Here is a 120848-nt window from a genome sequence, read left to right as displayed (position 1 = left end):
ACTAGCGGGATGCGCGCTTCGCGCGGCACCCGCTAGATGGGTGGAGTTGACTGTTTCGTAATAATTACTGTATACAATGAAATCTCGATAATTTAAACTCTAATAACTCCAAACAACTGTTAAGTCAAGTAAAGAATCAGACCCTCTGCTGCACGCGAGCCTATTTGGACTCGCCATCAGTCTCGCCTAAGTTGTATTTGCGTTTAGCAACGTGCACACAAATAACGTTTCCTGCGAGATCATGTGCGACGGGTCCAGGACATATTGTCAATATAGGGGAAGGGCTAGCTAGGTGAAGGGTGCTAGTCGGAACGCCCGATTTCCGTAAAACCCGTCAACCATGTCACCAATATTTCTGGGATGGGGAGAAATATTTCCAGGGACGGGGAGAAATGGTTTTTGTTATAGAGGGGATGGTGATATTGAAATCGCTGATATTGTGGAGGTATATGTTTGTGCTGGGATTCATACCGTTTAAATGTTGTTTTAAATTGCGCACCAATTAGGAAGGTCTTGCTGTCAACAGTTGAATGAAATTAAGTATTTATTGCCGACCGATTTGTCGCATGCGATGTCTCTTTACATGTATATAAAGCTCATTACTAATGTTGTGCTAGAATATTGTCCAGTCATTTGAACATTGATTTTCAAGGTGCCAAACCATTAAGGACGTATACACGAACTGTTTAATTAGGTAATTTAGATGAAACGCGGTTTGATCTTGGCCTATACAACGTCGTATCCATAGTTCTCACTACAGAGGAGAGGAGGAGGAAGCCAGTGGGGGTGGGGGTTGGATATTGTGTGGCCTATTTACATGGGCGTCGCCAGGGTTTGTTTTCTAGAGGGGGCAAAAACATATTTTTGCCAAAAAAATGCCTGGTTTCTCAACGCATTCTCCATTTATCAGTTTTAGAGGGGGGCAGGGACATTTTGCCCCCCAACTCATTAAATTTAAAATTAAACATCATTTTTTCCTTTTTTTTTTTTTTTTTACTTCCCCCCCTTGCGACGCCCATGACTACTTATGTTACACCTGTGAATGGTCACTTATATTTCCGGGGAAGTGGGCAAAATTTATATTCATTATGGTGAAGGGGGTGTTTCTTATGTATTAAGTAGTAGTTAATGTCTTATAGCAGTTGGTGTTTTTATCAGGTGACGGGTTGTAGAGCAAGGTATTGTAAGACGTTTATTTGCAGAAGAGAGTAAAACTAGAAGAAAGGACATATTGAGCACTTCATAATTATGTCAAGCACCACATGTAAATGTATTTATTACAAAACTGTGAAAATGAAATCAGGAACAATGCACACACACATTTTTTAGTAATAATGTATTTGCATTCATTACAGGGTAGTACTTCGACAGAACTCAGGGGATATAATTGTAGTAAATTTTCGGAGCGATTTTCGCAAGGGACGTCGGTCCAGGCTTGTTTAGCATAGGCAAAAACATTCCATGAACGACTTTCAAGCAAGACGGGTAGGCCCTAATCATTCCATAATTATTCTTGGGTACAACTAAGCCAAGGATATTACTTTAAAAAAGGATGGACATAAAACAGCAGAAAAGAGTGATTATTTTTGCACTATTTCATTTTCATGACTTCTAAATAATAAAATTATGGTTAGAAAAAAAATGTGTTTTGAATGGTAAAGAGAAAAAGCAGGAATCTTGCAGTTGAACTGGAAAGATAAGTGTGTCACGTCTTCGTCTTGAGTTGAGATTCTTGCTTTGGGAACTGGTTGAAGCTAGCATACACTGGAGCATGGTTGGAGCATGGTTGGAGCGTGGTTGGAGCTGGTCATGTGATGTGGGTGTCATCGGGAGTCCTGTGTAAAGGAGTAACAAAGAAACTTCTAAAAAAATACACGGCTAACAATAGCTTACAAATAAATTGTTCCTGCGCGGTTTGTGCCATACGATTCTGCGCGCCGTGCATGCTCACAGCACATCGCGCAGTAATCGCCATCTTTATTTTCGGGTTGCGTGTTTTCGCTGTGCTGTCAACGTAATTTCCCCCCCCCCTCCCAATTTCCCTAAAAAAAATCAAAACCAAGCCCTTTATCTATGACATAGGCCTACCTGTTTATTGAGAACGTCTCCAACTATTTTGGTCGGGCTTTTTAAAGTGGATTTTGTTCCCTTATAGGAACCGGGCCCTACTACTACATATTAAAGGGAACATGAAATAAAATTTTGATTGCATTTTTTTTGCTTAAATCAATAAAGGATGATGTTCTTAAAATATTTTGTGTATGGCGGTGTTTATTTTCTAAGATAAATGGGGGAAAATAATTTGTGAACATGTTTGGTCAAACTACTCCGCCCCACAAAGGGAAGCTTCATTAACATAAAACTTCGCGAGGGGTATGACGCAAGCGAAGGCAGAGACTTGCCGCGCTAGAGCTGTACAGGGGCACCGGCATTGCGGCGTGCATCATAATACATGTAGCCTACACATTATACATTGCGGCACTGAAAGTTTTTTCTGGTGTTTCGTTCGGAATCGAGGAGAAATAACACCCGATTTTTCGGCCATGCCGACAAGGTGTGTGGCTGCTGGGTGTAGCAAAACTACCAAGGATGGAGTAAGCCTTCATTTGTTTCCCATTAAATCCGAAATATCGGAGCATTTGGAGAGCCAAAGTGAAGGTAAATACCAGAGCAAAGTGGTCCGGGCCCAGTGGAGTTCGCGGCCCTCTGCGCTGCACTTTGAGCCGTCGTGCTTTGATGCTGGTCTGTACAGCAACTTGGGCATGCCCCTAAAAAAACATCGAGTCAGTGTCTGAATCATTAGAACTCTGATTCGAATCGGACGAATCTGCACCATTTCATTGGATTCGCTAAGGAAAGAAGAGGACGGTCTTCGGAACTTTTACGGTCATGACGGTCGTCGTTGTGTTCATTCGACAACGGTGGCACCGTGGCACGTCCACGTGTACTGTACATGTACATATCCCATGTAGAACATTCGTACTGTGCATATAATGCCACGTACGGGTACGCGGCGGCTGCACATACACACAGCACAGTAGCTTCGCTAATCCGTCTCGTACCCGACGTCATTTCTCTGCCTTTGTTTATGTCATGAACAGCGCCCTCATTTGGAGTTGCCGCGAAAATCAAAAAGGGGGGGGTTCAATTTTGGACGGCAATTACCACAACTAAACGTACACCAGAACCAGTTCTGCTTTTAATTCACATTTAATACACATAAATGAATGTATATATAAAATAAAATACGTTATGAAATTTTGGACTGCATGTTTCCTTTAATACTAAACGATCGCCATGTCGGAGGCCAACGCGATTGGGTCACACTTTTCACAAACAACATTTGTCATTGCCAGCAGGATTCACCGCCAGCAGTGGTGTTCGAAAGAATACTTATATATCCTTTGCCAGAGGTGTTCGAAAGAATTACTACTAACTATAATCTATAATGTGTCATAGCACAAATCGGACCTTACCATTGAAGAGAAAAATTGTAGCATAATCAATGCATCAAACGACCATCAAACGAAGCTAGTAGTGCTGAGGAAATATGGGGCAAGCATGCCTTTAGCTTCGCATGTTGCATCATGGAGGAATAAGAACACATGGAATACCGTTGCATATGCGCTGCATGCAGCGCATGCTCCTCTATACTAACGTATACGTATACGTGGCACGACAGGTGTAGCGTGAATATGCGACCTCCATGAAATGTGGACTCATTGGTAGTACTGCGCACGCGTGAGTACGATACTGCGCTATTTTTAGGATCATTTCGGGAGAGTGACCTGTCACTTGCGAGGGATCAACCAATAATAGGGAAATAGGGGTCCGATTTTCATAGGAGTCGAATTTTCATGTGACACCGGCCCATACGCAAGATGGCCGGCGCGGTCCAATGGGAAGGGAATTATGGGAAATAGGAGATAGAAATAGGGTGGAAATAGCCGGGCCCCGTTCCGCATCCCCCGCAGCCAACGGGCGCGATGGGGACGGGAGACCGGTCGGGAAAATGGCAGCGCCCCCGAATCATTTTCGTGATTGTAGTATAGAAGTGTTCGAGGAAACTCGGGGGCAAGGACAAAAAAAAATTTTGGGTGGGGGTGGGAAATCCCCCCATGCCCCCCCCCCCCCCCACACACACACTTCAACTACATGTATCACTGTACTTCGTTTGCTTCTTACTTATAAATGTATATATTTTCAATCTATCTAATTGTTCATTGCTTCATTTTTGTGTGTGGTTATTTGGGTGCATTTCTCGTTATACATTAGTTTCTGTATCTTTCTGTTGCAGGGGATTGTGCTCTCAGATGCTCAGTATCAGGGTAAGTAATATTTTATTTTTTTCAGAATAATTGTCAGATTTGGAATAGATATTTAAAGGGAATATACAACATTTGCAAACATCGAAAAATAAAACTACCAAGTTTTTACTAAATACCTTACTAGGATGTTGGTAAATGACAGTCTAAAGCATCCTGTAACATTATGGCACCTGGTGTGAAGTCATTTTCAAAAAATTGTATTTTTTTTATACATTTCCAACGGGTGTCGGCCGACCACCGTTGGAAAAAACCCAACTATTTTTCAACTACTGCTCCAACTTTACACTTTTTTCAGTCCAAATTTGTTTGCTATTGGTACATGTTTATGAATGGGTGCAGGCCAGCTAGACTGGTTCCCTTACGTTACAATTTTCCGGCATTTATAAATTGATCCATTTTATCTTTAGTGGAGTCGAGGAACCAGACTACTTGAACATTTTTGTTTTTCTTAGTTTTTCCAGCATTTTCAAACACAAAACTTCAAACATGTCAGTGTAACAATATTTGATCTATTATACTAACCCCTCAAATAGTTCATTTCTGAAAATTACAGCAAAAGCCAATGATGTACATTCCCTTTAATGAAGTTCTTGGAAATAATCATGAGTCAGTCATGAGTCATCTCAAGACAATCACAAGTCATCACAACTCAATCACAATTCAGTCACATGTCAGTCACAAGACAATCACAAGTCAATCACAAGTCAATCGCAAGTATAGCACAAGTCATCATGTGTCAATCACAAGAAAATGACAAGTCGATCTCAACTCAATTACATGTCATTCACATGTCATTCACAAGTCATTACAAGTCACAAGGTCTCAATTAAGGAGATCATCTTTTCAAATGAACTGTTCGGCGATATCCTGTTTTTGTTGTTCACCATCTTTTATTTGTGACAGGAAGTATTGACTTTGACTCAGTGGTTTATGATATTACTCAAAATACACGTAGCTTTTAGTATTACTTTGCATTACTTTTGTTCTGATTGAGAAACTGTAAGATATGATGACTCTTTTCATAAGTTATCAAAAAATGAAATGAAATGAATTTTTTCCTTTCGAAATGTCTTTAAGAGAATTTAAAAAGAATCTTAATGTTTTAGGTACGGTACTTTTGCAAGGGTTAGTTTTTGTGCTGAAATAGGTGAGCCTATGTCAGTTGAAAACCAATTTTCAAATCTGAAGCTGCACAAAGAATTTTTTTACCATAAACTGTACTAACAACTGTTGTACTCTGATTATTACCTCCGCTAAGAAGGTTATGTTTTCATCGGATTTGGTTAGTTTGTTGGTTGGTTTGGCTGGTAACAAGATATCTCAAAGAGTTATGGACGGATTTGCATCATTTTTTTAGGGGTGGTCCTTGGTACAAGTACAAATCAATTAGATTTTGGAAGTGATCCGGATCTGGGTCTGGATCCAGGATTTTTTAAAGGATTCTTCACCATTTATGCAAGTATTTCTTTTGGGTGTACTGACAATGTGGCTGGGAATTGTTTAGCCTTGTCGGAGGTTTGCGCTCTCTGAGTGCTTTCTAGTTGGTGGTATGCCTAATCCCACGCAAAGCACAGTCAGTTTACTAGTGCAGTACTCACTCCAACAGATTCCAACTAACCCTGGTGTTAGAGTTTGGCTGGTTGCGGATTGTTACGGATATGAAATGTGCAACAACCGTGAGAAAATGCACACATGCACAAGACACATTTCCCACAGAACTGTGGTTGTTTTGGGTTGGTTTCACCTTTGCAAACCCAACTTATCAACATGTTTAGTCATACCAAAGAGAATAGAATGGTTTGGGAAAACTGGCCACAATGTCGCTTTGTTGTGGGTAGGGAAGCATTCTGATTGTAACCAGATACATGTATCATTGTTAAGCTTCTGGAATAGATTAGGAAAAAAAATTGCGAAACTCGCAAGAGTAGAGAACAGTATACCTACTATTGCATCTGTTTAAAAAAATGCAAGTGGAAGAAAATAAATTAATAATATTTTAGTATTGCTTTTAGAATGTTTGGTATATATTTTGAAAAACTGATTAATTTTCGGAAAAGACTTTATATTTTGTGTATTTCATTTATCAAAAAGTACAGAACAAACATAGCCTAAACATGCATATGATAACGTGAACTCAAGTTTGTTGTATCCCTTACAATTGTTTCCCCTCAATTTTTGTTATTCTTTGCCGAAAGAATTTGTGGTATCTCTTGAAATTTTATGTAATTTTTGTTGTTTCTGGATAATTCTTTGTACATGTACAAGTCTCTCAATATTTGGTTCAATTCTCCATGATTTTGTCAATTACAAGTCCAAGTCATGAGTGACTAGGGATGAACAATGACAAAAGAAAAGGCATGCTTTATCAATTAGCATGGCACTTGACTGGGGTCAAGATGAGTTACTACTGACTTGATTTTTTTAACTCCATGTAGAAGTATCCCTTGTGACATCTGTAGCCTTCCATTTTTTTGTTGCATCCCTTACCTTTTTTTTATGTTTTGCTATAGTACCGGTACTCATTGAGGCAATTTTAAGAATACGAAATGTTACATCAAACATCTTTCAATTCTCATGATTTAGGGCCTACTCTTCCTTCAAAGCTCACTTTAACATAAATGGTCTCAACTGGCTGTACATGGCAAATAATTATCAAGTTGCACCATAAATATTGTCGACCATTTCCCATATTGCATGCTGGAAGTTTGTGAACTGCAATACTTACAGTTTATCATTCTTGACTGTCTTAAAACAAGACCAGGCAAGCCTAGTTAGTTAGCTGGTCTCAGAGTGCACCAAATTCTATTGACTGAGTATGACTGTTCACTGGAAGTCTATTCATGCATGTGGTCTACACGATGGGCCAGATTTAGCCCATTCATTGACTTTAATACAGAGTAATCCTATATGATAGCACTGCCCAGCTCACGAGTGACAGTCAGTGAGCCAGTCAGCCCGTGCTTTAATGAGATAGGTACAAAGAGAACATTGGCATGCTTCCCAGCCCTCTGGAAATCAGGGAAAACCTTGAAAATGAGTTTCCATTTTTTTAGTCAGGGAAAACTCAGGGAATTCGGCAGAAACTCAGAAGGGAAATTTTTCTCCAGTTTGGTGTATGTGCGTCTTGTGCCTTGTGTCCAAGTTGTGTCCATTGACTGACTATAGCCATTGTGGCGTTTTTAATAGTGTTTATGCCATGTGAATATCACACACGTCTCCGGACAAAAACAATTGGCTGTGCTACACCAACTCTCGACTTCCCAACAACCATGTTAAAGTGAAAATATTTCTCCTGGAAATTTTGGCCATTTCTCAGGGAAATATCAGGGAAAACTAGGGGAATTTTGTTGTCATAATAAATGCTGGGAATTCCAACTGGTCTGGCTCTCTGGGAACATAACCCCCCCCAAAAAAAGAAGTATAACAAAGACCAGCAGCATACATAGGCCTAATTTTCAAGGTGTTTAGTTTTGTTTCCATGTTCATGGGACAGACATATCTTGTTATCTAGGTCGTTGCCCTACAGTGGTGAACCTGAGCTAAAGTTACAGGCAACTGAGTCAACAGGAAGCAAGTGCGGGAATCTTTGCGTTTTACTTACAGGAAGATCAAACGAAAAAAGAGTTAATGTCCGCATTCTTTTTAGACTTTGTTTACTTTTTGAGGTGGGGGAGTCCTGGAAATGTGCAAGGCTCTGGTTTGATGCCATGGTTGAACTCTGTAGCCATATCCTGTTGAATGGTAATAGAAAGACTTTGATGTTTCCTTTTGGAAACTAAGTTTTAGTCTTGAATTAACTGAGTGCACCAGAAGCTAGTATCAGTGTTTTGTTGGATGGTTGGCTTGTGCAAGTTGCTATTTAGCCTTGGGCAAGGCCAATAGTTAGGGTTCCCAAAGTGGTGGAAAAATCTTGGAATATCCTACTATTTAAAGTAGCTATCATGGAGAGTGGAAAAGTCATGGAAGTTTTGTTATTTTACAAGGAGTCGTGGAAAGTTGATATTCCAAGAAAAAAGTCATGGGATGGAATCATGCATAACTCATACATGATGATGTGCAATATCTATGAGGCTACGGCAGTCTTCCAGTTTGCATTCCAGTTTATGAAACTTCCCTTTATACATGTCTACTCTATACTTGTTGCATGTTCAATGCACCATTGTGATGCTTTTGTGGTGCTCAGTGGTCTTGTGCCAAACTGGAAGTATGAGGGGAGTGGTGTCCCTTCAACTCCCTTGCCTCCAGAGCAATAGGCTCATAAGATGCCTAAACAGTGTAGGAATTGGTCATGGAAGGCCCTAATTTTGTTGTGGAAAAGTCATGGAATTTCATTTCGAGATTTTTGTTGGAACCTGAACATTTTTGAAGATTGGTGCTAATTGTGTCCTAGAGTCATGATTCTGTTAAGATTTTTTTTTCTTCAGATTCTGAAATTTCCCTTTTCCACTGAATCATCCCCAAACGCATATCTTCAGGTTCAGGAGCCTGCCTGACTCTTTCTAATGTCGCTGTTAACAAAAGTCCATATTGCTTGTTTTTTTTCAACTTGGTTCATTTGCAACTGGGAAGAAACAAAAAAAGAGGAAATTTCAAGCTTTAGGCCTGCAAGACTTGAGGCATACAGTTAATGGAATTTATATGAAGTGAAAAACAAAGGAATCAGATTTGAGGAAAAGTTGCATGCCTGGTTATACCTTCAGTTGTGTAACAGTTTAGTTTAACCTCAGTCCAATAAAACATTGAATTTTGGGGGAGATGGAGGGATAATCAAATTTGACATTTTTGTTCCAACCTTGTGAAATACAAGTGTGTGCTGTCAAACAGTTATTAACACCCCCCTCCCCCAACCCACCCCCCCCCTAATTATTCTTGGTCTTCCATCCCGTTTCATTACTGTCAGACATTTAAATTTCAAATGCAGAATTCAGTGTCTTGAGGATTTTTTAATTATTATTATTTCACGTGTCACAGGGATGGGGATGGGAGTTGATTTGGAGCGCACTGTTTAAAACATTTTATGTTACAGGTTCAAGGAGCAAAACTGCTATGAAAATTGGTCGGTCCCATCAAATTTGAGATTTTTTGTTTTTTAAAGAAATGTAAAATTAAGTGAAAAGAAAAAAAATATCAATACTGTTTTAATTGAAATGCCAGAAACATATTCTGAAAAAACTACAGAAAAAAATTCCATTCATTTAAAATGGTAGGTTTTTAGAACATGGTGAGTAAGTGTTCAAATGAGTTTGTTGAAGATTGAACATCATCCCATGATGCTACCCTGTCTTACTAGTAGCCAGAATCTATTATGCAGAAATCTCTGGCCTTTTGTCTGAGGATATTTACTGGAATTTCCAGCTTGGACGCATTAATGCAAGTGGCAAACATTGGACAACGCTTTTAAATCAGTTGGCCATTTCACAGTAAGCCTATAGCCGACTGTCTGTAAACATTGGACAAATGTTAGAAGAGAGAAAACTGCCTTGCCAAACAGTCCGCTGTTGATACAAGCAATCATGAATTGAATCTTTTTTGGGAAGCTGTTGAAAGTAAAGTGGAACGACTAAAAAGAGGGAGATCTAGGTGACAAGTCTGTGTTGGAATACAAGTAGATGCTGCAGGCATATTCTGTTTGCAGCTGTTTGTGCTCTGGATGTACACTTATAGAATATAAGGGCTTCTGATGAATATTATCAGTAGAGAATGTCAAATGTATGTTCAGAGGAAAGTTGTAAGGGGAATTTCAGAAATGTAATCTTGCTTGTGTTTTAGAAATCTTTTTGGTTTATGATCTAAAAAAAATGCCTCGAGGTTAGATTGCCCCCCCCCTAAAAATATGGGGACTGGTAGCTATAGCTCCCTTGCAAGCCATTGAATGGATCACCTCTGCATGCGCAGCATTGAATCACCATATTCAGCCTTTGTGCATGGACGATATTTGAACACATGGGTAAAATAAAAAAACTGAATCTTGTCCTACCACAAAAAGTACGCAAAATCACCAGTGTCTCCATGAAAGCAACTTTCAACCATATCAACTGCCTAGGTTTTAAGTACTGAACAGTAATGCTCCCCTCGTTATTGATATTTGCCATAGACACTTTCGAATTCAGCACAAATCGAAGCCCATCACCTCCGAAAATGCACATTTATGGCCTATTGCCATTTTGCATAGGCTGGCGGGATTCAGACCTATGCACATCCTGCATATAATGTGCATACATTAGCAGGAAAGCCTCCTAATGTATTCAGGATTCACTGCTATCTACTTATCCCCATATTGGAAGTCCAGGGAACCAGACTACCTTGAGGTTGGTTGATTTTTCTGTTGAGTTCAATTTTAACTTGAGACTTGCACGAAACAATCCACAAGCTTGCTTGGGTGGGACTCGAACCCACGACCTCCTGCTTACTAGCGCGGACGTCTGAACCACTCGACCACCGAGCTTGCTTGGGTTTGGCTGGTTTCGAACCTGATGTAGCTGTCGGTATCGTGAAATGTGTTTTGTTTTGCCATGTAGCCTGGTTTTAATTTTGAAAATTCCCCACAAATGACATTCAAAACCTTTCTTTTTCATTGTCTCAGAATTACTAAGTAATTTGTAAAGTTGGTTATGGGTACCCGATCCCATAACCTGGAACCGGATCCTGACATCAACGGTCAGGCACTCGGGTACCCGGTTCCAACAGCCGTACCGCCCACTGACTGGGCTTACCACTGGTCCAAACAAGAACAGTGGTAAGGTGATAAAATTTAAAAGTCTACTGAATACATGTGTACTTTTCTTTCCGAATATCATGAATACAAAGTATCGGCAGAACTACGTACATATAACCACATACATATACACCTATGTGTATAGACTGTGGTTGAAAATGTGAACAGAAAAAAATGTTGAAAAGAAGAAAAAAAAGCTTTCAGAGTTTGAGTTAATCTGAATGTCCACTCTCTCTGACTCACCCTTTACTGTTCGTGTTTGCATTGGTAAGCCTGCCCTTCTGCACCACTCATGGTGTTGTGAGGACAGGACATTGTCCCAACATGAATGGCTGTTTGTACAGCCTTGCTCAGGGCCCATTGATGGAGGCAAGAAAAGAAAGTGGAGTGAAGGACTAAAGACTGGGATAAAAAAAGAAAGAAATGCAGTGATTTAAGAAGTAGGGGAGTTTGATGCTAAGGACCACTTGCTTGTCTGTTTCTGGTTAGAAAGAAGGTCTGATAAAGGATGGGGCATTTTATGTTAAGGGCCAGGGATTTTCGTTTTTTTGGCAGAAGATGGGGAAAATATCTTTTGATTTAAAGTTGCCCTGTTCTACTTTTGAGTTAATGCATCCAACATAATATATTTTATTTTTAAATTGTCATGTGTCTAGCAATGCAAAAGAAATTAAATGTTAAAAATGTTAATGCCATTGGTTGTTAGACTGGAAATTCTACGTTATTCATGTATAAACTAGAAAGCACTCAGAGAGTGCACACCTCCGCCAAGGCTGAAAAATTCCTTATCATATTGTTAGTACACCCATACAGCCTTGCATATCTCATTTGAATTCCATATTTTATTGCACATTTAAAATGTGTACATGTATACTGCCTGTGCTGGTCTATTTTTCCACTCCCCCATTGTATGAAATGGTATGGTTCATTGACCTGTGTGGTTAGATTAGATGGGTTACACGGCATACAGGGTCACCGGATGAGTGTCACGCACACGAACCTGCGCACAGAGCGATTTGGTGAAATTTTACATGCATATGGGTGAAAAATTCCTTTAAAAAAAACCTGCATCCACACGCACATCCCGATCACTTCAAAATCTAATCGATTTGTACTTGTACCAAGGACCACCCCTAAAAAAATGTTTGTGAAAACCCGTCCACAACTTTTTGAGTTATCCTGTTCACAGACAAGCACACAAACCAACCAACCAACACACAAACCAACACCGGTTGGTAAAGGTAACGATTGGCGAAGGTAATAATTTTATACTTTAGTGGAGAACTGACAGAATTAATTATCCTTTATCAAAAAAAACCCACCACTTCAATTATATTGTCTGGAAACCCATGGACGTTGTGCAAGCTTAGACTCCATGCATGAGCAGTAGATGACACTTTGTGATCCATTTCGAATGCCCCAGTAGACAGGACCATAGAGCGAGAGGGACATACCCCTTGCACGTACTGGTTCGCGCACGTATGGTGCTGCTAAGTACGCACAACAAACTTTTATTCCAGATCTGCACAATCTTGTGGTGAGTTTGCAAGAACGTCGAGTGCCATTATCAATGTGTACGAATGTCCCTCCAAGTGGTCTCCCCGGCCCAACTATCCCTTTGTAACCATTGAGGGGGTTGTTGTGCATGGAGCCCATATCATTCTTATTTTATTGAGAATTTGTAAAATTGTATACAGCTTGTTGAAAAGTCTCGTTTTTACCATGCGTACATTTCGTACCATGAGATCAAGTTTATAACAGGCAAGCAACTTTTCCTTGGATCAGCTGATTACCTCGTTTTTCACTTCACACTTATGCCACTACAAATTGAAAAACACTGTACAAAGTCTTGTAAAGATGGGAGTTTTCTCTTTTTTGTTACTTCCAAGTAGCATGCCTGTCATGAGAAGCAGTTGGGACTTCAAAGAAACACTCTGCATACATAATGTAGAGACGTTATCACCGATTGATCCTTGTACTTAGAATACTATCTCAGAAAAAAGGCAAAACGTTGATTGTTGAAAGCAGACACTTCTAATAATATCTGTTCAGATTGTGAGTTCTTACACTCAAGTACTCTTCAAGTAGCCTTTAAAACCTGTATAGGAATGCAGTTATAAATGCATTTTGCCCTGGTGCAGCACATTTCAGTTGATGTGTGCCAAGAAAACTGCAAACCGATCCGTGATTGTCAATTTATGACAGGGGCAAAACCTTGAGGTCTGTTTTCCTTAGTTATCCGTGGGTCTTCTAGGCTTTCCACACTTGTTGAGTGTTTAGATTGCCCTTTGTTGCTCACAGTTAGACCAAATTCCTGCGCACAATAGCCGGTCAGTATAGTCTGGACAGTCGAACAATTCATGATTTGTCATTTAATGGAATTCTCCGGACAAAACTGTTCTCTGTGAGTTGCTTGGTTTGTTGGACAAGAGTCTTTGGCAGATCGTCTGTGGTTGGCAGTGTTCGTCAGAAGGTCTTCTGCAAATTAAAAAGTGGCCGCAAGGGGCAATTTTCTGTTTCTATACGAAATTGCAATATGGAATTTGCTAAAGTTTTGAAGCGATTGTGCGTACCCTAGCTTACAAAAGTGCAAATTTGTTTTCAAGGTGTTTGTATTTGATTGAGTGGTCTCATCATGCTTATGGAAAAGTAAACTCAATAGAAAGCTGGTAATGATGTTTTGGAAAGTGGGTCCGACACTTTCAAGAAGGTTTGTACTAGAGGATTTCAGCCAAGCTCCAAGCAAAGTTTGCTGTTTAGATAATTGTCAAGCTTGCAGCCAAGTCTGCAGATTATTAATAAGCTTCCAGTCAAGTTTTTAGCTTTAGATGACTTAGCTTACAGCCGGATATCCAGCCAAACAAATACAGCTACCTTTTTACCCCTGCTTTCAGTAACACTTGCCACAATTTCAGACCCATTCTCAGACAACATTGACAGAATAAAGTTAGCCAATTGACAAGACCAGTTCATCCCAATAAAGGGGTTAGGTCATTGTTAGCGCAGACTATGTGAACTGAGGAGGAAAGATTTAACTTACAACGATCAGGTTTTGAAAGTTTTTACATGATTAAGGCGAGGTATACATGTAAGTCAGATCAATTCTGCAATGTGATCTCCATAATGATCTCCATTAATGTGGTAATGCCCCCTGCTCAAGGACATTTAGGAAACCTCAACATCTTCTGACAACAAGCACTTAACAATCAACCATACCGGTAAGATCATACCAATATGCTCACTTCCCTTGTAGAGGAAAAATATACAATACATGTGAACTCTCATCAATTGAGTCTTCATCTATAAAACAATATGAAATTCGGACTCAAGTAAGGTTGTATAAATGAAGAGTTTGTTTCTGAAATGCCATATATTCATATGAAAAATAGGGACAAATTTGCACAGTTATGAAACTTTAAAGATTAAAATTAATATAACAGGTGTTTCTTAACATCACTTTTCGCTCTATTGTATGCTTATATTGTGTTTAACTAAATATATACTGTCAAAACTGACTTTGGGAAGCCAGGAAAGGGTGTGATTCTAATAGGTGTAACAAAATGGCGTTTATTGCGTTTTTGAAAGAAATTTCTTCAGTAGGTTTCGGCAACCCCAGGTTGGCATGGGTGGCTTGTGTGTAAAAGCGCTCGCCTCTCACCAAGGTGACCCCGGTTCGAATCCCGGCCACGCATCACATGTGGGTAGAGTTGTGCGTTGGTTCTCTCCTGTGCCACGAGGGTTTTTCTCCGGGCCCTCCGGTTTTCCTCCCTCCGGAAAAATCAAACACTTTCGATCTCAGGCTGTGCTCCGTGGATATGGGTCGATGTGGCAGGCAGCCATAGGCGCCTTTACTTGCCAGCGGCCCGACCACGTTGTAGCCGCATCCTTCACAATTCAGCCTCCCCCCTGCCAGTAAGGATGATTAGCCTCCCAAATTATAATTGAATAGACTCTACTGTTTTCTTCTTTCAAGAGTTGACTTCCTGAAATGACCAACTCCAGTTCCCTCAAGAATAGATTCTGAATACTTCAAAAGAAATTTTATGTGGATAATGATCATTTTTAAGAGAGGGATAACAGTGCATTATCCTTGTATTTTGTGATCAGTACTACTTACTAGTGATTTTACAGTTGCTTTTCAATGTGTGAATAGGCTTTTTGGTATTCCAACTGCATATGTATATGTGCACAATGAAAACTATTTTCTTTTCTTTTTTGTGCATATATTCTTGTTCTTAAGACATATTCTTGTTCTTAAGTAAGCATTTTAGACAACAAAGTGTTTGTAGTTTTGTGCCCCAACGTTTGTGCGAACGAAAGTTTCCGTCTTTTTTTTTATTGTATGAAAAAAATGCATGATTTGGTTGCACAGCGCAGAGCTCACCTTGCTGGCCACTGCTACAGAGCCAAAGAGCAAGTTGTCTCTGACCTCATCTGCTGGAGATTGCCTTGCCCCAACAGAGGGAGGAGACCCCTCAACTACGTCGACACTGTATGCAATGATGTGAGCCAGCACGTTGATGACATCACCACAGCCATGGCGGACAAGAGAGTCTGGAGGAGTTTGGTTGCATCCATCTCGGCTGTGGCCGCCCAGTGATGATGATGATGATGACATAGACTTGTGCCTGTATCAACCACATATATATTTTAGGTAAAAATTATTGATACTTGATATGCACATAAACAGTTGGAGTGCGGAACTGGCTTATTGTGCACTGATTCCAAACGGAATTGTTCACACCTGGATAGAAAGTGGAATCAGTACGTGCGTGTGGATAAATTGCCTGGTTCAGCTTTACTCAAGTTCTGTTGTGCATAAAATGTGTTTTGTACTGATTCTCAACCATATTCATTGGGTCCGAATAGGCTGCTGGGGGAGGGGGTATTTGTGTGTCTCGGAGGCTGTTGTGTTACTGGAGGGACATGGCCCACAGACTGCTTAAGTGGATAAACCTTTTTTCGCCGCTGTGCAAACAACACTTTAAGAGTGTGCTTTTTTGATGACAGCTTGTCTCCATACATTTGTGGCTGTCCAAAGTCTTAATAAAAGCTTTGCACAAAAGTGCACTCTCATTTCATTACAAGTTTTGCAATTTTGAGTATGTTTAGAAGATTTCTTAAAGGCAAATAGAATAATTTGCTTTTCTTGCATTTTGTTCGTTTCCAAAAATAACGCCACTTAATATCCAAAGAAGAATGTTCAAAACCTATAACCTGTTGAATTAAGGTTCAGCTCAGTGGATATTACACTTTGGAGAAAACAGTGAAAAAGCATGCACAACCTTTTGATTACGAAACACGATTTTGTCCATAGTAAGCCTGGTCAAGTAGTGGATTTTTCTACTCGTGAAGAAATTACTTGCGAGTAGTCGAGTACTCGCAAGTAAAGCAAAAAATGACATAGGTAAGTGTGATGGGAAGTAGCTACAAGCAAATAGTGTGCAAGTCACACCACATTCTTCAGCACTATTAAGATATCCGTACGGTGCAACGTTTTGAGTCCTTTAGGCCTACTTGAATTTTTTTTTTTTTTGGACAAATGGAATCCTAGGGAGAGAGAGATGGAGGGAATGATTCCCTCCTAAACCCTAAATTGCTACTCATGAGTCATGAGTACCTGCTTCTGCTCGTGCCAGGACAAGTACTCGAGTAGATGAAAAACCACGAGTAGAACAACGAGTGACAAACTACTCGGGAGTACTCAAGTAATCAAGTTACTTGCCCAGCGGTAGTCCATAGCACTCTTTATTTCCAAAAATCAGTCAATTGACTGATCATTGGAAATCACCTACATTTCTTGAATTCTTCAAAATGACAGCAAGCAAGATGTAATAATTTCATGGTGTGTTTAGCACCAGTATGATCTTTAATCCAAGGAATATTTGATACACATTTGGTAGGTTACTTTTTGGGATAAATGTAAATGATCCTGTAGGCCTATGCCTTTTAGGATGTAAAACTTTACTATTTTTAGTCACCATTTACATGTACAGTATGAGGTTTATTGTGAACAAGGTCGCCATAGTTACTTTATTTGTAAACTTTATTTTACCATGAAATTTGAGCCCCTCTACCCACCCACATGTTCAAAGAAGGAGTGGTGCAATTAATGATTCTTGGGGTTAAGATGACATTATTTATTTGCCTGTACCATGTTTCTTAGAATAAAAGAGTAATCTGGTCATTGTGTCAATGAGTAATAATCTGAAGTCCTTCACTGTTCTTGTCCCTCCTGAATTACTTGCTTTAATGCTCAGTGTGGTAACTGAGAGATGGTGGGGGGGGGGGCATGTGCCCTCGCTCCGTTGGTCCCGCCCATTCAGAAATTGGAAAAGGCAAAAACAATAGGTTTGTTTAACCCTTTCTTGTTATTATTCATTTTTGTAATGAAACCAAGGATTCCTCAAAAGCGCCCCAGGCACTGCAGCTTGCAAGCCTGAAGAAACCTGTAGAGAGAAGACAGTGAGAAGAAATGACAGTTTTAGAGGTGGGAGGAAAATCCCAGACGAATATTCTTGGGAAAACTCACGGAATCAGGTAGGGACTGAAAACCCAATCCACGTGTTGGCCCAGGCGGGATTCGAAGCCAGGCCACAGGTGAGGAAAGTACCGCTACGCCAAACTGACTTTGTGTGCCCCCTCCAGAAAATAAGGCAGCCCTTAATGCCCCCTGTGAATAAGACCCAAGTAACACTACTGTTACTGCTTTCTCTTTTTTATATATAAAAGTGGCTGCATATGAGGTTGCACATTCAAAAATCTGATTTGTTTGAGAAACTTGATTGTGACCATTAGTGAATCACCCAAGATGCAACAATTATGACAAATTTTGTGAGTTCTTTTTATAAAATTTATAGACAGTTTCAAAAAGTTCTTGAATCTTAGTTAAGCTTAGGCTCCACGACAATGTCATTTCGTTTGGTTCAGGCATTAGGAATTCTCACTCCTCAACAGGGATTCCAACCTTTTTGTGTACATAGTTTGTTTCCAAAATGCTATAAACGCCATTTTTTTATCTTGTAGAATCCCGCCCTCTCCTGGTTGCCCAAAGTCAGTTTCGACGCATGCTATAAAGTTAAACACAATTTAAGAATACATTAAAGCAATGAAGTTTGGATACAGCTGTTATAGTTATACTGTGTTGTTTCTATAAAGTTTCATAAACCTGCAACTTTTTCACTTTTTTTTAAATGGATGTCGCATCATGGAAATAAACTTTCACACTGTTGCATTAAATATGTTAGTCTGAGTATTGCCCAGTACTGTCCCAGAGAGCCCTCTTTGTAACCAACTTCTGATATCTGTGAGCAGCGCAAATTTTATGCGACCTCACGCGCCAGCCAATCAGAGTCGACTTTAGAAATTGTGACATCGTTTCGATCAGAAATGTGGACTAAGCTGTTGATTGGTCAATTTGGCTACCGTGTTTTTGTAATACAACAACAGGTTACGGTGAGACCTGATAGAAGGCGCCCGCTAAATGGTCAGAATCTGGAGGTCAAGACGCAGTCTCATTTTGCATAATTAATCGCCAAATCTGCTCACCTATCATAGACCCATAATTGCTGTGCAAGGGGATATTCCATAGACTGCAGTATATAGGATACAAGGAAGACTTTCTGTTTGGAAAGGGCCAAGTCACAGACTTGAGGCAATTGTCACAGCCACTTGGAGGCAGCCAAATAGACTGCAAACTAAAGAAACTGCCTAGAAGTAGAAATTCCTCAGAAAATTACACGGGGAAAATTTTTCCTGAAATAGTTCTTCTTTGAGATTTCCTGACAAAAGTTGCTGGTACATTGCTTCATGTTACATTGCCCTGAGCATGCCTTGAAAAAAGTGCCAGTTGTGACAGAATTCTTGAATGAACTTAGTTGTAAAAGTACAATTTTGTTTGTTACTCCTTTGGTAGTTACAATTGTACAAGTGGGCCATTTGGCAAGTCTGAAAATACAAAACAAACACGAAGTTGTCATACAGGTAGCAGCTGAACCCAGTTCTGATTTTGTGGCTTTTGGTTGTGTGTAGGTGACTTACCGCATCATCAACCATGCGTGAAATCTCAACCCCATTTCAATCACTGCAGAATGGGTGGCTATTGTGGCACTTCCCAAAAGTTATGCCCATTTGCTTAACCAAAGGATTTAAGGAACAAATAACTTTTGAGTTTGGCACCGGTGTAGAATGGATTTCTATTCCTCCACTTTTAAAGGACATGTTCCATGCAATTTGAGATTAAAAAATATCTTATATGAATTGGTTCGGTAATTACACACAGCTTTTCCTGTTGTCCTCTGCCCTGTCGAAAATGGACATTGTCAATGCACAAAGAATAAAAATACCACTGGATTATTTGTGGGTTTATTGTAGGTTTAGGTCGATAAACTGCAATTTTTTTTCTGGAATGCAGTGATCAACTTGAACCTTTAGGCCAAATCCTTTGTCCTTTTGGCCCTGACCTCAAAAGGCAAAGAGAATTAATTTTCCCCCAAAAGAACGTAGGAAATGTCAATACTAATCAGGGGTTGGAAACTGGAGATATTAAACCTGTATGGTACGGTACACACAATCCTTCATTGACCACGGAAGCGTGGGGGAACTTCTGGAGCATACAGTATTTCGGGCATTGATTTTGAAGAATTGTTCATTTTTTATCTTGCCGGGGAAATAGTGAAGTCATCTCACTTCATTTATCAATGTAGGTAAGTTTTTTTCTAACTGGATTTTATATTGCTCTACAAGACAAACATACTGAGGATTAGGGCCTATTGCTTGTGGGCTTTGGGGGGGGGGACATTGGGGAAGTAGGAGGAAAGAGCTGGTTTGTACAGAACTTTGTAAAAAAAAATTTTAAGCCTTCTTTTTTTAAGGAGAGGGTGGACGTAAGTACTCTTTTTTTCTTTGTTCATTGAAAATATTGGGGATGGGAAATATTCCTGTGTCATTATGTGTATTGTAACTGATCCACTTTTTATTCAGTCTGTTTGAATGGATAAATGCTCAGATAGGACTGTGCATCGGAACCGTGTACTCGAGTACCCGACCGCTAATGTCAGGAACCGGTTCCAGATTATGGGATCGGGTACCAGTAACCAACTTTACAAGTTACTTATTAACTTCTCAGACAATAAAAAACAAAGGTTATGAATGCCATTTTGTGAGGAATTTTTAAAATGAAAACCAGGCTACATGGAAAACCAAAACAGATTTCATGTTTGCATTTTAACACGCGACAGGTCACGCTCACAAATTTTGCAGTTTACACCGTAAAGCTATGAAGCCCTTCAGACAACTTCTAGGATTTGAATTTTGGGGTTGGGCTTATTTTATGGGTACCCAGGTGCCGGTGTTGTACTTCAATAGGGCACCCAGTTTCCATACTACCATAAATGCACACCACAACTCGCAGACACCCTGCATATCATGCTCCATCATAATTGGACCAAAAATTGGGACAAAATATTGTAGCATTAGCAGCAGGGGTAAAAGTGCCCCAGCCGTGACTGTAAACACTGAACAGTTACACCCAGACCCCTACTGGGCATGTGTGACCACAGGACAGGACCCATACTTAAAAACTGCTCTTAAATCTATAATCCCTTCATTGAGTGACAGGTCTATTGCCGACCAATTAGCAGTTATAGCCACTGGCCTCCCTCAGGGCAAACTGGAACTTGAGTCCTCCTTGACAGCAGTGAACTTGAAGTCTACACTGTGTTATACTTAAACAAGCTGGTTTACCCGATCATAGATCGGGTAGGGCGTAGTGTTGGGGATGAAAATGTGGGGAGTTAAATGTAAATGGGGGATATAGTTGGGGAGACATGCAGTTAAAGAATAGCAATTTCTGTGGTGTGATCTGAGGCAATTCCTGATCACTAAAACCAATTTGAGGATCTGTGAAAGTTTTGAGTTTTGAGTAATTGAATCAGCTACATGTATTCTGAGCAATAGAATCATTATTGTAGGCTACAATATTTTTATTCGGAGAAGAAAAAGTGTGGGGGGGGGGGGAGACCAAACAATGTCCCCCCTCAAAATGTGTGTGTGTGTGTGTGTGTGGGGGGGGGGGGGGTTCCCCCTGTCCCCCGTCGATTTACGCACATGATAATTAAAATGTACCATGGCAACTGTCTGTAAATGTTGCCGTTGGTCTGTTAAATTGGCTTTTTGTGAGGCAGTCGCATTTGTAAAACGTAGTGAAAAGGTTACTGTAGTACACAGGCGAAGGCTGGTTGTACAGTTTGACAATAAATCATAATGCAATAAAACGTGAAGGTGTCATTTAAAATTAAAATGTTGAGTGTTACCAAAAATTACAAACGGTCCGAATCATGGAGGAAGGTCATAAATAAGTTTCAGTATTGGACTCTTCAACAAACGTATAAACTTAAACTTCTTACAATTTGCGAGACCGTCTGCGATTCAACTTTTATTCAAGTTGGTCCAACCATCTATATATAAGAGCAAGTTTTACTCGGCCTCCGAGAAATGTTTGCTTCTGAAAGGATCCGAGACCGCGGCTTCACGTCCGTGGAAAAATGTGGGTGTCTTCCGCCGGGTCGGACACTTTTTCGTCGATTTTTTTGTGACTTCGTTTAAGATCGCAATATTTGAAGCAATGCATCGACCCTTCGTTGACCCCAAACTAACAGGCCCCCGAAATTATAACGCGACACTGAATTATACGTGGCGGGCAGCGAACTCACAACGCTCAGCCTTGGAGGTGGAAGCATGGAGCTGTAAACACATTATGGAAGCAACAGCACTCTATCACGCGACGTCACATGCTTGCGCTTCAAATAGCGAGCACCGTAGACCCAACCTCGTTTGCAGGGTGTGGAGCAGGCTGCAGTACGCGTTGCCATCGACAGTTTTGCATAGCCCGGAAATACTTTGCAGTGTAGACTTTCGATTGGTCAGACCGCGCAAGGCATACTAATGTGTAGTCCTTCTGAGTATTCGTTGCACTCGGCGCAGGGGCAGCAAGCAAAGCACAGGAAACAATAGGGACACTTGGTGGCCACGCACCATGGGGAAAAAATATTTTGCCAAGGTCACCCCATACTACCATTTGGTGAACACTTTTGCAGAACGGCTGAGTAGAACACGTAAACGAAACCCCTACGTTGACCTTGCTGACCTCGCACAGTCTAGACTCGCAGAAAAGCCAACACAGGGGGCGGCCAGGCAGTCAACGTGAAAGCGCACACGACGGCAAATTCCTGCGCAAAACGCAGTCACGAAAAATCGATGAAACGGATCGCCGGTCCGTACGGGAAAATTAGGACGACCCGAAGTGTCCGACCCGGCGGAAGACACCCTCCGCATTTTTCCACGGATGTGGAGCGATTTTGGCGCCGCGTGAGCCCGCGGTCTCGGATCCTTTCATGAGCAAACATCGTCTCGGGGGCGAGTAAACTTCTCTCTTATATATATAGATGTGGCAGCGCATTTTCTTTTAGGTTTCTTACAAACTTTGCAATTGTTTCAAAAAGTTTTCATCCCCCAAATTTTGTGTTTTTCTTGTATACATGTACATATAAGAGCAACAAAACTGCACAGTTTAGATAGTAGATAGTCCAGTCTGAAGCAGATGTAACATAATAAACACAGGTAGTTTTGCAAACGTTAACTCATCTTAATTTCTGAAAATTTCATATTTAAATAAATATGTAGCACCAAACATAATAATGACTGGAAAAGCCAATTTAATAAGCTAATTTTAGATGAAAAAAATTACTGAAATTGCTCAATCCGTTCAAAGAATATCACCATTTAAGTGCAATGACCCTAAAACATGTTTCGTCCTAAAAAGCAGTTTATTGGTAAGCGGACAGTCTTCAAGAGCTTGCAAGTGCTGCCTATAAATTGAAGTGTCTACTTTTTGCAGCGTAATATAATGGGGGTTGGGGGTTGGGGGTTGGAGAGCCGTGTCATAATATGAAGCATCATTTCCTGCCTCAGTCTGTAAATTTCCCCAAACTCCCTTGTATAGTATAGTTTTAATGGAACATTCAATGATCGACTTAATACAAAGTAATACTAATGGGTTGGCGAAGTATAAGCATCAAATTCAATACATGGATTGTAAATTTCAAACCAGACAACTACTTTTTTGATCAGGACAGACGTTTGAATTTTTCCTTCACTGCCCTCTATAGCACAAGCTTTAGCTGTCATTTTAGCTTCCTCCAGCCCCCCCCCCCCCCCTCCAATTTCTTTTCCCCTCAGAGAGCTCCCCAGGAAGTGAATGGTTCATGCCATTCCCAGCACTTCCTGCCTGCAACTCGGCACAGGGGAAATTTGGCCCACACTACACATTGTAACGGATAGGGTTGCAGCTAGCTGTCTGTACAGCAGACACACACATAGCACAGTGTTCGGACTAGACTAGAAAAAAAAACATTTGCACGCCCTGCAGAGATTTTGTTAGTGCAGTTATCGCTCTGATTTTCACGTGGAGTACGATTCTTCGTAACACACCCTTGGCAGCTATCCAGCTTCTTCAGTCATTGGGGAGTTTCGTTGAGAGTACTGACCCCAAGGTTGCGAGATACATGTACTTAGCTCAGCCTTTAACTCTGTAAGTCAGGTAAGACTGGTAATTCTTTGGGGGGACAGGTGCCCATTGTTTCAGGCTTCAACGCTGTCTTTACCCTTAGTTTTAATTTTGTCAGTTACGCCCAGTTTAGCTCTGCTAAAGACTGGAAGGGAAGTGTCCTTGCTAATGCTAAGCATAGCAGAACATTCTGCTCTTATGGTTACTGTAGTGTATAGGAATTTTGTTCATGTACCTGCATACATCCTGTCACTAAGGATTCTGTGTTTTTAGGGTTAATATCACAGAATTTCTCCACTACTATTGAATTTTAGCACAAAATGATGATCATAAACTTGTGTAGAATTCCATGTTAACCACCCCGGTATTATTTTTAAATTCATTTTGATTTTGGCAAAAGGCAACATTTTCCAGCCAACTTCTGATGTACAGCTGAACGGCACAAATACTGATTCACTAGAGTCTTCTCAACAGTATTTGTGTGATATTTCTTGCCGAAACCTCATACCGGTATGTTTCAATACACCGAGGCGTGCACTGGAGCGTAAACTGTCGAACAATAGGTTGTGCACAACGGCCAATGCAAGATCAACACACTTTCCGCCTCCACTGACTTCACGGACTGTGTGTGTGTGGATTAGCGTGTTGAGACGTCACCCGGAGGCGAGTCGAGGCAATCTTGACATTACCGCGTCAGTGTATAAAAATAGCCAGTGCGTGTTATCGCATCCTCCGATGCAAACTGGTTAAGAAGGACCATGAAATTGGGCCATGATCAAGCTGCTTTGTTGATGGCCCGTCATTTGATCACTGCCTTTTGCTCTCATTCCAGAAATGTTGCCACTCCCAATAAAATTCTTTCCTTACCACAACATGTACATGCTTTATGGTTCTTCTACAGAATCAGGCTGTGTATCAGGCTGACAGAAGGCGAGGATCTGTCGGTTTCTTTCAATTATCTATGTTTTAGTGTGGATACAAACATTACTCATCCTATGTATGTGTCATCGTTGTCATCTGAATTTCTTAAAACTGATATATTACAGTCATATCTTACAGTAATGTGTACATTCCTTGTATTACCTACAGTACATGGTATTTCAGGTTTCTCAAAGCCATGTTTCACAAATTAACTATTTCCAGTTGTTAAGCAGTTTAAAGTAGTGTGTTTTAGGCCAAGTTTAAAAAAAAATGGTTTCTCTTCCTGAATGTTTGAAAAAAGGAAGGAGGAGGCCTCCACCCCCAAGAAGGTGGATTTTCCAAGATGGCGGATTAATTCTACTATTTTCTCGACTCTGTTGATACTTTTTTTGTGTCCAAAGGAGCCTTCATCTTACTAGATTTGAACTTGCATACATTTTGCTGGAAACAATTTTGCTGGAAACAAATGAAGACAAAATAATATTGCAAACGTGTGATTTATAACAAAACACAAAAAAAAAACCAAGAAAAATGGAGGTGGGCTTAAATGTGAAACTCGTTTATTTTGTACTTGTCTAAGTTTCTTTTTTTTTTCTTTCTGCTAATAAATAGACCTATTTACAGAGCACCCAGCAAAGCTCTTTTGGTCTTTCTTTAATATCAGGATGACTCACAATCTGGCAATTTTTTTTTTAGCTACATAAGTGTATGTGACATCAATAAGTTGTAGATTTGGGTCAAGACAAGTAGGTTCACAGATGTCTGGGAAAAGGGGAGCTGGATTTCTGTGTGGGCAGATGTGAAATGCATGAAATTCACTAAAAAAAATGCGCACTTACATATATGTACTGTAGACTCAGGGTAGTCATGTAGTTAAGTATATCATTTTGCAGGGTTTTAAAACAAGGGTAGAGCAACTTATGAAGCGATGAGAATAGTTTGAACATTTTTAGGGGTCAAAAGTGACATCCTTACCTTTTGTGAAGGTTTTGGAAGCAGAAATCATTTTTAGAAAGCTTTGAAGTTCACTCACCTGTAAGCAAGTGTTGTATGTTTTAAAATATATTTAAGTTTTACTATTTGTAAGCTTTTTTGTTGGAGTTGTTTGAACAAGTACTACATGTATGTTTACATCACTCAGTCCCATGGTTCTTTCTAGAACAATTGCTGACTTTCCTATCATTATTAATTAAAAATTGTGGAAATTCAAGGGCGTCAATCGCTTCTCAAAAGTGGGGGGGGGGGGGGGCATACCTTGACTAGAAGTATGAGCATTGAAGCTTTTGGATTCTAGATGCTCTGTGGTGCGATCTGAGGCAATTTCTTACTACTTCAACCAAGTTTGTTTTAGCAAAAGATCATCATTTAAACATCATTTTCTAGAGTAAAGTCATTGAATCAGCTATTCTGAGCAATAGAATATAATATAGGCTACAGTTTTTATTTGGGGTCAAAAAAAGTGGGTGGACAAATGATGTGATAACTTAAAAAAGTAATGGGGACATGTTCCCCCTCCCCCCACCCCCACCCCATCCCCCTCCCTCCCCCTGATTGATGCCCATGCTGTGGAATAAAGTAAGCATTTGTTCATAAAAACCAACATTTTGAAAGTATAAATAAAAACATAATGGAACAAAAACAGAAAGAATTGTAGCATTTCAGCATTTGTTTCTCAGACAAAACGATACAGAAACACGTACAATGTACATGTACACGTGTACATGTGTAACATAGTAAAAAAAAAAACCTTAAATGCAAATTGGTGAAATAAAAAGGGAAAGAATTAAAATAATGAAAGAATAATATTTGATCTTGTTCTCTGCTAAAAAGTGGCTTCCCTGTTTCCTTTTGCTCTTGAATTTTGTACATGTACATGATGACGCAAGTTCATGTTGTGGTCTCACGCAGTTCATGCCACTAATATTATGTAAAATAATACCCATGACACTAATGGCACACTAGTGTTTATAATATGGTTTTGCTTCCTTCGTAATGTTTGTTATATGTGCAATGTACATTTTGGGCTGTGGGTTTAGGTTTATCTGTGAAGTTTTATGTTGCTTATTTTTGGTGAGCCTTCCAAACATTTGCACTTTTATACGGCAGACTAGCGGCACCCGCTAGCTCGGTAGAATCATATACTAATGTTTACTTTGACCTCGATTTGCATGTTGACCCCAAGTGGCCTTGGTACTGCCTTGGTGAAGCAATTTTGCCACATTTTTTATCATCAACGTTATGTTTTGCGTAATAGCGATACGTTTTGGAGTGTTTTTGTAGCGATACAATTTTACTATTCAAAGTCTGAAAGAAACACATTTGCCCAAAAATAAAAAAAAATCCAACGAAATCAACCGTGACTTCAGAGGAAAGTGAAATCAGGGCATAAATATTATCCATTTAAGGACCTGCATACAATAACCAAGCCTCTCCATTAGTCATTGCATTTTGTGCTTGCGCAGGCCTTTTACAAAAAACGTGACACACAGACTGACAGACAGACAGGCATCAGACAGCATCTTTCAGTATAGGATGTATGTGGTATTTATGCCTGTAGTTCCCGTTGAGTTTGTTGATTGTACAAGGAACATGGTATTCCTTGCTGCATCATGACCACACCGGAATTTTAGAACAGATCGTCACAAAATGTTGAGAAACATTTAACAAAATAAACCTACAAAAAAATTTTTAAAAATGGTCAACGAAAATGTTACTGGCAATCAGTGGAAAGCTGTCTTTTTTTTATTCCAGTGAAGTTCACAATTATTATGAACACCTGTAAAATTCTTGTCCAGAATCTTAAAACCACCCTCGCTTGAAATTGTGTGTGTGTGTTGCAGTGGACTTTTGACATGATTTGCAGGCCTGTGTTGTTAAATAGAAGGTCATTGAACCTCAACCACATCACTGCTTTTAATGATGCTCTCCCGTGCCATTTTCGAGTTGCCACCTGAAAACATAGATTTGTTTTGAAATTGCTATTTCTCTAGCAATACTAAAGTTAATCACATTTGAATGAAACATTGGGCAAAAAAATCCACCCATGTTTAGTTATTAAATAATTATTTTACAAACTATTAATTATTTGCAGTCGAAACTCAGGCGTATCTATTTGTGCATTACGGGCACAAAAGCAGCACACTACATGTATAAATGCATATTTTCAGAGGGTCAATAACGTCCAAAGTAGGAGAGAGACGAGAATAGAAGAGCACAGGTAGAGTAAGCTTAAAGCAAAAACCACAAACAATGTCTATTTGTTGCTATTCTTGATACCAAAATGCGAGGCATTCTGGCAAAATGAAATGGCACTGGGCACAGGCTGTAGTGGAGAAAAATGCACTAAAACCGAATGGGGGTGATTTTTATGCCCCGCGGCGAAGCCGAAGGGGCATACTGTTTCCGCCTTGTCCTTCCGTGGGTGGGTGGGTGCGTGGGTGGGTGTGTGTGTCCGGATAAATCTTGTCAGCGCGATAACTTGAGAAATACTTAACATATGAACTTCAAATTTGGTTTGTGTATTGTTCTTGGTAATCCTAAGAAGCCTATTGCATTTGGGGTCGAAAGGTCAAGGGTCAAGGTCACAGTGGCTAAAACAATAGAAATCTTGTATTTTTCTGAGATCATAGGGATTAATTCATATAAAACCTACAGAAGACACTAATGCTGTCAATGAACGTTCCATGTGACCAAGGTACATGTACATGTAAGTTGATGTTAAACGAGTGGTGTTATGTCATGGGAACAGTCACGGTTGCGGGGCATTTGTGTTTGTAAACACACCTGACTTGGTTTTTTTCAGATTTATTGATATCTGTTACCCTATACTACACATATGTTTAAAAGAAATTGTATAAGAATCAGGGAATAAAAGTGTTTTTAGGGACAAACATTTGGCATCTTTCATTTTCATGACTACAAAACAGTCAATGAATGCAAACTTAAAACAGGCAAATTGTCATCAGAGTGTCCGATCGAAGTGCATCAAACAGTATTGTATTTGTAAGGAGAATTGTATTCTCTCACCTAAGGCCAAAAAAAATAATAGTTCTGCTTCCGGTTTCCCTACCTACCCAATGCTGACAGCCCCTACCCTAATTTTTTTATTGGAAAATTGAGGAAAAAACACCCAAAACCATAAATTTCTACCTTTTATGCTCGACTACCCGCAGACGCCTCCATATGATCGTACACAAAAAAATTGGCAAAATAAAATTATTTCCCTACCTACCTACCCTATTTTCAATTGCCATGTAATCGGAAGCAGAACTTATTATTTTTTTTGGCCTAATACCCGCAAACACTCATCTCGACCTCTGCCCTACTTCTGTCTCATTTTGCCAGAACAAACCACAATTCTGTAAGGTCAGTTTATTGTTGTACCACAGAGAAACTATTCATGGCTAGAGTAGGTAAACTAAAGTGCAACTTACTATCTGCATCAACTGTTCACCATAATCAAAAGTACATGGACAGCATTGCTGTGATCTGTTTATAATTAAATCATAATCATTTCCTGTGGAAAATGCGACTAGCAATCCACTGCAAACAGGAACTGTCTGTCATAAAAGTGTGTTTGTGACTCAGGTTGAATGGTCAGTGGGAGTAGTTTTTCAGAGACTGTTGAATTGTCTTTTTGCGGAATGATTTGTGCTGCCATGTGTCTAGCACCCATGAAGAAGCTATAACTGTACATTCAGATGGAATGAAGTTGTGCATACCTACCGTAGCCTATGCACCATTTATGGGAGAACTGGCGCATGTGATTATGCAATGGGGGGGGGGGGGGGGTGTTGTGTTAGTTGGGTAGGCTAACCACCCTCCTTCAGACTAATTTTGTAGTAACAGAATAGGGAAAAATCACAAATTACCTTTAAAAGTTCCCTTATTAACGTGATCAGTCAGTATTGCCAATATTAATTTATTGCATAATGTGTTTTTTTAATTCCCTCCCCCACCTTGAAATATCTTGTGTTTCAACACCCTAGCCACCCCCTCCCATCCTCCACTGTGTACGCTGAAGCTCTCATTACTACACCGAGTCAATAAAAGTCCTGCATCAAATATTTGTAAAATCTAGGCCCTATCACCAGCTTTGGCTCTAGGCTCCGGCTTCGTGATTTTAGTCCCCTGATCTGACCTGACAAACTATACAGGACAATACTGGTCCATTTTCTGCTTTGAGACACTAATTCCTGTCACAGAATGACAGTGGTTGGTGCCTGTTCATTGGGCTTCAATTTGGTAGACAATTCTTCTGAAAGACAATCCAAATGTAGAAGTGAAGCCGAGATTTCATAAATCCAAGAACATTGCATGTTTCAAATGTAAACAATGCCATTGACAGATAAGTATTATAATATGTGTTGGCACTTTTAATAAGCATTTTATGTATAGGCATGTTTTTCTTTCTAAAATCATGCCTCCTCCTTGAAATGTATCTACTTATTGTTCTTATGATGCTTTTACTTTCCTTTTGATGGAAATAAATGTTACTGAAATTGAAAGTGAAGTTGAAGTATTTGTTAGTTCTGGCTTGACGGAGAGCCAGCATTCTGTTCCCGACTGACAATAGTCACATTGATCTGCTCTTGCCTGTTTGCCCATCCAAAGTTCAAAGTTCAGTTTGATTAGTAGTATCAAATTGGAATAGGAAGTATTAATATTGATTATTTCTTTGTATGCCAGCCATTGAATTAGCGGAAATCGGCAGGAGAGTATACCAATTCTGCACAGGTAATCTGTCAAAATTTTCATCCTTATCTCAACTCAGATTGAAGTAATGATCTTGCCTTCCAGTAACGGACCTTCAAGTTCTAAGTGCGATCCTAAGGTCTCTGATACTTGAGTGTGGAAATGTGAATTGTGATCAAATGCCCAAACTTGAACATTATTAAGTGATATGGAAGTTTAGCTCTAAATTTATATTGGGTCAACTTTTCTTGTGAAACCATATTCGCTCTGTTGAAGTTCTGCTTTCTAAATAGAATTGAATCCTCTTCACAGTTTTTAACACGCCATTCTCTAATTACAATCCTTTATTTTCTGCACATTCAATTTCAGTTCAAAATTATTGTGCTCATTAGTTTCAGTTCTGTTCTTTTTTTTACAGGAAGATTGCACTGCACTTGTTTTCACTCTAATGCACATTAAATTTCTCAAGCAAAAATAATACGTGCATTAGATGTGTGTGTGTACATTCATTTGAATGTGGGCCATGCATACACTATGCAACATTCGCATTCAGGACTTGAGTTCAAGGCACTCGAGTTGGTGGACTGGCCGTCACCGCGTTATGGGGAAGTTTGTTAGGCAAATTAGGCCTGAGTTATGGGGACTTTCGGCTGTCCCCACAGCGTCTTCGGTCCCAATAATACCATGGGACATGTATACATGTACTTTGCTGTGTGAGCCACATACATTGCTTTATAAATGTACCAGTCTTGGTGCAAGACGTTCTTAGCGGGTTCACGACAGCCTTTGTACCACGCAGCAGCATGCATGTCGCATATTGTCCCTATAGAGGGCATTCTGTTCCCATCCGGGAACCTGACTCGGTCGACGAACTGCACGCAAAGAATGACTGGAAAATCTCGCATTAGAATAGGGCGTGACCTAATGTGTATAATTTACCAGGAATAGTAGCACATGTGCACTGGTGAAAGAAAAAGCTGGTTGGAAAACTGTTAGCCAGGTAACGTAACGTACATGTTCATTTGATGGTACTTGGTGCCGACTGGTTGACTGTACAGATAGGTCGAATCATGGCAACATTCAAATTGACGAAGTGCACTTATTTGATAATTTTTTAGCTTTCAAATTCCTAGTTTTCTTTGCTGCAAAAGGCCGCCCCCCCCCTCCCCGCGAGCCATTGCCCCCCCCCCACCCCCCACCCCATCAGCATACACCATACATGTGTATAATGTATTTTTTAATGTAGTGTGCTCCCTAGTTGGTACTATATGGCCCCCCTTAATGTCCAGAGCTGGCAACGGGGCTGGCTTGCAAGGTGTGCACCCATTGCTTGGACACTTGCAGTATGTACAGAAACCAGACCAGAAATGCATTATGGTTAAATGCTACGTCATGCATGCAAATACAGACACAATTGTTCCCAGAATTTTCGTTGAATTGCTGCGCAGTCCAATAATCCTTGAGTGCTGAATTAACACCGCTCTGCTTAGGACATCTTGGAACCAAGATTATACATATCCATCTAAGTAGGTCAGACAGCAGGCTTTACACTTCCTGCATGAATCTTGTAGCTTTCACCATGTACACCCACCTCCCCACCCTCCTCGTCAAAAATGAATAATATCCCTGCACTTGTACTGCACTGGAACCGTAGTTCAGAGGTCTCTAGCTCAACTCCCTGCACAGTCAATTTTCCTCTCTGTTGGTTCCAATTCAACACACAATTGTTGTAGCACTACAGGATTTGTAGGATCAGTTACAACACTCAGAAATTGGAGTTGTACCCTTGACCTTGCCAGTCAGCTGAGCTAGGCCATCAATCACACTGTCTTACTACCACCCCTGCAGGCTCTCCCTGGTACTTATCTTTTACTTCAAGCATTCCTGTGCACATTCTGTGCATTCGTGAACAATCATCATTCCTAGTCCAGGAAATGAAAAGAATGCTATGGATGATAAGTAGACATGTGTAGAACAGATAGAAACAGCTAAATCGCTTTAAAAATATATCTCCCTTGCCTTACCTGAAAATTTATTATTTAGGGAATAAATATGTGCTTGGCCGGCTAGGGGCCTGATAATGGCCCAAGCCGAAGGCCATTATTGGGGACCAGGCCCCTAGCCAGTTGCACGTATTTATTCCCATTCATAAATACCTTTTGGTCAAAAAGTCAAAAAAAGTCAAGATTTTGTTCAACAAGTTTACTTAATGTTTTGTGAAACACCCCTTTAGCTATGTTTATGGTATGTTCCTCACGCGAGTAGTACTTAAAAATCTCCTTATTTGGAGATTGGTGTGCGCAGTGCGTACTGCGCGATGTGGCACAGAACGCAGCAGTGCTAGTGTAGTGTTAAGACTCTGTGAAGTAGGGTCTGATTGGTAGTATTGTGCATGCCTAAATTGAAGATAATTTGGAGAGTGACTGGTCAGGTGTGAAGGTTCAACCAATGAAAGGGTAAAAGGGACCAGATTTCGTAGGAGTCCAAATTCATGTGACATCCTGGAAAAAGTTTTGTCAACTGTATAAAACCATCCACGTGAAAGGCTCTCGACTAATAGGAATGGATAAACTGTCTCAGGTATTTATCATATTTATGAATACAAAACTTCTAATCTGATAGTAAAACTGGGCATGCAGTACCCCAAATTAAAACACATAACTGCATGAATGAAACTAATACAGGACATTTATAAAAGGTACTCAATGTGTAAAACGAATGTGAAATCAAACTACATAAATTACATTGTCAGTGATTTGAAGTGATAAATTACATATTTATTCAACTTTTTAAAAGGGATTTAGAAAAAAATGTAATCAATTAAAAGCTTGCAAACGAAAGCAAGATATCATTGCTGTGTCAACTCTCATACTAGTTTTGCATTTCATTCATGTTAATTTTGAGCGAGGTTATAATATTTTTCAAACATAAACACACAACTTCCACATACTGATCATTTTCTCGGCCGGTGCCCAACAGACAATTTATGATCTGCCATTCCAACGTTGACAGCTTTGGCCCAACATTTTACTGTTTGGGTGGCTCGCTGACATGTCAGTAAGCTAACTATGTCCTCACATGACCCCAAGAGGTGTGATTAATCGGCACAGAATGTGGCCGAAACCCAGAACTTGGTGTTTTTATATGAAGCGCTGTTCTTTGTGAAATACCATAAAAAAGGGCCATTCACCCATTGTTCAGCTCATGTTTTTGTTTTGTTTTGTTTTGTAAGGCAATGAGATTATTCAGACTTTAGTCTAAAATCAGACCTTTTTTAATCTGCGGAGAAAGACATTAATCAGTATAGAAAAAAAATGCATCTTTCAGACCTTTCATTGAATTGTTCAGACAATCTCTTCCCTGTTTTGTATAACATTGGCTGGAAGGAATACACTATGGGGGAGATTTTATATTGTTACGAAAATTTGAATGAAGTTGTTCGGATTTCCCTAGTGTCTCCACAATGGGTTTGTTACCCACAAAATCATCGTTGGCCCAACTATATAAGGCCTTTTCACACTAGACAAATCTCGGGGTTGATGCAGGGTTGATGCAGGGTTGAAAACATGCGGCGTTCATTTTTAACCTTGTGCCGACCCTGCGTCAACCTTGAGATTGATTTGCTCCAGACCATGCACAGGGTTGAGGATTTTCAACCCTGGTTGAAAGTCTCGTCCAGGGAGTATAAACCAAATGAAAGAAGCTCGGTTTGTATGAAACCATTATGAAATGATGCAGGGTTGAACGTGGGGTTGAAAAATTAAAAAAACTCAACCCGGGTGGCACTGGGTTTGCCCAGGGTTGAGTTCAACCCGCGTTGAGAGGCTTTAGTGTGAAAATTAGGCCTTCTATGGAGACAGTATGAGAAAGTACTTGTTTTTTTGTCCATTTTGTGACAGCTTTAGAGCAGGCATCCTGTATGCAATATCTGGGACCCTATGTATCGAAAGAATCAGTTTGTTTAAAGTGGAATGAGATGTACGCTTGTTTCTTTTCCCTGTCCTTGTATTCACGACCCTGAAACTTTACAAAGTGCTGTCAAAATCCACTTAAAAGATATTGGGTTTTGTCAAGTATGCTTAACATGGACACCCACAATTTATGTACACCATTAGCTAAATAGTGAAAGGCCCATTTAAGTGTACTGTTAAGTGTTTGAAAGAAAACAAAAACACAAGCAACTGTGAAGGTGATTCTGTCAAAACCTATTTTGATGAAGTTTACCGTACTTGATTCTTTCATAATATTGCCACCGCGGGGCCAGTTGCCTGTGCCTCCCCCCCCCCCCCCCCCCCCCACAAAAGGAAAACCCTAAACGAAATAGATGAGCTTGACCTTTGTTCGCAACTTGGCAAAGAATTTTTCTCACTCTGTTCATTTAAACTTGATTTGTTACAAAACCGATAAGATGTGATGCTATTAAAACTACTAAAAAAAGATACGTTACTAAAAACTCAAAAACTCTATAGGTTTGAAATTCGGAAATTAGTCTTGTGAATGAACTGTACAGATTTTTTTACATCTTCCTTTTTTTTCATCATGTCCCATCACACGTCCTTCCAATTTAGTCATATTACTACCATTAATTAAGGACCTGCCAGTACCATCATTTTTTTTTAAATTAAATTCTGTATTGGTCTTTTTGAAGCACATACGGACAAATGCACAAGTGGAAAAGGATGTAAGAAAGAATATCCAGGAAGAAACTTCCTTTTTCATTTCCGCTCACTGTTTTTGTAAACAGCATTCTCATGTGACACATATCATGTTGTACATACATGGCATGTGCAGGCAATAAACACATCATTAGATTTTCAACCGTAATGATCTGCAGATCCTCAAATGTTTCTCATTTGAGTCCAACATCCTGAGTGTCTACATGTGGCATTTGTGTTATGACTTGTTGTCACCCAGTGGTGTAAAAATATTTGATTATTTGGAGACATCAGGAAAATGCGGGCACGGGTTTTCGTATTTTTTCTCCTTCATAACATTTAAATGTGTAAACATCTTATCCATGTCTTTCTCTGTACAGAGTCAAGACATTTTGCACATATTAGGGTTTATAGTATGGGGTTTTCATTTTATAGCTTGTTCCTTTTCTGTCAAATTGTTGTAGATAAACAAACCACTAGAATAACAAGGAAATTCCACGATGATTGAAACAGTTCCATCTAGTGTATTGAATATATTACTCTAAATGGAATGATAATCACACTTTACATGTAGGACTCCTAACCTTCAATATCATCAAAACAAAAGCTGCACTTTCTTTTTTCAAGGCCAGACTATTAAATATTTGGAACAATCATATAATTTTCGCCTGCCCGAGGGTTTTGGCATTATGTCCAATATGATTCATTTCTGTATGCGAGGACTTGTCATCTGATATGGTAGAATATGAAAGAATTTGTCGGTTCCACAAAGTTTCAGTCTAAAAAGCCAGCAGGAAAATTAATTTTCAGAAGTGGGTTTCAGTACGTCAGAAGGCGGTCCTATTATAACAGTGATGTCCCATGTTGATCAGGAAATAATGCCCTTTCTACTTGGCCTTCACACTGTTTGTCAGTGGTTAGGGGCCCTCCAATGGTTGATGTGTAGGTGTGTAAACGGAAACGTGACCACTTTTGCAGAACACTGATGAGCTTTGTCATTTGGCTGAATAGGATTAGTTTTTGTTTGCCAATAAGTCTAATGCTGCCATCAATGAGCAAAAACCAATTGATGCATTTTGGACAAGTTCAGGGGCAAGGACTTCCTGCTGTTGGGGTTTCATTGTTACCGCCATATTTAGAGTCTAGAGATGTATGAAAATACTGCACATGCAAATTTTAGTACTGTCTCTGAAAAGAGAAGGGGTTCTGAGATGATGAGTTGGCATTACATGTAACCTTATGCGTTGATTGGTATAGATGTAAGTACTGACAGTGTATTTGCAAACTCCTCCTAAGTTGCATACTCTTCACCCTGCAAAACTTTAAATCATATCCATTGGTGTATTTCTAATTTTGTTTTAAACTAATTTTAAACAAACCTAGAGATTTGGCATACATTTCTTTTTGTGGCAAACACAGGGTGATGACATCACAGTAGTATGCATACCTTAGGATCAGGGTTGATGTTGCTTCAAAGTTTCCAGTTCATGCTGTATACCATTGAGAAGGAAATTCGTGGATAATTATTACACGGAATAAAAAACAAATTGGTGCAAAACAAAGGGTAATGGGTATAAAGATGTGAGTTTGCGTTAAAGTTTGTAAACTTTTAGCAAATATTTTCAGAATCGTTTAAACGTTAAGCCATTAACAAAGGCTGATGTATGCCCATTATGTCTACAGACCGGTGTGATTGACATGATAAATCAACAGTGGCAGTCATTGAAAATGTAAAAATTTAACTAAGTGTGCCCCGAATGTAATCAAGTGTTGAAGTGCTTCAAAGGTTTTGTAACCTGAAAAGCTTTGAAAACATTATTAATTATTTGTGCTACATGTATGTAGGTTTATTTCATAGGAAGACTGCGTGAACAGTGAACGTAGGTCCCTTTTTTATAATTCGGGTTTTGTTTAAACGTTTCTGGAAAATTTATAAACGGATTTAGAATTTTTTCGTTTAAACTTGTAAACGTCACATCCTTAAATAGGGATCATTCCCATCACCCAAAAAGCCATGCATCAAACCCATAATTCCTACAGATGAAAACCTTAGCATTTCAACATTTTCATGTCTTTGTGCTGGCAATGTAAAAAGTTCCCCAGTAAAATACGCACACTTGTAGCCTGCAAACAGAAATGAAAAGAAGTACCATTTTTTTTCTAAGTTAAATCCTGGGGTCTATTTCAGTATTGTATTTCACTTCTATTCATGGAGCTGCAAGGCATAAAATTATGCTAACCACAGAAAAAAAATTGCTTTAATAGTAGGAAGAGCTTTTCATCAAAAATGTTTTTGTGTAATGTATATTTCTACTAACATTTTTCCCGCCTTCAATAGCAAATAAATATGACAAGCAATATTTTCTGGTGAGCAGTTTAATTACAGTAGGCCTCAGAATCTGAAAGTGGGAAATAGTTTAAGAAGCATGTAGACTGTACGTGCAGCATTTGCTGTGGCACACAATTTCCTTGTCAGATTTTGGTCGTGAAATTTCATCGACCTTTTGCAGGATACCGACCACATCCCCCTTCACTTAGCAAACATCCTGAACCGCTATGATTAACACACATAGGTCAGCCATAGTCTGACACAGTCTTTCAAGTCGAGCAAACTCTGTGCAACGAAACACCATTGAAGAATAAACTGTTCTCTTCTGTTGCATTTTCAGCATTGAGGACTGCTTTCCGTGAGGTGGATGAGGAGAAACAAGGCGCTATTGACTCTTCCCTGGTACCCAGTTTAGTTGGTAAACTCTTGGGAAGGCAGGTCACCAGGAATAACAATCTGTTCTTCTACAACACCACCAAGAACGGTAAGGGTTGATGATGATATCAGGATGTGGTGGTCTGTATTACACTACATTACTCAATTCAGTACCATGTTGAAGTCGCAATTCACAACCGTGACATTAATGAAGTCACAACACGCATTGTGAACTTAACAAATGGTAGTTATGGCAGCTTTTTGATATATGTCAGTTTATTAATTTTTAAAGGTACATGTAATGAACACCATATACACACTTCCAAAATACCCATGAAACATCCTATGTGATTGTAAGTAAATAGTAGGATCATGCATCTTGTGAAATCATGGCATGTAGAATGCTGCCATTTTGAGAAAATAGGAATGACTATCATTTTCTTGTGATGGTTTGGACCAAACCATCATGCTTTCAACGGAAACCTGTGCTTTAATGTGACGATAAAGATAAATGCATTTTCACAGTGTTTTTTCCCCAAAAAATATGACATTTCACCTGAGCTGAAATTTTGACAGGATAGTTTTAATAACCTGCTATAGATTTATTGTATTGTTCTACTTTGAACTGGCAAAAACACATATTTTGCAAATGGTGTCCATTAAATTGAAGTTGTCCATAAATTTGGCATGTACAGTTTTTTTTGTATTTTTAAATCATTGCAATGTGGTGACATTGCTAAAGCTAAATTTTTTCATTTTGGAGGCACGTGTTGAAATTCTTAAAGTTTCAGTCACCTTCACAATACGTGTTATCCACAGCATTTGATTTCTTATGGCTGAAAAGTCTGTCTCTTGTCCAAGTTTATTCATAGCCAAATATTGAGATTTCACATTTTTTGATTTGCGATATTGTATTGAGTAGTATCAAAAACGAAGACCCCTGAAACCAAGACCCAAGACCCACTAGAAAACGAAGACCCATTTTCGAGTGGGTTTTCGTTTTCGAGTGGGTCTTTGTTTTCGAGTGGGTCTTCGGTCTTCGGTCTTTGTTTTAGAGGTCTTCGTTTTCGATACTACCTATTGTATTGTGGCATTTTCATATCGTGATTATCATGTCATAAGGGCTATCTATGGTCTTGCCATGTGCCCTTCCCCTATATAGACCTACAAGTTTTTGAAGAGAGGAAAAACTAACGTAAAATACTAGAACTTTACTTATGATCATTTGTTTCGTGTTTGAAATAATAAAATGGCCCAAAATCTGAAGTAGGGTGCATAACAACCAATCCGTTGAAGTTTCATCTTAGTAGATACTGTACATTTTAGAAAACAAAGAAAACATATATGCACAATTTCTTGGGTCTCATAACTGGACTCCGTTGCTAACGCACATAAAGAAAGTGTGCCCGCAGATAAAACAACCTTCAATTAATTTTTCGTCTGACTGATGCCATTTCAGGTGGAATCATTTCGCAGGGTACTGGATCAATTTTTTTCTAATTAAATTGGTAGGTCCTTTTCTGGGTAATTATCAATGCTCCGATGTGCCATTAATAAATACCAAGCACTGAAAATGTGAGGAAATTATGTGGAAATTGTTTTATTCTCTCAATCACAATGTGCAAAACAGATCTACAATGAACCCCCCCCCCCAAAAAAAAATTGTCAAAAAGTATGTTTTATCATTACATTGTATAGACGCTTGGGGAGGGCGTAGCTATAGACCTACAAAACAGCCCCACAGAGGCGATTGCAGGCCTTCAAGTGACCATGAATGTAGACATTTGTTTGATTATTTCAAGAGATTGTCGGGTCAAACCAGTCAACTCTCATTGAGGCAACCCAAAATGCTTGCAAGAGGATCCATCTGTGATATACTGTTGGATTTGTCAGTATACACAAGATGTAAATTCTGCATATAGCATAACAGAATCCATCCCAGTCAACTTGTTTCCTAATATTTACAAACACCAGTTCCATCAGGGATCTGTGAGGGCCTTGACTTAGTATAGATGCTGATGTTGGTAAGCATGCAGTTGTTGACTGTGGAGTTAAAGCCATGGCCATCCATGTTAGTTATTCCATGACTGCGACCCTAGCAGCAGGGACAGTGACTGGGGGTCTCCCACACTCCTGCTAATGTCAGTTGCTGCATGCTGCTTGCTGCTTGCTGCATCACAGGTGGTGTGTTAAAGGGACTACTGCAGAAAAGGACTTTCTCTTTGCCTGTACATACAAATGTATCTACCAGTAGGTTAGTGTAGGCATGGGTATGGATTCTGTGATAGATGTGTTGAACAGTACAGTAAGGTGTAAAGGACTATGGAACATGTCTTACACGTAGGCTGTGTTCAAAGTGGGCCGCCAGAGCTACAGTCATATCTTTTGTCAGGATATTCCAATGTAGTTGTAATTATTAAACTCCAAGACCAAGACAGGAGCCCTAGACAAGAGATTCAGATGCAGCCTTGAGGCGGGTTCATACTCTGCACGAATGTGAATGTTAAGCCAATTTGATGCCACAAAACATTCGCTGCGAAATTTGCCACAGATTCTCATTTGGGTTCACTTCCACGCCGAGTATGTGTACATGAAGGACACAATTGGTTCATGCTCATGGCTTTGACTAGTCCTGTCTGCTTTGAACAGTTGCAGTGCCTCCCCCCCCAAAAAAAAAAAAAGTTGTGTGAGTTGTCTCTCAACATTCTGTCGACACACTACTTGTTAATCCCCCATTCAAAATTGATCTGGTGGTGCAAACACATTCAGCATGAAAGCATTTTGTCGATCACAAATATTGTAAGTAGGTTATGTCACAAGTACTGGTAGATACATGTATTGCCACATTGTTTTGCATGTACATGTAACACCTCTTCTGTAGTTTTGAGTTGTTAATGAATTTATTGCATTCATCTGTTAGGTTTGTTTTCATCCTTCACGTTCCTTTGTCAAGTAGTATTACTTGGTCTTCCTTGAAAACATTATTTGATATGTCCCTTGAAAAGTTTCGGTTTCTCTGACATCAGGCAGCATAAGTATTTAATTGGCGCCCAGCAGTGATGACCGGTATTGGATAACATACAGAGGGGGGTGTACTATTTCTTTGCAGTTAAAGCAATAGACATGTACTCAGAGATGAAGCTTTTCTGATTTATAATCAGAAATCCGACTTTTTCAAATTTATTTCCAAAATGTTGATTTTTCTGATGATCTCTTCCCTGCAAAGTCTTATTTTTAAGATTAAATTTCAACGAATTTGATGAAAACAACACCGCGACATTTGTATTGCGAGCACAATTTTAAACTGTTCTACCAGTTGTCAGTGCACAGATTGTATCCATGGTAGACGCAAATAAGTAAGTCCGGATTGGAGTAGTTTTTAACTGGAAATAAGTTAGCATTATCATGACATGATTGAATACGTACTACAGAGCTTCAAGGCTGTTGCAGGTGGAGTTTGACTGCAATAAAATCCACATGTTGCGCGATATTTGGAGGTTTCAGAATTAGTTGTACAAAATGCAATGCTTTAAAAATTTTGATGATGATGATCTTGAGGATGGCAAAAGAGCATAAGTGATACATTTCACTAGCAGTTGTTGGAAGAAAAAGACATTATTGCCTGATTTTTCCAACGTACGTTCTACTAGTCGGTTGAATCATGGACATAATTGAATGGTGTCAATCATGAATGGTGCTACTGTCTTTCGGAATTTTCCTAGACCTCAAGTAAGAAGTGAACTTTTTTGTTGACGAGTCCGTTACTCTAACCGTAATTTAGGCTTTTCAATTTTTTGAAAGCACTGAACTATTTTCTCATCGTAAAATTTTGTTCGGATCTAATATAAAACAGGAGGCGGTGTCCGGAAATTGGGCATGAAGTGTTTTGTACATATGTACATGTACATTGTACATGTGTAACTGCAGCGCGACGCAGATTAGGCCAGATTCATCTCTCTGTTCTGTAGGAAAATGATGAACATAATTGTGCTGGTGCCAAAGGGCCACTCTAGTGTCCTCATCGTAGATCTCACTGACTGACTGACTGACTGACTGTCACTTGTGTCTTAGACTGGTTGTTGGCTGATGAAGAGAGCCGGGCAGTGCTGTTGTATAGGATTACCCTGTAATGCCCATCAATGTGCTAAATCTGGCCATTGTGTTAACCAGATGCATGAATGAACTGCCAGTGAAAATCCACTCTAAATCAATTGAAAAGAATATTGTGTGCTCTGGGACCAGCTTTACTTAGAGCCGTCCTGAATATTGATCATCAACCAAAGATTGAATAGCTTTTTTGTTGGTTTGAATATTCAACCAAATACGCACATGCACACTTGACTGTGATATTATTTTAATTGTGAAGTTGCTGTGCTTTATTGTCGGATGCCACGGTAAGTTGAAGGTAACTGTTTTCGTCAACGGGGGTTTATTCCCATCCTTTTAGCAGGTAGGCCTACTTATAAAATACTCAAATGTTGAACACTGCAGCGGACCATAATATCGATCACCGCACGCAAACTTTAACCAACGCACTTTGCGTGCAACTTTTATAATCTAAACACCTCTGGACATCCCACAAAAGAATCCACTGAAAATTTACTGTGGGAAGGTAATGCTCTGTTATTTATATGCTCTCCATTTAAGACAAAAGACGATTCAAGAAATGAACCTATAAATCATACATGGATGCTGCTCATGAAACATGCTTCAAGGCTTTTCTTCCCTTTTTTTCTTCTTCATGTACCTGTACCTGCCAGACAAAACAATTCAGAAAACTATACGTTGTTGTACTAACCTCTGTATTTGCCTTGTTGGCTATTGAAACGGATCTACTTTCCAAGTGAAAAGTATTTCTTAGGACTATTTTAGGACAAGGAAGGGGGAAAATAATCCGGGGGGGGGGGGGGTAGGATGTAAAGTGAATCCACATAGTGGGGCTGGCAAGGGACATATTGTTGCACAGCGTTTGAATTAGATAAACAAATTATGAGCAAAACAATACTGCCAAGAAACCAAAAATAACATAAAAAGAAACCTAAATCAATGTTTCTGGAGCATTTGTAACATTTATGATTAAAAGTCCACTTTTTTATGCTTCCAATTACCATTAGTTGCCTCCAAAAATTTTGGAGATCAATTTTATTCTTATATCTCCTACTGTAAACTTGGTGTGGGAACGAAACAAAAGTTTGACAATGGATCTACAGTATGTTAGCTTTGAGACTTTCTTAGAGTTCGTCTTTGTACCACAGCATGAAAAGCTCCCTTGTTGTGGAATAGTAATTGCGTTTTCACAGCCCACTGAAAACAAAAGGAGTGGGGTGAATAACCCCATGGTTGTATAGGCCAATGTGGTTATCATAATACTTGGCTGCACTTCATTATACTGAGTATGACAGGGTTAACTGTTAACTGTTACCTGTTATCACCACAACCCAGATTAGCCTCAATTTACAGCTTAATTGTCTGGATATCATTGTAAACCCAATAATAACAGGATTAAAGGCTTAGTACAGCTGACCCTGCCAATTCTAAAGAACCCCACTTGCTTGTCTGGTAAGGCCCCCCCCCCCAAGAAAAAGTTGAAAGCATAAAATGGACTGCAGAGTCCATTTAAGCAAAATAAACAGGAATGAATCAAAATACCAATATAAGGGCAGCCTAAGGTCAACCTGCGATTTGCTTGCACTATGAGCAGAAAAGTAATGCTCCGGTCACAAAACAGAGAAATCATGTGATTCTCGTGAAACAAGCGGCATTTCAATACAAAATAACACAACCATGCTCACATCACCCATGATGGGACGATGATTCCTCGGTATAGACGTGATCATGTGATGTCTTTGAAATAGCAGTGCATGTGTTGATAACGATCAAACAATCTTACACGGCCATGTCTTACAAGATCTTACATGACCATTTTTGCAGCACACTGATTGGTTACACACTGAAATAAGGTAATCCGGATGGGGGCACAACAGCGGTTTCACACAGGTCAACTGCAATAGATTACCGCCTGTCAGAAATACGTTCCGTCGGTGCAGAAGTTGCAATTTTTCTACTTTTGCGACAGTTGATTTTTTAAAAATGCCAACTGATGCCGATTGTCTTAACATAGTCGCAGTTACACTCAGGTCTGAAAAATCAGTGACTGGTATGTTCCCCACAGTCGTAGCTCAGGCACAGCTTGATCCTGAAAAGTCAGTGGCTGACTGTTCTGTGTCATCGCAAGGTTGACCTGAGGGGGACCTAAGGTTAAGCCATCATTTGGAGAGTGATAAGCTCCAGGAAGTACTTGTATCAAACTTTTGAAAATTGTTGTCAAGTTCATGCTGCATGGACTTCGTCAAGGAACAGTAGATTTTGCTGTGTGGCTTAAGGCATTTCCACACTATCTGATCGCCAAGCTACCCATGTTGACATCAACATGGGTCCACCATAAGCAGAACCATGCCAATCACACCGTGTTTTATATAGGTTGGCTGTAGTTTTTGGATTTTCTAGCCCGGATAAACCTCTCGATCCCAGTCCCGACAAAGGTTGGATTTTACACTGTGAAGAGCGCTGTACCCTTGTAGAATTTAACTGTGTTGAATTCTTGCTCTCGTGAAAGGGGTTCCCAAAATCTCTGTTTTGGATTCTTGCTCTCGTGAAAGGGGTTCTCAAAATCTCTGTGTTGAATTCTTGCTATCTTAAAGGGGTTCCCAAAATCTCTGTGATGAATTCTTGCTCTCGTGAAAGAGGTTCTCAAAATCTCTGTGTTGAATTCTTGCTCTCGTGAAAGGGGTTCCCAAAATCTCTGTGTTGAATTCTTGCTCTCTTGAAAGGAGTTCCCAAAATCTCTGTGTTGGATTCTTGCTCTCGTGAAAGGGGTTCCCAAAATCTCTGTGTTGAATTCTTGCTCTCTTGAAAGGAGTTCCCAAAATCTCTGTGTTGGATTCTTGCTCTCGTGAAAGAGGTTCTCAAAATCTGTGTTGAATTCTTGCTCTCGTGATAGGGGTTCCCAAAATCTCTGTGTTGAATTCTTGCTCTCTTGAAAGGAGTTCCCAAAATCTCTGTGTTGGATTCTTGCTATCGTGAAAGAGGTTCTCAAAATCTCTGTGTTGGATTCTTGCTCTCGTGAAAGGGGCTCCCAAAATCTCTGTGTTGGATTCTTGCTATCGTGAAAGGGATTCCCAAAATCTCTGTGTTGGATTCTTGCTATCGTGAAAGGGGTTTCTGAATTCACTGCGTTGGACCCACATCCATTAATTATGGAGATTTTATGATGTGAGAAGTAGATAGCACTTCATGACCATCCACAAGAACTGCAGTGATGAAGTCACACTGTGTGCATGTGCATGAGTTCACACTACACAAACAGGTACAACTCAATCTCATCTCCATGTAAACTCCAGAATCGGAGTGATTTTTCAACATTTCAGCCAAAATTCTTTTAGATTCCCAGGCCGTCCAAAACTTCCCCTCCCCTTCATTCTCCAGACAAAGTCAGGAACCTGTACAACTCTTCTAAGTAAAACTTGTAATGATTTGCCAGTCAGTCAGACATGCCAATACCCTTCACATGGCATGCATTCCATAAAATGCAAATTGCAGGTAGCAAAGAGCTCCAAATGGGATGAGTCGAAGGGAAGCTACTGTGAGCTCCTACATATAGTAAAGCTTTTGTCTAAAGCCAAATCACATGAGACAATTTTTACAGGCAACTTGTGAGGAGGAACCCAAACGATTGCAAACTGAAGAAATCCCCTGAAGAACAAAGAACACTTTCCAACAGTTTATACCTCAGAACAATACTGGGAATTAATATGTGGCTGCTGTTTTCTTCATGGAGATTACCTGGAATAAGTTGCCTGCATGTAAACTGTCTCTCGTGACACAATCCTTAAATGCAATGCTTGAGAACAAACACCAAACTGACTGTGTGAAAAAGTGACTTGTCCTGAAAATGTATGAATCCAAATCTGAAATAGACTAAATCCCACTTTGGAACAAGTGAAATTAACAGTAAACTCTCTTGCAGGTTGTAAGAAAAACGCAATGCCTGTCATGTTAGCATGCGGGCCTAATGAAGTCCCTTGTATTGCGGGAACCCCCTGGTACCGTATGCCATCAATTTATGAAAGGAATTAAACTCAGATTTGTGATTGGCAGTTGACCATTCATGGTGATATTTGGGTGGTCCAGTATGCCAGTGAGGTGGTATTTATAGCCTTCAGAATCTTGGTTTGAGTTCAGGGCATGCTGTCATGCTGCTCGTGTCCTTGAGCAAGATATTTTGTCACAACTTTTCCTTGTTCACTCCCAGGAACCAACAGGTACTGGTCTTGGTAAAGTTCGCTAACTTGTGCATTTGATTATGTCTCACAGTATGAAAACCAAAGGGAGTTTTAGCGCACTTCTGTCAATTTTGAGAAGAAATCAATGGAAGAAATTTTGCTAGGGCTTGAATGATCTGTGATAAGTGGGCATGTGGAGCCCAGTACCTCAGCTCCTCAAGATCTTTGCACTTACTCAGTTGAGCAGGATGCCCAACTAGCGCCTGTAGCCTCAGATTTTTACTTCAAATTGTGTAAAGTGGTGAATTGTTTCGAGGGGATCCTGGACTGAGGGCATTGTAGATTCACACATCACTAGCACCAGGTCTCCAACACTGACAATTGGATCTCACACAAGACTGGCGGAGGACAAGCAACTGTGCCTACAGTTGCATGAGTTTGTTTCATCTCTTGTGTGTTTCAATAGATCCGTCCAGGTTTCAATAACAGTTTCTTCCTTGGCTTCGGGATTTGTCTTTGGTGTCCCATTGTTAGATGTATAACCTTGTTTGGGTTAGCACAAAGGACTTCTTAACAGTAATCTCACTGTTACAGACTTTTTTGTCGCATCCTGCAAGATTGACTTGACAGGGTCTTGGAATCTAAGTAGACTTGCCGCCAGTCATTATGAAGAGTTTTTGACGGTGTAAATTAATTTGGTCGATAATCTTTGTGTAGCTGTAACGGAAAATGCGAATCCATATAAACCTGTATGACTCCTACATTTAAAACTGTTCCACAAAGATTATTTTTGTAAGTTTAACTCTTTGAACAAGTATGACCAAGAACATTTCATGTATTTGTTTGTTCTTTGATATGGAAGGTTGAATTATCTATGGCAGTTGGGAGATCTGAAGCTATATTTTGCATTAAAGGGGTTATGTACATGTACTCCTTTAAGTGGACTATCGGCTGTTTGTGCATAGAATGTAATTGTGCTTTGCCAAATTTCCGCTTAATTGTAATATTTTTTAATACTAATCAGAACAAATCATCCGAATATAATGTTATACGAGTTGATGTGAACCAAATTGTCCATACGTAGGCCTACATAGTGAGAAAATTGTGGGGGAAAAAAAATCCAAATTACATAGAATTCAGAAAAGGTGAATTAAGAGACATCGCCAGGGGCATGGTTTTGCAAAATAATAAACTTTTTGTTGTAATGAGTGGTTTTATCATAAACTTTTGTTACGAAGCTGTCTGACCTATGAAGTTAACATTTAGGTCATTGCCCCACCATTTTCCTGTTGAGTATTTTCACCGCAGAAAGAGCAGTTACATAGTCATTGTCTTCACACGTCAGATGCATTTGGGCTTTCTGCTCGGGATCACACATTCAGCCCCTCTTCTGCTGTCGGAAGTAATCGATCGGGGCCAGTCTACTGACCAAACTACGCGTGATTGCCCCCTCAGAATTGATTAACCAAACACAATACCTGTCTGTAAACGCTTGTTTTGAGTTTTGAATAAACTTTTTGGTCTTGTCTCCTGTTGGTGCATTGGCCGAATGTGACTGAGGACCTTGGGCTCCTGCTAAACACCCTCCAATCAAGTTTTAGACATGCAATAACAGATGTCAACATATCATCCAGTGTTTTTCTGCTGGCAAGTGCCAGCCATGAAAAGATTGTTTATTTATATTTAGTAGACTTTTCTAAAAGGATTAAACTGGTGGCTTGACTGTCAATCCATTGAAGCCATAAACCTGTGCAGGCTTATGCCAAGGATGGACCATTCCATGCTCCATGGATGGACCAACACTGTCGCATTCAATCAGTCACGTACACTGCAAGCAGGATTTAAAATTCTGTACTTGGATTCACTGTGCCTAGCAGAAAAAACGTGCTGTCGAAGGCCACCTGGTTTTTCACCCCCTCTCCCTCCCTCCCCTCCCCCCCCCCCCCCCCACAAAAAAGTGAATTGACAATTTAACCCGAACCAGTCCAATGAATCCAAATTTTGAATCGTAGTAGTACTGTGTACTTTACTCATACTCCTGCTTGGGTACTTTTGACTACCTCTATAGGCTCTGTGCACAAGTACCCACGCAGCGGTAAGAAATGGAGAGTTGGGGGAGACCACTGGGAGAGACATTTGAACGAATTGCCAAAGACCCCTGATGCTCATGCGAAGACGCTATGTGGCTATGTGACCATTTAGATTATAAAGTAGTCACTCCTACATTGTGCTATAACCCATACACACATGCAGTGTGTCCTGTCCGCTAGGCTCCTGAAAGTGGTGAAAAAGTGCTCTCTTTTTCGCGCACGGATCCCATAGACTAATTTGGCGAGCAAACTTACCAGCCACTTACAATGTATACTGAGGTAGAAGCATCTTGACATTTTTATGTCAGAAGCATCTTGACATTTTTATGTCAGATGCACATTTCACATCAAAATGTCAAGATGTCAGTTAAGTGAAATAACCACACAAAAGGTGATTTAACGAACAACTTTTTCCAAGCCGCATCCCGTATACGTACTATTTCTAATGGTCCCCAATCTCATGTAAATTTGAGGTGCGTGCACATTTTAGTATCCATATTGGTGGAGCATTAAGAATGTGCCTACAGCTGGTGAGTAGGTTCCACCACAGTAATGGCATCTTATTTAGAAGACATGTATTTTTGCTCCTAGATCCTACTCTTAAAGCTTTTTGATTTCAGATGTAATATTAATTAAAGAGCGCACACACCCTTTCTTAGAATATTTGCTGTATCCTAAAACATACCCACATTGAGCAAATATAATATTAGTAATCCCACGAGCGCGAGTGGATCACAGAATAATGTAGTGTATTCATGTTGCATGTAGTGCGTCTGTGTCCCATATGCCATGAGGCATAACTTTGTTATCCTCCGTGCGCTCGTGCTTCATGAGCATGAGTGGTGTAACAAATTTATCTTCAAGCAAACTTTGACGTACAGTAAAGTTGGAACGAGCATGCTGCACACGAATTTTTCAGCAGTTATCCTATTACACGTGTGTGCAGCAGGAATGGCGCTCATCTTGGGAAAGTGCAATACGCGCAGTACGGTATGGGATAATGTAGCATAGTTGTTGCCATGAATTGATAATCAGGATCAAGGATTGAAGTTTGCTTGAAAATAATTAAGAATGTCCTGTCAAGAAAGAACTACATGAAGACTAAATTATCTTTTGCTGTTTAAGGAGAGCAGCAATGCTGAACAAAAGCTTGTACCATGTGCATAATTACATCCCCCATATTGTACATAGTATGTATGCGAGTATGGAACAAAGAGTTACTACTATGCAAAGCTTAAATGATTTGCACATATGAAGCAAAATAATACCCATGTTTTAATACTGATGACCAGCATCATGTCTACAAGATGTGGAATGCAGCTCCCCAAGCACATCAAAATGTCAGTCTGGAGACTATGTAAATCCCAAGATGCAGTCAAATTTAACTCTCACGCCTCAGTCTTCAAAAGTCAGCTTCTTTTACCTAAAAATAGCATCTATGACTCACTATCATTGTGAAAATCCGAGATGATTTTTCTTCTGTAATACCTATAGTAGACAATTTGTCGAACAAAATCTTTCCTCGACAACTGCCCCTTTAAACTGAGGCGACCGGCAAATCTGTCTGTTAAAGTGTCTGGGACAATTTCCTCATGATGGCTCCTTACTTCCAATAACCCTCACTTTCAGTTTCAGTTATATGTGAGGTGTGGGATTCCCTTACATGTAGTTCACCTTATCCTTAACATAAACCAAATGAAAAATATGACAGGTTTTAGGATGCAAGTTGTGGGACGACGACTTTTAAGTTCTGGACGTTTGTTTGCCTGTATATTGTCAGTGCAAACATTTCATTGAGGTAAAAATACATGCATTACATTGCATTTTAAATAGGTTACCATAGGCAACTAGTATTGGGTCACCTGGTTGGATTTAATGTCTCTCTTGGCAACTGGGCTTGTGGTAAATTTGCACACTGAAACACCCCTGGAAAACTAGCTGTGATAGTGAGGTTAAGGCTGTTATCGTCAAACAAGCTTGATTCCTCGATCCTGATTGATCAATCCATGGCAACAACAATGTGATATTATCCTATACCATGGTCCGTATCACACTCTGTGTATCGCCCTATTCTAAGACGCGTGCACCATGTAATAAGATCTGTAATAAAACCACTGAAACTTATGTGTACAGCGTGCCTGTTCTTTACTGTGTGTCAAGTTTGCTTGAAGATAAATTCATTACTCCACTCACGCTTTATAACTACCGGTAATAATATAAGGACTTTGTTTAGATTCAGCAATTTCTACAGTGAAAGATATTGTCTTGTCTATGTTTGCTTTCTTTTGTGAGTCTGAATATAATGGCATGAATCATTGTAATAATGGTGGTTACAGACCCATTTTCCCTTCCAAATTAGTAAGCTTTTGCTGTTTCTAAACAGGGTCTTTATGTTCATTTGGTCCATCTGATCAAAAAGCATTGGATGGTGGAATCACTCAAACATCTTTGTAAGTAAAAGAGACTGTAAATTGAAATCTGACCCTTTACACTGTCTACTAATTGTCACTATAATTGATTCTGTGAAATTTTTGTTTAATAAATGCTTTCATATTAAAAAAATGCATTCACTTATGTTTGAATATACATTTTGTACTGACCATTTAATTTGCCCGGAATTTCCCGGAAGTTTTTTCTCATTTATATTCATACATACATCCACTAATGAAGTAAATTGTCCTTTTTGTTTCGCATTCCCAAGGAGAGCATCTAAGAATGATATGTTGCATGTGAAAGTTTCGTGAATGTTAATTTATCTGTATTCATAATATATATACCAAACTTTTCAGTATTGAGTTTTGCCCTTCACCAATCACATTTCTTGCACTGTATACTCAGTGTTGTCCGAGGGCTTGCAAAAAAAAATCCCAAGCTTACTTGGTTGGGACTCGAACCCATGGCCTCCTGCTTGCTTGTGCTCATGTCTTATCACTCAACCACCGAGCTTGCGAGAGTTGGTTGGCTGGTTCCAATCTGATGTAGCAGCGTGTACCGCAACCAATCACTGCCCTTAAAACTTATAACTAGTCTTCACCTCGGCCACTCTGCAAGTGAGGTGGCTTCGCTCCCTGTCGCCCACGTCGCAGGGGAGTCTCCCGCTTCGTGGGTGAACACCGATCAATTCGCACGCTGATCAGCTCGTGAAGACCCACACACCCTTTACGCTTTGTAAGATTCGAAGCATCCTATCAACTAGAATGTGTAAAAAAAATTGCGAAGTTAAATGGAATATACAACATTTGCTTTTGCATGTAATTTTCAGAAATGGATGGATTTGGGGGTTAGTATTTTATAGCAAATATTGTGACACTGACTTGTTTGAAGTTTTGGGTTCGTATAGATGCTGGAAAAACCAAGAAAAACAATCATGTTCTTGTACCCGGTAGTCTGGTTCCCCAACCCCACTTAAGATAAAACGGAGCAATTTGTAGACGTCGGGGAATTGTTAAGGTCAGGGAATCAGTCTAGCTGGCTTGTACCCGTTCACAGGTGTGTAACCGCTGGCGAAGAAAATGCGGACTAACTAAATATGATAAATTGGAAGCAGTATTTGAAAAAAAACCCAGTTTTTTCGCAACGCTGGCGGGCCGACCAGCATTGGAAATTGATACAAAAATAACACTTTTCTTGAAAATGTCAGCACACCAGGTGCCATGATTTTACAGGATGCTTTAGATTGTCATCCCTAATAGTCGAGTAAGGTATTTCGTGATAATTTGGTAGTTTTGTTTTTTGATGTTTGCAAATGTTGTATATTCCTTTAAGGTTAGAAATCACGTCTGTATAATAAAGTTGAATAATCTTATACCAGTGATTTTGCATTTTGAAGAGGAAAACAGATAGAATTAACATCAACAGTTTGCTCCAGAAGCAACTTCTATTCTTTGCTTGCTGAAGAGATAAGTGAAACACATAACAACTGAAACAAGTGAAAAACAAATGGGAATTGACATTTTTAAAACGGAGTATCACTGGCCCTACAAATCCGAAGTTCTTTTTAAAATACGTTGACTGTAATTTAATGATATTTTTTAAAGCAAAAGTTAATTAAGTATTCACAGTCCACTTCCATTAATATTCATATAACTAAATAATTATACATGAACATTGTGCAGCTTCATTCTGTAAAAAAATTGTTATAAAAACATTCAAATAGGACATGCATGTTCCATTTATATTTTACGTTAATAAATTGATCTATACTCTTTTATGTTGTTACTTTCAGATCAGAATTTTGTTCAGTAATTTTACAGTTTTTGATTCTCGTATTTACACAACTTGTAGCGGGGTATAAATAACAAAAGCTTACCGGTTCATAAAACAACTTTGCTTGTAAAATTAGCTTTCAATTTTGCAAATTTCATCGGCTCAACTGATGATCACAGAAGCAAAACGCTCTAAAAATAATTTTATCAACTTGTTTTCATTCTCTTACTACTATGTCGCAATCCCCATGCTGTTCAATAAATAAATTTGTTTTCTTTTAATATATTTTCAACTTGTATGTATTATTCCAACAAAAAAACCTAAAAACTTAATTTTTTCCCTCTATTTGTTTGACGTCTGCAGCCCTCTGAAAAAAAGGGTTTTTTTGGCACAAAGAGATATAATTTTCAAGCAGACTGGCTCCTGGATCATACTTTATCAATGCTGATTGTGGGGCGGGAACCAGCCTACTCCAAAAGAACGGAATTATTGTGGGAGTTAAAAATTTGAAATTGTAAATTAATAATTCAATAGTTAAATATGGGCCAATTTTAGGGGGAGTATCAAAAGTGAATCATTTGTGTGTTGCTAGAAAAACAGCAATTTAGAAAAGGAATCTATTTGTCAGGAAAATAGCACGGGGAATGCAACTTTGAATATTGGCTGGATCAAGATTATGGGTTTTTTCCATATCTTTCATGAATATTCATGACCATTGTTTCTTTCCATTTTCTATTTTATTCCTTGTATCCAGGTGTGGTGAAGTTTTCAGACTTTGTAGCGATTATGTCAGAGGCTATGGCGGAGACCACCAACTGGGGCCGCCTACAGACGGAGGTCAAAGGTTACGTGGGCATTGACACCATACAGGAGCAGATTAGGAAGAAGGCCCTCAAGAGGGGGTTTGAGTTTAACGTCATGGTCGTAGGTAAGCACCACTGATCGTACAAAATCTGAACAGGTCATTGGCTGTTCAAAGTGACATCCCCGTCTGCTATATAACCACGTTCATAACATTGTAATTGTAAATACATGTGGGTCATTCTATAAATTTAGGGTCCAAAGTGTGACATTTTTCCTGTCCCTGTTACCTTGGTACTTTGTAAATTGCCTGAGTATCAAGTATGACTTCAGACAACTATTTATTTGTTGGGTAGGAAGTTTGCTATCCGTTATGACTCTAGGAGGACAACTGCATTAAGAGTGCATCGGAAGTAAGAAATCAATAGATGTCAGATGTAACAGGGACAGGAGAAATGTGTACCCTAAATTTATTAAAGCGACTATATGTTTCATTTTTATTTGTACGTATACCCTTATTGTACGGACGGTATCCAAAAACAAAAATTACAGAAATTTTTCTCTGGAAATAAGCGTATGGCATCAGTTGATTGTACACTGTGCAATGGCCAATGAGCTATCCAAAATGTTTACTTGGGGATCAGACATACATGTCAGCAAATGACACCCTCTCCTCAAAAGAGCCCTCTTAATTTTGAACTCCAAATTATTTGTTTGATTAGCTGATGGTTGATCTGGAGTGTACCTTTTGTACCGTACTAAAAATTCATTTAATTTATAAAGGCAGGACCATTCAGCTGTTATGTTTTGGATTGACTGTGAGCATAGGCATCACACATAGGTACAATTACTTCGATACGTGGGAATTTTGAACAATGAAAGAATTAGCGCAGTGCTAAAGGTTGGTTTTGAGTGGTTTTGGGCAGTACAGGGCAGTAACAGACAGTGCAGCTTTGGGTGGTAGACCTACAGGAATGACTGGCTTAAGTGTGTTTAACACGCCAACAGAAACTACATATAGATGTTAATGTTTAATGTCAAATCTATCAACCGGACTTGTGAAAATATAACAAATAGTTAAGTCTGACTCTTTCTTGATCTGTCGTTATTAATTGTGGTTAACTGCAGGTTCCAGCGGTCTAGGCAAGTCCACATTAGTCAACACACTCTTCAAGGCAAAGGTCAGCCGGAGGTCATGCATGCAGTCGGAGAAGGATCCTGCGCTCATCATTCCAAAGACTGTGGAAGTGCAGTCAATTAGTCATGGTAACGAACTAGTGCTGGTATTAATTACTGATTTCAGTATACTGACTGGACAATGTACACATGTACGCACCCACCTACATGCGCAGAGAACGAGGCCCACGCGGAGTCACTTTTGAATGGCCTTCAATTAGTCTGAACACAGGCTCAAAGTGGCGGATTATTGCGGATAGCCATCTAAAGTCTGATACTGGCCAGTGCCTCAATTTCAGGTTGACACATGACATAGGGGTCAACCTTATTTAAATATCTACCTGTACGCACGTACCCATTGGGCGCTGCGTTAAGCGTGATGCATGAGTGTGCAGGAGAAGTAGGCCAATAAAACTATAGGGGAGGTCAGCACAGCAAAAGCACGTAGCGGCAAATAAGATAGCAGAAGCCAAGGCCGTTGCCTGTCCATGTCCTCTGTGGTTTTGAATGCCATTTGTAGGGAATTTTCAAAATGAAAACCAAGCTACATGGGAAAACAAAACAGATTTCACATTGATGTGCATTTTAACGCGCAACAAATGATGCTCGCGTAATTTGCAGTTTATGCTGTAAAGGTATAAAACCCTTCAGACAACTTCCGAGATTTTAAGTTTGGGGTTGGGTTTGTTTTACGGGTACCGGGTACTCGTGTTTTACTTTAATAGGTTACCCCTTTCCCATACTAACTGTATATGCACACCACTAGCTTGTCAGCTATGAATATAATCAAGTGTGTAATTCTTAGTCAGCATGTTGTAACTGACCATTTCCTGGTAATAAGACAAGCTTCCTTTGCTTATCTTAAATGAGCCCTAGTTTCTAAGTGACCAACCTGCACAACAGGTGCTAAACTACAATTCCGAAAGGTCATGATCTTTGTAACTTTTAGGAATGCAAGTGTGGACTCCGTGCGTAAACGTTAGATGGTGCTTTTTAACCAACTTGAGAGCTCCAGTAGGGGACACGCACACAATGTGCCTACACGTATGGCGCAAAGTATGCATGACGAACGTACACACATATGCGCGAGCATCAGGCACCGTTTGAAACAAAACGACCAAGAATTGAGAGATTAATTGTTTTGAAAAATATGTGTAAAAAGTCACAGGCCTATTGTTTTTTCCCCAATCATAGAAAGGATTAAATGAGGTAGCACAATCTGTGCTGAGCTGTCTTATGCATATTTATATTTTCAAATTTATTCACTAAACTAAGAATGTATTTTACAGTTAAAGAACCCCCCCCCCCATAAAAAAAAACCCCGGACGATTGACAGAGAGTGAGTCTGTACCCGATTTCAAGAAGCTCTATGACTCTTGCAACTAACACGTTGCAACTTGCAACACATCGTATGATCCATTTCACAAAACTTACGATGTATTAAACGTGTCGTAAGTTCCTTGATAACGGCTTAAACCCTGTCGCAAGTTACGACGCGTCTAGTGGTCATCGCAAAATAAGAAGCGTTCTTTTCTGAGCCAGTTTTATGCGATAAAAATGAAAGAAACGAGACTATAATACCGAAGCAATGTGTGTGAAATTGTAAATGGAATATGCAGCAAAGAAAATATAAATTAGCCTGGAATTTGCAGTTGAAATTTCAACATAGCTAACAGTCCACGTCGAGCTTGTTTTCCTTTAAGACTGCATCATACATCCACCATTTTGTTTTACATTTTAAACCTTTTTGAGAGGAGATCAGACGACTCTTTACTGAATATCAGATGACTATTTACTGTACATTGAATAAATACATATAACAGTCACGGTGTTGTGCTGTAAATACACCTACGCACGTCACACTAACAACATGTTTTGTGAAATGTAGCGCAGGATGCATTGCAGCTGCGACACATCGTAGGGATACAACATGTCGCTGCACTATGATGTTTCGTAATTTACGATGAGTTTCATGAAATCAGGTGCTGTTCTCTTTGACATTGGGTTGACTCTCATCATCTGATGTTTCATTAGATAACATTTTGTGTGGATGTTTCATTAGATAACATTTTGTGTGAGGTCTGGGAAAAGGTCTCAACTACAACACAGCTTATAGGTCAAAGTGTTTCCTGCTTTCAACAAGTCTGCCTTTGATTCAGCTGTGCAATGGGTATGAACATATGCACTAAAAGTCAAGTTTGCTCACTGCTTTATCCTTCCAGTGTTTTGATTTCTTTTGGGCTTTCTTGTTTGATTTTGCAGTAATTGAAGAAAATGGTGTGAGGCTGAAGTTGACAGTCACAGACACGCCCGGCTTTGGTGATCATATTAACAATGAAAACTGGTAGGTTTGTTGGTCACTGATGTTCTGTTTAGAGATAATGTCGCAAGCCAATATGGCTGTTCGGTTTCCTTGGCATGAAACAACCGAGAATATTTCTGTTCGTCAGGAGTTGATGCCAGTCTATCGCAGCTTACTCCCAAGCTAATACCGGTACCATTTATATGCCTGGGTGGGGGTAAAGTGGCTTGCCCAAGGACACATATATGGCCATTGGCAGGATTTGAGCCCCTGATGCTCTTATCGCGAGTCATAATCGCTACCCACTATATACCAATGTGCTCCATATCACAGATTTTTATCAAATGATGATTTGAAAAAATCACTCGACTACACTGAAGAATAGAAAGAGTTGTCCGTACCAAATTCAATTATGGAATGACGTTTCGAATTTCAATAACATTTTTTTCTAATGTTTTTTTTCCAGTTGGCTGCCAATCTTAGAATACATTAATGAGCAATATGAGAAGTACCTGTCAGAAGAAATCAACGTCAGCCGGAAAAAGCAGATTCCAGACTCCAGAGTTCATGTGTGTCTGTACTTCATTGCTCCAACGGGCCATGGGTAAGGTTTAGTGGCTAATGAAAACTTTTTGCCTGAAATGCACAAGATCGAAGTGTGGTTTTGAGAACTGGCCGGCTGCACAACTAATCTTAGATTAACTTACCCTGTACAGCACACTAGAAGAAAAATTACCACCAAAGGAATCTTTCACCAGTGAAAGTAAATTCAATACTATATGCTAATTTTTTGTTGGATTCAACATGGTCCTGGTCAGTGATTGAAATGTGATGATCTTTCACTGAATTCCCTGAAAGCTTGTATTCTCTTTGCTTGCAGCCTGAAACCACTGGACATTGAGTTCATGAAGAGGTTGGACAAAGTGGTCAACGTAGTGCCCATCATTGCCAAGGCTGACACGCTGACCATTGAGGAGAGAGAACACTTCAAAGCCAGGGTGAGATTTACAAATACGTAACTAATTTAAATTGGTCTTCCGTCTTTGATACTAACCAGAAGAGCAAATTCTTGGGGGGACCAACAACTTGAGAAAGTGTTGTATTCAAGTCCATCCCAAGTCCTAACAAATCCTCACAAGTCCATCGGAAGTCCTCTCGAGTCCTGTCAAGTCCTCACAAGTCATCACAAGTCCTCATAAGTCATCACAAGTCCATCCCAAGTCTTCCAAAGCCTCTCAAGTCCTCACAAGTCCTCTTAAGTCCTCACAAGTCGTATTTAAGTCTTCACAAGTCCTCACGCGTCCTCACACGTCCTCACAAGTCCTCACAAGTCCATCTCTAGTCCTCACAAGTCCTCACAATTCCTCTCACATACTCACAAGTCCTCACAAATCCTCCCAAGTCCTCACAATTCCTCTCACATACTCACAAGTCCTCACAAATCCTCCCAAGTCCTCCCACGTCCTCCCAAGACCTCAAGTCCTCCCAAATCCTCCCAAGTCCCCACAAGTCTTCACAAGTCCTCACAAGTTATCCAGTCCTAAGTCAAGTTACAAACTATTCAAATGCACAGTGACAAAGGTTTTCCTTTGTAATTGTCCATCCCTTGTTACTTGTATCGAGACTTGTAAATTGACTTGTGATCAGACATGTCATTAACTTGTAATGGACTCAACTACAAAACTGGTTCAGAAATTCAAAGGGGGAGGGATGGACATCATCTGTCAAAGAGTAGCATTTGTAAAACACACATGTATGTATACATTCATGTACATATCCATTCATCCATTGTGGATGAACAGTAGGAACAATATTTAGGTTAAAGAAACTTATTACTTATGAAAATGTAAGTAAGAGGTTTTTAGTTGTTTTTTTTTTAAATCTTTATGCACTTCAGTGTAATTAGAACATACTGCAATGTATCATATATTTTTTTGGAGGGGGGGGGGGGGTGTGTGGAGATGTCATTGGTTCCCCCTCCATTGGCAGCATATGTCCCCCACCTCATATCCCCCGGAATTCTTCGCCCAAGTTAGGTTGAATCTGCAGGGATGCTTAAATGGTCAACTTGCTATTTTAAAGCTAAAGAAAAAAAAGGGCCAATTTCAGGGAAGTATAATCGGAATTTCATTGAAAGTACCAGTAGGCATTTATTTCCCAGCAAAATACATGTCACAAGGTCTGATAAAGCATTTTTGTTTGAATGGCAATTAAAATTTGATTCCGTCATCAGATAAAGCAAGCTTTGAACGAGGCTGACATATCGACGTACCCAATGAAAGAACTTGAAACAGACGAAGAAGACGATAACATCAACACACGCATCAGGGTGAGTCACAGTCAGTAGCAATTTTCCTGATCGCCAATCTGTCCTGTGCCAGGGTTAATTAAAATCCACTCAAAATCACTGGCTATTATTAATTTTTTTTACCCAAGAGGGTCAGGGTACTGCTGGGATTAAAGTTTTCACATTTGTGGTATGGTTTGGTTATCAGGACCAGATGCCATTTGCCGTGGTTGGCAGTGACAAGTCCCACCAGGTGGACGGCAAGGAAGTGCTCGGACGGCTGACAAATTGGGGACTCATAGAAGGTAAGAACCACTCAGGCCAGGCCAGGCTCTGATCACATCTGGGCCCCTGAAAACTTGATGTAGTATGTTCATTAAAGCTATAGTCCATCATTTGTAATCAGTGCATTTTGTTCGTTTGAAGCAACAAAAGTGTTCAAAATCTAATGAAAGATACTGAACAACTTACTTGATGAAGTTTCAGCTCAGCTTCAGCTTCATATTCCGAGAAAAACAGCATTCTAGGATCTCAATTTAAAATCAAAAGTTGCTAAATCATGTTTCGAATTGTTTTGAATTGCAGCTTTACGCGATGTTGCGCACTGATCCAACGAATTATAGCAACCGCGCGCGTCGTTCCAATGCTTGTGTGCGCTGCGCCGAAAAACAAAACGAACAACTAATTTAAATTTTCCTACGGTGCTTCTTAAGAAGCACCGTTGGAAATGCCTTCTTTCGTTGATTTCTTCAAAATGAGAGCTTGCCAGAAAGGATAATTTCACAGGGAGTTTAGTCCCCTTACTATCTTTCAACCAGTATGTTTTTCAACAATAATTACGCCGGTTACTTTTTTGGATAGCTGCAAATGATGGACTCGGGCTTTAAGCATTAAAGGCTCTTCAGCCAGAGACAAATCTGAAGAGGGAAACGAAGCCAACGATTCGAAAAATTAAACAGAAAGATTGACATTGGACATTGACATAACATTTGCAAACATCAAAAAACAAAACTACCAAATTATTGTTATAATAACTCACTTGACCTTAAGTGAATAATAGCCTCAAGCATCCTGTGAAATCGTGGCACCTGTGTGCTGTCATTTTCAAGAAAACTGGAATTTTTGAATCATTACCAACAATGGTTATGGTTGGCCGAGCATTGTTGGATAAAAACTGACTTTTTTCAAACACTGCCCCCAATTTACCGAATTTAGCTTGTCCGCATTTGGTTTGCAATCAGTTACACATCTGTGAATGGGTGCAAGCCAGCTAGTCTGGTTCCCTGACCTGACAATGCCCTGATGTCTATAAATTTCTCTGTTTCGTCTGAAGTAAGGTCAGGGAACCAGACCAAGAACAGCCTTTTTTGCTTGGTTTTTCCAGCATCTGTGAACACAAAATTTATAACGGTTCAAAGTAACAATATTTGTGATGCAATCAAGCTACATGAGTCGTTTGTCGACCCTGGTCAAAAAAGTGTTATTACAGATTTGAAAAGAGCACAATCTCAGCATTACTACTGTGAAAACCGCATGCTGATATCATCTTTAGTTAAAAAATTATGAAGTTGGAACACCAAGAGATGTGATGAAGTGCTAGGATGAAGTGGCCCTATTTCGGCCGATATCTCCAAATAAAAATTCCCGACAAATGACTCATTTAGCTTGATCGCATCACATTTGCTATAAAATACTAACCCTCAAATCCATCCATTTCTGAAAATAACAGCAAAAGCAAATGTTGTATATTCCCTTCAAAGAAGGGGGGGGGGGGAGTTTTTTGTTAAACAAGAATGACACTGCAAACTGAAATATGTAACAGTAACGTGTTTAAATAAATATTTATTTTAGTTGAATAAAGAAGTTGATTGGAGCAGGGTTTGAACCTGCAACCTCTGGATTATTAATCCAGTGCTGTGTGCTGTGCTGTGTTTTTGGACAGCTCAGGCGGTCGAGCTCCTGGAACGGTAATCCAGAGGTCACAGGTTCAAATCCCACTTCAGTCAATTTCTTTGTTCAATTTTAACATCATTATAAAGCACCTAGTACGTTTCCTTTTGTGGTTTATTGGAGAAATTTTAAATAAATCGTAGAGTTTATGTAAATTGCTGCATATGTCATAGCTGTCTCAACTATTATAGTTTTGAAAATGCTGAGAAATTTTATATATGAAATAATCTTTATGTGTTCATTGATAATCTAACCTCCAAAAAGTGTGACTTTTAAAATCACAAAAATATATATACCGTTCCCCCGTTCCCCCCCCCTCCCTACTTTCAGTTGAGAACCACAACCACTGTGAATTTGCCAACCTGCGCGACATGCTGATCCGAACACACTTGCAAGACCTGAAGGACGTCACGCACTGCATCCACTACGAAAACTTCCGTTTTGAGAGGCTGAACGCCCGCAAGAAGATAGACAAAGGCGAAGATCAGGAGAGTAGATGCTGATGATAAGTCACACATCATCTGTTGATTAACATTGATACATGTAACAAGTTTAAGCAGAAATATACCACAAGGCCTGATTTTTGAGACACCGAGTCGCTGTAATGACACACTTTCATTGTATGAACAGGTTATTGACATTATAAGGCCAAATGAAAAAAGGGTAATCTCTCGTCCGAACTTTTTGACAAAAGGAGGATGCGGGCCCTTCTTTTTTTGCGGATGACGGATCCAAGATAGCGGAAAGTCTTTTTTTTTTCTCCAAATGTTGACCAATTTTTGCGAGATTGTTTCCAAGACAGCAGATGCTGCTATTCTCAAAAAGGCCATCACTTTTCTAAGACTAGCTTTTTAACCTGGAAAATGGCTACTCATCTATGTTGGAAACAACATATTTGTGATGGTGAAAGTATCAGAAAATACGGCAGATTTTGCCGTAAAAAAAAAGTAAAAATATAAAAATAACAAAAATTAAATGCGGTTTGAAAAAAAATAGAAAAAAAGGATGCGGGTGGGGACGAGAAACAGGTATATTTTTTATTTGGCCTTTTACATTTAACAAATATTACATTTTTACAATCGTAAACTTTTTAGATAAAAGTAAAGTTGATAAATTTCTTTAATAAATGTGATACATGTATTTCTACAGTTCGTATCCAGAAAATGGCATAAGTACAGCGACCACGTTCACTATTACAAAAACAACAACAAATGGTCTTTTCCATTTTCTACCTGTCCCTACATTTGAAGGCCAAAGGACAATGGAGGGACAGGGAACCAGTCTAGAAGTGCCATTCCACGGTCCCACTATTGGTTGTGTTATAACCCAGCTGCGATGGCTCTGATGCTGTACATTCATAGTACCAGCAAACTGCAGTTTACGAGTTACCAATCAGCTGACGAGGATTTATTCGGGCGTTGTATTAAACAAATAATGAATGCTTCACATTCGTGCAATGGAAAGAAGAATATAATTCAGTGACAGTTGAAATGTTCCATTTTCGCCTCATGGAATGTTCCATTCTCGCTTCGTGGAATGGAACATTCCATCTGATACCTCATGAAGTTTCTCTTACCATTGCACTCATACACATTCATTATTTGCTTACCGTTCAGATGAAAAGGAAAAAATCCGAAACAGAATCACTTGTAACTGAGAGTCGTCAGAAGTCATCACTAGTCAATAAGATTGTTGGATTTAAATAAAAAATTTGGATTGTGTACTGAAACTCTTGTTTTACTCAAGCTAGTCCCACTTAAGATGCAGGAAGAAAGTTGTCCTGTTGCACCAATGACATAAATATATATATTAATTGACCAACAAAGTGAATTTTTGCTTTTTTATTGATGGACAAATTTCTTAATAAAAATCTACACCTTGTGTGTACAAATTTAATATTCCAGCACAAATTGTGTATTTTATTTAACCCCATACACATGTGTAGAAACCTTACAACAAACAACGAATTTCAATAGAAATATTTTAACCTCTTTGTGCAAATATGCACATTTTTTTTTCATATGTCTTCCTTTGTGAGGAAAATACACTGGAAAAGGCTGTGCTTGTCTTTTTGGTGCTATAAGTTTTGAAAAACAAGCCCCAACAAAAGTAACTCCAAAAAAGAGTTAAAGTTGGTGTGTACGTGCTTTCTTGGGTGTGGCACCTTGAAAAATAGTTTTTCAAATTGAATTGATAGTTTTCTAGCAAAACATTAGTTATGATCTTTCCAATGAGACATCACCAAAAAAAATTCAGCCTTCGACAAGTAATCAACTAATTAATTTCAACCTTTGAATTATTCGTTCAGAATAGTGTGCACAATTTCTGAACTGGAGCGCGCAATTTAAAAGCACTTTTAAAACTGTATAAAGGCCTACAAAAATAAACAAGCAAATTTATTTGTTGCAGGACATTATATTGCTTTCAATTTTGTTCGGGTAAAGAAAATCGAAATTTTGAAAAAGCACGTATATACCAACTTTAAAGATTTCAACTTCCATAACCGAGAAGAACTAATGCCTGTTACTTGTATTTGAATTTTTATATATTTGTATGTTGAATTGCTTTTATATTACACTCATGTTATCACCCATTTAATTAACTCATTAATTATCACTGTGTGTAACTATCGCATTAATTTGTTAATCAATAACAGTATTATATCCACATGTCTTGTTATTTTGTGTTTATTTATTCCAGTTAGAAAATACTGTTCTTTTTGTGGGTTTTTTTACAGGAAAGAGAAAATTCTATTGAATGTTGCCAACATATTTTGGCTATGCAAATATGTACATTAAACTTTTCTTAAGCTTTATGTAGGAATCTGACTATTAACAGTAGAATTAACCATTCTTTTAACATGTAAATTGGAAGTTTTCTTGGAATTGTGAATTTTTGTTTGTTTTGTTTTTGTTTTTGTGCTTAAAACCTTGTATCGATATCTGTATGCTTTCAGTCATTTCAGTAATACAGAAATCTATTGAAACTCGCCCACATGCGTACTTGGGCAAAACACAGCCATGCACAGTGGCATAGCACGGTCATTTTTATTGAGGGGGGGGTAAAATTTTTGAAAAGGGCACTTGCACATCCGTGGTGAAACCAACGGCCAATATATGGTGCTTTTCAGGGCGATACATGTGAGAAATTCAGAAAAAGGCACCCAAAACAGTAGATGCCACAAAAAAGGGCACCACTTCTTTTGAAAAAAGGGCACTTGTTCAGGAAAAAAGGCCACTTCTTAACAAAAAGGGCATGCTTTACAAATTATTGGGGTGGGGGGTAAGCCCGTTCAAAAAAGGGCATTTGAATGGACAAAGCAGTCTTTACAAAATATTGGGGGGGGGGGGGTAATACCCCACTTCTCTCCACCCCCCCCCCCTCGGCTACGCCTATGATGCATGTCATACGTGCGCACATGTATTTTGCATACCAGAAACTAATCTAAGCTGTGTCTGGTGGGGGGGGGGAGGCCTTATTTGATCAGTCTATTAACAAAAGGATATGGTGTTAATGTTGTGATTTTTTTTCAGTTGAACTTTGCAAACTATTGTATGATCCGTGAACAGGTATTTCCTTTTCGGATCATTGTGGCTTAATTTCTAGACAATTTAAATTACGGGAAATGGGTAATTTGGGAAACAGTCCCATAGACCTGTGCACAAAATGTTTCCATCTCTAATGTCACCTATCCCCAATTTTACCTTATTCTACCCCCTGAATTTCGGTATATTTATGTTTTGGACTTCGAGCAGTCGAAGTAGCCTATTTGCGATGGCAACATTTTTCCTCTAAATTTGAGCTGTGACATTAGGGAGAACTCCCTAATGTCCGATGTCTCCCCACCAGGTATTTGCTTACTTTTTTGTAATTTTTGTTTTTTAAATAATGTTCTGAAAATGTAAAATAGTGAGGCTAATCAATATATATGCAATGTAATGGCTCTATTGAAGTGCAAATTTGTGTCGAGATGGCAAATTAAAATGAAAAAAAAAGTGAAGTAAGGGAATTATGAATATTTTAATCATAAATTAGTTGTGAATGTGGCAGCTAGACATGGTATTTGACGTCATAATAAATTTAAACCATTTTTTATATTAGTAGTTTTTACTTTCATATCAATAGCACTAAGCAGGTGTATTTAGAAACTAATGCAAAATTTGTGAACACTTTTTTATGGTCTTCCATTTTGCTAGCTCCCTTTGAAATATCTTTGCTTTCACTTTTTTCATATGAAATGTATTTCAATTTTTGTCTTGTCAGAAAAACCATTATGTGCCTTATACTTTTGCTGCTGTAATACATTTATTTTCAATTAACCTTTTAAACTTTTGGCATTTATTTTTTATGACAATATTTGTATTTGAGAAATACATCGTCCACAAAGAAAATTAATTTCCATCAAGAAATATTTTGTGTACGTGTCAGTGTCTTCATATGTTTCAAATTAATTAAGATACCTTTTCTTTAAGTTGGATTTTTACGGATTTTTCCAAACTTTTCGTCACCTTTCAGTGCTTGAAAAGAGGGAAGTATTTTAAATTATCAACGGCTGCCAGGATGCCCCTTTAAATTAAAGTAAATGATGTCGCACGGTGGCGCTGTTTTTGGACCTTAGTATATTTATTTCCCGCGAAATCTGCCGAGCCAACAAAACAGCACGTTGTACTGTAGTAAGGTGACAATGCAACGCGCGAGTGACCAATTTTGACCATAAAGGGCATTTTCAAGCTTTGTACAGCCCTCTGATCTGCCTTGACACTGAGTGATAGACCTTTTGAAATTTCAAGCCTTGATGCCGCCGAGCTGTTAGTGGCCAGACGCAACAATAAATTCACTGAACAATGGAAGAAATGGATTTACTCCACCTTATTTGTCCTTCGCTTATCAAGGTTGCTCATTTATTTCTTGATAAATGGCTAAACGTGAGTGATCATGCGTGTCTTGGCACGGATTTGGTTGTATGGTTGATTGCACGTGAATAAACTTGGCTTGTAAAGTTGAAGTAGGCCATTAGGTGAATCAGTCACATGGAAAAGAAAGTTTGGGGGCAATATTTCTGCTTATATTCCTTGATTGGGTATAGGTTACTTGCTCATGATAACGTGTGGGGTAATGCCATATCATAACCTTTTTGGGAAAGGATTTAGTTTGACAAGGACTGCTGAAATTTGGTAAGTTTCACAACTTCATATTTATTTAAGGTCTATGGGCTTTACAGTGGAGGATCCCCCTCCACTTATTCATCAAAATTGTCATAAACATTCACAGTTACTTAAAGTTTAAAAGGCTGTCCTACGTCATGTGGGCCTATGATTTTCTCTCAATTTCTAGGCAAAAGCAAGTGTGCATTGTAGTCAGAGAATGACTGATTGGTTATGGGATATGTACAAAAAAAATAGACAGAAAGAGGAAACTTTGTCCACTTTAAGTTGTATGTAATTATCATACACGTACACACACACACACACATGACGCGTACCGTCGGTATCATCTGACCAAACTGGAGGCAATGTATGTCCAAGGAAACTTATAGTTATGGCTGGAAATACGTATGCATATATACCACAAAATGTCGGCTGCATCAGAAGTAAACCTTTGGTTTCCTTTCAAACAGACCTGTGAAATAGGATAAGTATAAACAATCTTAAACATAAAAATGGGGGCGATTTCAGGACAATGTGCCCCTTTAACAATTTATCGGGAGAGTACGATTGTAGATCTGTGAAAGGTCTTGAAAATGTCTTTGTATGATTTCACTCTGAAAACCACATTCCCCCGAAGAATGTTGAATACAATATTTATATTTCAGTATTCTCCCATCATGTATCAGTTATTGGACATATTTTCTTCCCCAAAATTTATATTATTAATGAAAAACTTCTCAGAAAGGTCTTTGAATTATGGAAAGTTTGCGAACACTGCTATCCAATGGTGGAGCCTAATTATTTTGCAACAACCAACACTCTGGGGCTTTGCTTGCAGATGGAATACAAAGATGGACCCAGAAATTATCGAGCGACTTCGCCTGAGCAGCGGGCTGGGTGGCAAGCGAGGTTCTTCTGGGGGCTTGTTCCAGCAGAAGAGGGACCGTATCAGTCTGTTGACTGACCCCCAGGTATGGATTTACACCAGACTGGGACCTGGAGTGCTTTAAATCAAAACTAAATCAGGCCAACTTTACTCACTCTTTAGCCAGCAAATTTCTCAAAAATTTTCACTGGGCAAAGAAATGGTCCTCAGTAATTCACCAATCACATTTGCAGACTCGATTCAATTTCTAAAGGAGACATTTCTTCAATATTTTGCACATGAGAGGGAAGTCAAGTGATTTCAAAATGAGGCTAAAGACTAGACCGGTACATGTCAAACCATGGTCCAACTGTTTGCAAAGACTGACCTCTTCATTCAGTGTCATTAGTCTGGTGGCTGACTATGGAGAAATGTGTAGTAAATAGAGACTAGTTCCTAATTTGTTTCTATTTGGCACAGTTGATTGATGCAGTACTGAAGCTGTGTTGGACTGGTTGTTTCTGGTGCCAGTCTTTTTTCTTGCTTTGCATGTTTTCAATACCTAAAGTTTTGGGACTCTCATACTCAGTATTGAGAGTCTTAAATTTTCGGACAAGATTTACACCCGAGTGCAGGTAGAACATGAAAAACAAAACTGGATAAAGGTCATTCTCCAATGGTGGAGCGGGACGGGGGCGGTTGCACCCCCCCCCCCCCCTCCCCCCCCCCTCCATTCAGTCACTGACTAATATGATATTAGTAAAATGGGGCCAAAAATAATAAACGGAATGCTGAAGTTCCAAAATGTATTCATAAATTGCCTTGGATTGCAGGAAAAAGCATCGCAGATTTGAACATTTTCCAGAGGGGGAGGCCAGTATGCCCTGGACCCCTTAGCAAAAGACCTCCAGCACACTTTCATTCAACCCCCCTTAATGTCATCCCCCCCCCCCCCATTTCATGAATGCTAGATCCACCCCTGCTCTCTCTTTAGCCACCAGAAATCACCCAACATTCCTATTTTAAACGTACATGTAGGCCTACATGAGATAATTCGAGAGTTATAATAAATAAACCTGCAAATGTACTACAAAAGGAAACTGTTAAGGGGGAACAGCCAACAAAGGGTTGGATAGCTCAGTTGGAAGAGCACTGCACTGGAGTGGCAATCCAGAGGTTGCAGGTTCAAACCTCACTCAATTTCTTTGCTCAACTTATTCAGATAAATTCAAATAGACTATCAATGAAATTATGCAGTTTTGGTCATGAAAGCTTTTTGTTTGATGAACAAATTTTGCCTTTTTTTTCTGCTGTGTTGGATTTCTACCCCAGGTGGTTGCCCATCTGAACCGACTAAACGAGGCATTCCTAAATGAAGCAAGGGAACCATGTCTACGGGATGCTGGAGAGGATTTGATTCTAGCAGAGAAGTGTAGAGAAAGGGAGAGACTGGAGCAGAGGATCACTGCCTACAACCAGGGCAAATGTGGGCAAGCCTTCATGGTCACAATGACACAGGTGAGAAAATTGAGAAAGTCAAACGAAAATTGCAAGTTCTGTCACACTAGACACTTTCAGGCAGAGCTTGAAATGGAGTTGCAACCAAAAAAGAATATTGGGGCAATTTTTGTTTAAATATTTTCAGATTATTGCGAATTTGTGAAAGGAAAGAATGTAGTATTTAGACGCCACTTCTTTGATTGTGTACAAAATCTATGGAGAGTCGAGTTCATTTTTAAAGTATTTTCTAACAAAATTAGAAACTGGCCAACCGATCCCGTTAGCTCGGTGGTTGAGTGGTAAGACAGCTGCACTAGAAAGCAGGAGGTCGTGAGTTCGAGCCCCACCCGAGTGATTTTTCCAACTTTCACTCGGGAGGTAACACACTGAGTATACAGTGTTTAAACGTCGGTGAAGGGCAAAACCTAACTTGATTTTTATCACCCAAGCGCAAAAATTCCATCTTATAAATTGGAAATGTTTCTCAGTCCCAAATTCATGTCGTTTCAACTTTTTGCAATGACTGCCCTTCATTTAGATAAGTTATGATGAGAAAAGTGGCGTCAGGATGCAACATTCTTTCCCTTAAATATTCTGTAAAACGTTTCAGACCTTAATTTTGCCAAGTCTGTGGACTATCCCCTTGCACAACAAGGGCCTATGATATGCAAGCAGATTCGGCAATTAATGATCCAAACAAGACTGCGTCTTGACCTCGAGATTCTGACCATTCAGCATGCACCTTCGATATCGGGTCTTCGGTAACCCATTGTTGTATTACAAAAACATGGCATCTGAATTGACCAATCAACAGCTTAGTCCACCTTTCTGATCTAAATGGCATCACACCTCTTAAGTTGACTAGGATGTCAGGATATGTAAGACGTTCGACCGTGGCTCTACACACCTGAATGTCGGATACTCAGACTTTTGCCTTCATGAATGTCAAATGGGCATGATTTTACAAAGGATAATCTGTCTTCATAAATGAAACCGTCATTGTGTTAGACTCTGTCCCTCCGTATACCCTATCCTGTCCTTTTGTCTAATTGACAGCATTCCAGTGGTTGTTGTATTTGAAATTCGGGGGAGGGGGGGAATTTGCATTCTTGTTTTGGGATGACTTCCATTGACCCAAAAAAATTGATGCCGATTGAAAATGTTGGTGTACACAGATATTTAAATATTTCCTCTCTTCCTGAACAAAGTGAAGAGTTTATTCCAAAACCCGATAAATGCATTTGCACTCTCTCCTGGCTTCCCAAAGTCAGTTTCGACAGCTTTAACATTCTGAGTTAAAAACAATGTCGCAGCCTGTGATTCAGCCTGTGATTCAGTCCGGTGCATTTTACAGGGGTATGAAATCTCAGCTTTTTTTGTCTTGGATTTCAGCTTTTTTTCCTCACTTGCTTTGTACAAAAGTATAGGAGATTTCCAAAGTTCAGCTTTTTTACACCTTTTTCAGCTGTTTTCAGCTATTTTTATCAGTGGTCACTCGCTCCCCTGGTTTTAGCACCGCGATTCGGCCCTAAATATTGTGGATGGTACCCTGAGGCACACATTTAACATTTGGAAAGGAGCCCTGCTGAATTCCTTCGACCTTGCACACTCCAGACGAAAGCAAATTTTGCAGTTTTAAGTTTGTGCCTGAAAAAAACCCACTTAGGCCAGAAAGTAATGCCTATGACGATTTCAGTGGGGTTTTGTTAAGAAAAAAAAAAAATCCTGGATAAATTGAGAGAAAATGACCCAAATGTTTCTAGCCCTGTACATTTTTAGTGGACTGCTTTCGCCTCTTGTCGCCCTTAATTCTGAATTTAGTTAGTAAAAAAGAGCCATACAAATAAGATAAAAAATAAAGTTTAGAAACGGCTGTTATATCGGTAGTAGTCTTTAAAGTTTCATAACTGTGCAATGTTTCACTTTTTTCAAATGGGCGACGTTTTGAAAATAAACTCTGCATGTGTTCCAAGGTAGAAAAACAATATTGTTGATGAGAGTGGATATATATTTACATCCTTCACAAAGATAGATAAATAAAAAAATACAATTAATCATTGACTCTTGACAACTGAATAGTAGCCTGTAACCTTGCATATCATATAGCTGACATAATGACTGAATCCGAACAAAACATGTCTTTGAAAAAAAAATCACAGCTTTTAGGGCAGGCAGTGGTAGCCACAAGGCAAGGCCTATCAACCATGGTCACTGACATTTTGATCTGCTTTCAACAGGTTCATAAAGATGCATTCCCCATGCTATTTTCGAATTTCACCTGGAATTTTTTTTTTTTTTTAATTGCTATTTTTTCCTGGAAACATATTAATTATTCACTTGTGAATGAGACATCAAACGAAAAAAATCCACTGACATGTTGTAATTTAATTATTTCTTCACAAAAATCGAATTATCGGCTGCCAGACAATAATTCTGCTCTTGGAGGGAGGGTTAGCTTGTGTGCAAAATGAAATTCCTTATTCCAAGTAGTTTTTTTCGTTAAAACGAAACGTACCAAGTGAAAATTTGTTAGGACAAAAACTTCCATTCTTTTAAAGAGCATGGGGTACATGATTTCTTTCAAAACATTTTGTTCAAACAATTCCTGAAAGTATAATGCTCTCTGTCATTAATTGTTAGAAGGTTATTTACAAAAACATTTTAAGAAAAAAGCACGCACTCTGTCAAATTGGCTAAACGGCAAGTCGGCAAACACTACATGAACTTGAATCCTTTTTCCCAATGTTTATCCTTTTTTGGGGAATTAAAGGCCTATAGGATCATTTGCTCTTTATGCATTTTTTGTTTGCAGTTATAAATCCATTCCAAATCCAAAAAATAATGTTCAAAACCTAACATGTTCATATTTCAGCTCAGTGAATATTATTTTATTTGAATTGTAAGTTGAACAAAGAAATTGACTGGATCGGGGTTTGAACCTGCGTCCTCCAGATTGCAGTTCCGGTGCTCTACCAACTGAGCTATCCAGCCTTGTGTTGGGGGTTCCCCATTTTGTCGATGTCATTGTTCAAGGAACTGCCAACATAGGGCTGCATAGCTCGTTCGTTGAGCATTGGAGCGGCAATCCAGAGGTTGCAGGTTCAAACCTCGCTCCAGTCAATTTCTTTGTTTGTCTTTCAAATTACTGTAATTAAAAGACTAGAATTGTTTAGCTTCTGGTCATGATATACTCAACCTTGTATCAGGGGATGAACTTTGAAGGTGCATTGAGATTCTACTACAATGATGGTAGTAAGATGACGGCTAAAGCAATCTGGCTGGGCAGCTGTATGACGGTGCAAGAACTGATACCAAGCATTCGGGAGAAATTCAACATCTTAGACAATGGTCGCTGGAGGACTGTCATCTACCAAGTTCAGAATCAAGGTAAGATTACTGAAGGGTCTGATCAAGGGCGGATCCAGAACACAATTTTTGGGGGGGGGGCCAAAAAAAATTTTGGTACCCCAAAAAAGTGGGTCAAAAAAATTACGGCGTGGGGTTCGGGGCCCGCTTAAGGGCCCCGAAAATTTTTTGGATTCTAGATGCTCTGTGGTGCGATCTGAGGCAATTTCTGACCACTTTACCAATGTTTTTTGAGAAAAAGATGGTGGTGTGCTCATTGCCTGCCTTTATTGCGATGTCACATAAAAAAAAAAAAATTTGGTTTCGTTTTTGGGGGGGGGGGGCCATGGCCCCCTTTGGCCCCCCCCTGGATCCGCCCTTGGGTCTGATGTACTAGAGTAGGCTAATGTAGTCAAGTCTGTCGTAAGTCAATCATTAGTTAATCACAAGTCAAATCACATCTCAAATCACACGTAACAGCTAGGGGATGAAAGATGACTGCGGAAATGTCTTTGTCAAAGTTCATTTCAATACAATATTTGGTTTCGCCATTTGCCGACTTATTTTTATAAATACTGTATACTCGGTGTTGTCCCGAGTGATTGTGAAAAAAACTCACAAACTACTCAGGTGGGACTCGAACCCACTACCTCCTGATGTTTTACCGCTCGATCACCAAGCTTGACGGGGTCAGCTCGCTGCTTTGAATCTGATACAGCAGCGGGTACCACAACCAAACAATTCAAATGAATAATTCATTTGAATAGTTTTTCACGATGACTTTGATTGACTTGCATTGTACATGTAATGACCTGCACTTGGTAACTTTTGGAGATAACTACAATTCTGTGATTGACAGAGCAGCACTCCCACTCCCAGACTACAACATTTTAGTGCTTCATTCTTTAGGTTACAGGTCATAGTGAGGATTTGAGCTGTGTTCCAATTTTATAGTGCATGATAGCTCATTCTTAGGCATGATGTGACTTTGCATGCAGACATGGATAGAGACATAAGCAGGATGAAACAAGAGACTTTCATATTGCGCCCTTATTCTTCAAGGCTTGAGAAAAACCCAGAGTTTTAGTGAAGTCTTTACCAACTGTCACAGATCAATCACAAGTGATCACAAGCCATCTAGTTTCTTTGTAGTTGCTCATCCTATGTGATTGTGACATGAGTTGTGATTAAAGCTGACATTTCTGCAACTTATAATTTGTTGGAATTGGACTGAAATATTATACTACCAAATGTAATTGGGTAGTAGCATAGCGAGAAAGTTTTCATTGGGGTGGTGTTTACCCCCCAAAAATTTAAATCATTAAAAAAAAATTGTGTCTTTTGCCCATAATAGGCTTAAGTTTGTATTTGTAAAAGTGCGAAATCAAAAGAATGTTTGCTCAAACTTAAATAAGAAGTGCATGGCCACACGTACAATATTGCATTGTGATTATATTGCTGTGGCCCCACCTAAACTTGTGGGTACCATTGTAAGAAGTCAATGATCTTTGGAAACTTTTGATAATGCTTTCAAAAGAATAGGTTTTTGCCATGCAGTTATGAGTGGCTTTCCAGGGAAAACACTTGTGGAGGTTAACCGCATGAATGGTTTTCTGATCCTGTGACACAGACCGCCCCCCCCCCCCCAAAAAAAAAGAGTGTCAGTATTATTTTCTAGCCTCGTTTCCTTCAGAAATCACTCAATCAAGTTATGAATGAACAGTGGCCATCAAACCACAGAAATCTGGTTTACCACAGGAGAGTTTTTCATAAAAAGCAGGCGTAAATCTGGGTCAGCGAGTAATGGGGGATCACCTAAAATCCTAAAAGTGCTCGGGGGTGGAAATTCTAAGTGGGGGGGGGGGGGTGCCTCATTACACTAGAGGGCGCTGTTCATGATACAAATGCACTCCTGATACAAACTTGTGCACTTGGGTGAATTAATCCTACATCAAAATGGTGCATTTAAAATGTGTGTATTGTTTGTTCTCCATTATTCAGAACTACTTAATACATTTTAGACTGTCGGAAGTTTGAATATAATCTGAAAGTCAACATTTTTTGTTTCTCACGAGAAAAATGGGGGGAGCATTGCATTTGATACAATGGCCCATCCCCCCCCCCCCGAATTTTTGCCCATTTTTGTATTAGTTTTTGTATACTTAAAACTTGACGTAATAGTTCTTGTGTTTTTAAGTTTTTAGTCTGTTGAATGTGCCTACTGGGTCATTCCGTGTCAAATCACCCAAATTTTTTTAAAATTTAAACCCCACCCCCTTCAAATTGGTTCATATTTAGTTTATTGGGTAAGTTAGGCTGAAAAAGCTAAAATTTTAAGTTTTAGAACCATCGACAAATGGTTTTTGCGCTACCGCCCGCCCTTATTTGGCAATTTTGGTCAAAATGGGCGTGGCTGCCAATTTTCAAATGACCATATCTCCATTTAGTCTGAGTATCACCCGTTCTACGGAGCGAGCCGTGTGTTCCGTACGAACGTCTGATACATGCGTGCATGCAAATATTATGCAACGCAGCACATCAGCCAATCACAGCCGTTTACAGTCATTTTCCGTCCAGATTGCGACGGAGGATGTTGATTAGTCAACAGCTGTCAGCTGACTCAGCAGACATGGCGGCCTCCATGAAACCAACTTTTGTCAACAGAGACATGGAAAGATGTTTCTGGGAAGTGCTTAGCTCTCTGACAACATCATTTTCAACTCTAACAGATAAGCAGAAAAGTGCAATTAGCATTGTTGTCAAGGACAAATTTGACACATTTGTTCAGCTGCCAACTGGTTATGGAAAAAGTGTTTGCTACCAGCTGCTTGGCCCTGTGTTTTCCAGCCAGCCGAACTGCTTGTACGATATAGTAGACGCCTGTTGATTGGTCAAAACTTGGCCCGATCTACGCGGCCGTCTTGCATAAGTAATCGTGGAATCTGCACGCATGTGATAGACGCTCGTCTTCAACGAGCGTCTATTACATAGACTAATCTCCATTTACCTGTGAGCCAAATTTGTTAATCTTGGTTTCTTTTGAAAGATAACATCATAAGGAATCCAAATTTACCATTATTTTTCATGTCGGGGTTATTTGAAGTATAATGACCTTTTGACCTTTACTTTGACCTTGAATTTGACCTTGTGGATCACCCGACGTTGAGACGAACTTGGATGAAAGTTAAACCCCACCATGTTTCTACAAAATATCAAAAAATTGGGGGTATAATATTTTTTGTTTGGTTTCTAGCTCATATGTCACAGTTGGCATACATGTACGTGATTTTTTTTTGTCCCTGAAGTATGTTCATGTATAGGGATATCACATTTTGCAACACGTATGCCAACTTTGACATGAGCTGGAAATCAAACAAAAAATATTATACACCCAATTTTTGGATATTTTGTAGAAAACATGTTGGGGTTTAATTTTCATCTAAGTTCGTCTCAAGGTCAAGTGATCCACAAGGTCAAATTCAAGTTCAAAGTAAAGGTCAAAAGGTCATCATACTTCAAATTACTTTAACATGAAAAATAATGGTAAATTTGGATTCCTTATGACGTTACCTTTCCAAAGAAACCAAGATTAACAAATTTGGCCCACAGGTTGTGGAAATATGGTCATTTGAAAATTGGCGGCCACGCCCATTTTGACCAAAATTGCTAAACAATGGGGGGGCGGTAGCACAAAAACCGTTTGTCCGATGGTGCTAAAACTTAAAATTTCAGCTTTTTCAGCCTAAATTACCCCACATACTAAATATGAGCAAATTTGAAAGGGGTGGGGTGTAACCCATTGGGTGATTTGACATGAAATGACCCCACTAGAGGATATTAAACTTGATACATGTACATCCTTTTGTCTCAGCCATAGTTCATTTTGCCATCTAATATTTTTCTCTTGATAATTTGAAGAAACAAGAAAGGTCCTGTTGACAAGAAAGATGATTAATCTGATTATACTTTATAGGCCTAATGATCTTCAAAAAGCAGTTTGCAGTGGCTGCTCACTATGTAACAATTGCTTTTTCAGAGGGACATAATTTTGTTTTTGGTTTGGTTGCTTGTTTGTCTGTTTGGTTTTTGATAAGAAATATTCCAATATGTGTGCTCATTCTCCATGTTCATGAATGTTGTTGAGACACAACAGTACTGTACATGTAAAAAGATTGAAATTATATTGGTTTGGGAGATTGAATTGGAAGACAATTGGTTGAACTGCCACAGAGTCGTTGCCTACGCCGGTCAAATCACGATTTGCGCGCCCTCAATTTTTTTTTTAGCTATTTAGCATTTTGTGGGCCATGAGCTTGAGGGTTTGTAAAAAAAAAAAGGTTGGGAGCCCTGAACAGGACTGCAAACTTGTATTTCTATGAAATTTGGATAGGCCCTAAAATTGCTCCATTTTGCAATGGAGCGCAGGTATCATCAGGGCTGCCAACTTTGAGTAAGAGCTGAGAGTGAGAATTTGGCAATGGAGCTTAATTGATCAGAAGTAAGGGGAGCGCGAAGCATGAAGCCCTAACGGCTTGGGTTTCAGGGACAGCCCAAGGGCCTCCAAAATTATTTGGATTCTAGACTCTCTGTGGTGCTGTTTGAGGCAATTTCTGAACACTTTAACCAATTTTTTGAGCAAAAGGTCAGCATTTAAACATCATTTTCAAGGTTTATTTATTTATTTTTGTTAGTGTGAGAAAATCCTGTGTAGGCGTGAGGGCGTGACAATAACCTGAAATTGCGTGTGTCTCACTCTCAATGCGTGAGAGTTGGCAGGCCTGCATCATTTTTGAAAATGGCAATTGGCTTCAGGACTACATTTAGGCGTGATCATCTTTTGATGGAATTTTTTTCCCCAAATGTCATTGGTTAACCCCAAAAAGTTGAACAGAAAATGACAGATAATAAAATATGCTTTAATTTGACATGTGACTCAAACACCTTGGAGAGTTGTTAGTAGTTTTCCTGAATTTCGGAAGTGGGTGTATTTATCGGTGTGTTCTATGGCAGTATTTTTACCAGTCTGCAACCTTCAGTGCAACCACAAATTTCCCCATTCTAACACCAAGAAGACTGCCCTCTATTGTCCAAACAGGAAGAGGCCAAAGTTTGGGCCAGTGGTTTGTGGGCTGTGTGTGTTTGTTATGGCTGGCGGATTATTGATTGTAAGTTAACAGACGACCACGACACTCGCCGCCAAAGACTGATTGGCTACAAAAGCTGTCATCGTACTGCCTTGAAGACATCCAGGTGCAGCGTCTGAGTGAAATCAATTGTCAGATATCCAACATGTTTTCTTGGATGTAATTACAGAAGAACATTTTCTTTGTGCCAGTGTTGTCCACATGTGGATGTTTTATGATTAACTTTGTGCTTGGTGAACATTTTTGGAAATTGGCAAAAGCAAATGAAGTGTTGATGTCTGCTTCAAGAAACAAGTAAGTTTTCATGTTAGCAATGGTCTGTTTATTTTGTTTTCTTTTTCTTGGGGGGGGGGTTGCGTTTGGGGTTTATTTGATGTTTCATTTGTATTTATGAATTGAACGATGTGTACAAATGTATACTTCACTGAGAAACAGGATCTATCAAAAAAGGTATGTGCTTGTAGTACTTGAAAATAACACAAACAGTCTTTCATGGCATATAGGATCATTTGCGTTTATCTCAAGCGTAATCTACTGAACTATCTTCAGAAAGTTTACTTGGGTTAAAGACCGGCACTAAACATCCCGTGAAATGATTGTGTCTGGCTTGCTTTCATTTAGAAGACGGCAAGAAATGTAAGTGATTTCCAGCGATCAGGCAAGTGACTGATTTTTGGAATAAAGAGTTCTATTGATGAAATTATGTTCCGTGATCAAAAGGTTGTGCGCCTTTTTTGTTTCCCCATTGTTTTTTAGAAGAGTGTAATATCCACAGAGCAAAAACATCAGCAGGTTAGGTTTCAAACTTTCTTCTATGGATTTGGAGTGGTGTTTTATTTAGAGGCAAACACAAAATGCATGAAAAGCAAATGATCGTCAAAGCCTTTAAGTAAAAGATCACTATCCACATCATGTAATTATGTTAGAGATGGTCAAAATAACCCCGCCCTTTTAGGGTTAAAGGTAGAGTATATCATTTGTCGGTTTTTGTTGTTGTTAGAAACAACAAAAGTGTTCAAAATCTAAAAAAGGGTGCTTAACAACTAACCTGACGAACTTTTAGCTCAGTGAATAATGTATATTCCAAGAAAACAACATTCGAGGATCTCAATTTTAATTCAAAAGTTGTCGAGTCATGTTTTGAATTTCGCCCAAAATCAGTGTCCGGGACGCGTTCTCAATCAGCCAATTGCAGCTACATACGGGGTGTCACGCACTGAACCGATTAATTATAGCAACGGCACACACGTATGCATCAAGTCAGCACTTGCTCGCACCCATTCATGGCTTCGTGCATTAAAAACAAAGTACTAACGACAATTTCCAAAAATGCATCTTTTGAAATGACCTTCTTTTATTGTTTTCTTCAAAATGACACCATGCCAGAAACAATACATGTAATTTCACAGGGAGTTTAGTGCCATTACTATCTTTAAACCAAGTATGCTTTTCAACAATAATTTTGTCAGTTCCTTTTTGGATAGCTGCAAATAATATACTCTAATATACCATACAGATTTGTCTGCCAAGTGGTTAAAACACAGGCAAGGAGTCTGTTAAGCTTGCCATTAAGAGATTAAAAGGTATCCATTAACCGTTGACTTAATGAGCACTTAAAAGGAAAACCGGATGGATCTAGACAGTATCTATTGAAGACTTAATATAAATGCGCTTCTGTGTGCCACGAACACGTTCTCAGCACTTGACTTTATCATAGGCTATCCTTTGGCTGATAGACTATAAGCGTTCTTGCTTTTTCCACACACACACACACACAAATTATTATAGAGTGCATGTACTGAGTCAACAGCACTTGGGAAAATGCCGTCTGGCAAAGGATTTTTTTTTTTTAACCAAAATAGGCTGTATATCAATTGAAGTCTTTTTAGGCTCCCTATGCCCTTTTATAATACATGTAGTGCTTTATTTACAAAATACTAACACATTGAAGGCATAAAGGATCATTTGCTTTTCATGCATTTGTTCATTTCCAATAAAAACACCACTCAAAATTCAAAGAAGAATGTTCAAAACCTAACCCATTGTAGTTTCATTTCAGTGGATATTACTCTTTTCGAGAAAACAGTGAAAAACCATGCACAACCTTTTGATCAGTAAACAAGATTTCGTCTATAGAAGTCTTTATTTCCAAAAATCTGTCAATTGACTGATCTTTGGTAATCAATTTCTTCTAAATGACAGTGCTCAAGCCAGAGGGAATCATTTCACATGGTGTTTAGTACCAGTATGATCTTAATCCAAGGACTGTAAATCGTCCAACGTTGACAACTGTTGTTGAAATATGATGCAGTTTGAAAATTGCAAATTTAAAGAGTACGCGAGTGGAAATTGCTATGTGACAATGTTACACTGCCCAAAACAAAGGGCAGGGAATACCGATCGCACAGTGCTTGCATGCATGGGAGCACACAAATGGAATTACCCGCACTTTGTTCGGCACAGTGCAGTCAATAGGGGCCAATTCAGGCATATGTGGTCACGCTTAGCAATTTCTCCTTTTTTTTCGTAATCTTTAAATTTGCATCTTTTCAAACTGCATCAAATTCATGAACTGTTGTCAATCTTGAACGATTTAAATCTTTGGTAGCAAATAGGGTATCAAAATGTAGCTAACAAAATTCCCCAAAGGTCTATATAAATGACATCATCATAAGACGATCAGATTCAAAATTATGACCCCTCCAATGAGTGGGGACTTTCTTTTAGTTGTGTCAGAGTTATGTTTTTGAGGTCACACAATTTTTTTCTTTTCCAACATAATGAACTTAGTATATACAGCACTTGAATTGTAATGGAGCGAGTACCAGCAGCTTTAATAGGTATTCGTTTTTTATTAGTTTTAATGTGCTTACAAAGGCCAAATTTTGTTACAAAGGCAAAGAGTTAACCTTGATTTCGACCAGTTTATTTTATGAAGCTCTGCTGTGTTCATCTCTAAAATTTGCTGGTGGCTGATGAATAATTTGTGGTTATTGAACGTTGCTATATTTTATTGAGATTTGTTGGTTTTGAGATTTTTTTTTCTGGCAGCTGTATTTGAAATTGTATACAAAGGCTTGAAATTTCACCTTAATTGAGGTAGGATGTTAAAAACTGACATATCAAAATATAAATATGACAGTTGATGCATTGAAACGGATTTTGTATTTGAGTCACCAAACGCCGAGTCTGAGTTGCCTCTCCGGAGTCTGAGTCTGAGTCCCGAGTCATGCAGGTCCAGTCTGAGTCACGAGTCACAAAGGGTCGAGTCTGAGTCAAGAGTCACCATTAAGTACTATACATTGGAATAAGTTTTTAAGCTGTGTATGTAGAGTACTTAGATGCATTTCTTCTGCTCCGCACTGACTGTATCGCTTGCTCAGGAGAGGATTGCTGCAAAATAACTTGTAATTACATGACGATGAATATTGTTGAAAAAAAAACAACAACTTGATTTGTGGTAATTTGGTCGAGTCCCAAGTCATGCAGGTCAAGTCCGAGTCCAAGTCCGTGACTCGAGCCAGAGTCCGAGTCATGGAAAATGGGACTTGAGTCGGACTTGAGTCCGAGTCACGATTCATACAACTTTGCATCAAAATTACTGAAAACGTAAACCATGCTTAATTCTTTTTACTCCAACCCATATAGTAAAATGCAATTCTCCTCACATTGACAATATTATGATAATTTTTTGTAATTATTTCACTTTTCAGATAATATTAGGGCAGTGGTTATGCCAGTGGACACATCAAACTTCTTTTAGTCCATTTGTCTTTTTTTTTTGAGGAGGAACTCATCAGTTTGTAATTTATATTTTTGTTTAAAATAAAAACGTTGAAAACAGCATATGTTCAATACGTTGTGTACCTCAAAGAAGGCCGTTTATTTTTAATTAGATAAAGGGGCCAATAATTGATTCAGACTCACTAGTCTGGCAGTGGAAACTGTAGCTCATGTCCTAGGTAAGTCATTAATACCAAAGATAATTAATAATTATTGGCACGCATCGACCTCCAGCCCAGGATAAGTTATCATTGGCTGTGGCGCCACAGCCGTGGATGTTAATGTTTAACATTCTAGGCAAGCCGGCTGTACATGTAATTGTCAATTTTCAGCAATTTAGGAAGGGGGGGGGGGTGTTGACTCAAATTGGTATCGGTAGATGTTGGAATGTTCAGTTAAATTGGAATTGGATTTCACTAAATCTTCTTGGGCTAACCTCCCAAAAGCATCCAATTTATCAGAAATTTATGAAAGTTTATTGTTTTTCTCACTGGATGTCTAGAATTTCTGACAGTCCCCTACCAAACATTACTATCTAAAGTTTTGCAATTGCCACTGAAAATTCCTAAATACAATATTATTTAATTGTTGAGGGTTAGTTACAAAAATTTCTATGCAAATATTACTATACTTGGGCAAGCAACTTTTCCTCAGATCCTCGGATGAGCTGTACAAAGTCTTGTAAAGATTGGAATTTCCTATTTTGTGCGTAAATTCCCAGTTGTAAGCCTGATTAATGCTTAAAAAATAATAAATAAATAGAAAATATATCATTGGTCGAAAATAAATCATTAAGTGAAAAAAAATAGAAAAAAAGATGTGGAGGGTGCAATTTGTTAGAATCATAATTTGATAAAATCACAGATTTGATTTTTTTCGGGGGGCTTTGGGGATGTTAAATTTTAGTTGCATCGATCCAAAGTCGTGCTGCAGGGATTTTTGTCTTTTTATTGCAACATCTCTGAACCTAAAACAATGCTTAGGATGAAAACAAGCGTCTATACTCATCAGCTCCCCTCGGGCGGATGGCATGTAAAAAGCCTTGGATGGCACTGTAATTAAATTATTATTTGACTTGATATCGAGCGCAGCCATTTAAGCTGGGCAAATTAGATGTTATCTGAAGGACCCGAAAAACAGTAGAAGCACATGATTCGGTATATGAATTGAGCAGTACATGCGTAGCAAGGTGTTTTTAATCACTCTGTTTAAGACCGGTTCGAGTCTGGGTGCTGATTTCGGTCCGGTAATTATCAGCACCCAGACTCCAAGTGGTCTTAAACAGAGTGATTAATACCGACCAAGCACATGTTTTTTCCCATTCATAAATAACTTTTCAGTCAAAAAAACTTTTCGGTAAAAAAAAACATCATTTTGTTCAACAAGTTCACTTCATGTTTTTTTAAACACCCCTCTAGCTAAATAATGGAGTGTTCAGCTCGCGAGTAAGATGTAAAAAAACTCCTTTTATGGAGATTGGCGCGCGCGTTGATGTTGCGCAGAATGCACCTGGGGCGTTGCGTTGTGAATTTAGGACTATAAAATACTAACTCACTGGTAGTATTGTGCATGCCTACGTGAGGATTGCAAACGTTCAACCAATAAAACGGTAAGAGGCACTGGATTTCTAGGAGTCCAAATTTCATGTGACACTGGAAAAGTGTTTAAGACCAGCTAGCCACGTCTTTGTCATCCATTTAAGACCGGCCACGTGACGGGCTCTCGTCCAATAGGAATGGGTAAACTGTCTTAGGTATTTATGAATATTGGTTTAATAATTGAAATGGTAGCATATGACTTGCACCCTAATGATGTAAGGGCACTAAAAAGATGTTTCCATTAGTGCACAGTATGAGGAAATTTTCAAATGCAGGGTATTTAAACGTGAGTTATTACCAGACCAACAGAAGTTTATTGCGTTAGCCTTTTTTTGTAGTTTAGTCACTTAACTCCAAAAGTTATTCTGTAAGAATGAGTGCACGGTAAGCTCTGGTCATGTTGCAAGAAGTGTTGCAAGAAATCTTGCATGAAAGCGATCAAAATGATCCCTGCCAGAGCTTAAAAATGCGACGTCAAAAAATGCAACGCCGATGGCAAATATGGAACACCATACTTTTGGTCAATTTTCGGGGACAGATAAACGGACAGACAGACAAACATACATACTGACCGACCACCAAGTGACATGTAGAAGCTCCTGCCAAAGCTTTAAAAATCTACCCTAAATTCTTTGACTTTATAGAACACAGAATTGACGGAAGACCCCTCTAAATGTACCGTATTAGTTACCATTGAATTGCCCCTGTGACGTTTTATTTGATGATATATTATAATCACCCTAAAAAGGTTTGACAACTGGATTGCTTGAAACGGTTCCCTCTCATTAATATAAAACCCCAGCTACAACACATTCTGGATACAGTGAACACAAAGCCTCGGTCCTGACCGTGCATGAATGTCCCCAATCAATGTGAGCGGCACTCGTCTTAATACAACATTTGATAAAACACATTTAGGTTAGGTCTGGCTGAGTGTTGATTAACGAGACAAAACTACATGTAACAATATACAGACACACTATAGTTTGAGGGAAGAGTATTGCAAAAAAAACTGCGCCTAAACATGAAAGTTATTTCGGTTTTCCATGTAGCCTGCATGGTTTTCTTTTTGAAAATTCCCCACAAATGACATTCATAACCTTCCTTTTTCATTGTCTGAGAAGTTACTAAGTAATTCGTAAAGTTGGTTACGGGTACCAATCCCATAATCTGGAACCGGTTCCAGCTGTCGGATGCTTGGGTACCCGGTTCTGATGCACACCCCTGGTATGAGATGTAATAATATTAAATATTTTTCCCCAGAAATCTTATTAAAACATTGGAATGTGCGTCAATCTTTAAATTAAGGGTCCAAAGTGTGACATTTTTCCTGTCCCTAGAGCCTTTGTTTGTAATACGCCGCTCTAGTATCATAAAATATTACTTCAAACTATTTTCATTGGTTGGATGGGTGCTTCACTTTAGTACCTAATCACTCTTGGGTGAAAAGGCATTAAGGAGTGCATCCAGAATTTACACAATTGTGATGTCGGAACAAAAAAAAGTAGGACCCCAAATTTATAGAATGACTCATGTATTTGAATAATTAAGGATTGTAAGAAGATTAATTAGAAAAAAAGATTATAAGTTGAGTAGTGAAAATCGATATAAAGAGGATGAACATGAATCATGCCAAGTCATTGAAACAAAGCATGATTGTGCATGACACTGTGGTAGTGCAGACATTAGGGAACATCCTTATTGACAGAACATTTCTGTATTTTGATGTGGTTATTTATGCCATCCGTCCGTAAAGACCCGCACCGCAACCATATGTACCTTAAAAAAAGTCATAAACGAAGGAAGAAACAGATTCAAGTTCCAGGGCCCTTTACTGAAGAGGAAGGAAGTTGACAGACCAGGATGAACCGTAAAAACAAAACCAAACAAAATACACATCATGTTTGTCTGATAACAAGAACCGGCTTGGAAACAGTGTTATGCAAACAGGATACAGGCCAGTGTGTCCTGTCTTTATGAACTTCAAGAGTTCATAAAACAACTGTTAAAACGTTCAGTTACATTGGCTGGGATACTTCCAGTGTGGCACCGCAAAGAGTTATTTGTGGAGTCAATTGCCAATGGTTACATTGGCTTTGAGGTTGTTTTTAAGCTCTGGCAGGAGTTTCTACACGTCACTTCGTGGTCGGTATAGGTCGGTCGGTAGGTAGTTCTTTTCCCAAAAATTTACCGGAAATATCAAAGTTTCCCATCAAATATAACTATCAATTGACCAAAAATTGACCGAATGCAATGTCGTCAGAAAATACATTCTTGGCAAAACTTTTTGGAAAAATGCGCATGTGCGTCTATTTTGCATACGAAGTGAGACATTCCGGAACCGGGCCAGAGCTTATTGTGCACTCGCACTAGTTTAAGGCATGTGTAGACAAGTCCCTGCACATGATCACTGTATGATCCACGAGTCCGCCTTCAGTGGAGAAAGCCATTGAAAGGGCCTTCGTTATAGAATTGATATAGGAACATTGGTGATTACCCACAAATTCACCTACCGATTAAATGAGAAAATTAACTTTGCTCAAAGTGAAGATGAGGCTAGTCCCAAGTACCCTGTAAAGTTATTGTTCCAAAATTGGTTTCAATCGAAAGAAAACAATTATGATGAAGGTGATTTAAGAAAACCTTTTTACATTTCTTTAGGATTCCAATCACGAGACCCATAAAAATTGTGCGGATGTTTTCTCTCCTTTTCCCAAAATGTATAGAAGCCACTAAAACTTCAACAGTTTAGTTGTTATGCACCTTACATAAGATTTTGAGCAATTTTGTTGCTAAAAATTAAAAACAAAACCAACTTATGAAAAAACAAATGACGGTCCAGTAACCCAACAACAGGATATTAACCCCAGGCCAGTACAGGAACTGTTGGCCTGTACACAGGATTTGGGGATCGAGGCAGATCCTGGTTTTGCAACTCAAAAAAGGAAATAAAAACTCTACATTTCTGTAAAAAAAATAAATAGAAAAATGTATCCAAATTTGGATGAGGGAAGGGGATGAAATAATGGGGAGAGGAGTCTTTTCAAATTATAGTGTTAAAAACATGTTTTTTTTGCTGTCAAAAACTGCACTTTGTGGGCACTAACATTAATCCATTTAGGAAGATTAGATAAGAAAACTAGAGGTCTATGTCTGTTTGCAACAGAACATAGGGCTTTTCCGCATTATGATTTTTTTAATCAATAATATGCCCTGAATATGTATGAACATAAAATCTGTCAAAGTTAGCCGAAAATCGGCTAAAACGGTCACTGTGGACAGGATTTGAACTCGGCAATATGATGTATGTGCGTGTGTACATGGTCTTTTCTTGGACAAAGAGTAATCTAAATGAATTACTGGCAAAGAGTCGAAAATGCACTTTGAAAATCGACAATTTTTTGGGAATTTTTGATGAAATCATCGTGACGTCACTTCGGACTTTGCATACTAGTACTATTATCTACCTACCCACCAAGTTTCATGACAATTGGACCTTTCCTTATATGAGTTTTGAAAAATCGCATTTTGATGACGTCATGATGACGTCACACATTTTTCAAGTTTTGTGTGAATACCTATTACCTAACAGACCTAATGCAAAAAAGAATTTTGCATTTTGCATGTTGCGTTCGGGAGATATGGTGAAAAGGTCCAAAAAATCAAATATTCATATAAAATCTCAGGATGACGTCATCATGACGTCACCTCATTTTTAATCTATAACACATCCTGGTATAGCCACATACCAAGTTTCAACCCAATCGGACTTACATTTCTGTAGATATAAGACTTCACAATATGCACGTAAATTTTCAAAAATCAATAAAAAATTAGGTGATGACGTCATCGTGACGTCATAGTCTTGGCATAATTTTTGTATGAGGGTCTTCCTTGGCTGTAACTTCGATGACGATTCCAGATCGCCAAATTATTAAAATGGTGGCTTGAAAACGTGTACAAAGTCAATGGGTTAAAAATCCCACAGCAGAAAAACTGCACCTTTAAAAACGTGATTTGCCTTTAAACTGAAACATTTTTATAAAATATTACTTGATATTCTGACTCTTGGGAATATTTTCAATAAAATGGCATACGTAAAAAAATACGATTTCTTTTTCCTTCTCATAGTAATTCTCGGCCAAAGTTCAGAACTACTCAGTAAGATATATCAGTGTTGTATAGGAAAAGACTTGTGGAGAAAGCTGTGTTCAAAGTCTATGAGAAAAATTAATTATTCATAAATCCATAATAAATCACTTGATGACGTCACCATGACGTCACTCTTCGGGACACATCTCGGCTATAGGGACTATGCTTATGCCAACTTTCAATGATATCCGACAAAGATTAATGCCAAAAGGGCTATAATACGTCCCTGTCTATGCGCATGCATGAACATAAAATTTGTCAAAGTTAGCCGAAAATCGGCTAAAACGGTCACCGTGGACAGGATTCGACCTCAGCAACACGTGCGCTGCATGCTGACTGACAAACGATGTACATGTATGTGCCTATGTACAACGTACGTGCATGTACATGTACATTGTGGATGTCCTGTCCTGTGCATGTTTTGAAGCAGAGGTATTGTCAACGTGAAGTTTTAAGCGTGCGCAGGGTATGTTCGAGTTCGCTTATCTCCTCGAAACTTTGAAATATTTTAGACCTACCCTTTAATCGACAATTAAAGTAAAAACAAAAATATAAAAACTGCCATGGTTGAGTTTTCAGGAATTTTCAATTGAAAAAGGGTCTTTTCATTATAACTTCCGGTCTAATGACGTCATTCGCCTAAAACTTCGCACACGTCTTAAGTGGGTCAAGGTCATCATATACACCAATATTTAGGCTATTCCGACAAACTTCGCCACAGACATCTATTCGAAATACATTTTTGCTAATTTTCAACCTGTCGCTAGAGGGCGCTCGAAGATTGCATGACGTCATCGGTAGATGATTTGAAGAATACTATCGGCCAAAAGACTAACACCGTTGAAAGCAAGTTCATATCTATTACCACTTTCAAATAATAAGCCACTTCCGGTTTGGGCTTTTTTCGACCGGAAGCAAGGGTCACGTGATTGCACGCACACTGAATGAAATGAAGACCTTAACCTACTCTACCACTTGCCGGCAAAAGAATGCTGCGGACGCGTACGGTTGATTTCTTATGCATTTTTAAATATTAAAAGTGTCACAATTTAATTGCCTATAAATAAACACCTGATGACGTCATCATGACGCCATCATTACACAATGTTGTTTGAATTAGGGTCTTTGCTTGGACAAAGAGTGATCTAAATGAATTACTGGCAAACAGTCAAAAATGCCCTTTGAAAATCGACAATTTTTTCTTAATTTTTGTGTACAAAGTCTATGGGAAAAATTAAATATTCAAAAATCTATAATAAATTAGTCAATGACGTCACCATGACGTCATTCTTCGGGGCACATCTCTGCTATAATGACTATGACTATGCTTAATTTGAATGATGTATGACGAAGATTAATACCAAAAGTGGCACTGAGAAAAAACGTGTACAAAGTCTATGGGATTTAGGCGACAAAAAGAATAAGAAGAAGAAGAAGAAGAAGAAGAACTAGAGGTCTATGTCTGTTTGCAACAGAACATAGGGCTTTTCCGCATTATGATTTTTTTTAATCAATAATATGCCCTGAATATTCATGAACATAAAATCTGTCAAAGTTAGCCGAAAATCGGCAAAAAACGGTCACTGTGGACAGGATTTGGCCTCGGCATTACGTGGTATGTGCGTGTGCACAAGGTCTTTGCTTGGACAAAGAGTGATCTAAATAAATTACTGGCAAAGAGTCGAAAACGCACTTTGAAAATCGACAAATATTTTTAAATTTGTTGATGACGTCATCTGACGTCACTTCGAACTTTGCATACTGATTTACTACCTACCCACCAAGTTTCATGACAATTGGACCTTTCCTTATATGAGTTTTGCAAAATCGCATTTTGATGACGTCATGATGACGTCACACATTTTTCAAGTTTTCTGCGAATAGCTATTACATAACAGACCAAATGCAAAAAAGAATTTTGCATTTTGCATGTTGCGTTCGGGAGATATGGCTAAAAGGTCCAAAAAAATAAATATTCATATAAAATCTCAGGATGACGTCATCATGACGTCACCTCATTTTTAATCTATAACACATCCTGGTATAGCCACATACCAAGTTTCAACCCAATCGGACTTACATTTCTGTAGATATAAGACTTCACTATATGTACGTAAATTTTCAAAAATCAATTAAAAAATTAGGTGATGACGTCATCGTGACGTCATAGTCTTGGCATAATTTTTGTATGAGGGTCTTCCTTGGCTGTAACTTTGATGACGATTCCAGATCGCCAAGTTATAAAAAAGGTGTCTTGAAAACGTGTACAAAGTCAATGGGTTAAAAATCCCACAGCAGAAAAACTGCACCTTTAAATACGTGATTTGCCTTTAAACTGAAACATTTTAATAAAATATTACTTGATATTCTGACTCTTGGGAATATTTTCAATCAAATGGCAAACGTAAAAAAAATATGATTTCTTTTTCCTTCTCATAGTAATTCTCGGCCGAAGTTCAGAACTACTCAGTAACATATATCAGTGTTGTATAGGAAAAGACTTGTTTAGAAAGCTGTGTACAAAGTCTATGAGAAAAATTAATTATTCATGAATACATAATAAATCACATGATGATGACGTCATCATGATGTCATAGTCTTGGCATAATTTTTGTATGAGGGTCTTTCTTGGCTGTAACTTTGATGACGATTCCAGATCGCCAAAATATGAAAATGGTGGCTTGAAAACGTGTACGAAGTCAATAGGTTAAAAATCCCACAGCAGAAAAACTGTACCTTTAAATGCGTGATTTTCCTTTAAACTGAAACATTTTTATAAAATATTACTTGCTATTCTATCTCTTGGGAATATTTTTAATCAAATGAAAGGCGTAAAAAAATACGATTTCTTTTTCCTTCTCATAGTAATTCTCAGCCGAAGTTCAGAACTACTCAGTAAGATATATCAGTGTTGTATAGGGAAAGACTTGTGGAGAAAGCTGTGTACAAAGTCTATAAGATTAATTATTCATAAATCCATAATAAATCACTTGATGGCGTCACCATGACGTCACTCTTCGGGACACGTCTTGGCTATAGGGACTATGCTTATGCAAACTTTCAATGATATCTGAAAAAGATTAATGCCAAGAGTGCTATAATACGTCCCTGTCTATGCGTAAAAAAATACGATTTCTTTTTCCTTCTCATAGTAATTCGCAGCCGAAGTTCAGAACTACTCAGTAAGATATATCAGTGTTGTATAGGGAAAGACTTGTGGAGAAAGCTGTGTACTAAGTCTATGAGAAAAATTAATTATTCATAAATCCATAATAAATCACTTGATGGCGTCACCATGACGTCACTCTTCGGGACACGTCTTGGCTATAGGGACTATGCTTATGCAAACTTTCAATGATATCTGAAAAAGATTAATGCCAAGAGTGCTATAATACGTCCCTGTCTATGCGCATGCATGAACATAAAATCTGTCAAAGTTAGCCGAAAATCGGCTAAAACGGTCACTGTGGACAGGATTTGACCTTAGCAACACGTGCGCTTCAGGCTGACTGACATACGATGTATGTGCCTATGTACAACGTACGTGCATGTACATGTACATTGTGGACGTCCTGTCCTGTGCATGTTTTAAAGCAGAGGTATTGTTAACGTGAAGTTTTAAGCGTGCGCAGGGTATGTTCGAGTTCGCTTATTGCCTCGAAACTTTGAAATGTTTTAGACCTACTCTTCAATTGACAATTAAAGTAAAAACAAATATAAAAACTGCCATGGTTGATTTTTCAGGAATTTTTAAATGAAAAAAGGTCTATTTATTGTAACTTCCGGTCTGATGACGTCATTTGCCTAAAACTTCGCACACGTCTTAAGTGGGTCAAGGTCATCATATACACCAATATTTAGGCAATTACGACAATCTTCGCCACAGACATCTATTCAAAATACATTTTTGCTAATTTTCAACCTGTCGCTAGAGGGCGCTCGAAGATTGCATGACGTCATCGGTAGATGATTTGAAGAATACTATTGGCCAAGAGACTAACACCGTTAAAAGCAAGTTTATATCTATTACCACTTTCAAATGATAAGCCACTTCCGGTTTTGGCCTTTTTTGACCGGAAGCAAGGGTCACGTGATTTCACGCACACTGAATGAAATGAAGACCTCAACCTATTCTACCACTTGCCAGCAACAGAATGCTGCGGACGCGTACGGTTGATTTCTTATGCATTTTTGAATATTAAAAGTGTCACAATTTAATTGCCTATAAATACACACCTGATGACGTCATCATGACGTCATCATTACACAATGTTATTTAAATTAGGGTCTTTGCTTGGACAAAGATTGGTGTAAACGAACTACTGGCAAAGAGTCAAAAATGCCCTTTGCAAATCGACAATTTTTTTTAAATTTCTGTGTACAAAGTCTATGGGAAAAATTAAATATTCAAAAATCTATAATAAATTAGTCGATGACGTCACCATGACGTCAATCTTCGGGACACATCTTTGCTATAGGGACTATGCTTATGCTAACTTTGAATGATGTATGACAAAGATTAATGCCAAAAGTGGCGTTGAGAAAAAACGTGCACAAAGTCTATGGGGTTTAGGCGACAAAAAGAAGAAGCCAAAAAAAAAAAAAAAAAAATGAGAACAAAAACAAAGGCTTTTCCGCAACTTTGCGGAAAAGCCAAGAAGAAGAAGAAAGAAAAACTAGAGATCTATGTCTGTTTGCAACAGAACATAGGGCTTTTCCGCATTATGATTTTTTTTAATCAATAATATGCCCTGAATATGCATGAACAAAAAATCTGTCAAAGTTAGCCGAAAATCGGCTAAAACGGTCACTGTGGACAGGATTTGACCTCGGCAATACGATGTATGTGCGTGCGTACAAGGTCTTTGCTTGGACAAAGAGTGATCTAAATAAATTACTGGCAAAGAGTCGAAAAGGCACTTTGAAAATCGACAAATATTTTTAAATTTTTTGATGACGTCATCGTGACGTCACTTCGAACTTTGCATACTAGTATGATTAACTACCTACCCACCAAGTTTCATGACAATTGGACCTTTCCTTATATGAGTTTTGAAAAATCGCATTTTGATGATGACGTCACACATTTTTCAAGTTTTGTGCGAATAGCTATTACATAACAGACCAAATGCAAACAAGAATTTTGCATTTTGCATGTTGCGTTCGGGAGATATGGCTAAAAGGTCCACACAAAAAAATATTCATATAAAATCTCAGGATGACGTCATCATGACGTCACCTCATTTAAAATCTATAACACATCCTGGTATAGCCACATACCAAGTTTCAACCCAATCGGACTTACATTTCTGTAGATATAGACTTCACAATATGTACGTAAATTTTCAAAAAAAAATAAAAAAATTAGGTGATGACGTCATCGTGACGTCATAGTCTTGGCATAATTTTTGTATGAGGGTCTTCCTTGGCTGTAACTTTGATGACGATTCCAGATCGCCAAGTTATAAAAATGGTGGCTTGAAAACTAGTACAAAGTCAATGGGTTAAAAACCCAACAGCAGAAAAACTGCACCTTTAAATACGTGATTTGCCTTTAAACTGAAACATTTTTATAAAATATTACTTGATATTCTGACTCTTGGGAATATTTTCAATCAAATGGCAAACGTAAAAAAATACGATTTCTTTTTCCTTCTCATAGTAATTCTCGGCCGAAGTTCAGAACTACTCAGTAAGAAATATCAGTGTTGTATAGGAAAAGACTTGTGGAAAAAGCTGTGTACAAAGTCTATGAGAAAATTTAATTATTCATGAATCCATAATAAATCACTTGATGATGACGTCATCATGATGTCATAGTCTTGGCATAATTTTTGTATGAGGGTCTTCCTTGGCTGTAACTTTGATGACGATTCCAGATCGCCAAGTTATGAAAATGGTGGCTTGAAAACGTGTACAAAGTCAATGGGTTAAAAATCCCACAGCAGAAAAACTGCACCTTTAAATGCGTGATTTTCCTTTCAACTGAAACATTTTTATAAAATATTACTTGCTATTCTAACTCTTGGGAATATTTTCAATCAAATGACAGGCGTAAAAAAAAATACGATTTCTTTTTCCTTCTCAAAGTAATTCTCAGCCGAAGTTCAGAACTACTCAGTAAGATATATCAGTGTTGTATAGGGAAAGACTTGTGGAGAAAGCTGTGTACAAAGTCTATGAGAAAAATTAATTATTCATAAGTCCATAATAAATCACTTGATGACGTCACCATGACGTCACTCTTCGGGACACATCTTGGCTATAGGGACTATGCTTATGCCAACTTTCAATGATATCTGACAAAGATTAATGCCAAAAGTGCTATAGTACGTCCCTGTCTATGCGCATGCATGAACATAAAATCTGTCAAAGTTAGCCGAAAATCGGCTAAAACGGTCACTGTGGACAGGATTTGACCTCAGCAACACGTGCGCTGCAGGCTGACTGACATACGATGTATGTGCCTATTTACAACGTACGTGCATGTACATGTACATTGTGGACGTCCTGTCCTGTGCATGTTTTGAAGCAGAGGTATTGTCAACGTGAAGTTTTAAGCGTGCGCAGGGTATGTTCGAGTTCGCTCATCGCCTCAAAACTTTCAAATGTTTTAGACCTACCCTTAAATCGACAATTAAAGTAAAAACAAATATAAAAACTGCCATGGTTGATTTTTCAGGAATTTTCAAAAGAAAAAGGGTCTTTTCATTATAACTTCCGGTCTGATAACGTCATTCGCCTAAAACTTCGCACACGTCTTAAGTGGGTCAAGGTCATCATATACACCAATATTTTGGCGATTCCGACAAACTTCGCCACAGACATCTATTCAAAATACATTTTTGAAAATTTTCAAGCTGTCGCTAGAGGGCGCTCGAAGATTGCATGAGGTCATCGGTAGATGATTTGAAGAATACTGTCAGCCAAGAGACTAACACCGTTAAAAGCAAGTTCATATCTATTACCACTTTTAAATGATAAGCCACTTCCGGTTTGGGCCTTTTTCGACCGGAAGCAAGGGTCACGTGATTTCACGCACACTGAATGAAATAAAGGCCTTAACCTATTCTACCACTTGCCGGCAACAAAATGCTGCGGACTCGTACGGTTGATTTCTTATGCATTTTTGAATATTAAAAGTGTCACAATTTAATTGCCTATAAATACACACCTGATGACGTCATCATGACGTCATCATTACACAATGTTGTTTAAATTAGGGTCGTTGCTTGGACAAAGATTGGTGTAAACGAACTACTGGCAAAGAGTCAAAAATGCCCTTTGCAAATCGACAATTTTTTTTTAATTTCTGTGTACAAAGTCTATGGGAAAAATTAAATATTCAAAAATCTATAATAAATTAGTCGATGACGTCACCATGACGTCAATCTTCGGGACACATCTTTGCTATAGGGACTATGCTTATGCTAACTTTGAATGATGTATGACAAAGATTAATGCCAAAAGTGGCGTTGAGAAAAAACGTGCACAAAGTCTATGGGGTTTAGGCGACAAAAAGAAGAAGCCAAAAAAAAAAAAAAAATGAGAACAAAAACAAAGGCTTTTCCGCAACTTTGCGGAAAAGCCAAAAATGAGAACAAAAAGAAAGGCTTTTCCGCTTTTTTGCGGAAAAGCCAATAAATCCATAAAAATAGGAATTTTTCCAAAACTTTGAAATGCTATTGTTGAGTTTTGAATTCGTAAAGGTACATAGGACCATTTGTATTTTTCTCAAAATTGTAAGCAAAGTGTGTACCTGTTGAAGTTTCAGTGCACATCAAACACTGAAGCGTAATAGAACCATTTTCGTCTTCACGAAGCATGTTGCGGCAATATAATTCAGAGAAAAATGCTTTGAAAGGTTTGACACAAATTTAATCCATCCGTTTACTTGTGGGCTTACACAAAAATTTGATTAAAAACCTTTTTAACTGGTGAAATTAAGATCAGTGTCAGTTCGTGAAAATGAAAATATACGGAGTGCGTGCATGCAGTGCCGCACTGTGCCTGGTGTCAGTTCATGAAAACGAAAATGACGCGGTTCTGTAAATACGCGTGCGTGCCAGGCACTCATGCGCAACTTACGAGTGTCAGTTTGTTGTGTCTGTGACGAATTGAATGATAAAGAGTGCCAGTAGCACTCTTTATTCGTGTTTCGTGATCCAAATAGTTTGTGCATGGTTTTTCGCTGTTTTTCAAAAGGTGTAATATCCACTGAGCTGAATTTCAACAGGCTTGGTTTTGAGCATTCGTCTTTGAATTCTGAGTGGAGTACTTATTGGAAACTATATGCCTTTTAAGTCAGAGTTACGTGACCACAACAGGCAATTTTGAATGCGACATTGACACCTCAAGAGTTTGAGCGCAGGCTTGCAACAGTGTGAGAGGCACTCCACATTCCTTGTGCTACTTTAAGAAGATTAATTCGAGAAGCCCTCGAGCGCCTATGAAACACTTCAGTCTGGAAGCTGGCCAACTGACAATAAAAAAAAAATGACTTCGGATCAATAAATTGATAATAAGCCATCTGGATGCGAATTAAATGAAGCCAAGCGTCCATGCAGTGAGCCAAAGTACACGTATCAACTTGGAATGGGGCCTACAGGAGAAGCCCAGACTCGAATAGTTAGCTGATTTTTCTTTTAACTGATGTCAATTGCACATTGTTGTAATCATGGTCAAATTAGGTCAGTTAAGTGAGATAAGATAATTACTGCCTCATTAGGGCAATTAGGGGAGATAAGAACAAAAATTTGTCACCGGATGATTGACTGTAAAAAAGGCACACAACAATCATGTCTACATTTCTTGATGTTTTCTAATTTGACATTTATGAAAGTTTCTCGGTTGCATATAGCACATGGGCGTCGCCAGGATGGGTCAAGGGGGCGACCAAAAAGTAATGAGAATGATAAATTGAGTATATCACCCCGACGCAAAATTCCATCGTATAAGACCAAAAAGTAGCCAAAAAATGTTTTTTAAAGGAAGAAAAGAAGGGGATAAAAGAAAAGAAAAGAGGTGTGAAGTCGTATTTGCTATTAATTTAATACACATTTTAAAAAAGTGGGAGTCTGCAGGGGTATCCATGCATGGGTTGGGATGGGTAAATGTCCCCTGCCCACCAAAAAATGATAAATTGAGTATATGCTAGAGAAAGTTCAAGGCTTTTTGGGGGGAAATGTGCTTTCCCTCCCCCCCCCAAAGAAAATCCTGGCGATGCGCATGATGTAGCCGTTTCATTTCATTTGGGTTTTGTGAACAGAAACATGAATAAACACCATAGAAGTCATTGTATAATAGGTCCATGTATTTGTAAGGAACCAACTTTTTGGTCTTACCAGAGAGCTTGGTCTAACTCTTTAGCAGAATTATGAGCTAAAATAGAACTGTTAAGATGAACTTGTATATTCTGCTCAAAATATCACACAATTCTTTGTTCAAATACTTCACCCACTATCAGCTACTTATTGGTAAACAATTATTATTGTTTTGTTTATTTATAAGTGTGGAATTTTAACAGCTGCTGTATTTCTGATAATAAAATACACCTGGAGCAGTAGATTAAAATTCTGGACTTTGAATCATATCAAGAAGCTGTGTTTTTGTCCCCAAAATGTTAGTGTAAATTTGCATTTGAAGATAAAAGACAATTCTTCAAATTATGCAAATACATGAGTGTAATAACGTGTATGAATGTGTTCCAAAATGACTTATTAATATTAGGGATGTCTATTGTCAAATAATTTAGTATTCAATTAACTGCGTTTCACTGAATATTTGAATATTAAAAAATCTGCGATCATGTTTTACACACGCCAGCTGCAAGTGTGTGCCGCGCCGGTCAAAAGTTACATGCAAAGCACTCCGGTTAAAATTTACGTCCAGCGATCGATATTATGGACTGCTGAAGTGTTTTTCATTAAGTATTTTATAAGTAGGCCTACCTGCTAAAAGGATGAGAAGTATGAACTGCCGTCGACCAAAAAGTTAGTGCCAACAAAAAAGTGGCATCTGACAATGAAGCGCTGCAACTTTACGATTAAAATAACATCACAGTTGTTTTGGGGTGTTTTTTTTAAATATTCAAATTGGCAAAAGGCTATTCGAATATTTTGTTGATGATTGAATATTCGGTATATTCGGGACAGCCCTAATTGATATTCATTATTCAGTTCATGTTGTTAGTTTAATTCACCCATATGGCCCATTGCGGAGACACATTTTGCTAAAAAGTTGTAGATTAGGGAGGCAAGGTAGGTTAGGGAGACATTTGAATGTTTCCCTAATGTTTCAAGTCCTATGATGATATTAATTAATGTTGCAAATAGCCTATTCGATTGCTTTTATGCAAAACCTATATTTACAAAGTTTGGTGAGGGTTGGTTAAGTTTAGGTTAGGGTTAGGGGTCATAATTTAGGATTGTTTGTGCACAAGTCTATGGGAATGTCTCCCAAAGTTACCATTTCTTGTTATAATAATTTATTTGGTTATATTTTGAGTGAATATTGTCACTCTTGACATGGAAACACAATATGCAGTCTTACAAGTACCCCCTCCCCACCTGTTTGGAGGTGTGACTTACTTTTTCACCCAGAATGGAAAAATTATGTCTGTGAGCTAGGGCACCAAACAGAAGTCACCTGATTTTACATCATTGTACAGAACTCAGATGCCTCAGACAAATAAAAGTTTCTTGGAATGTAACAGTCGATCACAGCATGAAATATACACAATTTGCCAATGACACTTTTTATCTTGGAATTCTTTTGGTTACAAATATATCTCTCATTCCTTTTGAGAGATGACATCTGTCTATATGCTGTGTGGCCCTCATCCTATCTAATTACGTATGAAGTTCTCCATCCTGAACTTTATCTATAGTATTAAGCTGCTGGGTTTGAATTTCTCCATCCTGAATGAAAATTCCAGAGAGGCCTTTGCTTTTCACAATGATTTCCAACAACTTTTCTTGCAGCAAAACCCACTTCAGCAAAATCCACTTTACACCCCTCCAAGGAGGTTGTTTTAGACTATTCAACCCCTCCTCTCCAAATGTTGACCCTGGTGCAATGAACGGGAGGGCACAGTGGGTGGTAGCTTCCCCCTCCCACCCCCCACCCCCTCCCCCCTCAACGCATTCATTGATACCTGTAGAACATTTCCCCTGGGGACATATATTGACCCATCTTCACATTACCCTTTGCCTTTGGTTATCCTTTGTCAACTGCCAAACCTTTGTACCTTTCAGTGTGGGCATTGACACCAAAAACGGTCTTAGTCTGTAAATAGAAGGTTTAGTTGAACTCCCCAGGCCAAACTAGGACAGTCCACTAATGGTCACAATGGTCAACTTGTGTGGGTTGCAATTCAAAGGTTACAGTAGCACCATGTAACATGTGATGTTGCGTGTATGAGTTGATAACTAAGAATAGATTTGCATTCATATAGCATAAAGCGATCATCCCCAATTCCGCATTTCCATGATAAATTATCACGGCTAGTCCAACAGAGAGTTGACTTCCAAAATACAAGAAGTCCTTCCGAAATAGGATTTCACAGAATCAGACGTCTTTCCGAGATTATTATTTCAGGAAAAGATGCCTTTCTGCAACCATGCTGAATTTTGGAAAACATGGACGTAGTATCTTGCCTGTCCTTGATAATTTATTGCGGAAACACGAATAGTCACTTTAAGCTTCAGTATCAGTGACGTACTTAGTTACAAAATAAAATATCACGAACAGCAAAACTGTCAGTTATGCTTTGAATTCAGAACGAAGCCTGAACATCACAAAACTGCAAACTTGCATATAACGGGTCCACTACTGCTTGTAATCAGGAAGTTTTGTTGAGGCCATGAATAATTGATCAAGAGTCCCTTCTTTAAAGAAAAGAAACTGTCAATATTTTACCTGTCGTTTCCCATGTAATCCGGAGCTTAGTCCTCACAGAGTCAAACGCGGCGTGCAGGACTGAATGAGAGGCAATTAAATGGGCAATCTGAATGGGCAGGTAGCATGGAAACTTCTTCCAAAAGTCTGCTATCCCCCGCCTTCCCATTATAATGGGCATAGTGGTCAATTTATCAAGTCGTCTGGACAATAGGTTTGACAGCAAAGTGTGTACCCCCACCCCCCCAAAGAATCTCCTGGGCTGATATCCATGGAGTATCATGTACAGTAGTATCTAGATGGAAGACAGGATGTACTTGTATGTTTGGGACCCCACAATGACATTTTAGACTATGTCTCTTAAATCTCCCCATCCTTTTTCAATAGTCTCCGGATGTGGCATTGTCACTTTTGGTCATTTTTATATTTTGTTCTCATTTGTAAAGTATCATTTGTTTATTTTATTTAACATTTTATTTTACCAGGGTAGCCCCATCAATTGTCAAAGAACTGTTCTTCTGATTACTTTGAAATTAAATGTTTCAAAATAAAACTGGGAAAAAAATCTGAATTCGGACAGATTTTTTCCTCCATCCTTCCTTTCAACTTTTCATATTAACTTGATTCATTCAGTAAAATAAAAAATCAGCTCTGTCACAGCATACATATTTAACTTGTACTTTATTTTTTGTTTTTCCGTTTTAGATGAAATTCGTCTGGCAGGTGAAGAGCGCCCTCTAGATATCGCTGTCAACTCTAAGCGCAACGTGAGATTTGTCCTCAAGATGGAGCCTCTTCAATTGGACAACCAACTTGCCCCTCAGCCTGTCTCAAATAATTCTAACAGTGCTGCTGCCCAGCGCAAATCCCTGTCGCAATTCTTTGGTGTCGAGAGCGCCGACTTGGCTGTGCCGTATTATGCAGGTTCAACTGCTACAAGTCCGACTACTAAACCCAAGTTTGGCTCATTATCACCAAAATTCAACAAGAAACAGAACTCGGTTGACACTGCAAGCCTCAGCAGCAACGGCAGTACCAAGAGCAGCAACCAGTTGTCCGTCAGTTACGCCAAGCGGTCCAAAAGTATAGGCAACATTGGAAATGGCGGCTTGTTGCTCAAGACCGACACGCCAAACTTCATCAGGAAGTTTCAATCCAGTGAGGGACCCCTGAGAAGCTTCATCAAGAAAGACAAAGGAAATCCAGGGAAGGTGTCATCAAAAGGATCGGGACTGGGTCCTCGACGAAGGTCCCGGGCAAAGTCCCTGTCCGGCATGTTTGAGAGGGGTCTGACCCTCCTTAAAAAAGACGAGGCTTCAACTCCAGTAAAGGAAGTGGCCTCTGAGGATTCGGCTCCGGGCTTGCTGAAGATCTTTGGCGATAAGATCTGCCCAAACGCAACCTATAAGAGTGTCTTGGCATCTGCGCAATCATCGGCAGTTGCTCTAGTCAAGGTGGTGCTGGAGCGTTACTCGCTTTGCGTCAATACATTTGAGGATTACGTTCTTTGTGACGTCATCGGTTACTACAAGGCTAACCCGGAGAAGGCATCCCGGATTTTAGGGATCTCTGAAGACTTTGAGGAAAAACAGGAATGGATCACAGAGTGCATGAGGGTCCTTGGGGATGACGATAGACCACTCGCCGTCAAGTCCTACTGGAAACCAGAGGTTGGCTTTGCCAGGAGGTTCGAGATCAGACGCCGCGCTGATATCTCTGTTCCAGACACGGACACAATAACCCACGGCATAAACCTGAACGCAAAGAGGCTGCAGATGACCAGAGCCAATCGGGCATTAACAGATGCATCCCTGGCGAGCTTTCCAGAAGACCAAGACAGGATGTCAGAGGACTTGTCATCTTCCTCTGAGCAGGAAATCATGTCAGAGGAGCCACAAAGACAGCTTTCCCAGAGCCAGTCAGAGAAAGAGGAAACCGAAGGCAGTAATGAGCAGCTGCCTCTTTGCAGCCTTCTCCCCCCGCAGGACTTCCCATACCTGCTGACCCTCCACGGTGACAGCCCGGAATCTGATCAGATACTCTACCTCCTGGATAGCATCTCCTGCCTGATTGGGCACACACCTGATGCAAAGGCAGACGTGGAGCTGGATTCCTGCGACGTTAACCAAGAGCACTGCAGAATCCTGACACAGTACAATTCAAATGACGATAATGCAAACCACAATCCCTTTGACATGTCACTGGAACCGGTCGAAGACTCCAAAGTCTTCATAAACGGCACCGCAGTTTCACAAAGAACCAAAGTTAACACCGGGGACCTTATTGGAATCGGTGACCATTATCTGTTCCTCTTGAAAAATCCACTCGCCCAGCTGACGGCCGAGTCGCCACTGACGAGACTCTTATCCCTTGCCAACCAATCAGATTCCTGGACTCATCTAACCAACCTTCCGAATCCAGAGATGGTTTCCCAGCCAAAGTATGCGAGTCCACGTATTGCATCCAAGGCTCAGGAGTACTCAGCCGACAAGCGGAGACTCAAGTTGTCCTACGCGATGAGACACGAGGATGAGTTGCTGAGATGGATCGCATCGCTGCTTGCTTCAGGATCCCCCAAGATTGATGGTAGTGATGAGTTTGTTCTCTCCCTGGCCTACCTGACCTGTATGTGTGTGGAGCACTCGGCTTACAATTTCCACCAGGAGAGGACCAAACGACTGATGATGAAAGTGGCTTCATTGATTCAAGCTTTGGCTTGGGTAAGTTCAGTTTATTTTTTGTTTTATGAGTTAATTTTAATTTCACAGACACAGTCATGATCTCCTTTTCTTTTGATGTCTATTCGAAGAATAAGTTTTTATAAATTATTGATGTCTGGACAGCCAAGGGCAGATCAAGAACCAAATTCTTTTATGGATTGGTTGGGGGGGGGTGCCAGCTTTTCTTTCCAAATTCAAAGAGGAGGGGATAACTGGATCCCATTTGATGCTGGGGTGCGCTTTTCTTCCTTCTTCTTATCTCTCCTTTATTGGGATTTCACAAATCCGTAGTATAGAGGGAAAGGAGATTTTAACTTCACTTTTGGTTTAATTACCGCCCCCCCCCCCCCCCCTCCAAAAAAAACCCACTAAATATTTGAAACTTGTTAAGGGAGGGGACCATGAGCCACCTGTTGGCCCTCACCCCCTGTATTCCCTTATGTGTCCAACTCACTGTGAATGATTTCTTTCCTTTGAAATCATAAATTTCCTTTTATTTAGTCATCTTGTCAATTCCAGAATAAATTTCCGTTTGGATCGATGCTAAAATGGAGATAAAACCTTCTGTCTTCAAATTATGACTTGCCTGCACAAAGTTATTTTCCAAAATATTTATCACCAATATCTACATGTTTGTAATACTAGCTTATTGTCAGTGTCACAGCTCGGATGTTCGTCCATTGTTTAAAAAAATATTTGTTGTTTAGTCTCAGCCTTTAGCTTCAGTATCAGAACAAATTTGTAATTTTTTTTGTGTTTTCCTGTCTTTGTGTTGAGAAACCTTTTCATTTATGTAATCTTGTCCAACAACTATGAGTAGCTTATTTTTTATCAATTTGACAAAGTAAAAAGAAGTTATGTTCTTCAGTTTCTGTGATCTTTTTCCTTGTCAAGTACTTTTTGAATTGGAATAAGCAGCTCTTTAAAGTGGTTTTTTGATCAACTTCCTGAAAAAACTGCATTGCTTAGAAATGATTTAAAATGGCTTTGTAAAATAGCTTTGAATTCATGACAAGTTTTACATTTCTATTTCTACATTGTTTGAACATGATTTTCTCCCTGTAAATGTCTTTTTCCTTTGACCTGTTGACAAAAAAGATAATGAAACAGATAACATACTGTCCACTAGGCCTGGGCGAGTAATGGATTTTTCTACTCGAGTACTCGCAAAGTAATTACTCGCGAGTAGTTTACCGAATTCCCATAAAAGCAGAAAAATGACATATTTTACGTTTTTATGACAGGAAGTAACTACACATTTTCTTTTTTGGATGAATGAAACCCTAGAGGAGACAGGTGGAGGGAGTGATTCCCTGTTTGCAGGAAACGTTTTAAGCCATGAACCCTTAACCCTAAATTGCTAGTCGCGAGTGCCTGCTTCTATTCCTGCTGGGATGAGTACCGGTACTCCAGGCATGCAACTTTTCCTCAGAACCACTGATTTCCTCGTTTTTAACTTCTCATGAATGCCCATTACAAATTGAAAAATAAAGTACAAAGTCTTGTGGGAGGGGTTCTATTCATCATTTTTTCTAAATTCCCAGTTGCATGCCTGGTACTCGAATAGATAAAAAAAAAACACGAGTAGAACAATGAGTAGCAAAACTACTCGCGAGTACTTGAGTTACTTGCCGAGCTGTACTGTCCACTTCACTTTGTCCTTTCATTTATTCTGCCCTCCTGCTTTCTGTCAATAGACAACCCCTCACGCTGTTTCAAAATTGTTGATCTATGCCGGAACAGCAGAACTCGATAATACGCCTTAAGACCATCATAGCGTTCCCAATGGCAGACACAATGTGCCCCCATTGTGCTCCTGCATTCGCCGTGTAATTGGGATATTAATTATGGACAATGTGTAAGGGGGGGGGCGCCTTTCACAGTTCCTATTGTAAATATTTTAGAATAGCCCACTTGTTTGCCTGCATTAACAATTTACCAGCCAAAACTGTTGGGATTGTGCAGTTATTCCATGCAGCTTGTTAAGTACTGACAGTCGGGGGGGGGGGGGGACAAATCTCACAGGATTTTGATGATAAACCTCTCAAAATCTGTATATATGATGACAGGTGAAAGGTAAAATCTGAAAGAAACAAAAAATTCTAGAGTTCTAGAAAAAACATGTTATGACAACAATGTATTTATAAAGGCGTTCAGTGGTATTGTTAGTCAGAGACGAAGTGACTACATTGTATGTTACACAGCACATACACAGATTGCTTCTTAATTTCAAAATTGTGGTTTTTAGCAAATTAAGGATTGACGTTGGGTTGGATTTCTTTTCAAAATTTCTTTTAAAAGTTGACAAATGGGAAAAGATCAACTTTGTGTTCTTCTTTTTTTCTAGTCTAGTACATGGGATGCTCAGTATGAGTTGTTCATTCTGACAATCCTTCAATTAAACAAAAACACTCCTCAAAAATGTGGCAATTACAAAAAGAAAATTAACATTTTGTTTACCACCTGAAAACAATACACAATTTTTTACCTTGTAAAATACCACAAAGCAGTTCACTCGTAATTTATGATTTGTGTGCTAGCCTTAGGTATGCCATGTCCCTTGTGGCAACATTTATTCATTTAAATAAATGGGGAAAAAATATCAGGAATATATACAGTTAAAAAAAAATTGTTATTGAGATTTTCCAATTAGATTACGAGTGCTGCTGGGATAAAATCTAAAAGGGCCTGTGGCCCAAAGCATCTTTTTGATTGATTACCACGAAGCAATAGGGCCCAACAGGTATCTATTAAATATTCATGAGCTGCTAATCAATAATTCATGAGCCCTGAAGCTACACGTATTCATTGATCCCTCTTTGTGTGTGTTTTGGATATTGATTTGCCTTTGGCAAGTGCCCAGTGTTTGACAGATGCGACTCCTAATCCTTCACTTTGCTGCTGAAGCGCATCTCTCTCTATGACCACTTGTAGGATCTCTGTGCACACAGATCGAAATAGGGATGTGTGATTGTTGATACACAGAAAGATGATTGCATGTCCCATGCCTTCAGGGTTTACAGCACATTTTGTAAATCTGGTGCAGGGCAAGTCCAAGAATTCTCACACGCTATGTCCCATACCTAATGAAAGTTTAACCCTCTAAGATATTCATGGATTTCAGTGTTTTTTTTTTTTTTAATTCTATCGTTGGGCATCTGCAAGGAGAATACCCACAAGAATTTGTATGTTATTAGTCGTTGCGATCATTATGTAATTAAAGAAATCATGGTGTAATGTATCGGACAAAAAGAGGACCTTTTCTTGGACTTACCTTCTAGGTGTTACGTACATTTTAAAAACTTGGACAAAACTCTCTATTCTTGGGAGTGTTTTGGTGCTCATAACAAAAAAACTGGTTCAGTTTTTTTTTTCTTCATTTTAGCAACTTGGATAGTGCGGTTCTAACCAGGCATGAGGTTTGTCAGACTTGTAATTAAAATCAGACTGTTTGAATCTGAGAGAAGACATTATTCGAAAGACATGCTTCTTTCAGACATTTCTACAATTTTCAGATTTCTTTTTTTTTGTTAATTGACGCTCTCATCCCTGGTTCTATTAAACACAAAATTGCTACTCAACTAAAGTTGCCAACTGATTGCAAATTATTTTTCATCCACATTCAGCAGGTCTAGTTGAAATCCAGTGGAAATTGTTTTTGTTACAATTGTTATTAAAAATTCACACTACAGTTGGTGAAGGAACAATTGATTTATAGTTAGAGTCAATAAAAATGTTAATATTTTTACCATCTTACAATGAAAAGAATAGTATGTCAGGATTGTGTTCATTAAAACATTTGCAAGACATCAATTAAACCATTCTGATTTTAATTATCTTACTTTTTTTCTTTCTCTTTTCCATTCCACTTTAGGACAAGACTAAAGAAATGGCAAGGACTCAACCAGAAAAGTAAGGTTATTCACAAAACTCTGGGGTCCATTTTCATGAAATTTTACTAAACACAGAACTTTGTTATACGCAGAAAATATTTTATAAGCAGCAACAGGATACCAGCCAAAACGCAATGTAATCTACATGTATGTTACGTGTGACTGCATCTCATTAGCACATTCGATTGACAAGTTATGGCTGTTTAAAGTTCGCCTTTATCCACGACATGTCAAAAATGTACTGAGAAATACTGAGAAAAAGGCCTTTAAAGTTTCGAGTTTTGTATTCATGAAAATGAAAGACGTCAATTGTTTTTTTCCTAAAAACACTCTAATTCCACAATTTTATACTAGTTCTTTAAAAAATATGTGAAGTAGAAACATAAGAGACTACAAACATCAGTATATCTGAAAATTGAAAAAATCACCCCTTTTCAGTTTTTGCGTTTTTCTTCACTACAGCCTGTGCCCAGTTCTATCTCATTTTGACATTTTGTACATTTTCTCTCTCTAGACCAAGTGATGTCCAGTCAGCCATGGAAGCACTCCTCCCCGACCTCCAGCTCATTGTCTGCTTACTGACCAACGCTCTGGAGATCCTCAACTTCCTACAGTCCAGCATGGGTGACTATGTGGCCATGAGCCAGGGTACCAGACCAAACACTGATGGGGATGAGGTTGAAAGCAGCTTGGGGATAGAGGACGAGGCCTTAGTTGAGTTGGAGGAGGTTGTGATGTACACGTTTCAGCAGACGGTCTACTACTTGACCAAGGTGAAAAAGTCTTCTCAAATTTTCAGTCATTCTCGTACTTTTCAAACCTGCCCCCCTTGCAATTATCACACAGAATCACAAATTCAGGAAAGTGCTGCTGTTGACAAAATTATCCCCTATATAAATGGAGAGAATGCTGCACTTCTGACAGTGCTTGATGCTCGCTCCCCAAGAAGGATTGTGAGACTCAGAATAAGATTACATACCGGTACCAGTATGTTTGCACAGCCTGTCTCACACACTCTCTACATCTCTAAAAGCTGTCATTTGTTGTAGCAATTTTCAGCCGCCCATGCTCAGTATTTCTGTACATAAAACTAAAATTTGTCTGCAATTTTGAATGTGTGATATTTTGAAGAATGAAGCTACAACAAACTGCTCATCGAATGGATTGGAGAGAAATGTACAAAATCAAAAGTAATGATCCCAGCAGAAAGTTCAAAGTTATGATGCCAGCAGAAAATCATTTTCACATGGAAGAGGCATGGATAACAGCAGTTATTGAAGCAACTCTGAAACTTGTTGCTACAAGCACAGAATTTGTTCATTGCGGAATTCCTACAGAATAACTCCAGGAGTATATAAGCACAGTTGGAAAAGTTACAGAAATTGGTCTCTGTTTAGATTAGAAGTGCTTTGAAATTCAAGCAAGGCCAACATTTTCGTGAACAAACTTCAATTGCAAATGTCAAGACAGATCCTTTGATTTACAATTTCACTACACTGTTTTTCTCTTCACACCAAACAATAATGTGTGAGTTAGGTCAACAGCCAGCTTCTGGTGTAAATATGTCAAGCTAGTAAACAGTGAGAATGTGCACTTAAAAATAGTAGGAACCCTGTGTCAAAAATCTGATTGGAGAACAAATGTAGTTGCTTGGGTGATAATAGAGCTACTGCCTTAATGAAAATACTATGTGTCAATTATGAGACATATACTGATGTGATGTGATATTCTCTTTGTCTGTCAATCCCAAAAGGCAGATGTCATACTCTCGTAACATAAACCCTATACGGTTGTTTCTAAATCTATTTTAAAATAATATCTGAAGTGAGAATACTCAAGGAATGGAATCAAATATTAAAAAATGTGTCCGCAAGATTTCCTATCACATAACAACTTCTGGAAAAAAATTCTCCCAAATTATACACTACATGTTAGTACATTCAGTCACACCAGCAATGAAAATAGTTATCAAATTGGTATGTGAGCACTTTATGTAGAGTATAACTGCAAATCCGTTATTCCTCTAAACATATGACTTAACATATAACATAACAACTAAAAATATGACATAACAACTGTTTTTCAATAGAAAATAAATTATCAATTTTAGATTTTTGCGCTGTTAAGTCGTGTGTCCATCACAAATCCTCCAATATCAATTCCAGTTCTACCCCTGTTTCTTGATTTTCCTTGATTTACTTTGACTGGACTTGTAATGTACTTGTGATGTACTTGAGTACAATACTCTTTTGCATTTTTGTTGTGCTGTTTGTTGATGTAATTTTTATTAAGTTGTGGTACCCATGCTTTTTTCGGGTTTCATCCCAAAGATTCCTTTTCTAAATTGCTATTAAGCAATACAAAAGTTATTCACTTTTGAATGAGAAATCAACCAGAAAAAAAGGCCCATGTTTAGTTATTGAATTATTACTTGAAATTTTTGAATTATTGGCTGCCAGACAATAATTCTGTTCTCGCGGGGTAGGCTGGTTCCCGTCCCACGCTCAGTGTCAACGTATGGACCGGGAGCCAGTTTGCTCGCAAAGTGGATCTGTTTGTGCCCAAAACAACAAAACCTTTCTTTCAGAGGGTTGCAGACGTCCGAAAAAAGAAAGAAAAAAGGACATGGTTGGAATAAAACATTCAAGTTGAAAATGTATTTGTAGAAACAAATCAAATTTGTTGAAGAGCACGGGTAATGCAACTTTAAGTGTTAAATGGTAATCTATTGTCACTCTGTATATTTCCATATTGAATTTCCGTATTGAATTATACACAACCATCAAATCCTGCTCACTTTTGGCTTAGGCTTGCAATGTGAACTCTTGCCTAAACCTTTCTGCTGACTTCATTTCGCTGTGCACCCAATTTTCTCCCCAGACTTTGTACATCTCCATCCCAAACTTCCTTGACACGAATCCATTTGCTGATGATGGGGACGATGATGACGTCAAGACCAAAGGTATGGACAGCGTCCTGATGGTGTTCCAAATGACCTTTGACCTGATGCGTGACCTGGGGGTGCACCCGGAGATCACATCACAGCTCTTTGCGTATCTCTTGTTCTTCACTAATGCTTCCCTGTTCAACATGCTTGTGGAGAGAGGTAATTTAGTACCCAATTTTGAAAATGTTTCTTAAGAACTTGTTTTCATGCTTAACAGCTGCATCTAGCAGATTTTTCATTAGAAGAATTTATTTCCTAAATGCGATATATCCATTTGAAAAAAAGTGAAAAATGTGCACGTTTATGAAACTTTAAAAAAATAAAAACAATTTAACAGCCGTTTCTCAGTGAACTTGATTTTTCTGCTTTATTGTTTTCTTAAATTGGGTTTCACTGTATAAAAGCCGATGAAAATTACTTTGGGCAGCCATGAGAGGGGGGATTCTAAAAAGTAACAAAAACACGTTAATCACTTTTTGAAAAAGAACTCTTCATTTCATTTTAACCGTATAGGAAGTCATTTTACTACATATTTAAGCATGCCATACAACTGCATCTTTATAGTTAAGGCATGTGTACGTGTCTCTTATTTTATTGAGAGACACGTAAAATTTTATTGAGGGATTTGATGGGGACTTACTTCGCATAAATGTTTCTTTCTGATGTCTTTTTTATCAATCTGTAATTGGAATTCATATCTTGTTATATGTAATTTTCACTCTGTGTATGTACAGTATCTTCTATTATTAATTTAAAATCAATGTATGCATTTTTGATAACTAACTAGTTTTGAATGTCCTGTAATTTGTTTTGTTTTAATGTTTTAATCTAGGGCCCCCATGGAGAACAGTTTTTAATTTTAAGTAAAATAAATAACTTAAAATGCCTAAATCCATTCAAAATGGGAGCACTTCTTTCAGAGAAGATGCCACATTTGTAATTATCAAATAAGTAATGATCACATACAAAGACGAAGGTGAAATAGGAAGAGGATTTGGGTTCAAGTTTGCCATTACTTAGGGTCTGCCTGCCATTTTGTTTACTTTTCACAAAATTAGACGAGATACAAAGTCATTTCATTGCTTAACTGAGCAACCATTTTCTTGTGTTATAAGCAAACACAATTGTTTACCATTAAGTAGAGCTATGAAATTGGGCCCATTTGGCAAAAAGTGGACTGCTGGAACAAGGCCAATCAGTCAGATGATTCTATTACTGAACGACGTTGATGGTCTTTCAACTCTTGTGGTTTCTTTTTCTCCACAACTCAAATGTCACACAAATGTGCAATTTTAAGTCATATTTAACCCTGTCAAACGTACATCTCATTGACTAAGTCTCTTCAATCTAAATGCAGCGGCTTGAAAACTGTCTTTACCCACTCAACTACCCATTTATATTCCTGGGTGGAGAGAGACAGTTATGGTAAAGTGTCTTGCCCAGGAACATGAAACACAAACCAATGCCACATCTCATTATAGTCTGACATTGTTACCTTTGAACCAAGTCTTAATGCCTAGAACATTTCTTTCCCCAATGGAAGGTGCGGATGGCAAGTTCTACAAGTGGTCCAAGGGAGCGCAGATTCGGGGCAACCTGGATGTGCTAGAAGCTTGGGTACAAGACCACGGCCTACAGGACCAATCCAAATTCCTGACCAGGGTTTCCATGGCAATTGACTTACTGGCCACACCCAAAGTGCAGCTCATACAGGTAGGAGAACATAGGTCAAAAACTTCTTTTTATTATCACAATTTTTTTTATTAATACAACTGCAACACACCTTATAGTAAAATCATGCAGAATAATGTGAGTTCCCTCAGTTTACGGATTCTTTGCCAAAGTACCCTCTCAAAGTTACTCCTTAAGATAGAGTCTCGAATGCACTATTGTTGTATGCCTGGTCATCAAGCAAAAACAAAAAGATTCATTTTTTGCATGAAACGGTAAGTAATACATCAATTTTAGTGCTATTTGCATTTTGAGATTTCAACAAAAGTAAGAAGTGGACCCTGCATTTTAAAACCTGAAATATGTCAAACAGAGGTAATTTTCTATCTGTAATACCGTTTGTACTGCACATTATTGTACATACGGGTGTATGGCTTCTGACTAGCACCCCTTGAACAAAAACATTGACAAAATGGAGAACCGCCAACATAGGGCTGGATAGCTCAGCAATTGGCAAAGCACTGGAATGGCAAAAGGAGAACATGGGTTCAAGCCCCACTCCAGTCAATTTCTTTGTTCAACTTTTCAAAAACTATTTCCCGGGTCTGCATCATGACCACGGGTGTGATCCCCGGCTACATGGCACATACAAGTTTATGGCTTCTGACTAGCACCCCTTGAGCAAAAGACATGGACAAAATGGGGAACCGCCAACATAGCTAGGGCTGGATAGCTCAGTTGGTAGAGCACTGGTATGGTATTCCAAAGGTTGCAGGTTCAAACCCTGCCCCAGTCATTTTTTTTATTCAGTTTTATTGTCACAGTTTGTGTTTCCATTGCAGGCCAACTGGAGCTCGCTTCAGTCCGATTTCTCCGAGCTCAACACCGTTCAGCTTCACCACTTCCTGAGCCAGTACCAGCTGGCTACTAATCAGTCACGTCCAACACATTGGCACCCCCCTGCTGAGGAAATGAAATCTGCCACTGACACAGGTCATTAGTCATAATGTCATGATTATGGAGGTCTTACCACTTTTCATCTCAACGTACACAACATGTACTGTATCGTTACTGCTTAAGTTGTATACTTATCCTACCAAAGGTTGTTTGGTGTACCTTGTGTGGCACTATGTACACAAGTGAAAAATTTAATAGAAAAAGTATAACCCCAGAAATGAATGCCCTTAACCACTTCGCGCCGGAATATTTTGCCAAAAATTTAGATTTTTTTAAAAAGCCAACTTCTGATAAACAGCCAAATGCCACAAATTCGCAAGAGTCATTTCAACAGTATTAGTACCATCTTTCTTGCCAAAAGCTCATTTTGTCACCGTTTTCACAAAGAGCCACACATGTGGATTTTGAAGAAAATTGTTTTCAAGATAATTGCAAGAGAAGTTCTTCCTGTTTCAAAACAGGAGGAAATCTCACTTGACCTATTTTTACGCCTTTCCATCCAGTACGTTTTGTACGCGTTCAGAGGGCACCTATGTGAGTGTCTCTTCTTGAAAATGCAAAATACACTAATTGAGATGCCTTCCCCTTTCATCATTAATGTTATTTTTCAGAAATAAATGATGTCTTGCATAAGGGAATAAATGTGTGCTCCAGAGGTTTTTATCACTCTGTTTAATACCACTTAGAGTCTAGGTGCTGATAATTACCCGAGCCAGAGGCGAGGGTAATTATCAGCACCCAGACTCTAAGCGGTATTAAACAGAGTGATAAATACCGACCGAGCACATATTTATTCCCATTCATAAATACCTTTTCGGTAAAAAATATCAAATAATTCGTTCAAAAAACGGTATGTTTCACTACTCTGAGGTGTGCACTGGAGCGTAAATTGTACAACAATAGGCCGTGCACAATGACCCCGTTCCAGATTAACACACGGTCTGCCTCCACAGACTTCATGGACTTTGTGTGTGTGTAGAAAAGGCGTGTTTAGACGTCACCCAGGGGCGAGTTGAGGCAATCTTAATGTTTTAACCCGTCAGCCCTGCCTGTGTATAAAAACAGCCCGTCCTCCGACACGAACTGGTTAAGATACATAAATGATGTATTTTATGACATCGTAAAATGTTTTAAGACAACCCAATTTTTTTTCACCACATCACAAAATATTTCGCGACATGAAATCCATGATTTTGTTTCGTCGCGAATATTTTCCAACCACATAACGGGGTCTTATGTTGACCTTGCATAAACTGAATATGGATTTACAGCATACTTTTCTCACTTGTCATGTACAAATTTATTGAGTGGGTTATTGTGCTGAAGTCAAGCCTAACCATCTAGACGTCTGGACAGCGGTTGACAAATATTAAGTCGCCAAAGTGTAATTAGCTTGTGACATGTACGAGTATATGCAAGAGACTGGGTCTAAGTGATTTACTCACACCAGGAAGTATTGGTTACACATCAAACTACATAAAAGAGGAAATGCACGCCTTGAAAAAACTGATATTGAGATACAAGGTCTGTTTAAGACCCTGGTGGAAAAATATTCGTGACATGAATGTGTGTCGTGAATTTTATGTCGCAAAATTTAAAAACAAAATGGCACTGCAGTGAAAAATTGTGTGACGTCGTAAACAAATTTACAATGTCGAAAATTTGTGATGATGTGAACATTTTTGCGATGTCGTGAACAAAATGTGTGATATTGTGAAAAAATTTGTGATGTCCAGAAAAATTTGGAATAAATTTACATCATTGATGTCCCTTCAGGGCCAACATATATCAATGGCATGTTCATCAACCAGTGGGTGAATGCACGTTGTCCCCTGGCTCCTTATCTTTAGTAGGCCTAAGTAGGCCTAACAGTTCCTTGACAAAGTCGGTATTAAGTGTAATGTATTTTTTACCCTTTCTGTTACCACTGTAGAAAACCTCCTTGAACCATTTGACAATCACCCGGCCCTTGCGCTGCCTAACCATGGCTTTGAATTGGATCTGCAGCAACCAATCACCAGCCAGCATTTTATAAACCAATTGCAGGAGTTGAAGAGGCGTTTCCTGTACATCACCTTCAGCACGGGTAATTAATGAGTTTAAGTCAATTGTGCACAAGCCACCACAAGTTAATCACTAATCATCAAGTCCGTCACAAGTCAATCACTATTCATAAATACCTCAGACAGTTTAGCTATTCCTATTGGTCGAGAGCCCGTCACGTGGCCGGTCTTAAACGGATGATAAAGACATGGCTAGCTGTGGACTAAAATGTGGACTCCTAAAAATCCAGTGCCTCTTACCGTTTCATTGGTTGAACGTTCACAATCCTCACGTAGGCATGCGCAACACTACAAGCGAGTCAGAATTTTATAGTTCTAAATTCAAAACGCAACGCCCCAGGTGCGTTCTGCGTGACATCGCGCAGAACATGTTACGCGCGCGTCAATCTCCATAAAAGGGTTGTTTACATCTTACTCGCCAGCTGAACACTCCATTATTTTGCTAGAGGGATGTTTCAAAAAGCATGAAGTGAACTTGTTGAACAAAGTCGGGATTTTTTGAACGAATTATTTGATATATTTTTACGGATAAGGTATTTATGAATGGGAATAAATATGTGCTCGTCGGTATTTATCACTCTGTTTAATACCGCTTAGAGTCTGGGTGCTGATAATTACCCTCGCCTCCGGCTCGGGTAATTATCAGCACCCAGACTCTAAGCGGTATTAAACGAGTGATAAAAACCTCCGGAGCACACATTTATTCCCTAAATCACAAGCAGCGGCGTAGCCAGGGTTCTCATCCTAGGGGGCGTGTGCAAGGGTCGAGGTTACAATGGAGGGGCACCCAACAATTTCATCCACGCAGACAGGTAGAAAGTTTTTTTTCACTGGACACCCGCCCTCTGTAAAATCAACTTTCCCATGGGGGCGCTGTTCAAAACCTACATCATGGTTGATGTTAAACAAAAAGTACTGCTAATTGCTTTCCACCGACATTAAAATAAACAGCCATTCTAAAAAAGAGAGGGTTTTGGTGAAAAATATGCACAAAATTGCAGATTATGGGAATTTATGTTCTTCCAGCTAATCATGGTAACTCATACGGCCTAGCTTTTCTCTGGATGCCAAAATTCCAGTGGGGGGCTACTGAGGGGGGGGGGGTGGTGCAAGCTTTTTATGGTGGGGTGTGCCCCCCCCCCATGCCCCCTGTAGCTACGCCGCTGATCATAAGGCAGTCACAAGTTAATCACAAGTCAGCCAGTCTCAGGTCAAGAGACATGCTGTTCAGACATGACAAAGCGACAAGGCATTAATATGTGGAAAAGGCTTTTTTTTTGTCATTGTTAATGCCCTGGTACTTGTGACCTTATGATTGATTTTGTAATTTTACTATGATATCACTTGTGATTGACTTGTGATGAATTATCATGGACTTGTGATTGACTTGGGATTGACTTGCGATTGATTGGGATTTACTTGCGCTTGACTTGCAATTGACTTGTGATTAACTTGCGATTGACTTGTGATTGACTTGTGATTGACTTGAGATGGCCGTGTGATTGACTTCTACAGCTCTGGGTAACTGATATGCCTTTACTGACCATTTTCATAGAACTGCAAGTAAACACAAAGTACCTGAGTACAGTAGAGTAACATTTGCGTCGAAAAAATTAATGTTTAACTTTGTTGTAAATTGGCAGCATGGGAACTTATCATGAATTTGCCTTTGTAATTTTTTAGAATTGTTAATATCAGTCGACCCACTGATTTTATTGTGGCAATGCAACAGTCTGTTGAAATCAAGCTTTTGGTCTTGGGGAGGTTGGCAAAATAGGTAATTATTCGGGAAAAGTTCAATTGCCTGTTTTTTCCCCACTCATATAAACGGTTTTAACCGGCTTTCATTTCTTTACAAATGGCAAAATGTCGACAGTGGGTGTAAGTTGTCTCCTTGTCCCCACCATCCCCGAAGCCCACACCACAACACTTTCTGTTCAGGTTTTAATGACAAAATGCCATCATAATTTTTGCCAATTGCCAATACACAGGAAGTGAAGATAAAACAGACAGCAGCAGCCTCACTGCGAGTCAGTCCTCATCTGAGATGCCAAACCTTGGGAATAAGTCGCCATCCAGCCCAGGCAGTGGGGACATCAGTTTTCCTGTCCCGCCTCCCCGGCCCCGCACCAAACCCAACAGGTACCAGGCTAGGAGTTCTATCAAACAAACACCACAAATTGTCCCATACATTTGGGGAAAAAATATGGCGTCATACACTCATTTTCAGTTGTTTCAAACCCAATACGTATTTAGGCCTATTTCAATTTTAGGCCAAACTATGCAACTGTTCATTTTCAAAAGAATCAAGGATTCCCGTCAACCTATTTGATTTTCATAACATTAGTAAAAGGGGACAAACCTGTGTTCACAGGAATGGAGTGCCCATGTCTCGTTCGAAGTGATTGGGCCAGACTCGACTCCATGAAATGCTGCTGTGGGGGGATCGCCACACCTCCTCCACAACGAGTCTGTTAACTTCCCAGCATTGAATAATGCCGGTAGCCATTTAACACCTGGGTTGAGAGAGTAATTCAGGTAAAGCACCTTACTCAAGGGTAGAACACGCATGGCCTGCGGAGCTTGAACCAACAATCCCACGATCATGGGGCCTGGGCTCTACCTTTAGACTACACATGCCCACAAAACATTTGTTAAGTGTTGGCTGAACGTGTAAATGTTTTAACCATATATGAACATTTTTCTGATTGTTTACAAAAATTAAATGTGGATTCCAATGCATAACAGGTACCCCCAGTCAGACTCAGACAAGGAGACCGCTACTGCCATGGAAGTGTTAAAGCGCCCTCTAGAGATAGTACCAGCCGCCCCCGTTTCCGTAGCCAACACGGTGAAGTTACCACCCTCAGAAGGGAGCTCTCTCTCAAAGAACGAGAAAATGAGCCCCCGCGTGTTCACAAATAAGCCACTCTTCACGAACAAGATGATGAACGCGGTGTCAAAATTGGAGAGTCGTGTCAAAGACGATGACAAAACCAACATGACGAGTTCGAACTCGGAGCCAAAAGACTGCCATCCAAGTTCTGAAATTGAGTGCGTGGATAGCGTTACAAGTCCTGCCATCATCCCAGCTATTGTGACCACAGAGCCGTTGGAGAGTTCAGCCCCAGAATCTATGAACCCATCGCAAGATGGTGGAACTGCCATCAAGGAACAGCAGAGGGAAGAAGCCAGAAAATGTTCAGATGGTACGTATGCTAGACGTATGTACAGCCATGCCTGAAATGAACATTGCTGTCTATGACCATAGGTTTTCCCTGCAGCATGTCAGCGGAAAAAAACTGCTCCTGAGAAACTATTCTTGGTAAAGGCCCTGATTTCATACTTGAATGCAAGTGCACATGCAAAGCATAGTTGACATCACAAAACGTTTGTACATACGTTATCTGTCATATCATAAATTTGCATTTGCTTTAATTTGCTTCTGTCACAAATAATATTCACAATCCGACTTTAATTAAGGCCAGTTCATACTTCATGGAACATGAATTTGACATCACTAAAACATTCACTATGGAATTCTTCAGGGTGAAATAGATTCAACTGTTGCAAAGTTGCAGCAGGATTATTTGCCTTTTTGGTCAACGAATTGTTTCACATTGTTTGATCGTGTGAATTATGAACGAACATATTTAAACTAAGCTTCTTTGCTTGTTTGTTGGGTTGTTTGTTTCTTGAGCTTATTTGTTTGTTTCTTCATCAATGCCAAACATTTTGAAGAATAAGCGAGCCTAAGATGTAAATACTTGCTGTGGTGTCACCAATTTTGCATTCATTTTGCTTTTAAAACAGACTTTCAACCAATCTTAAGCCAAGCTTCACTGTTTGTTATTTGTACATTCAGTTTCTGGAGCTTAAGGGGAAAAAAGGCCTCAATGTCACAAAAATGAATATTTTTTTTCAAGTGTGCTTGGCATCATCATTTTTTTTTCAATTTTAGGCCATTCGGAGGAGTTTAAGGAGCCCAAGAAGCCTTGCCCGACTCTCACATCTTCATCGTCAACATCCTCTGTCTCCTCTGCATGCTCAATCGCATCATCTGTCTTAGCCATGGAGACAGGGAAGACACAGAAGAGAAAAGACTCGGAGGAGGAGGTCTTTGTAGTGGACTTGGAGAAGGGAGAGGAGGGGGTGGGGCTTGGACTCATTGATGGGATGGTGAGTTGTCATCATTGTATATGAAGAGTTCAATATGGAATATATCCACTTGAAAAAAAGTGTAAAATTTTTGCATGGTTTTGAAAATTTATCAAACATGCATAGTGACGTAGCTCGACAGACCGCTGCCACCTTTTAGCAAGCATAGTCCAGGTCCGTTATGCCGAGATTTCAGTATTCATAGTACTAAATTCACAACGCACCATCACAGCTGCATTCTGTGCTACATAAAAGGAGGTTTTTTTTTCAGACTTACTCGCGAGCTGGACACTCCATTATATAGCTAGAGGGGTGTTTCGAAAAACATGAAGTGAAATTGTTGAACAAATTCATTGGACATTTTTTATTTTTGTCTTGTTTTGACTTTCGGACCGAAAAGTTTGGATTTTTTTACCATAAAGGTATTTATAAATGGGAATAAAATGTGTTTGGTCGGTATTAAACATTATGTTTAAGACTGGTTGGAATCTGGATGCTGATAATTACCCTCACCTTCGGCTGAGGTAATTATCAGCATCCAGACTCCAACCGGTCTTAAACATAATGTTTAAAACCTCCCAAGCACGCATGTATTCCCTTATTGATCATAAAATAGGCATGGAATTATAGCTTTGCCCACCATTTTGAAAATGATGTCTTTCTGAAGAATCCAGGGGAATTGTCGCCTGGTGAACAGTTGTCTCATTACTTCATTCTTATGATTCAATATATTCACATTTTCTGGTTTTCATCACCATGGAAACATACAGCACACCTCATTGCGGTCCCAAGGCATCTATGTCCGCAAACTGGTACCTGGCGGCTCGGCAGTGAAGGATGGCAGGTTGATAGTTGGGGACCGCATTTTGGCTGTGAACGGCACCAGTCTGGTGGGTGCCGATTACAACTGGTATGTGGATGTTGTTGAAAATAAAGTGCTTTTGAAACGTGTGTTTAAACCACTAGCACTTGTATTTAACACATTGTATTACAGGGAGTAATAGGAAAGACAGTTTGGGATGCATCCTGCGACAACACAGAACAGTTGGCAATTGGCTTTTCACAATCAAGCTGCGTCTGAGCAACGAACATATCAGTCGTCGATTTCTTGCGACCTGAGCATAAAGTCAAGTTTTCATATCGACATTTATGTCGATATGAAAACTTGACAAAATGTCTGCAAAGTTGAACTGGGTTCAACTTTGCTGATCGTCTGCGAGATAGTTTGCGTCTGTCCGAGTTGTCTTGACATTTGCGGATGAAATGTTTCCATATGTCTGCGTTGCAGTTTTGGTTTTGTTTGCGTTGCTTTCTGTATTTCTTACCCTCGATATGGAAATAGGCTTTAAACTGCGATGATATTAAAATGATCAGCATCACTCGGCTCTCAAAAAAATCAACAGTCGCAAAAGTAGAAAATGTCAACGTCTGTGCCGCAATGGAACGTGTTCCCAACAAGATGGGAATCAATCATAGTCAACCTGTATAAAGTTATGACATCATACACAGCCTGATCATCTAATGTGATTGTGAATCATTGTTACGTCGTGGGTGACGTGGGCATGGTTGCATTTATTCTGTGCCGAGATGCCGCTTGTTCCATGATAATCACAAGATTTCTAAGTTTTGTGACCTGAGCATTACTTTTGTGCATGGTTGATGCCGACGGTTCCATCGCGGCGCAAGCAAATCGCAGGCCGACCTGAGGTCGGCTTAATGGGTTAATATACTCAGACTCACTAATAAATGAAACCCAAAACATATTGATCCAGCTTGCTCAAAGTGCTGTGACAGAATGACCCACACAGTACATGCAGTACATGTGCATGCTTTGTTTCACTGTTGCATATCATTAGTGCTTCAATCTATTTGCTGATTGGTCAAAACTCTTGGCTGTGATTGGTCCAATCTATGAATAATTAGTGCCTGCTCAGAATCCCAACTTTTGCAATAGCCTAATTTTTTAAGTGTTTAATCGCCATAGAGGGGGTGGGGGGACTAATTGAATGTAAAAACAGAGCAAATGTGCCAACAATTATGAAAGCTGTTGGAGACAGCAAAAATCACTACACAGGACAGTGTAACTTGAAAAATAAACTAACTTTTAACCATGAGAAATAGCAGACCTGTGTTTGCCAAGTATAAAGGATTTTGTCAAAATACATGCATTGTGACAAAATCTCATATAATGGGTCTGAAACAAGTCGCTAAGTAAGTACTGTCAGTTCTTGAGACTGACGGCACAAACTCTGCTTATGCACACAACTATCTTGTATAAAGATGAACATGTATATTAGGGAGCTGTAACTTTAAATCCTTTTTTTTCACTTTACCAACATATTTTATAAACACTGTTTATTCGGTGTTGTCCGAGGGCTTGCAAGAAAATATTCAAAAGCTTACTCGAGTGGGACTTGCACCCATGACCTCCTGCTTACTAGTGAAGACGTCTTACCATTTGACCACCAAGCTTGACAGGGTCAGCTGGCTGGTTCAAATTTGATATACAGGCATTGATGGGGGGGGGGGGGGAGTCAGCTCTATAATGGTTCAAATTTGATATACAGGCATCGATGGGGGGGGGGGGGAGTCAGCTCTGTCAAAAAATACAGACAGAGCCAGCTTGGTATTTGTACAATATTTTGTAATATAGGGTTGATAATCGTCGGACTTGAACAGCACCCTCATTGAAAGTTTGGCATGAGCCCCCCCCCCCCCCCTACCTATTGATTTTCGGAGGCCAAGTGTCCTGAGAAAAAAACGTTCCTACCTTTCCGAATTGTTTGCTGATGAAAAAAACAAACCTTTGAAAATTCCTGAATCCGCCCCTGATATAGCAGCAGGTACCACAACCAAACTGTTTACAGGATGGAATTTGCATCAGGGAGAATTCAAGTTTCTTTTCCCCTTTTGTGAATTGTTTCTCAAGCAAGCCCTCGGACAATACTGCGTATACAGTGTTTACGAAAATATGTTGGCGGTGGAATAAATTAAGAGGCCTTAAAATCATTAAGATGGATGAAAGGATAAAATGTATTTAGCATTAGCGTATGTCTGTTCTCTATATCACTTACTTTTTCTTGTTTTGCTGCAGTGCCATGCAACTGATCAGGACATCTGGCAAGAAACTGCGCTTTCTGGTGGCCAAGTCAGAACCGTCTGTGGCTCTGAAGATAACTGCTGCTACCTGCTGATAGCTTGACTGGTGAAAAACACTTGGTCTACGTACCTATATAGCCTAACAGCAGTTTCATCACCATTTTCACAAACTGAAATGCACGCACTGTGCGCGCGCACTTCGTGAGAACCGTGTAATCAATAATTTTAGGTTTCACGAACTGACACGCAAGCATGTGGCGGAGTTATGATTTGGAGAAAAACACTTTGACATGAATTTAATCTGTCCATATACTTGTGGGGTTACAGAAACATGTAATTTAGTATCTTTTAAATTAAAAAAATCTTTGAAATTAAGATGGGTTTAGTTCATGAAAATGAAATGTACGAAGTGCACGCATGCGATATTTGGGTATCAGTTCATTAAAACCAAAATTATGCGGTATTGTAAAGTATATATGCACACGTGCCGAGCACTCGCACACCACCGAGTGTCAGTTCGTGGTGTTGGTTGTTGTTTCAGCTCTAACATTATTTGTCGCAAAATGTGCAAAATTATGCACTGCATATGTTTTGTACAATGGTTTTTAATTTGTTGTACCACTTACGCAATATATCTACATCATTTTCAGTGGCGTAGCACGGTCATTTTGATTGGGGGGGGGGTAAAATGTAGACAGGTTTTTTTTCTCTGGACACTGGGCCTCCATAAAATCAAAAGGGGGGGGGGTTTGATACCATCTGTCGATGGGGGCGCTGTTCAAAACCGACGATTATGCACACCAACAGCCAATATATGGTGCTTTTCAGGGCGATACATGTGCGAAATTCAGAAAAAGGCACCCAAAACGGCAGATGCCACACAAAAGGGCACAACTTCTAAAAAAAAAAGGCATTTGTTCAGAAAGAAAGGGCAATTCTTAAAAAAAAGGGCACTCTTTACAAATTACGCTGGCTACTCCTATGATTTTAACAAAGTGAAGGATCTGCCCACACAGCAGCAATACCAGGTTTAAGGAAATCACGTTTTTTAAGTTGGTTGATTTTTCAAACTGTGTTGTCACATAGGCCTACATTTCTCCCCAAAAATTGAAAAGAGTAAAACAGCCCAGTAGTAAAATGACCATATCTTGTTTCCTTTTTCATAAAAGCATGTTTAATTAGGGAGATATTAAATACTTAACACATTTGTCACTTTGTCAAAACGGAAAAAT

At 39.1% G+C, this 120848-nt stretch overlaps 2 protein-coding genes and 1 non-coding gene across 7 annotated transcripts; 2 read left to right on the top strand and 1 right to left on the bottom strand.

Moving 5' to 3' along the window:
- The first annotated feature begins 23352 nt into the window (after positions 1-23352).
- LOC119734675 (neuronal-specific septin-3-like) lies at positions 23353-65085 on the top strand. Of its 4 annotated transcripts, none has more exons than XM_038208202.1 (10): positions 23353-23632; positions 37548-37691; positions 52915-53088; positions 54090-54227; positions 56400-56481; positions 56906-57043; positions 57320-57437; positions 58673-58768; positions 58935-59031; positions 61007-65085. In XM_038208202.1, exons 3-10 carry the CDS (start codon positions 52947-52949, stop codon positions 61177-61179), a joined length of 984 nt encoding a protein of 327 aa, XP_038064130.1. In that variant the 5' UTR covers positions 23353-23632; positions 37548-37691; positions 52915-52946; the 3' UTR covers positions 61180-65085. The 4 variants fall into 4 exon arrangements, with proteins under 4 accessions (XP_038064130.1, XP_038064129.1, XP_038064131.1 ...); XM_038208201.1 differs by having other exon boundaries at positions 23353-23641; XM_038208203.1 differs by lacking the exon at positions 23353-23632 and having other exon boundaries at positions 37469-37691.
- A 225-nt stretch (positions 65086-65310) lies between these two features.
- LOC119734674 (ras-associating and dilute domain-containing protein-like) lies at positions 65311-120313 on the top strand. Of its 2 annotated transcripts, XM_038208197.1 has the most exons (16): positions 65311-65850; positions 66662-66794; positions 68021-68206; positions 71395-71575; positions 98814-100828; positions 104703-104740; positions 105236-105494; positions 107602-107827; positions 109212-109381; positions 110182-110332; positions 112230-112382; positions 114351-114501; positions 115108-115568; positions 116321-116538; positions 117288-117427; positions 119612-120313. In XM_038208197.1, the coding sequence occupies exons 2-16, from the start codon at positions 66675-66677 to the stop codon at positions 119709-119711; spliced, it is 4569 nt and encodes a 1522-aa protein (XP_038064125.1). In that variant the 5' UTR covers positions 65311-65850; positions 66662-66674; the 3' UTR covers positions 119712-120313. The 2 variants fall into 2 exon arrangements, with proteins under 2 accessions (XP_038064125.1, XP_038064126.1); XM_038208198.1 differs by lacking the exons at positions 65311-65850; positions 66662-66794; positions 68021-68206; positions 71395-71575 and adding an exon at positions 75991-76971.
- Trnaa-ugc lies at positions 71107-71179 on the bottom strand. The gene has a single exon. It is a non-coding gene; the product is annotated as a tRNA-Ala (tRNA).
- Positions 120314-120848: the final 535 nt, after the last annotated feature.

The sequence above is a fragment of the Patiria miniata genome, unplaced genomic scaffold (assembly GCF_015706575.1).
Source record: "Patiria miniata isolate m_02_andy unplaced genomic scaffold, ASM1570657v1 HiC_scaffold_28, whole genome shotgun sequence".
In the NCBI taxonomy this organism is placed as follows: domain Eukaryota; kingdom Metazoa; phylum Echinodermata; class Asteroidea; order Valvatida; family Asterinidae; genus Patiria; species Patiria miniata.
This window is presented reverse-complemented; position numbering and strand designations above follow the sequence as displayed.

Coding starts and splice junctions, on each gene's coding strand:
- LOC119734674 (XM_038208197.1), top strand. CDS start 66,675: ATGGACCCAGAAATTATCGAGCGACTTCGCCTGAGCAGCGGGCTGGGT. Junction 105,495..107,601: donor CGGTCTACTACTTGACCAAG/GTGAAAAAGTCT, acceptor TTTTCTCCCCAG/ACTTTGTACATCTCCATCCC. Junction 109,382..110,181: donor CCAAAGTGCAGCTCATACAG/GTAGGAGAACAT, acceptor TTTCCATTGCAG/GCCAACTGGAGCTCGCTTCA.
- LOC119734675 (XM_038208199.1), top strand. CDS start 50,380: ATGGTGGAATCACTCAAACATCTTT. Junction 50,405..52,914: donor GGAATCACTCAAACATCTTT/GTAAGTAAAAGA, acceptor CCTTGTATCCAG/GTGTGGTGAAGTTTTCAGAC. Junction 57,438..58,672: donor GAGAACACTTCAAAGCCAGG/GTGAGATTTACA, acceptor TTCCGTCATCAG/ATAAAGCAAGCTTTGAACGA.